This window comes from Carcharhinus amblyrhynchos, chromosome 4 (assembly GCF_965287045.1).
Source record: "Carcharhinus amblyrhynchos chromosome 4, sCarAmb.v2.hapA, whole genome shotgun sequence".
Classification (NCBI taxonomy): domain Eukaryota; kingdom Metazoa; phylum Chordata; class Chondrichthyes; order Carcharhiniformes; family Carcharhinidae; genus Carcharhinus; species Carcharhinus amblyrhynchos.
In genome coordinates, this window is record NC_137327.1 from 31209270 (window position 1) to 31353448 (window position 144179).

Here is a 144179-nt window from a genome sequence, read left to right on the forward strand (position 1 = left end):
AGCACTGCTGATTCACAGCTCTAGGGTCCTGGGTTCGATTCCTGGCTTGGGTCACTGTCTGTGTGGAGTTTGCACATTCTCCTCATGTCGGCGTGGGTTTCCTCCGGGTTCCTCGGGATTCCTCCCACAGTCCAAAGATGTGCAGGTTAGGTTGATTGGCCATGCTAAGAAATTGCCCCTTAGTGTCCAGGGATGTGTAGGTTAGAGGGATTAGTGGGTATAATATGTAGGGATATGGGGGAAGGGCCTGGGTGGGATTATGTTCGGTGCAGACCCGAAGGGCCTCCTTCTGCACTGTAGGATTCTATGATACAGCAGCAGGGCCTCACAGCGCTCTTTATCTGTCAGATAATGCTCATGAGCAACATCAGAGGTCTGCACATGCTCAATACCTCCCTCTACAGGCTGTCGGGTGCATAAGCCTCACCCACAGGCTTCTGCAATGAGCAATCAAGTTAAAGTTTTGCAGCCAGAGTGCTTATAGGGAGACCTGAGAACGCACCCAAACAACGGATCTGGAACTTTCCCAGTTCCACTTCCACCCGACACTTAGACACAAAGTCGTAAAATACCGCCCAGTATATCCAACACTCTCATGTCAGGTGTAGCACAGCCAGCTATAAAATAAAGCTTCCCCTGCCCAATTGTGGGTCTGATTCTCTGAAATCACCCTGGGTTGTGATTATCCAGTCCTGCTGCAGTGAACAGAGATTTGGCTGAGTGCCCAATCTTCCATTCTTGCTGGCAGTGGCAGCTTGGCGCTAAGGGCTGGAGAATTACAGCCAGTATGTTTTGAGGTGTCACAGTGGCACAGTGGTTAGCAGTGCTGCCTCACAGTGCTAGGGACGTGGGTTCAATTGCAGTCTTGGGTGTCTGCCTGTGCGGAGTTTGCACATTTTTCCCCGTGTCTGCGTGGATTTCTTCCCAGTTTCCTTGCACCGTACAAAGATGTGCAGATTAGGTGGATTGGCCATGCTAAATTGTCCCTTTGCGTTCCCTTAATTAGGGCAATTAGCAGGGTGAATATGTGGGGGTACAGGGATAGGGTGGAGGGGAAGGCCTGGGTGAGATGCTCTGTCAGAGAACTGGCGCAGACCTGATGGGCTGAATGGCCTCCTTCAGCACCGAAGGGATTCTATGATTCTTCTATGTTTTAACCCCAGCTCCCTCATGGGAGCTGTCGGGAGAGCTGCAGAATTATGACTTTTCTTCACATTTCTCCCTTTATACTCTCAGTTTTTTAAGTCTGTTTTAATGGCTGGGATTTTCGGAGCCGGCACAAGTGGGACTTGCCATGATGGATGCGATGAGTCAGCCAAACGCTCACTGACTTTTGGCGGGATTGGAAGATATGGTGACAGACGGGGCTGGAAAATCCCAGCCTTTAAACTGGCAGAAAGAAAGGTGTGACATAGGAGGTACATAGCTCAAGTTAGAGGTCAACCTCTCATGTCTGAATTGTGTTAGAAATATATACGATGCCACATTTGTTCAGGATCTGATGTCTGCTTGAAAAGCGTGAAAAAAAAAAGCAGTTGTCAGACTAAGGTGGTTTAAGATCCATTCAGGAAATTGTTCTTTTGTAAAAATACATAATGTATAGTTACCTGGAGATGGAACTCCACAGTACTCCTGCCAGTTTCCTTCCAGCCTCTTTCTGATTGCCCCACCTCTGCCAGGCCTATTTACGAGCTGCTGCTGGCTCTCCAGTTGCCTAATATTCATCTTAGTTCCATGCTAGGCAGCTTGCTTGTCTGATTAAAATGAGGCCCAAGGGCCAATACTGATCCAACCTTGGGCCCACCAACTCCAGAAGAAGGGTGCCATCAGTAGAACCCCAAGTAGCATTTGAGAATTAAGATCTCTGCGACTTTTATCAATAAGGAAGCATCCATTAAACTCCAAAATATCTGGGGTCGGGGTGGTTTTCTCGGAAGTAAAGAGCTGGTGTTTTACCTGCCATCCCTATCAATTTCAACAGGTCAAATTCAAAGAAATAAACCAAATAAGCAAAATTCGACTCCAAAATGTCTTGCAGATGTTCTGGGCTGGGCTTTAGCCCAAGAGCCAGAGATGAACAATTTAACCCAAGACACAGGTTTCCCCTGGCCTTTACATTTTAGCATAATATCCTGAGTGGCACGTGGGCAGCACGGCAGCACAGTGGTGAGTTCTGTTTTCTCACAGTGTTAGGGACCGGGGTAAAATCTGGCCTTGGGTGACTGTCTGTATGGAGTTTGCACATTCCCCCTGTGTCTGCATGGGTTTCCACTGGGTGCTCCAATCTCCTCCTACAGTCCAAAGATGGCTAGGTTGACTGGCCATGCTGAATTGCCCCTTAGTATCAGGGAGATTAGCAGGATAAATACGGGGGGTTACGGGGATAGGGCCTAGGTGGGATTGTCGTTAGTGCAGGTGTGATGGGCCGAATGACCTCTTCCCGTGCTGTCGTGATTCTATGATTCTATGAACTTAAAAATAAAGTCATTCAATTTAATTAAAGATGCGAAGTAAAACTGTCTCTCTTGTGGCTGGTGTCCAATCTGGACACTAATGAGCGCATGTTTCAATTAAAATTAGCATTTTTACCTCTTTTATTTTGTTAGAAAATCAAAGTGTTATTAAAAGTTATTTTTAGCATTATTTACTTCATTTTATATCAGCTCACATTTAACAGACATTGATTGAAGAGTCAGCGCAGATGCCAGTTTGAAGATCATTAGCAGTGAGGCTCCATTTCGAGTTAATTGGATTGACTTGCATTGTGGCAATGACACACTCAATAATGAGGTAAATTTTAATTCATCCCATTGTCAGGATAGCAATCCCTCTCATCCACAATGATCACTGATATCACTATTTAAACACAAAGTGATCATTATTCTAAAAGTTTACCTTTTAAATGTGATGCTAATATTGGGATGTTCACTTCAAATATATTCTGCTGTAGCAGCTGAAGTATGCTTCTTTGCATATTTATGATCAAATTGCAATCACAGTAGTGGAATTAGCCGTCGCAGTTGGCTTATTAGCCAGAGTGTGATGCAGAATTGCGTCAATGGTGGGGTTTAATACCTATGCCAGCCATGGTCGTTCATGGAGATCTGACTCCTCACCTTGTCTCATGCTTGTGGACGGTGTCTCTCAAGCTGTTGTGTGGTCTGTTTAGCTCAATTGGTTGGTTGACTGGTTTGTGATGCAGAGTGATCAACTCTGCAACAGTGTGGATTCAATTCCTGTACTGGTTGATGTTATTCACAAAGTCCTCGAATTTTACTCCTCGTCTGAGGTGTGGTGATCCTCAGGTTAAATCACCACCTATTAGGAAGAGAGAGTCTATGGTCATCTGGGACTATGGTAACTTTACCTAGAGTGCCCTGATGGCATTACTGCCTCACAGCAGGTTCTATTCTGGCTTCAGGAAACTGTCTGTGTAGAATTTTCATGTTCTCCCCACGTCTGCATGGATTTCTTCTGGGTGCTCTGGTTTTCTCTCACAGTCCAAAGGTGTGTAGGTTAAGTTGATAGGCCATGCTAAATTGACCCTAGTTTCAGGGAGATAAGCAGGGTAAATATGTGGGACTAAGTGGGATTGTTGTCTTTGCACAATCAGTGGGTCGAATGACCTCCTTTTGCACTGTCGGGATTCTATGATTCCAAGCCATATATATAAAACCAATGATCTTTCTCCCCAGTGGAGAGAGATGCCTTTGTGGATTATGGCTAATTTCTTTACCTCACTATCAGTTTTTAAAAATATTTTTAGGAGTTTGTTAAAAGTTTTTGTCCTTCATTTTCTTTATTGAAAATAGATGACAGAGGCAGCATGTTGGCACAGCCATTACCACTGCTTCCTCACAGCACCAGGGACTGGGGTTTGATTCCCAGCTTGGGTCACTGTCTGTGCGGAGTTTGCACATTCTCCTTGTGTCTGTGTGGGTTTCTTCCGGGTGCTCCGGTTTCCTCCCCCAGTCCGAAAGACATACTAGTTAGGTGCATTTGCCATGCTAAATTATCCCTCAGTGTACCGAGCAGGCGCCGGAGTGTGGCGACTAGAGGATTTTCACAGTAACTTCAATGCAGCATTATTGTAAGCCTACCTGTAACAGTAATGAATACGCTTTTTAAAAAAAAGATAGCCATAAGACTGAATGGGCCACTCAGTTACAAGACAGTCTTCGAATCACACATGATGAAAACACAATGGCCCATTAGCAAAAACTTATACTTACATTTACTAGATCCAATAAATCATCCATCACAGTGATACTTGTCTTTCTGCATTTCATTGGCTGATTAGAGCACCCTGATGTTGTGAAAGGTGTTATTTGAATTCAAGTACTTCATTGTTGCATCATGATTCCCTCTGCCCTTATCTAAACTAAATATTACTCAATGCCACGTTAAAGGAACATGAAACAGAAAGGACATTGGCAATGATTTATTTAAACTATTATTTAAAACACTTTATTAATTCTTTCCTATGAGCATCCAACTCACCTTTGTTCTGCAGCCTGATCAAAGGACAAATGTTGAGTTTTAGTTAGTTTCGAGTCATGGATATGTTTATTGCCAATTTCTACAGGCACTCATTGGTGTTCATCCTTAAACACTATGCTTTGAAATGTATTTCCCAGAGTGTGAATTGGGTGAACTGATAAATAAGAGTTCTGTTAACACTGAAACCTCGATCTCAGTGAAAGTCTTTTCTTTAATGTTTCTGGCCTATTTCACCAGTGTTGCTGATCAGTTTATCTGGAGTGGTGACTGCTTTGTTTCTTTTATGGGTCAAACACTTCTTACTGTGATAATCTCAGCTCCAATAAAATTCTTAAATAGTGTTTATTAAAGGGCTGCTAAGAGCAAATGAAGATTTCCATGTTTGTATGTTGTTAGTCTTACTTGTACAATTCCTCTGATAAAGGCTTTAATGGTAGACACTTGGTTAAAGAATTAAGTTGGTAATATTGTTATGTTTTGGGAATGTATTTTGAATTTAGCTAAAATGTTTACAATGTACAGCGGTATGGGAAAGGGAGGGGAATGCCACTAATTACTTGGAGAGCCAATGCAGACACTATGGACAAAATGGCCCTGTTCTGTACAGTAACAATCCTGGATTCTGTGTTTCTATAAAATGGAGGAATGAAAGGGGTATTGTGAAACTTGTTCTGAATTTTGCTGGCAACAAACATGGATGGCTTGGTTCTTAATCACTAAAGAGGTACTTAAGTTATCTTATTGTGAAGAAAATGCAAGATCTTCTCATCGGTAAACTATGACCAGGGCAGTTGTGTTGATGGGAGTAGACTATGAGTCTCTAAGTCATAAAGAGGTGTGTTAGCAATATCAGTTTTTGTAAAAACGCATGCTTTAAACTATCTATTTAACTTCAATGTAGAATGGAATTGGGGTTCTAAAAGAAAGCAAATTAATATTTCTGCTTGGATACAAGGCTTTTGTGACTCCAATTGGAATGGAGATAGGCTCTGAGAAGGGAAGAGTCCATTACAGGCAATTATAGTATTGGGTTTCAAGACATTTCTTAAGATATCCCTGGCTACTTACAAGTAGGTTAGTCTACAGGAATCCGGGAGAGAGAAAAAGACAGAGCAGAAACATAGGGGCAGCTATCCTGTATCTTAAGCAGAGAAATGCTGGCTCTGTGGATCAACATGGATGGGATCTGGACTTCAGATTGAAGAGGCTGATTTTGTGAATAACTTTGAAAAATTTGCCTAGCTTGTCTATAGGGAAAAATCTCCAATCCATTCTTCACCAACAGAATCAGTTTGGCAATTAGAACAAGCCATTGGGAGACGAGAATTACTTTATGCTGGTTCCCAGAGAATGAAGTGTCCACTTCCATGACAGAGTGAAGTATAACTGTGGAGGGGGATTTTAAGTCAGAAGGTATCGGACAACGTAGAGAGCTTGGGTAAGATATTCTGTCAGAGAGTTGATGCAGACTCAATGGGCTGAATGGTCTCCTTCTGCACTGTAGGGATTCTATGATTCTATTCTATGAAAAAGAACAAAGAATGAAGAAAGTTACAGCACAGAAACAGGCCCTTCTGCCCTCTAAGACTGCACCAACCATACTGCCTGTGTGAACTAAAAGCCCCTACCGTTCTGGGGACCATATCCCTCTATTCTCATCCTATTTATGTATTTGTCAAGACGCCCCTCAAAACCACTATCATATCTGCTTTCACTACTACCCCGGGCAGCGGGTTCCAGGCACCCACCACTTTCAGTGTAAAAAGCTTGCCTCTCTCCTACAAACCTTGCCCTTCGCACCTTAAACCTGTGCCCCCTAGTAATTGACTCTTGCAGCTTGGGAAAAAGCTTCTGGCCATCCACTTTTTCCACATCCCTCATAATCTTGTGGACTTCTATCAGGTTACCCCTCAACCTCTGTTGTTCTAGTGAGAACAAACCAAGTTTTTTCAATCTTTCCTCATAGCTAATGCCCTCCATGCCAGGCAACATCCTGGTGAATTTTTTCTGTACCCTCTCCAAAGCCTCCACATCCTTCTGGTAGTATGGTGGCCAGAATTGAACACTAGTGCAGCCCAACTAAGGTTCTATAAAGCTGCAGTATGACTTGCCAATTTTTAAACTCAATGCCCTGGCCAATGAAGGCAACCATGCCGTATGCCTTCTTGACTATCTTCTCCACTTGCATTGCCACTTTCAATGACATGTGTACCTGTACACCCAGATCCTTCTGCCTATCAATACTCTTAAGGGTTCTGCCATTTATTATATATTTTCCATCTGTTTTAGATCTTCCAAAATGCATTACCTCACATTTGTCTGGATTCAACTCCATTTGCCATCTCTCTGCCCAAGTCTCTAACCAATCTATACCCTGCTGTATCCTCTGACAGTCCTCATCACTATCTGCAATGCCACCAATTTTTTTGTTCTACGCAAACTTACTAATTAAATCAGTTACATTTTCCTCCAAATAATTTATATGTATTACAAACAGAAAAGATGCCAGCATTGATCCCTGAGGAACGCCATTTGTCACAACCCTCCATTCAGAAACACAACCTTCCATGGCTATCCTCTGTCTTCTATAACCAGGACAGTTCTGTATCCATCTTGCTAGCTCCCATGTGACTTCACCTTCTGTAACAGTCTGCCACGAGGGACCTTGTAAAAGGCCTTACTGAAGTTCACTTAGACAACATCCGCTGCCCTACCGTCATTAATCATCCCCATTTACTTTCATAGACGGCAAATAACGTCCTATACCCCTAATTGACCATCTGACAACACTGGCTCATCCTGCCACCCTTGATCCACCACACGGCCTTGATTTATCCTATCTTCAATCCATCATAACCCCTAGACCCATCTTAACCCTTGACCTATCCTACCCCTCTCAACCTATCCTACTCCCCACTGCAATCCTCTCTGTTTACTTTACACATTTAATTTCTCCCTGGCTTATCAAATTGGCTGAGACCTTTAAACTTACCTGCTTTACGGTAACTAGTGCAGTAAAAAGTGGGTGCACTGTCACACCCCCAGTGCTGCTACAGTGCATTAGATGAGTTCAGGAGCCGATATGCTGCACATTTCTCATTGGATCCAAGTAGGGAGGTTGGGAGAGAAATCTGCAGCTCCAATTCAGCTAAGTAAAATGAACAGAGTGACAATCTGACTGTGATTGTTATTCAGTGGAAGTTCAATCCCTCAATCAACACGGGCAGCACTGTGGCATAGTGGTTAGCGCTGTTGCCTCACTGCACCAGGGAATCAGGTTCAATTTCAGCCTCAAGTAGTTGTCTGTATACAGTTTGCACTCTCTCATGTTTTCCTCTGGGTGCTCTGGTTTCCGCCCACAGTCCAAAGATGTGTGGCCTAGATTGATTGGCCATGCTAAATTGCCCCTTAGTGTCAGGGGGATTAGCAGGGTAAATATGCGGGGCTATGAGGATATATAGTGCTTCAGTGAGATTGTTGTCAGTGTGGGCTTGATGGGCTGAATGGCCTCTTCTGTACTGTATTCGATGATTCTATGAACATTGCCATATTTAGAAGGTGAAGGCCAGTAGTTTGGATTCATGAACAAAAAATAAGAATCTTTCTGTAGAAAACTGTTAAAAAAATCTTGAAATATGATGAGTGTTTTTTAAAAGCCAATCTTATCATATTCTCTCTGCTTACAGCAAAATGTCATTTCCTCTTTCATGTTACACTTCTGGTAAATACTGCTCTTATCGCTGTAATCATTCTTTTACAGCTGTGCGATGCACTCACACTATTCAGACTCATCAACAAGATCACAGGGGTGTGGTAGTGCAATGAAAAGCAGTCACTCCAAATGAATATGGGACGCGATATCATTTAATCTTTTGATTCCGCCCTTTACATCCTTCTGACTGCTGCATGAAATGAACAATTTCTGATCATAATCACTGCTCCCATATTTTTCAAACAAGTGTGGGTTGTCATTTATTTCTCTTGGCCCATCTTTTGCTACTTTTCATATTGCATTACAATGCCTGTCTACAGCCTTGTAACATCTTCTCTTTAGTTACTCAACCTCTCCCATCACCCATTCTTCCACAAATCTTCCTTTTTGTTCATTCCTTCCCTCCTTCCACCTTTCTCTACCTCTCAGCCTGCTCAAAACCTCTTACATCTCTAGCTTTTTCCTGTTCTAATGAAATGTCAGAGACCTGAACTTCTAACTTGGTTTCTTTATCCACAGATGCTGGGGTTTCCTTTTTTTTTAATTTCTGATTTCCAGCAGCTTCAGTATGACACTTTTATATTACTGTTTAACGCACTATGTCCTCACTCCTCCTTCAGATATACTCAACTTCTTCTGCTGGGAAAAAGATACAAAAGTCTAAGGTCAGTATCAACCAACTCAAGAACAGCTTCTTCCCTGCTGCTATCACTTTTGAATGGATCTACCTTACATTAAGTTGATCTTTCTTGGCATCCTAGCCATGACTGTAACACTACACTCTGCACCCTTTCCTGTCCTTTTCTATGTACGGTATGTTTTGTCTGCATAGCATGCAAGAAGCAATTCTTTTCATTGTCTACTAAATACACGTGACAATAATAATAAATCAAATCAAATTAAATCAAAATGTTCTGCTCTTCTCTGTGATGAGATTTCGAATTCCCTTTCTGTGTTTGAACAGTTCTCTACCGGAACTCAATTTCAGTTTTTTCACCAACTGTCTCCAGCTCTGATTTATTCCACATAGATTTTAGCTGGAATTCCACTCTTCTTGTTTCTGGTCCATCCCTGACTACAGATATTACCAATGTTCCACAAACTACTGCTGCTCACCACATCTTGAGATTCACACTCAATGCCGTACACTGCCGTATGTATATGTATGTTCTCTATCTTGCTGAACAGTGTGACTCACCCGATCTCAAAGTTGTCCTGACCTGCAGTTCCATATCATCCTTTGCCTAGCTCAATGAAACTTTTTATAACAAAGTTTTTTCTTCCTTCTGAGTGATAAGCATCACAAGTTTCAACAACTCAGGGATGCCAACACTTCTCTGGATTTTTTCTTCCCCTCACCTTCCTCTGACTGAATTTCTCCTTCTAATCACAAGGCAGACCGTGAATCTTCCTGCCCCAGACTTAATGAAGGCAGAGGCGACTGGGCATCGGCCCTCCACCAGGCACTCTCTCACCTCAGGGATGGACATTTATTCCACCTATGAAATACAAATTGCCTAATTTCCCTCATGGTAACTCAGTCAAATTCTCTGGTTCGTGTGGAATCCAACAATGAAAGAAAACAAAAACGCTGCAGGGTAAAGCACAAGATTAATTTTATTCGGATAAGTAACATAAGTGAAATTATCATTTGAAGTGATACATATTTTTCTGCAAAATTACTTGAAGAGACCTATTTAATTATTGTTGCTCTGTGTTTTTCCTCGATAGTGTTGTGGTTAAGCTAGTTGGCTGAATACATGATTTAGGTGTGGAAAGAAGACCAAGAGAGATCTGTTGAAAAAAACTGATCTGGTTCCGGCCACTGCTCTTGCTTCTCCTCATCACTGGATTGGTCACTATCTTCATCCTCGCAAGAAATCATTGCATTCGGACCAGTGATCTCATCTGCTTTTCCCTCCGATGTTGATCCTTCGTTCTTCTCTTTCACCAGTTTATTGTAACATAATGTGCATACCCTTAACGGCTTCGAGGACAACTTAGGCAAGAGAAATTTGTGTCTTGAACAAGAATGGCATACCACGAAGCCACACTTGCGACAATGATGTCTGCGGATTAACGTATTGAATTTCCTTTGAGTGCATCGCATGCAGATTTCAGTCATCCTGTCTGGTACCCAAGGGGCTGCATGTTCAGTTGACGGTCTCCTTCCGGTCTTTTCCAACAGTTTTTTGACACAGTTGTTAATATGCCTCATCCAGTCTTCTTTTTCAACGCGGGTTGCAGCACACACAACAAATGATTTTCGTGAGGTTTTTATCATCCATTGATTCTTCAGACAGTCATCATCTTCACAGTCCTCAACAGTGACATCTTCCAGCGGGATTATCTGTTGGTTGGTGTATTTCCTCTTGAGGATGACAACAGTTCCATATACCAGGATGTCATTGAACAGGAAAAACATTCGGGGCTTTGTCTTCTTGCGGCAGACTTTTGTCAATAATCCTTCACCCACAAGTACTCGTCCTTGCAGGGTCAAGGGTTGACCGGCTCCTCTGAAGCAATTTTCAACTGCGAGAATTCGTTGCGCATTGATTTCTGTATTTACCAGGCAGTCCACCATCCTATTCACAGGCCTGTTCTGCCAAGCTTGTTCCTGTTGTTCAAGAGAGGGAGAAATAAAAAGCTATTGGTGATTCACTTCTTAATTTGTTTTGCAGATGTTACAGACACAACGCTATGAAGATGAAGACTGAATATTTATCCAGTAAACATCCCTGTTACCAAAAAACTCTGAAGGATTTCATTGAATCGTAGAATCCTACAGTGCAGAAGGAGGTCACTCGGCCCATCGAGCCTGCGCTGACAACAATCCCAGCCAGGACCGATCCCTGTAACACCATGTATTTACTCTGCTAAGCCCCCTGATGCTAAGTGTCAATTTAGCATGGGCAATCAACCTAACACACACACCTCACATTCCTCGTTGGTATAGTGGTTAGTATCCCTGCCTATCATGCAGGAGATGATGTAGAGATGCCGGCGTTGGACTGGGGTAAACACAGTAAGAAGTCTCTGGGTTCATGTTGCACTATCTGTAACCCCCATGACTTGCCTGGGCTTGTAAAATCTCACTTACTGTCCTGTCAGGAGACAATACACATCTCTTTAACCTTTGCTAATGCTATCTCCACTCACATTGCCTGCACCTTTAAGACTTGAATAGCAGGTTAGCTGTAAAGACTTGCATTCTAATTGGTATTCTATAAACTGTGTGTGACTTTATATGTCTTTCTCTGATCAGAACCTTCCACACACCTGACGAAGGAACACCGTTTCTAAAAGCTTGTGGGATTACTGTCAAATAAACTGGTTGGACTTAAACCTGGTGTTGTGAGGCTTCTTATCATGCAGGAGACCAGGGTTCAATTCCCTTTTAATTTTGGGGTGGCATGGTGGCACAGTAGTTAGCACTGCTGCCTCACAGCGCCAGGGACCTGGAGTTGATTCCCAGCTTGGGTCACTGTCTGTGTGGAGTTTGCACATTCTCCCTGCATCTGTGTGGGTTTCATCCAAGTGCTCCGGTTCCCTCCCACAGTCCAAAGATGTGCAGGTTAGGTGCATTGGCAATGCTAAATTTCCCCCTAGTGTCCTGGGATGCATAGGCTAGAGGATTAGTGGGGTAACTATGTGGGTACAGGAATAGGGCCTGGGTGGGACTGTTGTTGATGCAGACTAGATGGGCCGAATGGCCTCCTTCTGCACTAGGATTTCTATGACACTACAACGGGAATCAACTCCAGGTCCCTGGTGCTGTGAGGCAGCAGTGCTAACTACTGTGCCACCATGCCCCCCCAAAATTAAAAGGGAATTGATCTTTGGACTGTGGGAGGAAACTGAAGCACCCGGAGGAAATGCACGCAAACACAGAAGAACATGCAAACTCCACGCAGACAGTGACGTGAGGTTGGAATTGAAGCTGGGTCCCTGGCGTTATGAGGCAGCAATGCTAACCACAGTGCCACCATGTCGCCATCCTTCTTTCATGAATGAAGAAAAAGAAGTCTGAATCTTTATTGTCCCCTATACGGCTCCTGGTCACACACCATTCTTTGGCTGGCTTCGATAAAGACTACCGAGTTTTAATCTACTTTGTCAGACCGTGAAGAACTTTAACTTTCCTTTCCTTCGAGGAAGTATTTATCTTCATTTCATTCCTCTTTGACAAGCCAGCAAAGATTAGCACCTTGTTATGTGAGTTAAATCATTTCCTGACATTAATGTTGTTCCTTTTTTAAATGATTTTGATAAATGCCAAGTGATCATTGCTACAATTTCTTTATGGTTTCAAATTTTATGTTGAATTCCTAATGTGATCATCAAAAGATTAGCAAAATTGATTTAAAAACAAATTATGGTTAAAAACAAAATGGCTAACTTTTAGATTTTTTTTCAATTGTTTTAGTTTAGCTTTGGGAAGTAGTAGTAGAAAAGGTATAGAAATTAGTAATTGCATTAAAACAAAGAATATCAGGTATTCAAATGTAATCATGTAATGCGGTACAATTAATACAGATTATTATTTGCGAAGTACAGTGCGGCCCCCATTATAACACAATGGTCGGGGTCCATAAAATGCTATCGCGAGAAAAGTGGGGCTGTGCTAATTCAGGGTGCTATAGTTACGTTACGGATGATCTCGGTGTCCGTCAGAGCTCTGTTTGTTTATACAATCATTACACGCTTCTTTAACTTTTACAAACCTTTTGATTGGCAGGTCCAGGCTAGTTTAAAACAGACAGTGGGGATGTTTATTTCCACAAACACTTTTATGATCCACTAACTATGAAGTACTTCCTCTTTTGAACACCTGTCTAATGTAGTTTTTTTCTAAGTGAGTACCCCTTTTATCTGAACTGGGCAAGGGGGGAAGCAAGTGTTTTCTGTCGACAATTATTACTAAGGCAGATTATTTTCACTTTAGAAATAGTTTGCAGTAACCAAAAACTTTTCAGTTCCCCGGAAAGAGCAAAACAAAAGGGTCCAATGATTCATTGCGTTATATCCAAATTCGTGCTAAATTGGGGGGCGTTAAATCGGGGTTTCACTGTACAACAAGCGAAAACTTTATTTCATTAATGTGTGAATGATACTTCATTTCAAAAGATATTTCTTTGGACTTTACAAATGCATATAGTTTTATTTTCCATCATTTACACTCCTGCACTCTCTCATTTCTGATGTAAATGCAATATTTACATGAGGTGGCACAGTAGTTAGGGTTCAATTCCTGGCTTGGGTCACTATCTTTGCAGAGTCTGCACATTTTCCCCGTGTCTGCATGGTTTTCCTCTGGGTGCCCTGGTTTCCTCCTACAATCCAAAAGATGTGTGGTTAGGTGCGTTGGCCATGCTAAATTCTCCCTCAGTGTACCTGAACAGGTGCTGGAGTGTGGCAACTATGGGAATTTCCCAGTAACTTCATTGCAGTGTTAATGTAAGCCTACTTGTGCCTAATAAATAAACTTTAAAACTTTACATTACTGATTCTTATCCAATCTTTCTCCTATCAATAAGTTTCTAATTATTCCATCCATCTCAGTGAAACCTTCCACCATTTACACTGTTCCTGACTCTTTCGTATGCCCTCTATTATCTATAATATGCCTCTCTTTCCATTACTTCCATTCTCCCTGAATCTAAGTAAATATCCAAGTATTGGACCACTTCTTTCATGTCTCTCTCAAATATTGTGTGTCTGAAATATTTACATTAATCTCCATGGCAGTTGTTGGTGTTGAATACTAAGACAGTTGCAGCAATGCCATTGTTGTGGGGGTCGTGGAAACCAAGATAGAAGCCATACTCTCAACTTACGCTCAGGATGCAGACCAACTGTGACATCCTGCCAAGCAAAGGAATTACACCATCTACATGCACACCAAGAATAGGAAACACCAGCAGCAGCAACCAAGCCTCCCCTGGTACCACAGTAGAAAACAATAACACTGCAGGGAAATCCATTGTCAAGTTGTCGGACTACACACTTCAACCAGATGAAATCAAAGTTCTCAGGCGAGGGATCAATTTTTGCCCCACTACCAAAATAGACCCCATCAGTCTCGCAGCAGACACAAAGGAATTCATCAGGCGAATGAGGCTGCGGGAGTTCTTCCACAAACCCCAAGAGGCAAACAATTAACTCAATAAGACAGCTAATGAACCGGAACAGCCGACAGAGAGATCCGCAGTGCAGCAACTGAAGAGGAAAGAATCGAACTGGACTCCTCTGGAAGGCCATTGCCCTCGACTTGACATGAATGCCCAAGTCGTCAGGAGGTGCATCAACACCAGATTCATCAACCACACTCACAAGACAGGCCCGAACATCACTCAAGGACAATGCAACGCCATCCATGCTCTCAAGATCAACCGCCACATTGTCATCAAACCAGCAGACAAAGGAGGGGCCATCGTCATACTGAACAGAACAGATTACTGCAAAGATGTGTACCGACAACTGAACAAAGAGGAACACAACAGATAGTTACCCGAGATCCGATCAAAGAACACACCCATCAACTCAACACTCTGATCAATACTTTTTGATCCAGACCTTCAGAGCACCCTCCGTGCTCTCATCTCATGCACTCCCCGTGTTGGAGATCTCTACTGCCTCCTGAAGATAGACAAGGCAAACACGTCCCATCGTATCGGGCAATGGGACCCTGTGCGAGAACCTCTCTGGCTACGTCGAGGGCATCCTGAAATCTATTGTACAGAGAAGCCCCAGCTTTTGTCGCCAAACTACGGACTTCCTACAAAACTCACCACACATGGAGCAGTTGAACCAGGGGCACTCCTTGTCACAATGGATGTCCCAACGCTCTACACCAGCATCCCCCAAGACAGTGGCATTGCTGCAACTGCCTCGGTACGCAATGCTGACAACTGGCAGTTTCCAGATGCAATCTTACAAGTCATCTGCTTCATGCTGGACCATAATAAGAACATAAGAACATAAGAAATAGGAGCAGGAGTAGGCCATCTAGCCCTTCGAGCCTGCCCCGCCATTCAATAAGATCATGGCTGATTTGTCATGGCTCAGTTCCACATTCCCGCCCTCTCCCCATAACCCTTAATCCCCTCTCTTATCAAAAACCCATCAATCCGCGTCTTAAAAATATTTAGCGAGGTAGCCTCCACCACTTCAACAGGCAGAGAATTCCAGAGATTCACCACCCTTTGAGTGAAGAAGTTCCTCCTCAACTCCGTTCTAAACTGCCCCCCCTTTATCTTGAGGCTGTGCCCCCTAGTCCTACTATCCTTTCTGAGTGGGAAGAGTCTCTCCACCTCTATCCTATCTATCCCATTCATCATCTTATACGTCTCAATGAGATCTCCCCTCATTCTTCATAATATCTTCACCTTCAACAACCAGTTCTTCATCCAGACACATGGAGCAGCCACAGGGACCAAATTTGTATCTCAATATGCCAACATCTTCATGCATAGGTTCGAACAAGACTTCTTCACCACACAGGACTTTCAACCGATGCTATACACTAGATACATCAATGGCATTTTCTTCCTTTGGACTCTTGGTGAACAACTATATGAAACAACTATATGATAACATCAACAAGTTCCATCTCACCATCAGACGCACTATGGGCTACTCTTTGGAATCTGTGGCATTCTTGGACACATGCATCTCCATCAAGGATGGTCATCTCAGCACCTCACTGCACTGTAAACCCACAGATAACCTCACAATGCTCCACTTCTCCAACTTTCACGTTAAACACGTTAAAGAAGCCATCCTCTATGGACAAACCCTCTGTATACACAGGATCTGCTCAGATGAGGAGGATCGCAACTGACACCTCCAGACGCTGGAAGATGCCCTCATAAGAACAGGATATGGCACTCAATTCATCGATCAACAGTTCCAACATGCCACAGCAAAAAACCGCACCAACCTCCTCAGAAGACAAACATGGGACACAGTGGACGGAATAACCTTTGTCGTCCAGTACTTCCCTGGAGCGGAGAAGCTATGACATCTCCTCCAGAGCAATCAACAAGTCATTGATGAAGATGACCATCTCACCAAGGACATCCCCATACCGCCACTTCTTGCCTTCAAACAACTGCACAACCTCAAACAGACCATTGTCTGCAGCAAACTACCCAGCCTTCAGGAGAACAGTGACCACAATACCATACAACGCTGCCACAGCAACCTCTGCAAGACGTGCCAGATCATCAACACAGATGCCATCATCTCATGTGAGAACACCATCCACCAGGTACACAGTACATACTCTTGCAACTTGGCCAATGTTGTCTACCTAATATGCGGCAGGAAAGGATATCCTAAGGCATGGTACATTGGGGAGACCATGCAGACGTTGTGACAACGGATGAATGAACACCGCTCGACAATCACCAGGCAAGACTGTTCTCTTCCTGTTGGGGAACACTTCAGCAGTCACGGGCATTCGGCCTCTAATCTTCAGGTAAGCGTTCTCCAAGGTGGCCTTCACAACACATGACAGCACAGAGTCGCTGAGCAGAGACTGATAGCCAAGTTCTGCACACATGAGGACAGCCTCAACCAGGATCTTGGGTTCATGTCATACTATCTGTAACCCCCATGACTTGCCTGGACTTGCAAAATCTCACTAACTGTCCTGTCTGGAGACAATACGCATCTCTTTCACCTGTGCTTAATGCTCTCTCCACTCACATTGACTGTACCTTTAAGGCTTGATTAGCTGTCAAGACTCGCATTCCAATCATTATTCTGTAAATTATATGCCCTGTTTATGAAAAGAACTCCCACTCACCTAACGAAGGAGCAGTGCTCTGAAAGCTAGTGGCGTTTGCTACCAAATAAACCTTGGACTTTAACCTGGTGTTGTAAGACTTCTTACTGTGTTTACCCCAGTCCAATGCCGGCATCTCCACATCATGAAAAATGGTAGCCAGAACACTGGGAGAGCTCCCTTACTCATCTTCAAAAGGTGTCATGGAATCTTTTGTATCCGTCTGAGAGGACAGATGAGACTTTAGTTTAATGTTTCACCTAATAGGTAGCACTTTTTGCAATGCAGCATTCCTTCAGTAAATCTGTGCCAGTCTAGATTATGTGCTTAAATGGGGCTTGAACCCACAACCTCTGACTCAAGCATAAGAGTAAAAAGTCTGACAACACCAGGTTTTAGTCCAACCGATTTATTTGATAATAGACTCACAAGCTTGTGAGTCAATTATCAAATAAATCGGTTGGACTAAAACCTGGTGTTGTCAGACTTTTTACTGTGTTTATGCCAGTCCAACGCTGGCATACCCACATCAAGCATAAGAGTGCATTCTTTCAGAATGCACAGCTGGTGCCTGACTCAAGATGGGAAATTATTACCAAACTTATTGGGCAATGCTATGCAATTTTGCTTAACTGCCAACATTTAATAGTCATCATGTATTTTGTGGCAGAAAAGGCTCATGACACTGCTCATTCCATAGAAAGTATCCTTCCCAGATAAATCGCAGCTTGGTGTGTCTCCTGCTCTGGCCAAAACCTCAAGAAACTACAAAGGGTTGTGAACGCAAACCAACCTCCACCCATTGACTCCATCCATACTTCCTGCCGCCTCAGAAAAGCAGCCAGCATAATCAAGGACCCCACGCACCCCGGACAGACTCCCTTCCATGTTCTTCCACCAGGAAAAAGATACAAAAGTCTGTTAACAATCATCAACTGACTCAAGAACAGTTTCCTCCCTGCTGCCATCAGACTTTTGAATGGGACTGCCATATACCAAGTTGATCTTTCTCTACATCTTATCTATGACTGCAACACTATATTCTGCACCCTCTCCTTTCTTTGTCTCCTATCTACCCTATGAACGGTATGTTTTGTCTGTATTGCACACAAGAAACAATACTTTTCACAGTATGCCAATGCATGTGATAGTAACAAATCAAATCAAATCAAAAGTCCCTTCAAGTTTGTCTGTAGGATAAATAAATATTTTGTTTTTAAAAGGAGAAATTATTTTCTTTTCAACGACAGAGGTAAAATAGTTGCGTTTATATATACTGACTTTTTGTTTGGAAAGATAACTACATAACTGATGTCAAAAGTTAAGGAGATACCAAAGCCAACCTTGATGAATTAGTTTATTCCTGTCAAGGCATCACCAAGTCAAAGCTGTTACCGTCATTGTCACCGCAGGGCCAGGGAAAAGAATACTAGCCAGGGGTTTATTGCTAGCTAGTAATTGCGGTTGCAAGATGCCTTATGTAGATTTTGTGTTCAAAATATTAGGGTTAATATCAGTGCTGACTGTTATTCAAGAATAAATTAGAGAACAACTTCTAGTGACCACGCATACACAGTTAAATGTGTCAATTAGAAAGTTGCTATATTCCCCTGTTCCTTTGAAGCTGTGCTATACTGTAACTCAGAGGGTCGGCATTGAAGCACATAAAATGTATAAAGTTGCAATGCCTACCCAGTAGACAGCCACCAAACACACCAGAAAAAATTCCGGCTCATCCAGTTAACTGTGAGTGAATACTTAACAGCACAGTAAGTCTTAATTAAAGCCAAACAGTCTTTCTGATACTGAAAATATAATTTCACAAACCGACAGCCTGTTTTCCGTCCCCTGGAATCAAATTTTCGTTGACTCCAGATGAACAACAACAGTAACAAATAACTTGAATTTATATAGTACTTTTAACTTCATAAAATGTCTTCAGGAACTTCACAGGAGGTTTAAGAGATAAACAAGTTGTGACCCTTACCTCTGGTGCTGTCTCATTTATTATAATTGGCTGCCTTTATGCTAAGTATCTTATACACTGACCAGTTTTGGAATGCAGAACTAAAGGTGTGTACTGCCCGTAATGTAGTTAAACAGGTCTTTCAGAAAATAATCAACAGATCTGACTTGTGTCAAAGGGTATATTGTTGTTTTATGAAAAATGTTCTTGCCAAGCTGGTTATTCTATTTGTGTTATGCATACTTTCAGCAACAAGTCAGACCAGCTCAACAAACCTGATATACTTTGGTGGAGAATCTGACTTTCCATTTGAACATTGATTTTGATTTCCCAATATTATGTTATATTTGTTTCAGTGTATATCTGTGTAATTATTCACACGTAATGGAATAATTCTAATCAGAATTATTCAACATTGCAATTCTATTTATTTTTAACTTAAAGAACTTCACTGGTTTTAATTGTATCAAGTATTCACTTTCTGCTTTTCGATATGGAGAAGCGACGAAGAAGATTTTTAGGAACAGGATGTGCTCACATCTGGAAGAGAATAGGCTTATTAATGATAGCAGCAAGGCTTTGTGAAGGGGAGGTCGTATCTCACAAACTTGATTGAGTTCTTTGAGGAAGTGACAAGAAAAAATTGACCTGGACAGGACAGTGAATGTTGTACACATGGACTTTAAGGTTCTTCATGGCAGGCTGGTACAGAAGGGGAAGTCATATGGGATCCGAGGTGAACTGGTAAGATAGATACAAAACTGACATGGGTATAGAAAGCAGAGTGTAACAGTGGAAGGGTACTTTTCTAACTGAAGGTCTGTGACAAGCGGTGTTGTACAAGGACCAGTGTTGGGACCTCTGTTGTTTGTAATGTATAAATGATTTGCAGGGAAATGTAGGTGATCTGATTAGTAAATTTGCAGATGATACAAAAACTGGGGGCACTGAGCGGGATTATCAGAGATACAGCATGATATAAATTGGCTGGAGACCTGGGCCGAAAGATGGCAGATGGAATTTAAGCTGGACCAATGTGAGATGATGCGATTAGGAAGGTCTACTATAAAGGAAAATTTACAATAAATGGTAGAGCCCTTAGAAATATTAGCGTACAGAGGGATCTAGACATGCAAATCCACAGTTCCCTGAAGGTGGCAACTCAGTTGGACAAGGTGGTCAAGAAGGTGTATAGCATGCTGGCCTTCATCGGTTGGGGCATTGAGTATAGGAATTGGAAAATTATGTTGCAGCTGTAAAAGACTTTGGTTAGGCCGCATTTGGAGTATTGTGTACAATTCTGGTTGCCACAGTACCAGAAGGATGAAGATCCTTTGGAAAGGGTGCAGAAGAGATTTATCAGGATGTTGCCTGGTTTGGAGGATATGAACTATGAAGAAAGGTTGAACAAACTTGGATTGTTTTCATTGGCACATCGGAAGATGAGGGGAGACCTGATAGAAGTTTACAAGATTATGACAGAGTCGGGTAGAGTGGATAGTCAGACTCTTTTTCCCAGTGTTGAAGAATCAACTGCTTGTGGGCATAGGTTGAAAGTGAGAGGGCGAAGGTTTAAAAGGGATATAAGGGGCTAGGTTTTCACGCAGAAGGTGGTGAATGTGCTGTCAGAGGTGGTGGTGGAAGCAGATTCTATAACAATGTTCAAGAGGCATCTGAATAGATACATGAATAGGCAGGGAATAGAGGGATATGGACCATGTAGAGGCAAGAAAATATTAGATTAGAGAGGCATCTGTGACAGCACAGACTTGGTGGGCCAAAGGACCTGTTCCTGTGCTATACTGTTCTTTGTTCTTCGATATGCCTTGGGAGGATGATTTTCTGTTGTAAATGCGGATAAGATATTTGGATGTCTACTTATTCAACAATAACCTACTTGATAATGAGGTCCCTCCTTATTCTGGGTCAGGGTTAACCCTTGATCTTGTGTGAAAGTGGCTAACTCGGTATGTGTTCTAATTTGGTATGCTCGATGATGAGATTTTGCAGAGTTCTATGTTTAAACATGAACCCTTTATTAGTAGTCTAAAAAATTAATTAATGAAGAAGGCCATCGGAGTATGAGAAGGTCAGAGTGTGTGTGTCAGGTACACTCCCAGTTTAAGGGTGCTCACTCATTCACCCCTATCTAATGGCCTGAATTTTCCACTAGTTCCTGCCAGTGGGATCTTCTGGCGGCAGGGATGCATACAAGGGAAAGCCTATTGATAGCGGCAGGACGAGAAGAGCCCACTGCAGGCCAATAGCAGGCCACCTCCACTGCCACAATGCACACCACAAGTTGTCTGGAAGATCTCACCCACTGCGTGCGTATATGTGAATATCTTGGTGTGTGAAGATAAGGATGAGGGAGAAGTCTGAGACTCTCTGACACACTTTCCCTGACACTCACTCACTGTCCCTTGCACCCACTCACTCTCTCTCACACCCACTCACTCTCACTCACACCCACTCACTCTCATTTTGTCCCCTATATTCTAACCAAATAAAAAGACCATTCTTTCTGAGTGCAAATTAATTCAGCATTAGTCAAGATGGCAGAGAATCTATTCCACAAATTCTCTGCTCTGTTGGAAAGAAAGAAATCATAAGTTTAACTCAAAAGAATCTCCAGTTCTACATAATATTTTTCTCTATCACATAAAAGCACATAGCCAAGGTAATTCTTGGTAGATACTTACAAGACTCAGTCAATCTTCTTTTCTCTTGTGCTTTTTAACGTGCAGCAGACTCCAGACACCAAGGCTAATCTATTGTTCTATGCTGTACAACGTTTGCACAAAGACCTTGTTATTTTTAAGGGTTATTTTCCATTCAGATAATTTTAATGTGTCAAAGCCAAACATTCCTCAGGACTAAAGCTGCCTCGTCCAAGCTTTTAAACTGTGTGAGGCTTATCCAGTGACTGCACTGAAATTTTGAACGAACGTCTGATTTTAGCAGCGGTAGGTTAACACGGCCCAAACCAAAATGTATTTAACAGCACGTACCTCCTTTGTGTTGTAACAGTCCTGACTGTTCTTGATATTGTTCCAGATACCGCAGCAGACGGTAAAGGCTGATTGAGTAATATTTGCCTAACTGGCGCATTTCTATTAAAGTGACCATGCTCAGGAAGGAAATGCAAAACTGGATTTATTTTTACATTAAACGGCCCGATTCTCTCTTCCTCTTACATGTAGTTTGTAACGGTAGAGTTGCAGAGAAAAGTGAAGGTCGATTTAATCTGCTGACTACAGATGTCACCCTGCCAGGATTATGAAAGCACATCTGTAACAAAGTTTAAGATGGATTTAAAGTGGATTGTTTCTTTATAAAATGGACCGGGCTACTTGAAAAGTTACACATTGACAAAACCACCCCAACTGTATCCTCAAATAAGCCATGATTTCCTCCTGTTCCCCAAACTTTCCTTTGCATTGCCAAGGTTTCATAATAGCTGTACATGGATTGGGCCCTGCCCTCCAAACCACTTAAGCTGTTAGCAGGGTTTATTTACATTGAGTGAATTAAGGGACAAAAGTGAAGGATTTTAAAGGTAAATATGATGTGTGAAAATGGAACTTTAATTAGATAACATCTGTTGATGTATCTTTGACATCTTTGCAAAAAAACACTTGAAGTGAGCCTGTCAAAACTGGATAGGGTTAAGATTTTATTTTGTTTGTTGATTTTTAGTGTTTAAAATGCTAAAATTCAGACAGTAAGGCCTCAGACTGTTAACCAGATTGAATGGCAGATCTACTCGATGTTTGTAACTGCATTACAATATTTATGCATTCAAGCTTAGAAAAAACATTTCCTGAGGAAATCTCCACAACAGATGGTTAAAAGCTCCAGTAGACTCATTGGCATCTGAGTGAAGGCTGCAAGATATTTTTAAAAGCTAAAATTACAAGCAAAGTGCATTTTTTTAAATGAACTGGGGGGAAAGCCATATTCACTTTTAATGTTCAGGTCTAAAAATATCGTTCAGTTGTTTTTTTCAGAATAAGAAACAGGAGAGAGACCAAAGAATATTAAAGAAGACAAAACAAAAGCAAAGACAACCAAGAAATGGAAAGACTGAGAAAAGACCCTATAAGGAAAGCAGACTAAAATGTAATTCTGTTGTGACTGTGACCAATTAATTGTAACCGAATGATGATGATTTTGGGAATCCTGTGTACTTGTAGTCATTTGTTAAGAAAATGAAGTAGTGACTGAGCTGCAATTGTACACTTATTTCTCTCAAAAAACAAGTTTTAAATGGTTATGAACAAGTGCCATATTCTACTTCTTTTGCAGAATATTTTAAAGTAAAGTTAAAGTTTACTTATTAATCACAAGTAGGCTTACATTCATACTGCAATTAAGCTAATGTGAAAATCCCGTTGTTCATTAATGTTATTCAAATTGGTCAACTTTAGAAGGACAACTTAAGTACGACAACTTAAACAAACCAAATCTAGCTTAAATCCTGGTTATGCAAAGGTTTAAATTCCAAATATAAAAGATTTGGCCTTGTTTGGATTTTAAATCTCAGGCTAGCCCTGTTTGAGACACCCTTTACTCATTCTAACGTTCATTCTATTCTTTTAAAATAGCACAGCAAACAACAGGATGATGGTGGAGAGTTCCTATGACATTTCTCATGGTTAGTCTGCAGCACAGCTGTGATGGCTAGCTGCAAAGACAAAGCATGCGTACCTCCTGAAGAGGGCTGTTATTCTCGATCAAATAGGGACCAATTTTACTGCTTTTTAATTTCTGATTTCAAATCAGAAAATCACTGTCTATCTTTTATACTTTCAGTTTTTATTTTTCACAGATAATGAATGTTTAACTCTGCAAAATGATTAAGATATAAAATAAACGTTTAACTCAAAGTGAAACATAGGATGATATTTTACATCCCATGGCGGGGGGGGAGTTGGTGGAGAGGGGGAGGGCTGGAAAATGTGGCGAGCCATTCAAAAGTTCATTCACTTCGGCAGGAACAGAAAATCCTGCCAGTGGCAGCGGCTTTAAAATCCTACCCTTTCAGGATTCCTGGTGAAAACCTTGGTCCAGGGAAATGTGCATCACATGTGAATTCAGGTTGCCATGAGGCTGGACCCTGAGCAGACAGAGAAACTCAAATAGAAACCCACCAAAGTGTTTGCATACAAAACCTGCTGCTGTGAGGCAAGGAGAAGAGAATCAGAACACTCCCTGGAACTTCTCTGTGCTGGATGAAAGGATGGGGGGCTCAAGTTAAACTCTCGATGGGGGAATCAATTTTGGCAGAACCAACCAACCTGTTTAAAAGAGTTGGGTACAAGAACTTCTGTAATTCACTTTCATGAAAACTGTCATGGTACCTGAGCGAGAGGGGAATTTGTCGAAGCACGCCTTCCTGCTGATAATTAGATCTGAGAAACTCAGGTGGAGCGGAACTACTGTGAAAGGACACTGGAAGTTTTGACCTGGTGCTGTGAGAGTGCCGCAGAATGATTAGGAATGACTTTAAGACTATCCCTTCAAGACTACATATTTGCTAATAGTGTGATGTAGAATAAAAGAGTTTCATACTGGTTGCTAACAGGAAACAACTTTTTTTTAATTTGATGTATCAGTTGTCTCTTAATTAATATTGATCCCTGTTGATTTTGGTTTGTTTGTTACAGTAAAAATCATTAAGTGTAGGTCCTTCAATTATTTCTGTTGGTGTTGTGGGGATTCTTTTCCTTTGAAGAGTTATTGACTTCCATAGGGATGGTAATTATATATTTATTTGACTGTGGTTCACCTCTATTAGAATGTAATGGAGTTAAATATGAATCACCATTTATGTTTTGCTGAAGATATCTTTAAATCTCATGATACACGGTCATGAACAGATTAAATGCTTGCAATGTGGATATATGGTAGGGCCCATTATGCAAACACATGCTCTGGGGAGGAGCCTCATACATGAGGGCCTCACGTTGGAGAATTATGGTTATAACAGCATGATTTCCTCACATGTGGTTCTGATGAGGGAGGCTTTCCATTGGGAGTACACTTGTGAATTCAGCCTGTTTTCAGTATTGCACACTTTGACCCGCCTGTGACTTCAATGGAAAAGCAGATCAGGCAGAGTCTGTAACAAACTGGGGGTTCACTAACAACTGCTTTTTCTTATAGACCCACCAAAGCCAAATTTTAGCAGGGAGTTCCTGCAATATTTACCTCTAGAGTTTAGTGTTAAAATTGCTGTATTTTCATCATGCAGCACACCATTCATTAACTTCACTGGGGAGTGTTATTGTCACTTCTGCTATGAATTCAAGGAAACATCAGACTTTGGACTCATGGTGCAATCGTACACCTAGTTCTCAACAATAATTAATTTTTAATCAAGAAAAACAGAAAGTAAATGATTTCCAGTCAGATAACAGACATCCATAAATGTCAGTTATATTGTTTCAGTACTGTTTTGTATGTAGCACTTCTGGGTTTGTTGTTCAAATCTGGACTAATTTTCAGACCTTCTCTATTAAAACACCAATTATTGTACCTTGCAATGTCATCTGCCTCTGTTGCCTACTCTCCATTCCTTCTGTATGGAATTCCTTACCCTTGCCATGTTCTGGTCCAGTATTTCAAAGCTTCACTCCGCCCTTCGTAAGTATTAGTTTGCCCAACCTCCACCTGTACCTTGCTCCCTGCTCAACCATCAGTACCGTTCTATATATTCCACTTAAAATCTTCATCCTCTTCTTTCAAAGCCTCCATCCCTCATCTTACCTTTTAAATTTAAGTTGATTTATTAGTGTCACAAATAGGCTTATGTTAACACTGCAGTGAAGTCACTATGAAAATTCCCTAGTCGCCAAGTCGCCACACTTTGGCACCTGTTTGGGTACACTGAGGAAGAATTTAGCGTGGCCAATGCACCTCACCAGCATGTCTTTCAGACTGTGGGAGGAAACCGGAGCACCCAGAGGAAACCCACGCAGACATGAGGAGAATGTGCAGACAGTGATCAAAGTCGGGAATCGAACCCATGTCCCTGGAGCTGTGAGGCCACCCTGTGAAACTCGATTCATCTAACTCTGGTCTTTGATAACATCTGGTGTAGGTAAAATGTTAGAATCCGTCATCAAGGAGGCAATAGCGAGGCATCTTGAGGGGAACTGCTTGATAGAGCAGACGCAGCACGGTTTCGTTAAAGGGAAGTCGTGTCTGACAAATTTACTGGAGTTCTATGAGGATGTGTCTAGGGCGGTGGATAGAGGAGAGCCGATGGATGTGGTCTTTCTTGATTTTCAGAAGGCGTTTGACAAGGTACCTCACAAGAGGTTATTGCAGAAGGTCAGGGGGCATGGAGTTGGGGGTAGGGTGTTAGCGTGGATAGAGGACTGGTTGTCAAATAGGAGGCAGAGAGTGGGGGTCAATGGGTGCTATTCGGATTGGCGGATGGTGACGAGTGGAGTGCCCCAGGGGTCGGTGCTGGGGCCTCAGCTATTTACCATTTATATAGATGATCTGGAGGAGGGAACCGAGTGTAGGGTGTCGAAATTTGCTGCCACCAAAATTGGTGGAAAGGCAAATTGTGCGGAGGGTGGTGAGAGTCTACAGAAGGATCTAGATAGGCTGGGCGAATGGGCCAGGAAATGGCAAATGGAATTTAATGTTGGCAAGTGCGAGGTGGTCCACTTTGGTAGGAATAATGGTAGGAAGGATTATTACTTACGTGGAGAAAAACTGCAGCAGGCGACGGTGCAGAGGGACCTAGGGGTCCTTGTGCATGAGTCGCAGAAACCCAGCTTGCAGGTGCAGCAGGTGGTCAGGAAGGTGAATGGGATGCTGGCCTTCATAGCGAGGGGGATTGAATATAAAAGTAGGGAGGTCTTGCTGCGGCTGTATAGGGCATTGGTGAGGCCGCAGCTGGAGTACTGTGTGCAGTTTTGGGCGCCGTACTTACGCAAGGATGTTTTGGCCTTGGAGGGAGTGCAGAGGAGGTTTACTAGGCTGATGCCGGAGTTGAGGGGGTTGAGCTATGAGGAGAGGCTGAATAAATTAGGCTTGTACTCGTTGGAGTTTAGAAGAATGAGGGGAGATCTCATTGAGACGTATAAGATGATGAATGGGATGGATAGGATAGAGGTGGAGAGACTCTTCCTGCTCAGAAAGGACAGTAGGACTAGGGGGCACAGCCTCAAGATAAAGGGGGGGGCGGTTTAGAACGGAGTTGAGGAGGAACTTCTTCACTCAAAGGGTGGTGAATCTCTGGAATTCTCTGCCCGTTGAAGTGGTGGAGGCTACCTCGCTAAGTATTTTTAAGACGCGGGTTGATGGGTTTTTGATAAGAGGGTATTAAGGGTTATGGGGAGAGGGCGGGAATTTGGAACTGAGCCACGACAGATCAGCCATGATCTTATTGAGTGGCGGGGCAGGCTCGAAGGGCTAGTTGGCCTACTCCTGCTCCTATTTCTTATGTTATGTTCTTATTACCTTTGGATGTGAAGGATCACAAAATTTACTCTTAAATACCAAGTTAGGTTCATTCAATGGTTAATAAAATTTAAAACATAGTACTGAGCTATGTAGACCAGAAAGGTCTCTGAGATTTGAGTCTGTGATGACTTAGCTGATTTTGAAATCAAAAGGTGATGACATGCAGCAATTGATTCTGTTTCCAGGGCTAGGTGCCCTAATGATTGTTAATAAATTGGTGAGAGATTGGTAAGGCATTCCCAGCGTTTAATAAATCTAGCCTCAAGCATTAACTGTGTTCTGGAGCTGAGAAGTTGTTTTGAGAAAGAGATGTATGGGCAGGATTTCACAGGTAGTGGGTTACTGTCCTGTTGCCGAAAAGGTTGCCGTGAAATCCATTCCTGCAGGCTACTCTCCAACTGTTTAGGAGTGCAAAGTGGCTCAGAAAGTCTACCTCATCATCAGGGGAGGACATTCCAATTCCAATCTGGGCAATAAGGTAGCTACAAATCGGTAATTTAAATCGGTTGGACTTAAACCTGGTGTTGTCAGACTTCTTACTGTGTTTACCCAAGTCCAACGCTGGCATCTCCACATCAATAAGGTAGCTGGCAGCTCTCCTATCTCAGCAGTGCCACTGGGGGCAGTGGCCACAGTTGGAACTGCATCAACCAAGGATGGGGATGACAAGACAGAAGGATTGACATAGTGGGAGTCCAGAAATGCAGGTTCTCGAGGAAGGTAAGGCCACAACCTTCCCCACCCAAGGAGGTTTAGCTATCGTGATTTCCAACTGTTGCTGACTGCCCACCAACCAAAGTATTACAGCCAGGCAGGAAGCGGCCCGGTAAGGGTTTTAATTTTGCGATGGCAGGTGACCCAGCTGGGACCTCACCTGCCGTTGTTCAATCACAGTCAGGTAGTGGGCAGGCAGGTAGGTGGTAAGAAAGGCACCCACTGAATGTTACAGGACAAACTCCACCCATGGGTGACTGTAAAATTCTGTCCACTCTTTCACAAAATTGGTCAGTAACTTTGCAAAAAAGCAAGTTACTCTGTGTTAACAGTGATGTTGAGTTTCAAGTACACGGAGGTCCTTAATGTCAAATACTTGGCAGTAAGCATCATCTGGTACTAATGATGTCTCCACAGCAATCAGTGGTTACTGTCAAAAAGTGAAAATAATTACACTGATGATTATCTTTCATGTTTTGCTGAACTGAGTAAAATGAGTTAGTTAGTAACGAGATCTTTGAAGGGTGAAATTATTTTGCATTTGCAGGCAAAGGGTAGGGCTCAACTCTGCCGGAAAATAGCACCACCACAGCTATTTCCTCCCATTAGTTAGAAAACATTGTTTTCAACATGCTGAAATGATGCTGGAGAATGTAAAGTATTGCCTTAAACCAATATTTCTTGGCACAAATTAATAACTTCAGGAACACAATGGACCAAGACACCTATTCTCCAATTTCACTCTCTTAACCTCTATATGAGCTCTTCCAAGGACATGGCAAGAAATGTTCTGTTTTAATAATGTGTGTTGATGAGTGATTTATCTATCTGGGCAGAAAAATGCATTTTACCAATACAGGTTGCCAAAATCCACAGATCACAGGTTTGATAAATAAGAATTCTCTTTGCTACATAATACTTACAGAATTAAAACATCCTTCCAATGTTTATCATGTAACGTCATCAATATAGAATTCCCTTGGCAGAGATTAGCTTCTTATAATACAAAATGGGCAGGATAGAAGGGCAAGGTCCCAGCTAAGTTTCTGATTCGCCCTGAGCCCGTTGATCACAGCTGAGCAATACTGAGCCTCCCAGTACCAAGACAAGGCAGAAGGAAAAGGGCCATGTTTCCTGCTTACCAGATCATTAGTATGGAAATAGATGTGAAGGGACTGGTTGGAAAGCACATGCTCTGGATCTCAGCTTAAACAGCTTCTGTGCATTCCCTCCCTGAAGATGTTATCCATAAAAATGTCCGCAGATATATCACTTGGATTCATGTTAAATATAAATGACAGAAATTATATAATTGCTGTTCTAATAACATTTTAAGTACTACTGTTAAATTATTTCCTGCATTGTTTCAACCAAGTCAGTTTAACAACAACATTATAATGTGCAGAGAGAAATGTGATGTAAATGTAGGTGAACACTAGAGTCGAGGTTTCTAACTCTATTTCAGCAATTCACAAAACACTTAAGTCAAACACTTTAAATCACAATAAAATGACACACAATTAAATACATATTATTATTATTGCTTACTATTTTAATAAAAAAATTTTAATAAAGGAAAATGGAATAAAACACAAGTTCTGTTTTAATATTCACTAATGTCCTTCAGGACAACAGTCCATGAGGCCTTAGTTCTGTAGTGTGTACTTGACTTGAAATGTCCTCCAAAATGGTGCTTAAGGATAGGCTTGACACATGCGATGCATATCAGTAATTAATAAAACATAAACTTTCAGCTCTTGGCAGTTCAGAATACTGCTTACTACAATGAATACAGAATACTACAGTAAAGAATACTGCTTATGTTCAATGAAAAGCACAATTACCTCCACAGTTAAACTTTAATGTGAAAAAAAAACAAGGCAATGCACCACAGCATAAACATGTCACCTTTATATATCCCTGCTTTTGTCTGTCTTTTGCCTAAGGAGGTTGCATTTTCTTCGAGAAGAAACACATCATGGAATTTGTTCTGCGTCGAGCATGTTGGGTGGCAGTGGTTAGCACTGTTACCCCACAGTGCCAGGGACCTGGGTTCGATTCCCAGCTCGGGTCACTGCCAGTGTGAAGTCTGCACATTCTCCCCATGTCTGCATGGGTTTCCCCAGGGTGCTCGGGTTTCCTTCGAAAAGATGTGCTGGTTAGGTGCATTGGCCATGTTAAGTTCTCCCTCAGTTTACCCAAACAGATGCTGGAGTGTGGCGACAAGGGGATTTTCATGGTAATTTCATTGCAGTGTTAATGTAAGCCTACTTGTGACACTAATAGATCAATGCTCTGTTTGTCAATGTTGCCTCATGTATGTGCAGCTGGGTTCTAGCAGAAACAGTCAGACACATTCCCCATGGCAGTGAACTTGCTGGTCTTGGGCCACTCCAATGGTGTTCATGTTTAGCCCTGGTCATTTCGGAAAAACCTGAATGCTGTGACACATTTTAATTGTCTCTTAATGAAATCTTACTCTACAGCTCCTAAACATGAAGCACAGCTACAGCTTAAAAGTTTCAGGAATGGAGGGACCAAATATCACTAAAAAGCAAAATACTGTCGATGTTGGAAATCTGAAAGTAATATTGCGTTGGGAATAGTCAGCAGATCTGGCAGCATCTGTAAAGAGAGAAACAGGTGTTAATGTTTCGTAGAAATATAGAACTTAGGAGCAGGAAGGGGCCACTGGCCCTTCGAATCTGCTCACCATTCATTACGATCATGGCTAATAGCCTAATCCTGCTTTCTCCCCATAACCTTTGATCTCATTTGCCTCAAGTGCTATATCCGGCCGCCTCTTGAATAAATTCAATGTTTTGGCATGAACTACTTCCTGTGGTGATGAATTCCACAGGCTCACCACTCTTTGGGTGAAGAAATGTCTCCTCATCTCCATTCTAAATGGTCTACCCTGAATCCTTAGACTGTGATCCTTGGTTCTGAACTCCCCCACCATCGGGAACATCCTCCCTGCATCTATCCTGTCTAGCCCCATTAGAATTTTATAAGTGTCTATGAGATCCCCCCTTATTCATCTGAACTCCAGTGAAAACAATCCTAAGCTAATCAATCTCTCCTCATACATCAATCCCGCCATCTCCAGAATCAGCCTGGTAAACTTTTGCTGTCGTCCCTCAAGAGCAAGGACATCTTTCCTCAGAAAAGGAGACCAAAACTGCACACAATACTCTAGGTATGGTCTCACCAAGGCACTATGTAGTTACAACAACACATCCCTGCTCCTGTACTTGAAACCTCTTGCAATGAAGGCCAACATGCTATTTATCTTCTTTAGCACCTGCTGCACCTGCATGCTTACCTTCTGAGACTGGTGCACAAGGACATCCAGGTCCTTCTGCACACTCGCCTCACCCAATTTATAGCCATTCAGGTAGTAATCTGCCTTCTTGTTTTTGCTTCCAAAGTGAATAACCTCACACTTATCCAAATTATACTGCATTTGCCATTGATTAGCCCACTCACCCAACCTGTCCAGATCGTTCTGACTGATCTCTGTACCCTTTTCACAGTTCACCCTCCTACCCAACTTGGTATCATCTGCAAACTGTGAGATGTTACATTTTGTTTCCCTTCCAAATCATGAATATATATTATGAATAGCTGGGGCTCCAGTACTGATCCCAGTCGCACCCTACCAGTTACTACCTGCCAATTTGAAAAGCACTCATTAATTCCTTCTCTTTATTTCCTCTCTACCAACCAATTTTCTATCCATCTCAATACACTTACTCCAATCTCACGCGCTTTAATCTTGCATGATAATCTCTTGTGCAGGACTTTGTTAAACGCTTTCTGAAAGTCCAAATATGTCACATCGACTGGTTCCCCCTTGTAACTAGTCAAGTTGACATCTTCAAAGAATTCCAACAGATTTGTCAGGCATGATTTCCCCTTCATAAATCCATGCTGACTCTGTCTGATCCTGCCATTGCTTTCTAAATGCTCTGTTATAAAGTGCTTGATACTGGATTCAAGAATTTTCCCCACTACCGATGTTAAGCTTGCTGGTCTATAATTCCCTGTTTTCTCTCGATCTCCCTTTTTGAATATTGGAGTATATTTGCTACCTTCCAACCTGGAGGGACTGTTCCAAGGTCTATTAAATCCTGGAAGATGACCACCAATGCATCCACTATTTCTAAAGCCACTTCCTTAAGTACTCTGGGATGTAGATTATTAGGCCCTGGGGATTTATCCGCTTTCAATGCCATCAATTTTCCCAGCACCACTTCTCTACTAATATTGATTTCCCTCAGTTCTTCTCACTCACTAAATCTTGCATTCTCCAACATTTCTGGCATCTGATTTGTGTCTTCTTTTATGAACACAGAACCACAGTATGTATTCAGTTGCTCGGCCATTTCTTTGTCTCCTATTATACATTCTCCCGGTTCTGTCTGTAGGGGACCTATATTTGTCTTCAACAACCTCTTTCTCATATGTATCAGTAGAAACTCTTAGTGTCAGTCTTTATATTCCCTGCAAGCTTACTTCTGTACTGTATTTTCCCCCCCTTAATCAATCCCTTAGTCCTTCTTTGCTGAATTCTAAACTGCTCCCAATCTTCAGATCTATTATTTTTCTTATCCAATCTGTATGTTTCTTCCTTAGATCGGATACTCTCTCTAATTTCTTAACTTTCTTTCTAGCTCCTTGTATTCTGCTTTTAGGACCTCACTTTTTTTTTACCTATGTCGTTTGTACCACTGTGTACTGTGACCACTGGCTGTTCACGCTCCCCCTTCAGAAAGTCCTGCAGGCGTTCCAAGACATCCTTGCCCTTAGCACTAGGCACTTGATGTGGAGCAGTGATAATTGTTCTTTGCAAGTTCAATATGACTCTTCTTCAGATGCTGCCAGATCTGTTGAATTTTCCCAGAACTTTCTGTTTCTATTTTAGAACAATTATCACTGCTCCACATCAAAAAACACTACCTGTCACTGCAAGACAGAATGACAAAGTTCTTGTTATTTATCCATCAGCAGTGATCTCAGCAGAGCCAGTACAGAAAACCTCCTGCAGCACAGTCAGAATGATCTTCCTCTTAAGTCACATGTACAAAAATACAGGAATCAGATCCAGTAATTGAATTGCACATTTGACTTTGAAATGTTCTACGTACATTTGACGTGCCATGAAATATCTACGTGCTATGTTGAAATACAGTTATGTTTATCTCAATTCATGCTTTAGTCCTGGGACATGAGGCCAGCACATAGCCATTTCTCTAGCGGAGGTGGCCTCACAACACAAAATGTGGTTGTTTTGGGGTACTTCTATGATTTCTTACCCTGAACAGATAGAAACTGCTGGTTAGTGTGGCTCCTTCTCTGAGCTGCATTCTCTTCAACCTTGGCTTCCCTGCTTGGAACATGTGTTTGATATGGGAACTGGAAAATAATCTTCAAAATTCAGACTGCATTGTTGAAGTAGAGTGAAGGTGAGTTTTACACTAAATTGTACGTAATCTGATCTGATTTGATAGCAGTTGTCGTAAATGGAAGGTGTTCCATTCTTCAGTAGCAACCTTCTTTATGTTAGTAGTATAAAAATTCACCAAACAGGGCGCAGCACATTCCTAACCACATCTAATTTTAAGCCTGGTCTCCAATTGTAGCATAAACAATCTTTGCGTCATGTGACACAGTTTAAACCCAGAATAAGTTCTAAATAAAACTGTACAATAAGGAGTCTTCTGGCTCTGAGGAAAGCGCCCCTGCTCAGAGCCAGAAGCTCTAGATTCATGTCCCACTCGTGGACATGTTAGTCACGGAAGGAGCGTTCACGATGTGGCCAAGTTGGTGGTTAATCAATCTACTAATCCTCCCAATTACCCATGGTGGGCGTTAAGAGGGGGAAGAGATTCCTTGGTCAGCCTGGCTGGCTGGTCAGTATATGGCAGAAATCCCTCATGTAAAAGCATGAGGAGGGCTGCATCCTACACTGACTGAACACAAAGAAGTAGAAAACCACCCATGTCATTTTTAAAAATGGGTAGCTGTAAGGACATTAATGTTCTCAGCCTTAGTTTTATGATGTAATATCCTAATTTCAGATAAGGACTACAATTGGATCAGCTAAGATATATATACACAAATATAAGATGTTCTCAGCATTTTGTTCATGATATTGGCTGATCTCTTAAACATATTACAGTTTCATAATGTACTCATGGTCATTTTTGCTTCTTTTATCTGAACTGAGATTATTGAGCAATTACTTATGTAGATCATGCAAAACCTTTTATCATGTGAGGCAGAGTCTTACATTTTAGTTTTTGGTGGAGTGCTGAGACTATTTTTGCATTGGAATAGCAAGCCTTCTGTTTACACCTTCCAGGAGGGAACCCATTAAGAGCCTCCTTTCTCTGACAAAATGCCGCCTCCAGGCTGCCTGACTCATAAAGGTGGTATTTTGTCAGAGAAGAGATTTCTGCCTGAAGGGACCATTGGACGCTGTAGAGAAACCCACCAGCAGTTGGCATCTACAGGAATAGTGAGGAGGCTAGCCACCAGTTCCCTCAGTTTAAGCCAGTGCTCCAGTTAAGGGAGCAGAGAAGCTACAATGAGATGAGCTCTCGCAAAGGCAGGAGGAGGAGGACAGCCTCTCCAACCAGACAGGCATGATGAAAGTGGCCAAGGGAGTGAGCAACACTGATATGCTCCTTCCAGCTTGGAGAGGGTGCACAGAGGGAATCCAGAACCTCAGCAAGGCATGATAGCTGAGTGAGAAAACACTTCATATCTATCTTCTCCTACAGCACTCCCCAGGGTAACACACCTTATAGCCCCACTCATTCCTCTCCCTGCAGGCACCTCACATCCCCAAACAATCACACTCACCCTTTGTGTAAAATTCCCCTTCATGTCACTCTGGACTGTCCAAAGGACAATTATGTCTGTTGGCTGGGCTTTACTCAGCAACCAGACTGTTTTTCAATTCTCAACACAAATTCACAGCAGAAACTTTTGTCTTCAGCTGTACACTCATTTAAGATACTTACCTTCGCATTTCATGTCTCGCAATTAATTTAGGCGAAGATTTGGGTTTTTGTGCTTGGCATTTTTTAATCTTTCCTTTCCATCATTTGAAATGTTGTTCACCAGAATCCTAAGAGAAAAAGATGTTAAAGAATTCCAAAACACAAAAATTATACTCAAATTCCTTGAGTCAGTAAAAGAGTCAAATGGCAGAAAGAAGGACCACTTTGTCAAGGCTATTTTTTGCCTGCAGTTCTTTCTTCATCCATTAGGATGGGTGATGCAACCTACTTCAAAAAAAAAACAAATTTCCTCTTGTACTAATTGGGTATAAATGATGTTTGGATGCAGGATCAAAAGGAAAAGCAAAGGGGGGAAATCTCACATATATCATAGAACACACTCGATCTTCCCAACTGAAATGGTGTCAGAGAAATCTCCACTCTAATACTTCAGCTGATAACATTTTTTAACTATTTTCTTTCGAAATGGGGATTGTAACCTCTTTCGGACCATTACAACATTCACAGCTATACAATCTCCTCTGACACACAGCAAGCAAAGTCCGAGGAGACTTATAAAATTTCTCAGTTTAATTGCTACGCTGCTTTAACTACTGTGTATCAAAGAATACCTGCATCTTCATGTTTGTCATAGAATCATTGGAGATTTATGGCACAGTAAGAGGCCATTCAGCCCATCGTGTCTATGCCAGCTTAAAAATGAGCCACCCGGCCTAGTCCCACTTTTCAGCATTTCGCCCGTAGCTCTGAAGTTTACGGCACTTCAGGTGCATTCGTAGACACCTCTGTTTCTGTCTCCACTATCCTTTCAGTGAGTTCCAAAATCCTTTGGGTGGAAAAACATTTCCTCATCTCCCCTCCAATATTTCTACTGACCTGGTCCCCTGGTCACTGACTGACCTCTCTGCTAAAATAAATAGACCCTTTCCCCTCCACCCTATCCAGGCTGCTCACAACTATGTAATGGAATGGACAGTAGTTATCAATGAACCGTGTTGCATCCCCAAATTACACTCAATTCTGAGTCTTGAGCTGCTAAAGGAATTGGAAGTTAACCAGGAGGAGGGAACATTTACTAGAGTCCCACTGGCAATGCACAAGTCGAATAAGCTGAGAGCTATCTTTGCTAGTGCTTGAGGGTTTGTGAACACTAGTCATGGCAGCAGCTGCTGTGGAAAGGGATAGTGAAGGTTGGATGGGGTGATTCATCACTCTGACATGCTATAATAGACTGACAAATGGGAAATAGGACTGAAGAAGCAAAGGATGTGCCCAGATCTGCAGGTATAACTTCTCTCCTTTTTAGCCAGTTTTTCCTTCTTTCTATGAATGCTCCTTCAAATTTCAAAATGTATGATTTACTGATCTCCTCTATTTTGTCTTACAGAAATGGGTGGAGTGGGGGGGTGGGGGAGGTGAGGGGAATGCTATTTGTTCAGTGCTTGTCAGATTGTTACAGTCACTGAGCTGGAAACTCCATTTGAACAAAGAACAAAGAACAACCAACAACCCAGCACGGGAAACAGGCCCTTCGGCCCAACGAGCCCACGCCGCCATCTTAACAAAGCATTTTCCTACACCTACCTTGCCCCGTGTGTATGCTAATAGTACCCCTATTGTAACCAGATTCAGGGGAGAATAGTGTCGGGTCAATTTGTTACACCAATCAGCATAAGAGCACGCCTTTGGGGTGTGGGAGGAAACCGGAGCACCCAGAGGAAACCCATGCATCCATGTATCTGCACAGCTAGCAGTGATAGTCACTGAGCTGTTGTGGTGCCCATCTGCTGGTCCAGGTTTAAGCACACACCACGACACGAAGTACTAGGCCACTCTCGAAATATCCAAGAGCAGCCCACGCACGACCCACCGTGTGCATGCCCCTCGTTTAACAACAAGGTGGACCGACACACCTGTGGATTAAAAGAGACAAAACATTAACATGTAGTGTTACATTTCCAGTATCGTTCCAAGGTTCTGACCCTTTTTAAAACCGTCTCCTATAACCCTCCATCCTTGTGTCACTCATGTGCCTATCTAAGTAAACCTTAAACAAGTCCAGCATGCCTGCCTCAACCACCTTACTTGGTAGTGCATTCCATACCCCCACGACCCTCTGTGTGAAAAACCTCCCTCTAGTATCCATATTATACTTCTCCCCCCTCACCCTTAGCTCGTGACCCCTCGTGATATTTGTCTCCAATCTAGGAAAAAGCCTGCCACTGTTGACTCTATCTACACCCTTCATTATTTTATACACCTCTATCAGATCCCCCCTTAATCTCCGTCTTTCTAAGGAGAAAAGCCCCAGTTTACCCAATCTTTCCTCATATCCCAGTCCTTCCATACCAGGCAGCATCCTGGTAAACCTCCTCTGCACTCTCTCCAGAGTCTCCACGTCCTTCCAGTAGTAAGGTGACCAGAACTGGACGCAGTACTCCAAATGTGGCCTAACCAATGTTCTGTACAACTGAAGCATTAGACGCCAGCTCTTATACTCTATACCCCTTCCTATAAAGGATAGCATTCCATAAGCTTTCTTCGCAACCTTCTCCACCTGGGTTGCCACCTTCAGAGACTTGTGCACTTGCACTCCCAAGTCCCTCTGCATTTCTATACTCATAATTGGTGTACCTTTTATCATGTAACTCCTCCAATTTGGGTCCTGGGTGATGAACTTCTGTCTTTCTCTTTGTGCTTACTGTTCAGGGAAGCCACTGAAGGAGACCTGCTCAATGTTTAAGACTTATTTGGGCTCTTCACTGGAGTTGTCAGTGATTGCAAGGTCCTCACTATCATTGCTATTGCCAGTTCCATCCTTTTCATTCTTCATAGAATCCCCACAGTGAAGAAGAGACCATTCGATCCATTGAGTCTGCACCAACTCTCTGACAGAGAATCTTGCCCAAGCCCTCTCTCCCGCCCTACCCCCATAACCCGATGCAATTCCCATAGCTAATCCATCCATCCTACACATTTTTGGGCTCTAAGGGGCCATTTAGCATTGGCAATGAACCTAATTTGCACACCTTTAGACTGTGGGAGGAAACCTCTACCCTGTGGCATTCTACTCCTTGAGATATAAAGACCAGCATTCGATTAGTCTATGAAATTATTTCTGAAACTGTTCATGACATTTTAATATTCTGTCTACCTAGAACTCCGCTTACTAAATCTCTTTGGACAGCTGCTGTTTCTAGCAATTCACTCTTTAGAAAGTACTCAGATCTATCCCTTTTAGGTCCAAAGCAGATTACCTTGCATTTGCCCTGACATTAAAATCCATTTGCCACAGCTTTGCCCATTCACTTCATCAATATTTCTTTATAATTTTATGCTTCCATTTATGCTGCTTATCTTTGTTTTATTGGCAAGTTTGGATATGTGGCTAAAAAGGCAATTTCCCAATAAAAAGTCAGCCTTCTATGTATGTTGGTAATTTGTCAATAAATTCTAAATGGACAACTTTTTAAAGGCATGAAGAAATAAAACAAAATTCTTACCACAACTCTTCCAGTGTGTCATTCACTCCTAAAGCACTTCTAAAGTAATCACTCCCCCTTTCAGTGATATCATTGTCTCCGAGCCTGCAAACAAGTATTATTCATGCTTTCAATCAGCAACCGACATAGTAGAGGCAATATATAACATGAAATCCTTTAAATGGGAAGGTTCTGAGTCACAGAATGATAAACTGAACACAAAACAAAGCAACACCATCGCTTTAATGCAGTTGTTCTCCATGGGGCGGCATGGTGGCACAGTGGTTAGCACTTCTGCCTCACAGTGCCAGGGATCAGGGTTAAATTTCGGCCTTGGGTCACTGTTAGTGTCAAGTTTGGACATTGTCCCCGTGTCTGTGTGGGTTTCCTCTGGGTGTTCTGGTTTCTTCCCACAGTCTAAAGATGTGCAGGTTAGGTTGACTGGCCACACTAAATTGACCCTAGTGTCAGGCGGATTAGCAGGGTAAATATGAAGGCGAGGGGGAACAAGGAAACCAAGTTCAGAGAAACAGTGAACATAATAGTATCGATCAAACATAAAGAAATAAAATGTTACAATGGAAAGAGATAGAATGCAGGTTTGAGATGGTTGGATCACTTAGCAGGTGATAAGAAATGAGAGTAAGGTATCAGAAGAATCTTCTCAGACATGGGAATGGTGTTCCAGTGGTTTAAAAGAGAGTTGGAGGATTTTTGAGAGGAAGACAAGTATTTAGCATGAAAGTGGAACCTAAAACCCATGGAGGCATCTTTAGCAATGGATAAGATGTGTAAGTTCCATTCAAAGTCAGAGGAGATAGTAAGGCTCACCTGAGCAAGGAGCAGCGCTCTGGAAGCTTGTGATTCCAAATAAACCTGTTTTGAGACTTCTTAATATAGTAAGGCTAAGATGGTTGATAAAAAAGGAATATTATTACAGAAGACATGCAATCAGAAGGCAAAGGATGAACAGAAGAGTGGAATCATCAGATGAATGTTGGATATTAACTGTAAAGTTCAATAATATGAAAAAGGAATTGAGTACCAGGGAGAACACGGATCTGGGGAGTCTCTGACTTATTGAAACAAAAAGTTAGACAGTAAGGGGGCGATTCTCCCATCGTGACCCTCAAATTTTCTGGTGGGTCAGGTCGGGAGATGCGTGTGTCGGCCTATTTGGAATGCATAGTCTCCCAAAGCCAGAGAACAGGTGCAGTTGGGACCACGCTGGAAATCGGCGGGAAGAGAGGTAAGTGATTTTAATCTGTTTAAAATGTATTTTTAATCTATTTTAAATGTCATTATCGGGCCAGGCACGGAACACGCCAGGCTCGATAGCATCTCCCACCCCACTCCAGTGGGGTTTAGAGTAGCTCCTCACATTCGGGGAACGAGCAGGAGACCCCACTGGAGTAAAGCGGGGCAATCGGGGCCCCCCAGGGTTCATGCGGTGGGGGTGGTGCGCCTTGGCAGTGTGAGCCTGTGCCCACTAGCACTGCCCAAGGGGCACAGTGACATTGCTTGGGGGGGCATCTTGACACTGCCCAGCGGACAATGGACAGTGCCAAGGGGGCAGGGTCTATTGTGGGCAGGGTTGAGAGGACGATCGGTGGGGGTGGGGGGGCTCCCATTGCCACTCTGCACGGCGATCAGTCTGCTGAGGGGGGGTGGTCTGCTGTGGTGTGGGGGGCCTGAAGATTAAGGCACTCCAGGACAGGGGGGGTTGGGGCTGGCCTGGAAATTGTCATTAGGGGCCACAATTGGACAATTGAGCTGACCAGCAAACGGAGAGACTGACAGAGCAGGGCTACTGTGCATGTGCAGAGTTCCAGAACTGTCGACCTCTGGCATGAATAGGCCCCACCTCCGCCCCGGGTTTATATTGAGATTCACAATTGGGACCTCTGCATTGCACAGCATGAGGAGATTCAGATCTGAAGTTGCACTAAAAAAAAGTCATGATCTAGGCTAGTTTTCTCGCCAATTCAGCACTTTTAGGAGAATCGCCCACTAAGCTACAACTACTGCACCACCGGAATGTTTTGAGAGGAAGTTATCTGGCCAAAAACGTATCACTGGCACAAAGCCATATGATGATAACTTAGAAGTGAACCTCGTCAAAAGTTTTGGAGATGTTCAAGGATGCTGTAAGCCGCATTTTCAAAGATAAATTTGGAACTCTCAGGGTCTTGGCTAAACTGAAATTAAACAACAGCTCACACAACCTTACATCAGTAAGGGAAAGGGAATTGTACTTGGAAAGTAAAATTGGTTGCTACCTGAGGGAGAGGATGAACATGAGGAAATTTCCCAGAATGATGAATGGAGTGAGAGAAATTAGAGTTTATTTATTAATGTTGAAAGTAGGCTTACATTAACACAGCAATGAAGTTACTGTGAAAATCCCCGAGTCACGACACTCCGGCGTCTGTTCAGGTGTACTGAGGGAGAATTCAGCATGGCCAGAGCATTTAACCAGCATGTCTTTCGGACTTGAGGTTGGTGAGATGGTGTAAGAGAACAAAGATGAGTTTGGTGGCACACATTTCGGGGAGACAGAGGAATACCAACTCATTTTGGAATCAAGAGAATGGAAGACCCAACTGATGTAGGAGAGTTGACAGAACAGGTTAATAATAGGGGTTCTTCAGCAGAATCATCAAGACTTAAAGGAAAGTGAATCAAAAACCTGAATGTAATTTTAGAACAGCCAGTAATAAAATCATGAGCGTGGAAGAAAGTACACAAGGGAACCCAGTCACAACTCAGGCACATAATTAAATCCTGCTTGCAATTTATTCCATTCATGTGCAACTACTTAACTTCAATGGTCACCTTGTAAGCCTTACTTTATTATACTGACTCCTTCCTGCAACTTCTTCCTCCTCTTTGGATAATTTCAAGGCCAGCTGCAGTAACTGCTGGGAGCTTGGGTGGAATTTAGTGTCCAACCCTTTGGTGAGTTTGGTTATGGAATAGCAGGGAGAGTGGCAGTTGGAGTTCCTGCCACCTTCCCACCTTTGCCCTGCTTGAGTCCATGGCAAGAAGGCTTTGGGTAGCGTTCCCTGCCCCACTGCCAACTGAGGCCCTTAAGTGGGCAAATAAATGTCCACTTTTAAGGGTCTTATCCCCCTGCCACTGGTATTCACCCACTGGTAGATCGGGACTCGCCATGCGGGAAGTCTGGAAAACAAAGCCTTCGGGATTGTTTGTGGACATCCAGGATGGTCCCTTTTTCAAAAGCAAAGGGATTTGGCTGAGCCAACTCCCTTGTGATCCCCCACCCACCACTTATCTTTGGCTGGAACCTTTGGTTGATCTTAGGTCTTGTTTGGGTTCAGTACCAGTGGCAGCCACCACCTCCCTGGTGGTGCTGTTGAACAATAGGTGTTGCTGGCCTCATATTGGCTGGCAGCTCAATGGGCAGGACATCTGCCCCCTGGCATCCTTGAATGGTCAAGTGCCTGACTGGCTTTCCAAGTGGCGGGTGAGACCTTTGCCACCTCCATTAAATACCAGCTGAAGCTCATTGCAAAAATCAGCCAAGATCTGCTTATGTGCAGCCAGGCAACTGCTAATGCATTAGCCACATAACATTATTTGTGAAATCAAACTTAAAAGTTCCAATATGAATATAATTGTGCATGGGGGGGGAGGTGGAATTGGAGAAAGTATTTTTTCACGTGTTTAGATTTTAGCACTTACCTTAATTCAACCAAGCTGCAATTTGTTTTCATTGCTTGTGCCATGTACTTTGCACCTTCATCCCCAATCTTGTTGAACTGTAAGCTGAAGTAGGACAAAGGCTTATATTTTAATAACTGGATAAAAGCAAGTTACTGCGGAAGCTGGAATCTGAAACCAGAAGAGAAAATGCTGGAAAATCTCAGCAGGTCTGGCAGCATCTGGAAGAAGAGAAAACAGCTGATGTTTTGAGTCCAGGTGACCCTTTGTCAAAGCCCATTTTAATGCTCATCTGTGTTGAAACCTGCACTGTTAGCTCCAAAATAACTTTGTTTATTGGCGTGGTGAGCAGTGTGGAATAAAGCCATACAGGTACATAAGTTCCCAGGCTCAATCTTCAACCTGTACTAGATTAGCTGATGTAGCTTTAGGTAATGATGGAGTGATATAGTGAGGTCAGTGCCCATAGGCAAAACATGGAACAAGAAAATAAGCCAGATTTCTAGATTTTGATTCTCTGACTCCTGTTCTGTGGTCTATCGATGAGTACAGAATCAGGTTCAGGTGCAATTACAATCACTTGTTATTTAAGATGGTGCTAATGCTTACTATCTAGACCTGTGGATGAAGAAGTGCATCCATGGAACCATCCTGCAACAGGAAACTCTACCTTCAAATCAGGAGGGGAGAAAACAGGCAAAAAATACTGGGGTCGTAATCTTAACTGCCATTCACGCCACGCTCCCGCTGCAACGAGGTCGGAGAATTTGGTGGCCAGTCAAATCTTTGGGTGGAATTCTCCGGCCTCGCTGGTCTAAAAGGCAGAAATTCCCACCTGCCAGTGAATGGGGTTTCACACTGTCTACAACACGCCCACTAAAATTCCAGCGGCGGGCAGGATAGGGGATTTCCGGCCTCTGCTTATTGCGGTGGGATGGAAAAATCCCGCGTGAACAGTGGTAAAATTTCAGCCTGGGACCTCTTAGGGACGATAGTGCGTTGCTTTTAAGCACCAATGCACTATGCCATCATTTTGTAGAGTGCAGGCACATACTCAAATCCTCACATGCAGTGAATCATGTCATACCACATTGGCCATGGAAAAGATGGCAAGCACTATCTGTTGTTACAGATTTCCAAAATGGCATTATTTTCTGGAAATCGGGATCAGGTTGTTTGTTCATATCTTCAGCTGGGATGGTGTGTGATAAAGAGAGTGAGGACAAGGAATAATAAATTCCTTACAAGCGCAGCTCCAAAAGACTTAAAACTATCAAAGTGAAACATATGTCATGGAATTCATACCAAATTGTCAATTCGAGCATTTTAGGATTATCATGTGTTTTGACATAAGTTGTTAAAAAAAGCCCTTTGAAAGAAAACAAAATGAGAATATCAACTCTTGAAATATATACCCCACACAGAATCATGAGTCATTGGACCCACAGAACTGTATAATGATGCAGGTTGTAAGATCGGATTTTGCCAGATTGTGGATGGGGGAATTTCTTGACTCCAGAATTCCTTGGGTGGCACTAATCTTACTAGTCTGCAAGGTAAGCCAAAAGGAGTCTTATTTGCATCAGTCAGGTATAAACCACTTTGGCAACAATCTCTCCATGCTTGGCAGGAACTCTGGTGCCTGCTTGCCTTTTGGGGAGCAGATGCCCATTGCCACTCTCCATCACCCCTGGCAATGGTCATGGAGGCCATTGTGGTCCACATTTATTTTCATGGAGGGCAGTAGGCCTCCACTCTACATACCAGGTCACACTGGAGTAGTAGAGTGGGAACTGCGAGCCTATGGAAAGTTTAAGAATGGTTCCAGCAGTGGTTGCCATTTGCTTTGCAGCATGTTATATCCCTTATAAGGTAGTGAGGAAATGGTGGTGACACAGCACGTGTCACAGAGAGTTTCAGACCTTTTGTTTATGAACAAATGTGAGAGACAATTGTGTCTCTAGGGTAATATAAGTGTTTATCTTAAGTTTATTAAAACACAATTAATAAAACGCACAAGTAAAAATGTTAACACTTTAACGAGCATACAGATCCTGCTGATCAAAATGGGGAACCACTATGCAGACTTCAAAGCAAACAATGCGACTCCGAGATTCAGTTATAAAGCAAAGTACTGCTCAGCATTTGTTTTCATCCATTGACAAAAGAACATACCCAAAAACTCGCAATGTTGTGTTGATCTCTAGAGCTTTAGCTATTGAATGGGCACCTTTGGCTCTGACAGTGTTTGCTCTTAATCTGGAGAAAATAAAGAGATTTATTTTAGGGAAGAGAGCTGAGCATTGCAGTCATCACAACAGCAGTGTAGTGAAATCATTTTTTTCCTGCATTCTAATTTGCCAGATTAAGGAGAGGCTGTGGCACAGTGGTACCATCACTGGACTAGTAATCCAGAGACCCAGGGTAATGGTCTGAGGATCGAGGTTCATAATCCCACCACGACAGATAGTGAAATTTGAATTCAATAAAAATTTGGAATTAAAAGTCTATGATGAATCCAAGAAATAAAAGCAGGAGTAGGCCACCAGGCCCTTCAAGCTCTGCCCCGCCATTCAACAGATTATCGCTGATCTATGCCAGCTTCTTCTCCTTTTCAGTGCCATTTCCCCATAGCCCTCTGTTCTTTGATCTATCAAATATTTATTCACCTTCACTTTGAACACTTCTAATGATCCAGCCTCTACCACCCTTTAAGGCAGAGAATTCTTTTATATCCGCGCAAAGAAATTTCTACACACATCAGTTTTAAATGACCAGGCCTTTATCTTGTAGCTGTGTCCCCCTGTTTGAGATTCTCCCACTAGTGAAACCATCTACACCGTCAAGCCCATTCAGGATCTTATATGTTTGAATAAGTTCACTCTTCTAAACTCTAAAGGAATACAGATTATTTAGTCTCTCTTCATAGGACAATCCTATCATCCCAGGAATGAGCTGAAGAATCTCCTTTGGACTGTCTCCAATGTTACTATATCTGTTTTTAGATAAGGGAACCAAAACCGTACACAGTATTCCAGATGAGGCCTCACCAACGTCCTGTCGGGCGGCACGGTAGCACAGCTGCTTCACAGCACCAGGGACCCAGGTTCGATTCCTGGCTTGGGTTGCTGTCTGTGTGGAGTTTGCATGTTCTCCCCGTGTCTACGTGGGTTTGCTCTGGTTTCCTCCCCCATTCTGAAAGATGAGCTGGTTAGGTGCATTGACCCGGACAGGCGCTCGATTGTGGCGACTAGGGGAATTTCACTGTAACTTCATTGCCTTACCTGTGACTACTAAATAAACTTTAATTGCAACAAAGTCTCCCTATTTTTAAACTTCAACCACTTTGCAATAAAGGCCATGAAACCATTGTCATAAAAACACATCTGGTTTGCAAATGGAAGGAAATCAGCCATTCTTACCTGGTCTGGCTCTTAACTGTCCTCTGAAATGGCTTAGTAAGCCACTTAATTCAAAGGCAGGGATGGGCAACAAATAGTGGCCTGGCCAATGTAAAATACATACCCCAGAGTTTTCAGACTGCTGTTTGTTTTCAACGCTTCAGCTATCTGGTCTGCTCCTTTTTCCCCTATGGAGTTGTGCTTCAACCTGTGAAGATTCCAGATATTCAGTCATTGCATCATATGTCTGGCCTTGAAGTTAGTGATAACCCAGGTATTATGTACAAACACTCAATCACCTCAATTGTAGCCTCTAATTTATTGATAATTGGTTTGGAACTATTCCTGTTTAGTTATCATTTTTGCATGGCTTATGGGGCTAATGGGGAGTTATTTACTGCAGTAAATAAAATGCAGGTTCTTACAATAGAGACTGAATAGAAAGTAGCTATTTTCATGTGTTAAGCAGAGTTCATTACATGTCATATATATTACACTGCTTGTCATGAGCACCAGGAATATGATGCTGTTAGAAAACTAGCTTGGAATAGTTAGCACACAAAACACACACACGATCGATATTATAATCATTGAAAATTCTAGAATTTAGTCACTACTTTTCTGCTAATCTACATATTTAGCATCGCTAACTTTTAATGAGCCCCCTTTCCCATCATGGTATTTGCAGTCAGTATATAAACAAAAAAAGCTAAAATAATTAGCAACAGAAAATGATATATCATTTTTTTATCAGGTTGATTTTTCAGACTGTCACAATTTTATAAAGTAGAAATGTTATGAATCTCCAAACATCTTTGTATAACAGTTGGAAGGAAAAACTCATAACAAACTTCATCACTCTTGGGATGAAAATTTTAGCCCTAAAAATATTTTTTCAACCAAGTTTCAATCTTTTCTCTATATTTTTTGTACTTAACCAAAACTTAATAGTTCATCTTTAATTTTATTGCGATGCCCGTTTAATGATGTGGTGTACAAAAATGGAGCAGTTGGAATTTTACCTTAAGATTTCTATTCTACACTTTTCGCTTTTGAGAGCATTTGCAATGATCTCTGCTCCTTCATCCTCCAGCATGTTTCCCTCTAAACTGTAAATTAAAACATCTTTTTGTTAGTTCTGCCTTTGTAAATGTAGAATGTATTTTTGAAGTAATTTGCAGAGCTATAATTATTCAATTTAAGTTGTGCTAGCATATTCTCACATAATTAAAAGGGTGATGTGAGGATGTTGGAATTGGATGGACACAGTAAGAAGTCTCAAAACAGCAGGTTAAAGTCCAAAGTTTATGATTCCAAATAAACCTGTTGGGTTTTTTAGTATAATAAGAAGTCTCACAACTTCTTATTATACTAAACAGAGGTTCGTATTGGAAGGGATGTATGATTTCAAATGGAGTTTCCCACAGAATGTACCCCTCGCCACCATGAAATTCAGGGGTGTGCTATTGGCAGGACTAGAAGATCCCGTCAACCGGAATGGCCAAGAAGGTCTGGCCATTGTCTTTTATTCACGCTTAACAACAACATGTATAGCAGCTTTAACATAGATGAATATTCAAATACACTTAACAAAGACATAAGAGAAAACTTGATGATGAGCAAAAGGAGGCAATATTAGAGGGATGACCAATGACTGGGTCCTAGAGGGAAGATTTTTTTTAATGAGAGGGGCTGGATAGGCAAAGGGGTTTAAGAACATTAATCCAAAGCATGGGAGCTAAATGCACTTTTGTCAATGATGGGATGAGGGGTTGGAAAAATGCTCAAGAGTTTAAAGGTAGAAGGATAGAGTTTGCAGGAGGAGTTGTAGGAAGTTTGAGAGGTTATGCTGAAAAAAGAAAGATGTTGAAGCTTTTTGTCTTGCATTCATTAGAACGTTTCACAAGAAAACCAGTATAAGGATACCAGTGCAGATACATGGATTTGGGCTTGTGTCTGTGGGAATTTGCGCATTCTCCCTGTGGTTGCGTGGGTTTCCTCTGGGCGCTCCGGTTTCCTCCCACACCCCAAAGATGTGCTCTTAGGCTTATTGGTTTTACCAAATTGACACTATTCTCCCCTGAATCTGGCTAAGTTAGGGGTTCCATTCGTAGACACGCAGGGTAGAATAGGTGTAGGGTGATGCGGCGGTGCGGGCTCGTTGGGCCGAAGGGCCTGTTTCCTGTGCTGGGTTGTTCTTTGTTAAGGAGAGAACAACAATTTATACTGTATGAGATGAGAGTGCTAATTGGTTGGCAAGTGGACCCTGGCAAAAGTTGAGTGGTGATCTTAAAATAGTCAGTTGCGCTCACAATGTGGTGCATTTTCATGTACTCGATGCTCCATATATTAATACACAGGACCCTGTTCTTTGCAGACACAAAGAACATATAAACACATTGCGCCTGTTTCAGCTAGACACAATTAATGACAGCCATTAGCTGATTCATTCCCCAGGACAATGCCTTGACCAATCAGTGTCAAGCTGCCTGTTTTAACTCTCAAATAATGCTTGTCAGTTATCTGTCAGTCACGACCAACTGGTACATTCTCCATGACAATGCCTCAAATAGTCAGAGTCTATTCACCAATCAATCAGCACTCTCTTCCCTTATGATATAAATTGTTGTGTTCCCCTCCTCTATTGGTATTCTTGCAAATTGTCCTGATGAGTGCAAGACAAAAAGCTTCAAATGTCTCTCTTTTCAGCAGTTCTCAAGTTCTGGGCTCCCAAATGATTATTAGAGAAGTTTGGAAGGCAAAAATCTATGAGATTTAAACAGCGGATAAAAATTAATTTGGGGCACTGGGGGATTCAGGAGTCAACTCAGGTCAGTGAGGACAGATATAATGGGTGAGTGAGATTAGGATATAAACAGCAGAGTTTTATTGAGCTGAAGTTTAATGAATGATGAAGGATAGAAAGCTTGCTAGGGGAATATTTGAATGGTCAAATTTAGAGGTGAAAAAGGCATGGATGGGCTGAAATTGGGGTGCAAGTAGACAACACATGTCATTTCCCTAGGCAATTCACTGGTCTGCTGGATATAAAGACGGAGACTGGTAAAACTCCATGGTACTTCAGGCTTTGAATATCTTGGCTACGGAGAGAGTTTACTTGGCACTGATACTTAAATTATACTGAAAGATTTGCATTTATAACATGGCTTTCAGGACCTCAGAATGTCTTACATGTTTTCCAGCCAATGAAGTGCTTTTCGAGCGTTGCAATGTAGAAAATGTGACAGCAAATTTGTACGCATCAAGTTCCCACAGACAACAATACTGAGATAATGACCAGATAATTTGTTTTGGTAATGGTAGCTGAGAGATAATAATTGACCACCAGGGAGAACTCCCATACTATCCTCCAAATAGTATGATAGGCCATCAACATCCACTTGAGATGGTCAACAGGCCTTTAGTTTAACATCCGATACAGAAGATGGCATCTCCAACAGTGCCTGATTCTGTTAGTATTGTAACAGAGTGCCAACCTGAACTGCGTCCTCAAATCAAATCTCACTCAGAGATTACAATGCCAACTCCTAGCAACAGCTGACATCATATTGAGTGGCCAACATCACTTTGCTGGAAAAAATATCTTAGGCAAGATCCGACTTTCAATAGCTAGTCATAGCAAGTAACTACAATAACTATCTAAGCATTTTAAACTAAAGGTGTTCATGTGACCTGCTGGTGAGTGACCTGTAGGTCACTGAAGTCATAGTGTCTTCCAACACAGAAAAGGTCCTTTGGCCCATTGAGTCTGCACTGATAATAACTACCACTAATGGCATGCTAATCCCAGGCTTTAAAGCGTTTCTGTTTTGGTCCTGGGAGATGATTGTTCATTATAGAGATGGAGCAGTTACTTCAAGAGTCTGGTGTCAGGCCCTTGACTGACATGCCAGCCACTATCGTCCTGCTCTTTGATCTACATTGGCTCATTTTTCTCTAATGCTGTGATTAATTATAAATCAAACTCGTATAGATGATCAAATATTCATTTTCTCATGTTCAGTGTTTTTGCTGTTTTAGTAAAGTTCAGGATGAAATATATGAATTTTAAGTAAAGATTTGAAATATTCGTCACAGTATAAATGAATCACTTGCTGGATAACTCCACTTGAAAGTCAAAAAGTAACCGTAAGATTTATTATAGCCATGTGTGCAGATAGTATCATAGGCTGGCACGGTGGATCAGTGGTTAGCGCTGTTGCCTCACAGTGCCAAGGATCCGGGTTCAATTCCTGGCTTGAGTCACTGTCTGTGGAGTCTGCACATTCTCCCGATGTCAGCATGTGTTTCCTCCAGATTCCTCCCACAGTCCGAAATATGTGCTGGTTAGGTGCACTGGCCATGCTAGATTCTCCTTCAGTGTACCCAGACAGGCACTGGAGTGTGGCGACTAGGGGATTTGCACAGTAACTTCACTGCAGGGTTAACGTAAGGCTACTTGTGACACTAATAAATAATATTTAAGTGCAAAGCGTGAGACTCATCTGTCTGACAGATAGAGTATAGGGGAATAAATATATTTACATCAGTAGATTTATCTTTAAAAGACATGGTTGCTGATCCACCAAAATTCCAGAGCATTTCTGTAACTTCTAATTCATGTCTAAAAATCGTTTTAATACCTCAATATCTTGACTCTTGAGAAAATACACTCCAGTCTTTGGAAGCCAGCAGCTCCGGCTTTACATCCATCTAATTCCAATGTTTGAATAGTTGGATAGTAAGAAAGAAGATTTGCGATTGCTGTGCAGTCAGTCACGCTCAAAGAAACGTAAGAAAAATTTACTACATCACTGGTTTGGGAGGCAACAAGTTGCGTTAAACTTTCATTTGCTGCTTCATAGAGGCAATGCGAGGCAGTTAACTTTTGTCTTTTGTGAACGGTATATTTTGTAATATTTTCCGGAGTTAACGTGTCTTCTTTTGGAACTTCGACTGCAGCCACATTCTTGATGGCGTCAAGGACTTCCGCTTCTTTCACTTGACGTTGAGGCATCAACTGTTTCACAAGTTTCCTGTTGTTGTGAGAGACCAGGCCAGCAGTGAATCTCAGCACAATCTCAAACACATTGCTCTTTGAACTGAAGGCTTTATGCACATGATCCACACCGGGTTCATTTACAGAAACGCAATAGAGCGCGGCAAAAAACTCCTGATGTGTCAGGTGGAAAAACTGCCAAATGTGGGATTGCATCATCTTCAGACTCTCTTTGGTGAGAATTTTCTTCCAGAAGGATTTTTTATCCTGGGGGTTTTGGCTGAGATTCCTTTCAACGTCTTTTGCTGAGAATACTATTGTTTTATTGATGATTCCGTCCCACGCAATTTGCGCCAATTTTATGATTTCATTCTTGTCTTTGTCGTCTTCAATGCAGAAGGACTCAGGGTCTTCTTCCTCATCACTGCCACAGGCCAGCAAACACTTGGTGAATCTAAGGAACAAGTCCGTGATTGTCCTGGGAAAGGAAGAGATCTGAGACCACTTGCCTTTACGGTGGAAGGATTTGTGGAGGTAGAAACACAGGATGTCACAGAATGCAGGAACATAGCAAAGTCCAAACAAAGAATCGATGCTCTTCACTGTTCGAAAAACATAATCAGCAACTTCTTTATCTTTGAGGCACTTCAAAAAGTACGCATCAATTTCCTTTGTGGAAAATCCTAAAATCTCAGCACATCGATTAAAATACGTTTTGTGATCTAAATCAATAGTGGTTGGGCGAGATGTAATGAGGACAGTTGCCTCAGGAAGTAGGTCTCCCTTTATGATATTTATGATTAAACTGTTAATATGTTGAGCAATGGACGGGTCAACAACTGAGCGACTGTTAAATTCAAGAGGAAATTTGAATTCATCCAATCCGTCAAATAAAAACAGGATCTTGTGAGGAAATTCCAGTATCTTATTGCATGATGCTCTCAGATGAGGGTAGCTCTGTGCTATAAGTTCAATCAGGCTAATTTTTTCCTTGATTGTGTTTAACTCCCGAAAACTGAAATAAAGCAGTATGTAAAATCCAGTATAAATCATTCCACAGGCCCAGCTGTGAGCAAGCTTTTGCATCATAACGCTTTTGCCTATGCCTGCCACTCCTTGCACGAGAGTGACTCGGGGTGGCTTTTCCCCAGGTGCAGATGGCGACAGAAGCTGTTTTATGTCTATCTGATCACATGCTGTATAGTCTCTGTGCTGCAGGAGTTCATGTTCAGTTTTATTCCTTTCTCGCACATTGAGGATGACGAGGCTGGTGAAACGTTCCTGCAGCAATGGTCTGGTGTTATCAAACACAAAATACGGTTTGATTCTCTCCATCTGTGCTTGCAGTGTGCATTTATGTGCGGCCACCGCTTCAGAGATTTCTGTAATTACAAAAGGAAAGTAATGAGCCACAGTGGAGCCCACGTTTTCTACCATCATGAGCAGGGCTCCTCAGTGAATTATGCAGCTTGACACATACCCCTGTGCCACCAGATTTGGGACGTTACACATGTGATAAATTAATACAACTGGCACAAAATGAAAACAAGTACGATCCAAAGCACAGAAAACAAATGTAATGTTTCTTTGGTCTATGAGATTGATTCATGTCAAACCCAGGAGATTGGTGTTTGTCTTCGGTGAAATGGGACATCTGTTATAAGGCTTTGCCCCATAACGATAAAGACTTATCTGGAAGGCAAATACTAAGAACCTGGGCAATGGAGGTTTCACTGTGTATACAAAGGAATATGAGCCATCTGAGAAAGTGCAGTTCATTTTAAGAATTCAAGTGTCTCTTGTAAAAATACATGAAGGTAACAACAGCAGGCAGGTTCAAATTATTATCTATTCCATTCTACTAAGTAATAAATATAGCATATTATTAAAATCAGCTGGCAGGAGTATTTGACAGCTTGATTGTCCCATAATATTCCCAAGGCACAAGATGCAGTTGCGTGATCAACTGTAAAGTAGCACAAACTCTGGATGCTTCCTGACTGTAGCAAACATGAATTGTTTTGCATGACTTAAAAATTATTATACTTAGAATAGTCTGATTAATTTCACTTTGCACCACAGTTCACACATCATTCATGTTAAATCTGCTTTGCCTTCAAGAAAAATAAAAATTTCTCTTCGTTTAAATTCCTTGCAAGATTCTGAGAGAGTCAAGGCTCCAAATTAAAATGAAATCTTTACCTAATATCTTGGCTATAATTATGGGTTCATTTTTAATGCACATTCTGCAAATCTGGTGTAAAACCTAAGGTATATTTTTATTTTTAAAAATGAGTTAACAGTGTTACGTGAACCATTATGGAAAGGACATGATTGCACTGGAGGGGGTGCACAGGAGATTCACCAGGATGCTGCCTGGGATGGAACTTTATGTTATGAAGAGACGTTGGATAGGCTTGGGCTGTTTTCATTGGAGCAGAGAAGACTGAGGGGCGACCTGATCGAGATGTGCAAGACAACGAGGGGCATGGACAGAGTGAACAAGGAGTGGCAGTTCCCCTTGTTTGAAGGGTCAGTCATGAGGGGACATAGGTTCACGATGAGGAAGGGAGGTTTAGGGGGGATGTGAGGATAAACATCTTTTTTTACCCACAGGGTGGTGATGGTCTGGAATACACTGCCTGGGAGGATGCTAGAGGTGGGTTGCCTCACATCCTTTAGAAAGTATCAGGATGGTACCAAGAGTGGCATGGTGGCACAGTGGTTAGCCCTGCTGTCTCACAGCACCAGGGATCCAGGTTTGATTTCCGGTTTTGGTCACGGTCTGTGTGGACATGATGTGGTGTTGCCGACGTTGGACTGGGATAGGCACAGTAAGTAGTCCCACAACACCAGGTTAAAGTTCAACAGGTGTATTTGGTAGCTACCAAATAAAGCTGTTGGACTTTAACCTGTTGCTGTGAGACAACATACTGGGCTCTATTTTACCATTGCATCATGTCCATTTTTGGGCGAGAAAAACATGGTAAAGTTGGGTGTGAGACCATTAATGCAATCCAAATCTGCATCTTTGCAGATGGTAACTTTACCGAAACCCAGGAACAGCCACAATCCTGGGTGCAACGGCAATTCAAATGTATTTGCATATATTTCAATTGAATTAACGAACTGCCCCTTTACCATCGCGTTTGCCGATCCGGAATCGAGCCGAAATGAACCTGTTGAATAAAAATCTGTTTCGGGTGCTCCAGCTGCTGAAGAGTGAGTTAAGAGCTTCCAACAGCTCCCTGACTCAGATCGGCGGTGGGGGAGGGGGGGGGGAGGTGGGTCAGATCGTTCTCAGGTTGGTTGGGGCGGTGGGTGGTGAGGCCAGGTCATTGCCTGTTTGGTGGGGGAGGAGGAGGGGGCAGGTTAGATGTATCTCTGGGGGGAGGGAGGCCCGATCATTGTCTGGTGGGGAGCTGATTGTTGTCTGATGGTGGCGGTGGGGGGAGAGGGCTGATAGTTGTCTGGTAGTTTGCGGGGGGGGGGGGGGGGGGGGGAGGGGGTGCGTTGGTGGGGTGGCAAAGCCTGATCGTTGTCTGGTGGGGTGTGAGGAGGAGGAGGGGGGAGGAGGTGGGTCAGATGTTCCTCGGTGGGGGGGAGGTTTGGGGGGCAGTGAGTGAGGCCAGACTGTTCTCTTCAGGGGAGGGGTGAGTGAGCCAGACCATTCTCCGGAGCAGGGGGAAGGAGGAAGGTGGGGCAGAGGGAGGGGCAGGGAAGTCCGCTGCCACTCTGTGGGCAATTGGTGGAGGGGGGCGGGGGGAGAGGTGGTGGTCACGATCAGTCTGGGTAGCGGAGAGGGAGTATGGACGCATAAGGGGGACAGTGATGTGTGTAGGGGCCATCACTCCCGCTTTTCCCTCCCGGGCTGCTTTCTCCGCTTTCTGCGGCCCAGGAGCGATCTGACACAGAAGCGGTTTTTCAAATTTTTGTCTAACTGTGCATGCGCAGTTCAGAGCTCTGATCATTCTGGGCGCAAAAAGCCTCGCCCACAATGCAAATGGGATCCGCAATTTTTTTTTCCAGGCTGAGCGCTAATGGGGACGCTTGAAAGCACATTTCCAAGTCGAATCTGAGTTACTTAGAAATGAAAATGGTAAAATCAGGCCCATTGTGTTTCTGTGCAGTTTGCACATTCTCCCATGTCCATGTGGGTTTCCTCCGGGTACTTGGTTTCCTCCCACAGCCCAAAGATGTGAGGGTTAGGTGGATCGGCCACGCTAAATTGCCCCTTAGTGTTAGGGGGACTAGCTAGAGTAACTACATGGTGTTATAGGGATAGGGCCTGGGTGGGATTGTGGTTGGAGCAGACTCACCCAGCCGAATGGCCTCCTTCTGCGCCACAGAGTCTATGATTCTAGGATTCTATGAGTACTTGGCATGACATAAGATTCAAGGCTATGGGTCAAGTGCTAGTAAATGGGATTAGGTGGGATGTCAGGTGTTTCCTATGTATCAGTGCAGACTCAATGTGCTGAAGAACCTCTTATGGTCCTATGATTCAAATACTACGGCTGGACTATTCCAACCCCTCCAGCCAGTTGTGCCGAAGACAATGGGTGTGATTGTGGAGTCAGACACTTTCGGAACTTTCAAGCAGTTACTGGATAGGCATATGGGGCACACCAGAGTGATAGGGAGTGGGATAGTTTGATCTTGGTTTCGGACAAAGCTCGGCACAACATCGGGGGCTGAAGGGCCTGTACTGTGCTGTACTGTTCTATATTCTAAATGGTTGACCGTATCCTCCCCAGGGGAACCCGCCACAGGGATGGGGGGGGAGGGTGGATGGAGAGGGTTGCAGGGGGCGGGGGGGGGGGATGGAGGGGGTTGCAAGGTGCTGAAAAATTCTGGCTTCTGGGTGGGAATTTTTGGTCCTGACGCCACGAGAATCACCGCGTGCAGGATGGGAAATTTAACAGGCCAGCAAAAGGTGCATCAACTTTGGGCAGGAATTTCTGGTCCCAAGGTGGACAGCACTGGAAAATGGCATCCACTGTGACGTATATATGAGTGTAAGTTCTCCACAGCATCCTGAGTACAGCAACATAATAAATCATGGAAGCAAAAAGGAGTCCGCTCTCTAAGAGATTCACTGACTCCAATGTATCACGTACTGTCACGGATTCTATGTCAGCCCGAAATACCTCAGGAAGGCAAACTAATTCAGTCAAGATTGAAAACCAAAGACAGAAACATCTACAGACGCAACTGTGGCTTCGCTAAAACAAGATGACACGTGTGCCAATAAAGATGACGGGGTGGGAAATTTGTTACTGGTGAGTGGATGATCCAGATCAGATGGTGAACTGGATGTGGAATCGAAAGGCTGCTGGGGAGTATGAAGAAAGATGACATTTGATGTTCATTGAATTGTTTTCAAGCAACTCTGGTGGAGGCTGATGTTGGAGTCCTCCTGAAATGGCTGCTCCTTCCAAAATGGGGATGAAAATCACCCCCCCTTTATTTGTGAAGATGTTAAACCAGGCATGGTCACTGCAGACCCAACGACAGATACTCACCTCGGTCAGATAGGAAAACTGAAACATGAAGAATCTGCTCCAAAATCAATACAGAGAGGGTTGATCGCTGGGAATGCTGGTGGGGCCTCAAGATCTGCAAGTCACAGTTCTCTCCAGTGAGATCCTGATCTTGCATCTTCCCTGATTCTCATTGGCCGATGTCATCAGATTCTCGTCCATTAGGGGCGTGAACCTGCTTTATGTGATTTAAATAAATTTCATTATGATTAACCCACTTCCTCACTAGATACTGACACTGTGTTGACATTTACAATAGGTTCACCTGGACATGAATCTGTCCTGGGGGGTCTCCCTGGAGGTTGCAAAGTATATAAAGAGGGACAGTGCTCTGGCAATACCCTTTGGCACTGCCTTTTGACACTGGCTGGCACTGCCAGGTTTGCAAGATGCCACCTTGGCAGTGCTAGCTTGGTGGGTACTGGCTCTGACTTGGGGGAGGCGGTGGGGAAGGTGATTTGAAAGAGGCCAATGATCGGGGGTTGGAGGCAGTGGTCTGGGAGGGGGGAGATGTGTCAACTTTGATCAGCGCTGGGGAGTGGAGCCCCTGAAGCCTCTCTGGTAGGCTGGGGGTGGGGGGAGATTTATTCAAGTTATGATCAGGGCACCCTTTAAAGATGGTACTCCAATCTCTGTGCAACCAGGCTTTGCCAGTGTGTTGAGGCCCCGTCCTCCTTATGGTGGTGTGATTTTTTTTTGGCAGAGTGTCGTAAGATCTGGAGAGAAAACCAACCAGTTTCTCTGGAGATAAACATGCCGGTTTTCTCAGCGGAAACATTCTACCATTGTTTGGTAAAATTTCACCCAGAGTTTATTTTGTCTGTACCAGGGTTTAAATTGTCTTTCCATCCATCAGTATTAAAAAAGTTCCAAAGCTATAGATCCAAACTATTAATGATACCAAAATCTTAAACATAGAGGTGCCGATTCATTACATGGGGGAGATTTTCTTTGACAAATCACATTTACCTTCAGGGAAGTTGGTTATTTGGAGTTTTTCACTGATGCTCTCAAATGAAGCAATTGGTAGGTTTTCATGGAGAAGATTAGTAAGTGGTCTGTCATCTTTGTCAATGTAGGATTCCAGCAGTGTTGTTATAAACTTCCTTAACCCAGGGTAAAGATCTTCGGTGTCCTGCAACACCTTGAGAAACTCCGCACATGACTGCTGACCTCTGTGGCTCATCATGTCAAGAAGAGTTCGCCCTTTATCGACGTCTGGTTTCTCTTTTATTATGTCACGGTCATCTTCAGAGATTATTCTCTTATGCATTAAAAGATTTAGGAGTGGAAGTATGTTGGGACTGATGTAATTCACCACAGTTCGACGGCCTTCTTCGATTGCATGGATTGCCCAGTCTGTGCGCTTCATTTGTGGTGGAAAATATTTAGTACTGTCACAAGCTCCTGCTAACAATGATAAGAAATCACTTAAAATCAAAAGTGACTATCAATCAAAACTGTCTAAAAGATTTGAAATTTTGTAGCTAATAAGCAAAAAAACAAATGGCTTAATTCAACTGCTGTAGAGTTTAGCAATAATTGTGTCTGGCAAGTTTATATCATGGTTTGAAATACAAATTATTTTCTTTTTTTTTTTACAGGCTAAATATTGCACATTCCAAAACAACTTTTTCCCAGCAATCTTAAAAACATAGCATTATTGTTGATTTTACCAACTCCTACTTGTCTTTGTTCTAATGAACATTTCTGGCACTGAATGAAGTGACTGCTAAGAGCTAAAATGCTAAATATTAGTGCAGGTCAAAGTAGGAGTGTCTGTTCTTTTTGAGTGATATCTCCAATTTTGAGTAGTGTAATGAGTGTGGTAACGCCAAAAGTTGGTCATACCCACACCTGTTAATTTAGTACTTTATACACATGGGTCTGGAATTTTTACTGGGTTCTCCAGGAGTAGGTGAAACCCAAGGAAATATTGTGCTAATCATTAATAAATAGCCACTTCTGCCATATCGCCAAGGATCCCACAGCAGGAAAATTGGAGGAACCCGGCGGAATATTTGTGCCATAACTGGTAGTGGGAGAAAAAATAATATTTTACCCTTTTCTTCTACCATGTTTCTTTCCTCTTCCTTTTTAAAAGGTAGTATTGACAAATTTTTTTTATTCATTTGTACATGGTGGACAGGGTTTGGGGAGTTAGGAGATGAGTTACTCGCCACAGTATTTCTCGCCTCTGACCTACTCTTGTAGCCACTGCGCTAGTGTGGTGAGTCCAGTTGAATTTTTGGTCAAAGGTAACCCTAAGGAGATTGACAGTGGGGGATTCAGTGATGGTAACACTATTGAATGTCATGGGTCAGTGGTTAGAGCATCTCTTCCTGGTGATTATCGTTGGCTGGCATTTGTGTGGCACCAATGTTATCTCTTGCTCTATTTCTTATGTATGAGCAGACAGTGTGGTAGCTGAGTCTGATCCTGTCCTATCTGACATTCACACATGCTGACTTTCAGCAAGGGTTTTAAGACAACTCAGATGCTGGGGTTGAATTTGGTACCCCGCCTTATCATAGATAAATTAATTCTGAAGACAACAGGAATTGAACCTGCAATCCACTTAGTCAAGAAGTAAACATTTACAGGGTATATTTTGTTGTTTGGAAAGTTAAAGAGAAAGCTTCCAGAATACCTAGATTATTTGGGTAATATGGTCCCATTGCGCAGTAAACATCTAGAATTTCAGGTGTACAATGCATAATTCCAGCAGAATTGGCTGCAGACAGAAGACCCTGCCTTTCACAGAGTGCTATATGTTTACTAGTAAAAGGATAGTAAGAGCAAAAGCCACTGTCTCAAAAATTCCATCATTTATATCAGAATTACACTTCACTTGCCTCAAAGTGGTAGAAACATGAATTTAATTGCCTGATTAACAACTTCTGTTTGAAACATCGATGTTAAATAAGGTAGTCAGAAGAATCTATTCCCAGTTGATAATGTAAAAATGATTGTACAAACTTCTGATCAACACTTTAGGCAGAAAATGTTTCTTTCCCACCTTCCTGTTATGGAGTCTTTATTATGGGGTTTGCTATGGCGCGGTCCTACATAATGGTCTTATTAAGGGGCAGAAGGGAGCTGGAAGAAGAAGAAATAATAGAGGCTTACAGAATGGCTGCACCATTTGGAGAAGATGACTAACTAGGAGGGATACTTCCAACAGTATTAACAACCCACTTCACTCTAGGTAGTGCTACATTCTTGTCAAATCCTGTGAAATGCTTTGGAAAATGTTACTAGACTAAATATGTAGTTGTTCCTGTAGTTATTAAAATAATAAGCAGAAGAATTCAACTCAATTTGTTTAATCTGATATACTATTATTGCATACAGTAAAGCACAGTTTATGATATACACAACTGTGTACTATCAAATGATTTCTCTTTTATTATTTAATCATGCCCCATCGTTTTGGCACAGATTAAAACAATTCTAATTTTCTTTAATTTTTTTTCTGATCTTATTGTGCAGTAGAATAACAGCAACTCACCTTTGTTTTCTAAAACAACTACTTTTGAAACTCTTCGTTTTACAGCATTATGCTCAACTTCAAAAGAATATACCAACTTCTTGTTTCTGGCTTCTGTAGTTCTGATGGTAAGCAGGGATATTAAGCTGTATGCTCCACTCCTTTGGTGTTCTTTCAAAGTCATGGCAATGTCATGTTCTGCTTCCAGTGTCTGGTCTGGTTCCTGCTCATTCTGACAATCTTCTACTCTACTGTACTCACGTTGCTTTGTAGATGATAAGGGGCTGTTCCATTTACTTATGAGAACACGCTGGGATTTCCCTTCTTCTCTGTACCAAGAGGCACTGATAGCTTTTGGTTTGAACCAGAAAGCTGCACAAACCAGAGAGAGGGGATCATCCATATGGAGGTGGTTTGATTTAACGATGTCTGTCACTGTGGGAGCGACTGAAAAACAAAAAGAAACAGAATCACCCAGTTACGCATCTTTCAGGACTCAATATTGAGTTCAACAACTTTAGACTGTGGCCTTTCTCCTCCTTCTTAATTTCCATTTATATTTCAAACATTTTTTGTTCCTTTGTAAAAACTCTCTCTTCTCTGGGCCAATGGTCACTTTTTCTTAAGTTTTGCTGCATTGTTTTTGCAATCTCTCCCAGCTCCTAATAGTTAATAGTAAAGAAATGGTGTTGGAGAAATTGATGGATTTGAAGACTGCTAAATCCCCAGGGGCTGATAACCTACATCCCACATACATAAAGAAGTGGTCCGAGAAATAGTGGATGCATTGGTGGTCATCTTTCAAGATTTTATAGACTCTGCACCAGTTCCTATGGAAGGTAGCTAATGGAACACCTTTACTTATAATAAGAGGTAGAGAGAAAACAAGGAATAACAGGGCCAATCAACAGTGAGTAAACGCTAGCATCCATTATAAAAGATTTACTAACAGAGTACTTGGAAAACAGTGGAGGACAGAGGCAGCACGGATTGACAAAAGGGAAATCATGCTTGAAAAATCCACTGGAATTATTTGAGGATGTAACTAGTTGAGTTGATGAAGAAAAGACAGTGAAGGTGGTTAATTTGGACTTTCGGAAGGCTTTCAACGAAGTTCCACATAAGGGATTAGCATGTAAAATTAAATGTCCCCACCATTTTAAATTTATTTACATGTTCCACAATCTTTGAATAGAAGCCAGGTGATGTCCTGTGACTGATCCGATTGGGTGAGTCAATCCCCATGGACAGCAGCTAATTTCTCTCCCAAAATACTGACACATGGGTTGAGAAAACTGATGGGTTCAGGAACCTGATGCTTGGATAATTTCTGGGTTCAACCTGACATCTCAGCTATCTCACTGCCAGGCGCCACTTCTAAATGTACTTGGACAGGAGGCCGAGCATCTCCTGGAAGTGGGAGCTGCCTGCTTGGCACCTGCAGAAAAGGCAAGCAGCAGCCATGCTAAGGCCTGCCACTGTCATGATGCTAAAGTGCAGGTAGCTCCTCAGAGGACGAGCAAAGTAATTAATTCAAAGTAAGTGGGTCCTGTAGCCAAAATGAAGGTAACAAGCACGATCCTGTGCAAGATCCCTGCACAAATATTTTTCACTCAATGTAAACAGATTTTCAGGTCTCCCCAGTTTGAACTCGACAGTTGTGTGCTTACATGCAGTAGATCCTTCAGGATTGTGAAATTCCCTTCTGAAAAGTTTCTTCCAACACTCTTTGGAATTTAGAAGAATGAGGGGAGATCAAATTGAGGTAAGATGTTAAAAGGTATGGATAATGTAGACGTGGAGCGGATGCTTCCTCTTGTGGGGCATTCTAGGATGAGTGGTCATAGTTTCTGGATAAGGAGTAGAAAATTTAAAGGAGAGTTGAGGAGAAACTACTTCTCCCAAAGGGTTGTGAATCCGTGGAATTCACTACCCCAAAGTGCAGTGGATGCTGGAACAGTGAGTAAATTTATGGGGGAGTTAGACAGATTTTTAATTGGTAATGGGTTGAAGGGTTATAGGGAGAAGGCAGGAAAATGGGGACGAGGAGCATATCAGCCATGATCAAATGGCAGAGCGAACACAATGGGCCAAATGGCCTAAATTCTGCTCCTATATCTTATGAACTTATGAAAAAGTGCAGCTTGTACAGCACAAGGTCAATAGCCTGAAATACTCTACGACAATCTCACAACCACATAAAATACTGTGCTTCAAGGACAAGACCACTGCTGTCTTTTCAGGGCCATAAATGAAGCCTTGCCAAAGTTACCAGCATTTCAAAAACAAGTGACAAAAGAGTGATTATTCACCTTTTCTTTTACTGCTGTACAAAATAATTGTTCCAAAGCAAACAGCTGCAGTGATCATAGCAGTTAGGAGAGAAGTCATTAATGTTCTTGATCTTGTCCTGGATGCTATACAAATGCAAAACCAGAGAGGCGTTATTGATTATTCACTGCTCTTTCTCTGTGCTTGTTCCAGAAAACAAAAGTTTTAAATCTACTTGCAGGGCAGCGTCGCACCCAAATAACTGAAAGAACCTTTCAATGACAAATGACGCAGTAACTCCTACTTCATTCACAATGAAGTGAAACAGCCACCACATTAGCTGGAAAATCAAGTGGTCTCCATCTTAAAGAATAATCTTTGACATTTTAAAACAAACCTGTCTTTCGCTACTTCATAAATGGAATTCTTTCAACTAGAATGGAAATGTGAAACTTGTGACAGTTCAATGTGTGCATGACAATTCAGATTGTGAGGTCAAGATGAAAATAATTATTTATTGATCCAGCATTCTACCAAGTCCCATTCTGCACCCGGGATATGCTACATCTGACACTCCAGGCCCTCATTTAGATCACAGTACTTTTTCCCTTTTCTACCTTAAGAATCTTGCATCCAGGCAAGATATTAAAAGTGGGATATGGTGATAAAAATAAAAGTCAGATGTTGACAAGTAGCTCTCCAATATATTATAAAAGAACAGCTTTGGGAACATTTTTAAAGCCTTACATTTATACGCTTACACCTAGGCATACAACAGATTGGCTTCCTATGGTTTGTGTGTAAGGTCCAAGGTCAAACCCTGTGACGGTCAAAGAGGCACCAAAGAGAAATGCACCCATTAATCACTGAAAACCATGGAAGAAAAGTCACTATAATGCTGACATTCTTTGATAAAGTCACTCAAATACACACAAAGCAATGGGGACCTGGAACAATTAGAAGACCAAGATGTGTGGCAATGGCACAAGCCACTCTAAGTAGGTTCTTCCACTAAGCTGGAGACTGAAGTCTGTCTAATAGCTTCTGAGAAAACTGAGAATTACGATGGCTGATGCTGGAAGACTTGAAATGAAGACAATGCTCTATATTTCCGGGGCCCAGTACCCAAGATGACACATGATAATCATGTATAGTGTGACATATGATGCGTGCCAATGTTGTGGACAGGAATATAATGGCAATGTACTTGCATGTTTTAATGTCCATTCCTCACTTCACCATTTTGAGCAACACTTGCTCTTGCTAAGCACTGGGCATAATCTGTATTTGTTAATTGTTTATTGGCAAAATAACAACACTCTCCTTGAGACAGAGGAAGTAATCAGATCACTTTGGGGTCAAGCTGGTTCCACGATGATACAAGTGATTGTAGAAATTCAGAACTAATGAGTGAAATGGATTCCAAGCACTGAGAGAAATGACTCCTCATCTAGCCTGGCTCACTAATTGATCCTAGTTGGGGTAGACTTGTCACTGAAAGCTGGAAACGTTCCCACTGGTTTGTAGAATTATCTGGAGTCAATGGCTGGAATTTTGCCACCTTGCCTGCTATGGAAATTGGAGCAGGCGAGAGGCAGATAATAGGAAAGTCTGTTGACCTTGGGCTGGATTTTACAGTTTCAGGACGAACAAGGTTGTAAAATTCTGCCCATTGAGTGTGCTTTAACTGCAAGGCACTTGGGGGGAGTAACAAAACCCTGGCTCTGTTGACCTAAGCTTTCTGGACTTAGGGGGTGAGTTGCGCTCCAAAAGGGAGTGTGTGTGTGAATTCTGTATTGAAATTCTATGCGCCATTTCACTCAGATATTCTCAGACATATTCACAAATTTTTGAGTCTGCTGATAGCTGATCAATCAAAAAATAGATTATTTGATTGAGTACTCATTCAGGCTAATTGAAAAAGAACTTTTGTTCCTAATGGTAAAATAATTGTTCTCTTGCAAATTTTGACATGGGGTACAACAGAATCCATTTAGAAATTCCACATCATTCAGATATAATATTGAAATTGCTTTGTTGTCTTTTCATTTCTAATAAATTCATATGAAAGTTTATCAGTATTTCTATTCCTGTGAACTGTGAAAAACATTCACAAATACATTTCAAAGAACAGGTGAGCAAAGAACAATTTGAACAATGAAGAAAAACCAGGCCTAAAATTTAAATATGGCAAGGCTCATTGTAAAGAATAGGGGTGGGATTTTAAGGCCTTGCTTGTCCCAAAACCGTAAAATCCTGCTCGAGGTCAATGGACCTTTCCATTGTCTGCCCCCTCGCTCCAATTCCCATGGTGGGCGGGATGGTAAAATTCCGGCCTAATGTCTACATGTGTAGGAACTAAATAATGTCCTTAATCTGTAATGATCCATTTGTGTGGCTCAGTTACATAAATTCAAGCCAAGGTTTCCTAAATGAAAGTAAAATGTAATTCATACAACATTAGAATTGAAAAATGAAATACTTCTCACCATTTTCTAGATACCATTCTCCTTTATTATTACTCACCCTTAATGGTCAAACTAACAACTTTTTGTAAAGGTGTCTTTAAAGCTTCATGACTAATTTTGCAGACATAAGAAGCTCCATCATCTGCCTGGGTGCCTTTGACGATCAGGAATGAAAGCAGATCAAACGTTCCATCTTGATTTTCCTGAAGTTTTCCCGTAATCGCTCTTGATGTGAGGTCAACTTGGTTTTCGCTGTCCTTTGAGCCACGTTTAAACCAAGAGATAGAGTGATCTTCTGGATAAAAATGTTTCATCTCACAAATGATTGCTTTATCTTCCCCAAGTTCAATGTCAATGTTTACGGTGTTCACTGAAACTGTAGGAGGTACTACCAAGAGAAAAGGAATAAAAATAAATTTTATGTTCCTTTCATTAGATGTCTCCTTAAAAATGCAACATAGTCATGTTAGCCATGCATTGAAATGGGTGCAGGCAATTTAACCCCCAAGCTTGTTTTGCCATTGAATGAGCTTATGGTTGATCTAAGACCCACCTGAGCCCCACATGCATTAATACTTCTGCTCAACAAAAATTAGGTTATAATAAAAAAAATGCTGGATAAATGAAGTAGGTTGGCAAAGTCACATGGACTCGAAATGTTAACTCTGTTTCTCTCCCCACATCCAGCATTTTCATTATGTATTTCAGAATTCCAACATCCAAGGTATTTTTCTTTTAATATAAAAATTAGGCTATCTCAGGTTTAAATTTACAATTAATCTTGCATTAATTACTTTCTTCAACAAACCTATTTTGTTTATTTATTAGTGTCACAAGCAGGCTTACATTAACACTACGATGGAGTTTCTGCAAAAATTCCCTAGTTGCCACACTCCAGCACCTGCTCGGGTACACTGAGGGAGAATTTAGCAAGGCCAATGCACCTAATCAGCACGTGTTTTGGATTGTGGGAGGAAACCAGAGCACCTGGAGGAAACCCATGCAGACACGGGGAGGAAGCGCAGACTACACGCAGACGGGAATGAAAGCAGATCAAACATTCCACCTTGATTTTGCTGAAGTTTTCCCGTAATTGCTCTTGATGTGAGGTCAACTTGGTTTTCGCTGTCCTTTGAGCCACGTTTAAACCAAGAGATAGAGAAATGAACCAGCGTCCCTGGTGCTGTGAGGCAGCAGTGCTAACCACTGTACCACTGTGCCACCCATGCTAAATTCTCCCTCAGTACAGTGGTTAGCACTGCTGCCTCACAGTAAAAAGTCTGACAACACCAGGTTCTAGTCCAACCGATTTATTTGATAGTAAACTCACTAGCTTTCGGGTTAGCCCCTTCGTCAGGTGAATGGAGAGTTCTGGCCTCTGACAAAGCATATAAAGCACAGACAGTTTACAGATTACTGATTAGAATGCGAATCTTTACACCTAACCTGCTGTTCAAGTCCTAAAGTGGCTGACAATGTGTGTGGAAGGAGCACTGATCACAGGTTAAAGAGATGTGTATTGTCTCCAGACAGTACAGTAAGTGAGGTTTTGCAAACCCAGGCAAGTCACAGGGGTTACAGATAGTGCAACATGAACCCAAGATCCCTGTTGAGACCGTCCTCACGTGTGCGGAACTTGGCTATCAGTCTCTGCTCAGCAACTCTGCGCTGTCATGTGTCGTGAAGGCCGCCTTGGAGAATGCTTGCCCGAAGGTCAGAGGCTGAATGCCCGTGACCACTGAAGTGCTCGCCAACAGGAAGGGAACAGTCTTGCCTGGTGATTGTCGAGCGATGTTCATTCATCCGTTGTCGTAGCGTCTGCACGCTCTCCCCAACGTACCATGCTTCGGGACATCCTTTCTTGCAATGTATCAGGTAGACAATGTTGGCCGAGTTGCAAGAGTACTTACCGTGTACCTGGTGGATGGTATTCTCACGTGTGATGATGGTATCCATGTCGATGATCCGGCATGTCTTGCAGAGGTTGCTGTGGCAAGGTTGTGTGGTATTGAGGTCACTGTTCTCCTGAAGGCTGGGTAGTTTGCTGCGAACAATGGTCTGTTTAAGGTTGTGTGGTTGTCTGAAGGCAAGAAGTGGGGGTGTGGGGATGGCCCTGGCGAGATGTTCGTCTTCATCAATGATATGTTGAAGACTCCGGAGAAGATGTCGTAGCTTCTCCGCTCCGGGCAAGTACTGGACGACGAAGGGTACTCTGTCCACTGTGTCCCATGTTTGTCTTCTGAGGAGATCGGTGCGGTTTTTCGCTGTGGCGCATCGGAACTGTCGATCTATGAGTCGAGCGCCATATCCTGTTCTTATGAGGGCATCTTTCAGCGTCTGGAGGTGTCTGTCACGATCCTCCTCATCTGAGCAAATCCTGCATATACGGAGGGCTTGTCCATAGGGAATGGCTTCTTTAACATGTTTAGGGTGGAAGCTGGAGAAGAGTAGCGTTGTGAGATTGTCTGTGGGCTTGCGGTACAGTGAGGTGCTGAGGTGACCGTCCTTGATGGAGATGCATGTGTCCAAGAATGCAACTGATTCTGGGGAAGAGTCCATGGTGAGTCTGATGGTGGGGTGGAATTTGTTGATGATATCATATAGTTGTTTCAGTGATTGTTCACCATGAGGCCAAAGGAAGAAAATGTCATTGATGTATCTAGTGTATAGCATCGGTTGAAGATTCTGTGCAGTGAAAAAGTCTTGTTCGAACCTGTGCATGAAGATGTTGGCATATTGAGGTGCAAATTTGGTCCCCATGGCTGTTCCGTGTGTCTGGATGAAAAACTGGTTGTTGAAGGTGAAGACATTGTGGTCCAGGATAAAGCGGATGAGTTGTAAAATTGCATCTGGAAACTGGCAGTTGTCAGCATTGTGTACTGAGGCAGTCGCAGCAATGCCATCATTGTGGGGGATGTTGGTGTAGAGCATCGAGACATCCATTGTGACGAGGAGTGTCCCTGGTTCAACTGCTCCGTGTGTGCTGAGTTTCTGTAGGAAGTCCATAGTGTCGCGACAAAAGCTGGGGGTTCCTTGTACAATGGGTTTCAGGATGCCCTTGACGTAGCCGGAGAGGTTCTCACACAGAGTCCCATTGCCCGATACGATGGGACGGCCAGGTGTGTTTGCCTTGTGTATGTTTGGGAGGCATTAGAGATCTCCAATGCGGGGAGTACGTGGAATGAGAGCACGGAGGGTGCTCTGAAGGTCCGGATCAAAGGTCTTGATCAGATTGTTGAGTTGACGAGTGTGTTCTTTGGTCGGAACTGTGGGTAACTGTCTGTAGTGTTCCTCATTGTTTAGTTGTCGGTACACTTCTTTACAGTAATCCGTTCTGTTCAGTATGATGATGGCCCCTCCTTTGCTGGTTTGATAACAATGTTGCAGTTTGTCTTGAGAGCGTGAATGGCATTGCGTTGTGCTTGGGTGATGTTCGGGGCTGCCTTGTGAGTGCGGCTGATGAATCTGGTGTTAACGCACCTACTGATGGTTTGGGCATACAAGTCCAGTCGAGGGCAGCGGCCTTCCGGAGGAGTCCAATTGGATTCCTTCCTCTTAGGTTGTTGCACTGCGGATCTCTCTGTCGGCTGTCTCACTGTGTTCGCTGTAGGCCTCTTGGGGTTTGTGGAAAAACTCCCGCAGCCAGTTTTTCCACAACCCCAAGAGGCCTACAGCGAACACAATGAGACAGCCGATGAACCAGAACAGCCGACAGAGAGATCCGCAGTGCAACAACCTAAGAGGAAGGAATCCAATTGGACTCCTCCGGAAGGCCGCTGCCCTCGACTGGATTTGTATGCCCAAACCATCAGGAGGTGCTTTAACACCAGATTCATCAGCCGCACTCACAAGGCAGCCCCGAACATCACCCAAGCACAACGCAGCGCCATTCACGCTCTCAAGACAAACCGCAACATTGTCATCAAACCAGCAGACAAAGGAGGGGCCATCATCATACTGAACAGAACGGATTACTGTAAAGAAGTGTACCGACAACTAAACAATGAGGAACACTACAGACAGTTACCCTCAGATCCGACCAAAGAACACACTCGTCAACTCAACAATCTGATCAAGACCTTTGATCCGGACCTTCAGAGCACCCTCCCTGCTCTCATTCCACGTACTCCCCGCATTGGAGATCTCTACTGCCTCCCAAAGATACACAAGGCAAACACACCTGGCCATCCCATCGTATCGGGCAATGGGACTCTGTGTGAGAACCTCTCCGGCTACGTCGAGGGCATTCTGAAACCCATTGTACAAAGAACCCCCAGCTTTTGTTGCGACACTACGGACTTCCTACAGAAACTCAGCACACATGGAGCAGTTGAACCAGGGACACTCCTCGTCACAATGGATGTCTCGACGCTGTACACCAACATCCCCCACAATGATGGCATTGCTGCGACTGCCTCAGTACTCAATGCTGACAACTGCCAGTTTCCAGATGCAATTTTACAACTCATCCGCTTTATCCTGGACCACAATGTCTTCACCTTCAACAACCAGTTTTTCATCCAGACACACGGAACAGCCATGGGGACCAAATTTGCACCTCAATATGCCAACATCTTCATGCACAGGTTCGAACAAGACTTCTTCACTGCACAGAATCTTCAACCGATGCTATACACTAGATACATCAATGACATTTTCTTCCTTTGGCCTCATGGTGAACAATCACTGAAACAACTATATGATGATATCAACAAATTCCACCCCACCATCAGACTCACCATGGACTATTCCCCAGAATCAGTTGCATTCTTGGACACCCGCATCTCCATTAAGGACGGTCACCTCAGCACCTCACTGTACCGCAAGCCCACAGACAATCTCACAATGCTCCACTTCTCCAGCTTCCACCCTAAACATGTTAAAGAAGCCATTCCCTATGGACAAGCCCTCCGTATACACAGGATTTGCTCAGATGAGGAGGATCGTGACAGACACCTCCAGACGCTGAAAGATGCCCTCATAAGAACAGGATATGGTGCTCGACTCATAGATCGACAGTTCCGATGCGCCACACGAAAAACCGCACCGAACTCCTCTGAAGACAAACATGGGACACAGTGGACAGAGTACCCTTCGTCGTCCAGTACTTCCCCGGAGCGGAGAAGCTACGACATCTTCTCCGGAGTCTTCAACATATCATTGATGAAGACGAACATCTCGCCAGGGCCATCCCCACACCCCCACTTCTTGCCTTCAGACAACCACGCAACCTCAAACAGACCATTGTTCGCAGCAAACTACCCAGTCTTCAGGAGAACAGTGACCACAATACCACACAACCTTGCCACAGCAACCTCTGCAAGACATGCTGGATCATCGACATGGATACCATCATCACACGTGAGAATACCATCCACCATGTACATGGTAAGTACTCTTGCAACTCGGCCAACATTGTCTACCTGATACGTTGCAAGAAAGGATGTCCCGAAGCATGGTACATTGGGGAGAGCGTGCAGACGCTACGACAACGGATGAATGAACATCACTCGACAATCACCAGGCAAGACTCTTCCCTTCCTGTTGGCGAACACTTCAGTGGTCATGGGCATTCAGCCTCTGACCTTCTGGTAAGCATTTTCCAAGGCGGCCTTCACGACACACGACAGCGCAGAGCCGCTGAGCAGAGACTGATAGCCAAGTTCCGCACACATGAGGACGGTCTCAACAGGGATCTTGGGTTCATGTCGCACTATCTGTAACCCCCGTGACTTGCCTGGGTTTGCAAAACCTCATTTACTGTACTGTCTGGAGATAATACACATCTCTTTAACCTGTGATCAGTGCTCCTTCCACACACATTGTCAGCCACTTTAGGACTTGAACAGCAGGTTAGGTGTAAAGATTCGCATTCTAATCAGTAATCTATAAACTGTCTGTGCTTTATATGCTCTGTCTGAGGCCAGAACTCTCCATTCACCTGACGAAGGGGCTAATCCGAAAGCTAGTGAGTTTACTATCAAATAAGTCGGTTGGACTAAAACCTGGTGTTGTCAGACTTTTTACTGTGTTTACCCCAGTCCAACGCCGGCATATCCACATCATGACTACTATCGACGCCTCACAGTGCCAGGGACCCAGATTCAATTCCCGGCTTCGGTCACTGTCTGTGCGGAGTCTGCGCATAAAGAATGCTTCCCTATTTCACTTCTGTAAGGTCTGGCTCTAATTTTAGACTATGCCCCTCCACCCGCCCTCTTTTCCCACGTTGTATAATCCTCAACCATTGAATTTAATTCCCCTCTAACTAAATCCCTTTAGTACAGTGTCTTGGAATTCATAAATTATTAAATTTCTGTTGGAAGAGGATATTTTGACCTGTTGACGTGTCCACTCAGAATGAAACTGCAACTGCTCAGTTAAATGAAAGTGTCTATAATTTACTATCAGATGGAGTAGATGTTTTGCTGAGGATAAACAACATTACCCCAGCTCACGTTGCTGTTTGTTTTGTTTTCACTTCCAAAAAGATGCAAGTAATTTTCCACGGATACTGCACCACTGTAACAGTGTCACATAGCCAATTAAAATACCTACTCTGTGAGTCTGAAATATACAACTCTTGCAGTTCTATCTACATCCATAACTATTCCTAGTATTCCAGCAATTCTATCTGTATCCATAACTATTCCTAGTATTCCTACTATACTATCTATAACCATAACTATTCCTAGTATTTCTACAATTCTATCTATATCCATAACTATTCCTAGTATTCCTATAATTCTATCTATATCCATAACTATTCCTAGTATTCCCATAATTCTATCTATATCCATAACTATTCCTAGTATTCCCATAATTCTATCTATATCCATAACTATTCCTAGTATTCCAGCAATTCTATCTGTATCCATAACTATTCCTAGTATTCCTACTATTCTATCTGTAACCATAACTATTCCTAGTATTTCTACAATTCTATCTATATCCATAACTATTCCTAGTATTCCTCCAGTTCTATCTATATCTGTAACTATCCCTAGTACAGATTAATTCACAGACAGAAATTAAATTGGCTCAAAGAACAAACAAAGCTGGCTGCATTTTGTGGTCATGATGTGGGTATGCTTTTGTGGTAGCAGCTAAGGAGGTGTTCGCCTCAGATCTCAAAGAAAGCTGCCTACAAAGGCTAAACAATATCTGTGGCATCCATTTCCCCTTTCTCAAAGTCAGGCTGATGCTGTCGCTAAGTCAAGGGGTCTCAAAATGTCCAGCAGCAACGATACCATGAACCAGGGTTTGCAGCTATTCACACTGAAGTACTCTCATAGACAGCAAATCAGAAAGCAAAAACCGTTGAATCCCTTCAACTTCTAATTTTAACTTCCTTTTACAGGTAGAGAGATAAATAAATGGGATATTCATTTAACACAGAAGCTGAAATATCATAAACAAATCTTAATTTTGAAAGCAAATATGTGGAATTTTATTTCATATTAGAGAAATCTGACTTTGACCAAATATAAAATTACTGGTTAAGGGCCAGCGAAGGAGTTTAACAGCAATGATGGACCCCCTGAACCCCTGTAACCACCCTTGTATCTTGAAAAATCCAAGTACACCGCATTCAAAAAGGGTTTTACGGTGAAACCAATAGTGGCATGGTGGCACAGTGATTCGCACAGTTGCCTCACACCACCGGTGACAGAGTTTGATTTCCAATCACTGCTTGTGTGGAGTTTGCACGTTCTCTGTGTCTGTGTGGGTTTCCTCCAGATGTTCTGGTGTCCTCCCACAGTCCGAAAGACGTGCTAGTTAGGTGCACTAGCCATGCTAAATTCTCCCTCAGTGTACCCAAACAGGCACTGGAGTGTGGCCACTAGGGGATTTTCACAGTAACTTCATTGCAGTGTTAATGTAAGCATACTTGGAACACTAATAAAAAACTTAATTTAAGAGTGGAAGCTTTCATTAATTCCATTTTACTGCATTCTGGGGGTACTGCATATCCTGTGGGAAAGCATTGAATTGCTTACAGCAACTTCTGGATATCTGCATTTAATTGCGCATGTATGGACTTCAGATGAATAATTATGGTGAATACTAACATGGTTCATTGTCATAAGGACCAACAATTTAGTGCCTTTAACGTCCCAAAGTACTTCACAGGAGCATTATAACACAAAATATTAAAACTGACCCAGACCAATGTAAGTTCATATCTGGTCAGATAACAACTATTTGATCAAAGAGTTAGGTTTTAAGAAGTATAGATGTTTTAAAGATGGAAATTGAGGTGGTGAAGTGAGAGATGTAGGGAGGGAATTCTGGAGCTTAAACATGAGACAACTCAAGGCATGGCCATCAATGACGGAGCATTTAAAATCAGGGTTGCTTAAGAGACAGAATTACATGAGTCCAGATATCTGAAAGGGCTGTGGGGCAGGAGAAGGTTACAAAGATAGGAGGGGTTGAGGCCATGGAGAGATTTGAAAACAAGGACAAAAATTTTAAAATCAAGATGTTGTTTTAACTGGAACCAACACAAGTCAGTAAGCACAGGGGTGATAGGTTAACTGGATTTGCTGAGTTTATATATAGACAGCAGATAGGTTTATGTAAGGTATAATATGGAAGGCCAACCAGTAAAGCATTGGAATAGTTAGGTTCAGCAGTAACAAAGGCATGAATGAGCTTTTTTTTAAAGCAGAAATTGAGCTGTGATGGGGCAAAATCGGGAAATACGGTGGAGGTAGCAATAGGCAGTCTTTGTGACTGTGCAAATCTCAGGGCCAAATTCCAGGAAGGTGAATGGGACACCAATTGCAGGTCAGGTAGAACACTGTGTAGAGCGTCCTCCAAATGGCACAACAACATGGTTACGCCCAATGTTCTGACGTCACTCCCATATAAACTAACAAACCTCATGGGAAATGCAGATACAGTTCACTTTAAAAGATTGAATGATTTAAAAAGAAATGGAAATTACATTTATCTAGCGTTTTTAAAGACGACTGGACATCTCAAAGCATTTTACAGCCAATTAATTTCTTTTAAAACTGTAGCTCCTGCTGCAATGTAGGAAGCAACTTTCACACAGCAAACTCCCACAAAGAACAATGCTTCACCTATTTTTCATGACATAAAGCTGCAACTGAAGTTTTCCAATCAAAAATTGTAATTAGATCTATTAAATTTTAGTCTATTTTGGATTACACATATGAACGTAAGAATTAGAAGCTGGAGTAGGCCATTCCACCCCTCGGGCCTTCTCCGTCATTCAATAAGATCATGGCTGATCTGATTGTGACCTGAACTTCACATTCCCACTTACCCCTTATATCCTTTGACTCCCTCTGCCTTAAAAAAAAACATTCAATGACCCTGCTCGCCCTGTGGCCAAACGGGCCATCTAAAATGGCAATTTGTAAAGCGCTCTGGGACAATTGGGCAAGAACTAAAATGACAGGTTGTAGCCTAAAAGACAGAGATAAACAAACTGTAACCCGGACAAATGAATACACAGGATATGGGTCATCTCCAGGATAAAAAAGACTTTCTGTTCAAACTGAGTTGCTTACCAGACATAAGGGCACTGTAACCCCTTATTTGGGAGGGAGGTGTGAACTCTATGTGCCCCCAGCACCTGCAGACATGGCCACTGGGGACACACCCAGAAATTGGTGTGGCAGCAGCCGATTGGACTTTATCGATCAGGGTGATCAAGACGACCAGCACGAGGAGAGCCACCACACCCGAAAAAGGAAGACCGGAGCCAGAGTGCCAAACCAGACCCAATGATCAGATTACGCAGAGGAGACCAAGACCAATGCACAGATAAAGGCCAGTACTGTAAGGAAATTTGTACTCAATATGTAAGCATGTTAGTACTTAGAGAATTTGTACTGAACAATTGTACCTAAACTGGGTATGAAATATGGAATCACGGATAGTATTAGAGTGTCTTCCTTGAAGTAGAATTGGGATGGGTAATCAAGTATAGTTGATAAGTAAGTAACCTAATATAATCAAGTGTAGCAAATGTGATCAAAGCAGGAGACCCCGAGAAGCAGTATAGCAGTTACTTATTAGCAAATGCAAACAGCAGTCACTTGGGGAGACAATGGGTACTATACAGCTGTCCAGCTTAATATATGATCGTAACAAGCAAGAAAGAATAAAGTGAGCATGTTTTTCTTCACATTCGGCCTAAGTCAGCTAAACCACTATTGTTGTACAAGCAGAGTCGTAAAGATAAGGGCAAAGGATGTAACTACCATGGTTTCGAGAGGAAAAGAGACGTAACAATGGGTGACCAATCTCAAGCAAGGTAAATAAGGGGTCAGTACAGAAACAATGGTGGCTAAACGAGGTCGCATTGTAAAAGCGAGATAAGAATCTTGAGATATGGAGCTGAAATGTGCATAAAAAGACTGTAAGCCGAGGGCTCTGTGGAGTGTTCCGGACCTCCCGGCTTTATTTCTCTTGTACTGGAAATAAAGTCTATTGCTTGGAAGATTACAACTCAGACTCTCTGTTTCAATCGGGTTAAATAAGTTGTCGTCTTGGGGAACCACGACAGTACCTGTTTGGTATTTGCCAGTCATGCAAAGTTAAATCAAGGTCTTGTATTGGACTTGAAGTCTAGTATTTTTTTGTAAAGATAACCCATTGTTGGTTGGGTGGGTGAGTATTGATTCTGTGTCTTAAATAAATATTGGTGGTGCTAACAAGACGTCTACTCACAGTTATTTGTCCACCGTATAAGGATTAAAACAGACTGTGCGGCAGGCGCAACAATCCTGACACCATGTATTCCGTGTAGCAACCTTTGATGTGGCACCTTGTCACATGCCTCTCATATCACACAGTGATGTTTCAATGTGCAAAAATGTATCTTCACGACTAAGATAAAAGTTTAACTTAACCAGATTGTGGAAGTGCTTTTTTCTCAGAAATTTCTAGACACTTTCATTTTAGTTCATTTAGGTGAAGGCAAATGATTTGCCATTTCACAGTAAACTCTGAGTTCAATTGAGAGTATTTGCATCTCTGCACTTTTCTCATCAGTACTTTTTTACACTTCCGGAAGTCAGCTGGAATTCTTAATTTACATTAACATCTCCTGTGAATACAGTGAACAAAAACTCCAAGCACAGTTCCTAAAGGATCACACTTCAGGCATTATTCCTCACGCACCTGTTACTACCAGAGTAACTGTCCCTGTTGCTTTATCAGAAAATACTGAAACTGTGCAGGAGTATGATCCAACATCTTGAATTGTAACATTTTTTAGAAGTAAAGAAGCATTTGCTTTGCTTATTTCATTTATGGAGAGACTCGACCCTGGTCTATAGCTTTCATATTCTCCAAACTCGAACAAATAAACTGCTTTGTTATCAGTGCCCACTCTGTGGTTCCATTCAATCACAATGTAGCTCAAATTCAATTGAACTGTGCGTGTAAATAGGCAGCTCAACAGGATATCTTCACCGATTGTGGCACTGATAACTGGGATGACCATCACCTCAAGGGAAGCTGCAGTAAAAAACACACAGCAAAAGTTCAAAACATGGTTCATCAATAATTCATTACAATCATTCTTCTCAAAAATTCTGTGGAAAGAAAAATGGCAAACAGAGGCATAATATAACAGGGGCATGCGGGACACAACTCAGCCACTTTTAAATATCTATTTCCTTCATTACAACAGTAGAGGCTTTTCTTTAAAAAAGTACTTCATTGGCTGGAAAGCATCTTAATATATCCATTGGTCATGTAAATGCAATTTAAGCACAAGTCTATCTTTTCGTTTCCCAGCCTGCAGCCAGCAACCAGAGATGTGTGTGTGTGATGGGAAGGGAAAGACATGGGGGAGCAGGAGGAATAACCATGATTGGAATGGGGGAGGTTGGTGACTGTGGGGTGAGGGGGAATAGGTCTGTGATTGGGTGGGGAGGGGGAAAAAACTTTGTTTATGAAAGGTAAAGGAGGTTTCTGATCAGGTTGCGGGGATAAAAAGCCATTGACTAGGATGGCTGGGATCAGAATATCAGGACCTAAAGGCCAGTGTTCTTGCAAACTGCATAACTAGAGAAGTAGAGAGCGCTTTAAACAAAATAAGGGGAGGGTGCTATTTCGGCATATAAAGGAAAAGGATGTGGCAACTTTACAAGGAAGCTGTTCAGATAATGATACCGAGAGTATGACAGGAAAGAACAGAGTGTACAAACATAAAAATATAGCAGCAAATAGGATAAAAAAGGGAAAAAATGTTAACAAAGCAAAGTGAATGGCTTTAAACTTAAATACACAAAGTATTCAGCACAAAATAAATGAATTGATGGCAAACACAGTCCAAAGATGTGTGGGTTAGATTGATTGGCCATGCTAAAAAATTGCCCTTAGTGTCTTGAAATGCGTAGGTCAGTAGGTAAGTATGTAGGGATATGGGGGTAGGGCCTGGGTGGGATTGTGGTTGGTGCAGACTCAATGGGCCAAATGGCCTATTTCTGTACTGTAGGGTTTCAATGATTCTATGATGAATGTCTATGATCTTATAGCCACTATAGAGATGGGGTTACAAGGAGATGAAAACTGGGAACTAAACAATTAGGTGTATGTGACTATTTGTAAGGATAGGCAGGACGGAAAGGGTAGTAGGGTAGCTTTGTCAGTATGAGATGGAATAAGTATGATAGGAAGACATGCTCTTCAATCAGAAGATGTAGAATCCATGTGGGTAGAGGTAATAAAAAGCAAATGGGAAGAAGATATCAGTGGGAGTAGTCTGTAGGCCCCCTAACAGTGGCTAAACTGTAGGACAGAGAATAAATCAGCAGATAATGAGGGTATGGAGCACTTTAATCATGAGTGACTTTAATCCTCATATAGATTGGGAAAATCAAATTGGTAGAGGCAGCCATAAAGAAGAATTTATAGAATGTTTTTGAGATAGTTTCCTAGAATAATATATTGTGGATCCAATCAGAGATCAGGCTATTTTAGACCTGGCAATGTGTAATGAGCAGGTAAAATAAACAATTCCAGGGTAAAAGATTCCTGAGGAAACAGTGACCATCACATAGTAGAATGTAGCATTCAGTTTGAGAGTGAGAAACTTGCTAAACTTAAATAAGAGTAATTATACAGCAACAAGGGCAGAGATGGCTGGGATAGGGAAAGGAATTCAGCAGGAAGGATGGTTAATCAGCAATGACAGATGTTTATGAAAATAGTTCATGACTCAACAAAAATATATCTCAATCAACTTCTAGGAAGGGGATAAGTCAACCGTGGTTAACCCATAAAGTTAAGGGTAGTATTAAACTGAAATAGAAAAGCATATAATGTGGCAAAGATTAGTGGTAAGGCAGAGGATTAGGAATGTTTCAAAAACCAACAAAAGGTGACTGAAAAAATAATAATAAGGGGTAAGGTGAACTATGAGAGTGAACTAGCAAGTAATATAAAAATGGACAGCAAGAGCTTCTTTCACTATATAAAAAGAGAAGCCAAAGTAAACATAGGCTCCTTACAAAATGAGACTGGGGAAATAATAATGGGAGCCAGGAAATGGCAGTGGAGTAAAAAAAAACTTTGCTTCAGTGTTCATGGTCGAAGATTCTAATCGCATTCCAAAAATTTTAAATAACCAAGGGGTAAAAGGGTAGGAGAGGAAATAAGTGCAATTACTGTCACCAGAGAAAAAATACTTGGAAAAGAGGCAAAAGGCCGATGAGACCTCTGGCCCTGATGGTTGCATCCAAGAATTTTGAAGGAAGTAGCTACAGAGAAAGTGGAAAGTGACCTTCCAACAATTCTTAAATTCTGGAAAAATCCTAGAGGATTGAAAAACTATCAATGTGACAGCCTTATTCAAAATGGGAATGAGCAGGTGGTCAGGAAGGCGAATGGGATGCTGGCCTTCATCGCGAGGGGGATTGAATATAAAAGTAGGGAGGTCTTGCTGCGGCTGTATAGGGCATTGGTGAGGCCGCAGCTGGAGTACTTTGTGCAGTTTTGGGCGCCGTACTTACGCAAGGATATTTTGGCCTTGGAGGGAGTGCAGAGGAGGTTTACTAGGCTGATGCCGGAGTTGAGGGGGTTGAGCTATGAGGAGAGGCTGAATAAATTAGGCTTGTACTCGTTAGAGTTTAGAAGAATGAGGGGAGATCTCATTGAGACGTATAAGATGATGAATGGGATGGATAGGATAGAGGTGGAGAGACTCTTCCCGCTCAGAAAGGATAGTAGGACTAGGGGGCACAGCCTCAAGATAAAGGGGGGACGGTTTGGAACGGAGTTGAGGAGGGACTTCTTCACTCAGAGGGTGGTGAATCTCTGGAATTCTCTGCCCGTTGAAGTGGTGGAGGCTACCTCGCTAAATATTTTTAAGACGCGGGTTGATGGGTTTTTGATAAGAGAGGGGATTAAGGGTTATGGGGAGAGGGTGGGAATGTGGAACTGAGCCAAGACAGATCAGCCATGATCTTATTGAATGGCAGGGCAGGCTCGAGGGGCTAGTTGGCCTACTCCTGCTCCTATTTCTTATGTTCTTGTGTTCTTATAGGCTAATTAGCTTGACATCTGTCTTTGAGAAAATATTAGAATTCATTAGAAAGGATACAATAGCAGAGCATATAGAAATGTATAATGTAATCAAGCAGAATCAACATGGCTTCATGTAGAGGAAACCATGCCTGACAAATTTATTAGAATTCTTTGAGGTGATAATTTGCAAATAAGATGGAGTACATGTAACCAATAGATGTAATGATATATAATTGGATTTCCAAAAAGCGCTTGAAAACGTCTTGCACAAAAGGCTATTTAATAAGATGAGAGCCCCTGGTTTTGGGGTAGAATATTAGCATGGATAGAGGATTGGCTAACTGATAGAAGAGAGCAAGTTTGGGGATAAGATGGGTATTTTCAGTTACAGAGGACAATCTGTAACGAGTGGATTTCTTCAAGGTTAGTGCTGGGGCATTATAATGAATATACTGTTGCCAAGTTTGCAAATGGCATAAAAATAGATGAGAAGGTGTTAAGAATGTAGGAAGTTAATGAGGTTAACAGTTGAACTTGACAATGAAAACAAAGTATCAAACAAGAAACAAGATTAGCATGTGTCCAGAGGAATAATGAGATGTGATCTACCCAACAAGATTAACATAAGAACTATGAGTAGGAGTAAGCCATCAATGCCCTCCCCCATCCAATAAGATCATGGCTGATCTTTCGTTGGACTCAGCTCCGCTTACCCGCCCACGCACCATAACCTTTAATTCCACTACTGTTCAAAAATTTATCTACCGCAGCCTTAAAAACATTCAATGAGGTAGCCTCAACTGCTTCACTGGGCAGTGAACCGGAATTCAGAAGAATAGATAAGGTAGAAGAAGGGAAGTTGTTTCCACTGGTGGGTGAAACTGGAACTAGGGGGCATGGCCTCAAAATAAGGGGGACCAGATTTTAGGACTGAGTTGAAGAGGAGCTTCTTAACACAAAGTGTTGTGAATGTGTGGAATTCCCTGCCCGTTCATAATCTTATATGTTTCTATAAAATCTCCCCTCATTCTTCTGAACTCCAATGAATATAGCCCCAGTCTACTCAGTCACTCCTCATAGGCCAACACTATCAACTACAGAGTCAACCTAGTGAATCTCCTCTGTACCCCCTCCAGTGCCAGTATATCCTTTCCCAAGTAAGGAGATTAAACTGTACACAATACTCCAGGTATGGCCTCACCAGCACCTTATATAGCTGCAATATAACCTTGCTGTTTTTAACCTCCATCCCTCTAGCAATGAAGGACAAAATTCTATTTGCCTTCCTAATTATCTGCTGCACCGACAAACCAACTCCTTGTGATTCTTGCACAAGGACACCGAGGTCCCTTTGCACAGCTGAGACCTGCATGTTGCAGTTTTTTACTATTTAAGAGTCCACTTTATTGTTATTCTGACCACAATGGTTGACCTCACATTTACCAACATTGTACTCCATCTGCTAGATCCCCGCCTGCTCACTTAGACTATTTATATTCCTTTGCAAACTGTCAGCATCCTCTGCACACTTTGCTCTGCCACTCATCTTAGTGTCATCTGCAATTTTGACTATATCTGGTCTCCAACGCCAAATCATCTATGTAAATTGTAAATTGTGGTCCCAACACTGATCCCTGAAGCACACCACTAGTCACTGATCGCCAATCAGAAAAACATCCATTTACCCCCACTCTTTGCTTTCTGTTAGTTAACCAATCCTCTATCCGTGCTAATACATTACCCATAACACCATGCACCTTTATCTTATGCAGCAGTCTTTGGTGCAGCAACTTGTCAAATGTCTTCTGAAAATCCAGTTACATCACATCCACAGGTTCCGCATTGTCCACTGCACATGTAATGTTCTCAAAGAATTCCACCAAATTAGTCAAACATGACCTGCCCTTCATGAGCTCATTCTGCGTCTTACTAATAGAATAATTTATATCCAAATGTCTCACTATTTCTTCCTTGATGACAGATTCAAGCATTTTCCTTACTACATAAGTTAAGCTAACCAACCTATAGTTACCCATCTTTTGTCTACCTCCTTTTTTAAACAATGGCATCGCATTTGCTGTTTTTCAATTTGCAGGAACCATCCCAGAGTCCAGTGAATTTTTGTAAATTACCACTAGTGCATTTGCTATTTCCTCCGCCATCTCCTTTAATCCCCTGGAATGCATTCCATCAGGGCCAGGAGACTTGTCCACCTTTAGCCTCATTAGCTTGCCCAACACTACCTCTTTCATGATAATGATAGTTCCTAGGTCCTCACCTACCATAACCTTCCTGTCATCAATGTTTGGCATGTTATTTGTTCTTCCACTGTGAAGACCAACACAAAAGGCCTGTAGAATGCCTCAGCCATTTTCTCATTTCCCGTTATTACATTCCCCTAAGGACCAGTAATTACTTTAGCCACTCTTTTCTGTTTTATATATTTGTAGAAACTTTTGCTGTTTTTGTATTCTGAGCTTGTTTACTCTCATAACCCATCTTACTTTTCTTAATTGAGGTCCAAATTGGCATTTCAGAAAAACTGTTTACCAGCAATCAGTGGGCTATACAAATGATAAATTCTAAAAGCAAGGAACTGGAGAGAAGTTCATAGGGTGGAATATAAAACCAGCTGAACAATATGAAGGGATTCTCTCAAAACAAGTCTAAGTGCTGAATTTGCGGGAAAAATCATGATTGTTTTTTCAGTAGGAGTTTAGACTCAAATCTCCCATGCGCTTGTGCAATCCAAAGGTCACAATCATGAATATCATTAAAAGCTGGGGGGGGGGCAGGCCCTATTTATGCCAGAGTCTGACAGTTCTGGAACTCTGCGCATGCGCAGTGGCCCCAACCTGTCAGCCTTCAGTTTACTGGCCTGCCTGGGATCCTCGCACTGCTCCCTCACAGTTCCCACCATAGCCTGATTATGCCCCTACAAGCATTCCCGGGCTAACACCCAAACCTCCCCTCCCCCACTGGCCAGAATGCCCCAATCTCCAGCACCCCCCCTCTATCCCACCCCAATCACTGCCCCCCTTCCAGCCTTGACTAAATCCCAACGTAAAATGGCAGAGAGACCTCCCCATTCCCACCGATGGACAGTTCCACGGTACCCCCAGGACATGAGGACTTTGCCCCTTGAACAAATGGTATGATGACCTTCATTGAGAGGGGATTTGAGTATAGGGATAGGGATGTTTTACTGCTATTGTACAAGGCCTTGGTGAGGCCACATCTGGAGTATTGCGTGCAGTTTTATGTCCTTATCTGAGGAAGGATGTCTTTGCTCTAGAGGGAGTTCAGTGAAGGTTTACCAGACTAATTCCTGGGATGGCAGTCTGTCAACTATGAGGAAAGACTAAGTCAGAGTCATAGAAGTTTACAGCATGCATTTAGGATTATATTCAAAGAACAAGGAAAATTGCAGCACAGGAAACAGGCCCTTTGGCCCTCCAAGCCGAATTCATTGGACTTTACAAGAGTGAAGGGAAAATCTCACAGAAAGTTATAAAATTCTAACAGGGTTAGACAGTAGATTCAGAAAGAATATTCTTGATGGTGGGGAAGTCCAGAACTTTTTTGAGACTAAGGGGTAAACCTTTTAGAACTGAGATGAGGAGAAATTTCTTCATCCAGAGAGTGTTGGATGTGTCGAATTCACTACCATAGAAAGTAGTTGAGGTCAAAATGTGTGATTTCAAGAACAAATTAGATATAGCTCTTGGGTCTAAAGGGAACAAGTGCGGTGGGGCGGGGGGATGGGCGGAGAGAATATAATGATCAGCCAGGTTCGTAATGAATGATGGTGTAGGCTTGAAGGGCTGAACAGACTACTCCTGCTTCTAGTTTTCAACACAGATTGTACAAAGCAGTCACAATCATTTGTTTTCCATCTTCTGAAGATAGCTGTTGAAAAAACTGTTAAATCTTCAGGAAAGCAATTGTTTTGGCAATACTGTAATATACTGATTATTAGGTTTACTGTATTATTAATAACTTTAACCAGAATAATTATCTATCATTCCGCCTTCTGTAGATTGAATCCCTAACACGAACGCTGAATTTAACTCGGCCAGACGCAACTGACTTCTTTGTTCATCGCGACAAGGGCGGAGGGCGTTTTCACTCACCTGCTACGGAAACAATGCAAAACGTCGTGAATTCTGTTAGAAAGTGTCTCATTGTTCCGCCTGTCTTCCTTCAAAATGTATTGCAAAAGAAATGCATAATTTCTAGGCGCTGTGGGGGGAGTCCTTCGGATATGATTTCTAGGCGAACAAACCAAACTCCACAGCAACTTGCACAAAAACGGAAGTAAGAAGCAGAAGTAAACATTGACGACGTATTTATCGCTAGAATCCGGAAGAGCACGGGTGCAGGTGAAGGATTACGTTTCATTTCATTGCGCCTTCGACAATAAGTGCAAACGTAAATAAAACGAGCAGATGCTGAGAAGAAACCTGCCGCGGTTTCAGTTTTCATTTTAGATTGGCAGCAGTTTGCTTTAGAAAATGAAAGAGCTTTGTCAAACTTCCTATGAAGACTCCACTAGTTTAAAGGGGAACATGACAATGTAGAGAGATGGAGGAGGGAGAGAATTTTAATTTTGATTAATTTCTTAAAGTTACAGAACCAATGGGCTGAGTGGACAGAATCATAGAATCCACACAATGCAGAAAGCCAATCAAGCCTGCACTGACAACAATCACACCCAAGCCTTATTCCCATGGATTTACTGTGCCACCCCCCCCCCACCGACATTAAAGGGCAATTTAGCACAGCTGATCAACCCAACCCGCACGTCTTTGGACTGTGGGACGAAACCAGAGCACCTTGGGGAAACCCATGCAGAAGCGGGGAAAATGTGCAATCTCCACACAGACCGTGAACCGAGGCTGGAATTGAACTCAGGTCCCTGGCACTGTGAGGCAGCAGTAACGCCCTTTTACCTTGGTCTTACCCAACCAGTATATATTATGCAGCCATTGCTCTTACCCAGTGCCTTTATTTCTTCAGAATCAGGAATGACAAACCATATTACAGTGCAAATATTGATTGTTTCTGAAGCAGAATCTAACACCATCTCCCCCCTCTGGTCACAGTCTCAGGCTGAAACAGACAGTTCTACTTACACCTTGACATCCTGTTCAAACCTGATTCTGTGAATCCAATTTCAATTCTATACAAGTGGGTGGGTTTTTGAGTTAAAATCTCATCCTATTTCCTCTCCATCGCAAAGACTACCTACTTCCATATCTGTCACATTGCCTCCATCCCTGTCATTGCAAGACAAATGTGCTCTAATGTTCGTTCTAGCTAGCCTCCTATACTGCAGCCTCTGTATGCAGAACAGTTAATGGACTCTGCTGCCCATAAACTGACACCAAAGATCACTCACCCGACGTTCCTGTCTTTACAGCACTGGTTCCCACTCCGACTAAGTCTCAATCTTTATGCTCCCAAATTTAAATTCTTCTTAGCCCTTGTCCCTCAACTCTATTTTCTCCTCCAGCTTTACAATCTGACTTGAACTGTTCCTTGGGTTCTAGCCTCTTTTCACTGCACAATCAGCGATTTATGCTTCAAGCAGATGGGCCTTGCGCTATGGAAGTCTCTCGGCTTCCCAATCCTTTTTACCAGCCTCCTTAAAATTCACCTATTTGACCAAATGTTTGATTAGCCACCACCCTGAATGTCTTCTTTATTGCTTCATTTCTTTTTATATCTCTGTGGAAGGCACTGGGCCATATTTCTATGTTAAAAGTATGCAGATGCAAGTTGTTGGTGCTTTCAACATAAACAATTTATTTTTGGCTTTTATATTTTAATAAACTTTAACAAAAGCAGATAGTAAACAAAAATTATTTTCAGTATGTGGTAATTCACAGTGAAAAGATAATGTAAATGAGGGCACATTTACTAAATGCTGTGTGAATCCTTTCATTGCTCAGCAATGAGTGTAAGAAATCTGATAGAATTTTTATTAAACTTCCTGCACAATTCCCTAACAGACAAGATGATCAATACGTGTTTCCACTGATCAAACTGAACACGCAGGGCTACATTTCTTCCAGTAAAGCTGTGTTGAGAAATCAATGACTTCAGTAGTTATTGGACATCAGCTGCACTGCCCTGGATTTAAAGGTCTATGCTTCCTTTCCCTTTAAACTTCTTCGCAGAACGTTCACTCGATCTCAGCTGAAACTTGCTGCCATAAATGTAGGAAACAAAACCATCAATTTCCACGCTGAAGACGCTGTTTTGCTTGGGAATGACTGAGTTGGAGAAGGAAAATAAAATGAAACACGTACAGAACAATAATTTCAAATCTGCTTCAGTTCTTTTGTACTTGAATACTTTACAACGCAAGTTATACTTTAATAAAAATATGCTGGAGACAGTGATGCCATGACCTCCACAGCATCAATGTTTTAAGGAATAACAACACAATTTACATCTTAGATGTACAAGAAAAAAAAATCTGGGAATGATTTATAAGCACTAATTTGAAGAATCTATACAAGCCCAGGACCATTAAATTGATGGTTTTGCAATCCACCAATTATCCACATATGGCTTCCAGTTAACTGCCTTTGCATGAAATTTTGGGCCACCAAACTTGGAAGTTCAAAGGGGGTTTAGTTCCTTTGTGAAGCTAATACTGCATTAAATGCAAATTAATGTATATAACAGGTTAAGCAGAATTTTATTTTAGCTGAGCTATTCTTCAGTTACCTCGACCAGAATTAAATTGGCCACAGGGGATCCTGTTTTGAGCTCTATTTTGTCACAGAAGGACTGTGGTTTGATTTTCAATAATATGCTACATTAAATTTTTACTCAGTTGGATCTAAATTTGCTTGCAGCTGAGGAAAGTATGGAAAGGGTGTGATATGAAAATGAAACAAACCAGCTTGTGGACTGTTTCTACTTACATTCCACTTCAACTGCAATATTCGATGTAAATTCATCCCCTCAGCTAGGCTAAGGTAAAAACAAAGTACTGTGGATGCTGGAAATCTGAACCGAAACAGAAACTGCTGGAAAAACTCAGTAGATCTGGCAGAGAGCCAAACCGCTAGTTTTTCAAGTATAACATGACTCTCCTTTGGAACTAAAGGGAGGTAGAAATCAGTGTGGAAGAAGAGTTAGATTGGAGCAGAAATGTTACGCAACTCCACAAACGCTGTCAGACCTGCTAAGTCTTCAGGAACTTTTTGGTTTTACCTCAGATAGACTTATTTATTTGGTAAACATCAGGAGATAGTTGTTAGGGTCCTTCACTGTTGTTTGGTTTAGTTGTCCAACACAGTAAGAAGTCTGACAACACCAGGTTTAAGTCCAACCGATTTATTTGATAGCAAACTCACAAGCTTTCGAGGTTAAACTCTTTGTCAGGTGAATGGAGAGTTCTGGCCTCAGACAGAGCATATAAAGCACAGACAGTTTACAGATTACTGATTAGAAACTGATTAGTTGTCCAATCCCAAGACATTAAATGAGTCAGCAATCAAACTACTGTTTATTAGTTCAGTGAGGAAATATGAACAAAGAAACACAAGGCCAGTCGATTTTGTAAAAGAGCCAGACATAGCAAGAATAAATACTCTAATTGTTAAGCTCATAACTGTTAAGAAACTGTATCGGCCACAGGTGACTCAGTTGGCTGCACTCTTACCACTGAGTAACAAGTTTCTGGGTTCAAGTCCTGACCCAGGACTTGAGCATAACAATCAAGGTTGACACTTCAGTGCACTGCTGAGGGAGTGCTGTGCTGTTGAGGGTGTGGTCTTTCAGATGAGATTTTAATCAGAGGCCCTATCTGCCGCAAAAGATTTCATGGCACTATTTTGAAACGGGGCAGAGGAATTATCCCCTTAGTTCTGGCTAATACTTATTCCTCAATAAACCAAGTCAAAATGTCAATGAGGTAATATACTAGAAAGTCTTTAAAAAATTGAAAAAATAAATATGGAAACATGCAAGTTTATGCTGTTCATTTATTCCAGTATTTAATTGTTATGATTCAATGTCATATTATGATGTGACTTGGGCAGCACGATGGCACAGTGGTTAGCACTGCTGCCTCACAGTGCCAGAGTCCCAGGGTTCAATTCCAGCTTCGGGTCACTGTCTGTGTGAAGTTTACACATTTTTCCCATGACTGCGTGGGTTTCCTCTGGGTGCTCCGGTTTTCTCCCACACTCCAAAGATGTGCAGGTTGGGTTGATTGGCCATACTAAATTGACCCTGGTGTCAGGGGACTAGCTAGGATAAAAGCATGGAGTTATGGGAATAGGGCCTGGGTGGGATTGTGGTTGATGCAGATTCAATGGGCTGAATGGCCTCCTTCTGCACTGTAAGGATTCTATGATATAGGACAGTAAAAATAACATTTTCACTATAAAGGTTGTGGAATAAAATTATGGGACAGATTCGAAATTTACATACCTTTGAGTTTATTTTCTTTTGTGATAATCTTGAATATGTGTTTCATTTCCTGAAGAATAATTCCTGTGGCCCCTACATAGGAAGGGCATTTGGATTTCACCACTGTAATGTAAACACATATTTTTAATACAAATCTGATCTCACTGAAATGTTTTAGTTGAAGTTTTCTTTATGCTTATAGAATGATAAGTTAGAATTGGTGTTAGCACATGTGCACTTGGCAAAACAAAAGCTCATTTTACATTTCAGAAAACTGTTAGATCTAATGATTTATCTAGGTAAAATGAAATGGATCTTGGGGCAGACTTGTGTTTGCTGGTAACACATATCAAACTCACCATCTCATAAATCAATAGACAAAGTTTAAAAAAAAATCAATAAGTTTAGTATGAGAATCATGAGTTGCTATTTCTTTGCGAACATTAACCAATTGGTTGACAGCTGGTTTATAAATCTCATTACTAGTTTATTTAATCTCTATAGGCCAGACATCTTCCCAGAAAATATAACACTGCATCTAAAATTGGTTTACAAAAGCTTTTTCAAAAATTCTACCTGTTAGAAAGGATCCATCCTCCCACTAGTGTGTTCGACAGGACACAGAAGAAGGCCATGTGGCCTTCTGTCCCTAATGATAACATCCCTAAGGCAGTCCTGCATTCACATCTTAAACACCGTCTGTCACGTAGGTCAAAATTACGCTTCAAGGACTCCTTGAAAGCGAAGCTCAATAAATGGGTGGCAAGGTGGCGCAGTGGTTAGCATGGCTGCCTCACAGTGCCAGGGACCCGGGTTCAGTTCTTGGGTCATTGTCTGCACATTCTCCATGTGTCTGCGTGGGTTTCCTCCCACAGTCTGAAAGACGTGCTGGTTAGATGCATTGGCCTGAACAGGGTGTGTGGTAACTAGGGGAATTTCACAGTAACTTCAGTGAGCCTTACTTGTGACAAGTAAATAAGCTTTAACTTTTATGCTGTACGCCTACCAGACGAGGAGAACATTCAAAGAGACAACTACCTGGGGATCAATCTCCAATAGTGATATTGTTTCCTTTGACCAGCAAAGAATACAGGCAGCAAAGGGCAGAAGGCAAACTAGAGAGACTGGGCGTACAGTCTTAACAAAATTAGACAATTCATCCTTTCACTGGGAAAAGTCATGATGGTTTGCAATTGGGCTCCACAACCACAATGCACAAAGGGCTTATCGATACGCAAGAGAAATGGTCATCTTTGATAATGATGCCTGTGCTTGCTTGTTGTAAGAGGTATACAATCAAGCCTATTCCTGGGCTTTTTTCCTTAGACTTCGATTATTTTTTCCTTTCATGTATTTATCCAATTCCTTTTGAAGATTACTACTGAATCTGCTTCCATCGTCACTTCAGGCAAAATATTCTAGATCGTAATTGTAATTCATGATGGAGAAATGAATAGAAGGGATGCTGATAGGGTTGGATGAAATAAAGTGAAAGAAAGTACAAGTAGAATTACAATTCAGAGCTGTGCAACTCAAATTATGTCTCCCAATATTAGCTTCCTAGGATCACTGTAGGGATTATTTTCCATAATATTTAATATTTTGAATAGTACATTAAAAGGGCAAGATTTAAAAACAAACTGTCAAGAGGGTAGACTGGAATGTCCTTTGTACTTTTGCTCTAAAAAAAATCAAAGGGAACATTTTTTGATCTTTTATAACTTATTCTGTTTTCTTCTCAGCAGCCTCTGAAACTTACTAAGGTACTATTGTTCAACAGTAGCAAGAATCAACACACAGGGCAGAGAAAGAAACTAATGTTTCTTCGAGAAAGTCAGAAATATTGTTGAAATCCGAAACATGAAATAGTAGAACACAGAAACAGGCTATACAACCTACTGAGTCTGTGTCCGATCTTTCAAATAGCATTCCAGTAGTCCCACTCCCCTGTTTTTCTCCACATTGCTGTACGTTTTTCTCGTTCAATTATTTATCCAATTCCCTTTAGAAGGTTATTATTACATCTGTATTTATCAGTTTGGCAATGCATTCTAAACCTGAACCACTCATGTATAAGTTTTTCCTCAAGTCACCTCTGGTAATTACTTCAAATCTGCACCTTCTGACTATTGACCAACAACTGGAAGCAGTTTCACTTTATTTACTCAATTTAAACCTTTTATGATTTTAAACATTTGTGTCAAATCTCCTCTCAGACTTTTCTGCTTTAGGGAGAAGAACCTGAGTCTAATTCCTGGAAGCTAGATGTATTGAACATTATCGCTGTGATGTTACCTATGTCAAAAATTGGTCTATGTTCTGCATATTTGGGTTTATTTTCCTTGCTACTGATTTGACATAATTTACTCATGTACCTGTCACAATGGCTCCATGGAAATCTGCCTTTAGCAGTTTGGTCTGGATTATTTGCGTCTGTCTGCAAGCATGAGAAGAAAGCACAGAAATCAAGGGGGCATCTTGCCAGTGGATTGCACAATAAATCAATTGTTATTCTGTGGGATTTACTAGGATCATGAAATGCAATTAGTAACATTTCTTTGAATTCTACATTTACCTCAGTCAAAATAAACCTTTGAAAATAAAAAATATTTTTTTGAAGGATTTCAGTATTTAAGAAATGCAAGATGTGATTATCAAATTCTATCCAATCTCCTTCACACAGCTGTCAGTGCTTTCTGATGACTTACATATTTGTTACAATCACTTTTAGAAAGATACTGAAATTTCAAGTTATTGATTTGAAGGATTACACAAGTATTCAAGTTCTAAGGATTTTACTGTAATAAATAAACTAAAAGGAACATTGCCTAGACACTATGCAATCGTCAACTTCTAAGTACAGAAATGATTCCTCATTTAACTTTTAAAAAGATAGAAAATCCCCTTCCATGATTATATTTTATTCTGTTCCTCAGAGTATACTCCTCGAGAGCCAGTCCAAAGGCATTCATATCTTTAATAATTTTTTGCAAACTGGAGGTGGGAATAGCACCAGTAGCAGCAAAATATAAATTGCCATCTCATTAAAAGGGCATCATGTAGAACATATGTAAAAGCTTAAGTCTGCAAACATCATGCTAATTTTTTTCCATTACAAATTCTACTCTCCACATCTCTAAGGGAAATTTTAATGTAATTTCTCTCACTACTGATTTTCTAGCACATCTTAATTTTGCATCCCACCTTTTAAAGTGGTGAAACTGGGCTGCAACCAATGCTACTTCTCTGCTTCCCGAAGTGCAGTATATTCTGCCATCCTATTATAATAAATATTAAATGAATGCAGAAAGAAAGTAAAGTAAGAATAGATCAGCTTTTAAAATTGAGGCTGGATCACTTCATATTCCCGTCCTCTAACTCAGTTCACCTCAAGATCACACTTGATTTTAATATACCCTGTGCTTTAACAGATTAATTAGTAAATTATTAAAAATCTTATATGCAATTCCTTCCAATGTTTTCCATTCTAAACTTCTGTGTCTTCAACTATAAGAAAATTGTCCATGTAAATCTGACGTTCTGTTATTATATCTTCCACCCAGTGGATGCTGCAATGCATCAGTGGCATGATGGCACAATAATAATGTGTCAAGCTTACAATGATAATTTCCATTATAAATGTGGATATGAAATGCAAATATAGATAAATCCTCAGGACCTGACAAAGTGTATCCCAGGGCATTATGGGAGGCTAGAGAGGAAATTGCGGGTCCCCTAGCCAAGATATTTGAATCATTGATAGTCACAGGTGAGGTGCCTGAAGTTTGGAGTGTGGCAAATGTTGTGCCTTTGTTTAAAAGGGAATGCAGGGAAAAGCTTGGGAACTGCAGGCCAGTGAGCCTCACATCTGTGGTGGGTAAGTTGTTGGAAGGTATTTTGAGACACAGGATCTACAGGCATTTAGAAACGCAAGGACTGATTAGGGATAGTCAGCATGGCTTTGAAGTGGAAAATCATGTCTCACAAATTTGATTGAGTTTTCTGAAGGGGTAACCAAGAAGGCAGATGAGGGCAATGCAGTTGATGTTGCCTACATGGACTTTAGCAAGGCCTTTGACAATGTACCGCATGGTAGGTTGTTGCATAAGGTTAAATCTCACCAAAGTGAGGTACCTAAATGGATACAAAATTGGCTTCTTGACAGAAGTCAGAGGGTGGTAATAGAGGGTTGTTTTTTTAAAACGGAGGCCTGTGACCAGTGGTGTGCCTCAGGGATCAGAGCTAGGTCCACTTTTATTTGTCATTTATATTAATGATTTGGATCAGAATATAGGAGACATCGTTAGTAAGTTTGCAGATGACACCAAGATTGGTGGCATAGTGGACAGTGAAGAAAGTTATCTCCAATTGCAACGGGATCTTGATCAATTGGGCTAGTGGGCTGATGAATGGCAGATGAAGTTTAATTTACTCAAATGCGAGGTGATGCATTTTGGTAGATTGAACTAGGGCAGGACTTACTCCATTAATGGTAGAGCATTGAGGAGAGTTACAGAACAAAGAGATCTAGAGGTACATGTTCATAGCTCTTGAAAGTGGAGTCACAAATGGACAGCGTGGTGAAGAAGGCATTCGGCATGCTTAGTTTCATTGGTCAGAACATTGAATACAGGAGTTGGGACATCTTCTTGAAGTGGTACAAGACATTGATAAAGTTACATTTGGAATACTGTGTGCAGTTCTGGTCACCCTATTATAGAAAGCATATTATTAAACTAGAAAAAGTGCAGAAAAGATTTACTAGGACACTACTGGGACTTGATGGTTTGAGTTATAAGCAGAGGCTAGATAGATTGGGACTTTTTCCTCTGGAATGTAGGAGGCCGAGGGATAATCTTTTTGAGGTCTATAAAATAATGAGGGGCACAGATCAGCTAGATAGTCAATATCTTTTCCCAAAGGTAGGGGTGTCTAAAACTAGAGGGCATAGGTTTAAGGTGAGAGGGGAGAGAAACAAAAATGTCCAGAAGGGCAAATTTTTCACACAGAGGGTGGTGATGTCTGGAACAAACTGCCAGATGGTAGAGGCGGGTACAATTTTGTCTTTTAAAAAGCATTTAGATATTACTTGGGTAAGATGGTTATAGAGGGATATGGGCCAAATGCAGGCAATTGGGATTAGCTTAGGGGTTTAAAGAAAAAGGTGGCTTAGACAAGTTGGGCCAAAGGGCCTGCTTCCATGCTATAAATCGCTATGACTCTAATAAGGACAGAAAGTGGGGACTGAATGAAGTTAGTGCATCCTGATCCAACTATCCTTTCAATACCTGAATGCCACACATACCAAGTATTAATTTTTTAAAAGTTTGACAAAAAAATTGTTGATACATGTGATGCAATTATAAACCACTGAGACAGTATCTTAAATGTAGATAATATCTCATAAAGCTTCATGAGGGAAAGTAGATTGAGCAGAATGAGTTAAATGAATTACTGCATTATTAATGTATGATTTTGCTGTAACAATTAATAGTTTTGTGTGAATCAACTGCCTAGCAAATACTAACTTTGGTAAACACATCTGCAATAAAGACAAGGCCACATAGAACATAACAGCGCAGAACAGGCCCTTCGGCCCACGACGTTGCGCCGACCAGTTTTAAAAAAAAAACACTGACCCACTAATCTAAACCAATCCCTTTTCGTCCATAAACCTATCCACAGATCTCTTAAACGCCCCCAAACTAGGTGCATTTACAACCGCAGCAGGCAGGGCATTCCAATCCCTCACCACCCTCTGGGTAAAGAACCTACTCCTGACATCCGTCCTATAACTACCCCCCCTTAATTTAAAGCCATGCCCCCTCGTGCTAGCTTTCTCCATCCGAGGAAAAAGGCTATCACTATCCACCCTATCTAAACCTCTAATCATCTTATATGTTTCAATAAGATCCCCTCTTAGCCTCCTTCTTTCCAGCGAAAACAACCCCAAATCCCTCAGTCTCTCCTCATAGGACCTCCCCTCCATACCAGGCAACAACCTGGTAAACCTCCTCTGCACCCTCTCCAAAGCCTCCACGTCCTTCCTGTAATGTGGGGACCAGAACTGCACACAGTACTCCAAGTGCGGCTGCACCAGAGTTGTGTACAGTTGCAACATGACGCTGCGACTCCTAAATTCAATCCCCCTACCAATAAATGCCAAGACACCGTATGCCTTCTTAACAACCTTTCCAACTTTCAGGCATCTATGTACACATACACCTAGATCCCTCTGCTCCTCCACACTATTCAAAGTCCTCCCGTTAGCCCTATACTCAACACATCTGTTACTCCTGCCGAAATGAATTACCTCACACTTCTCTGCATTAAACTCCATCCGCCACCTCGCGGCCCAGCTCTGCAACCTGTCTAAGTCACCCTGCAAACTATGACACCCTTCCTCACAATCTACCACACCTCCGACTTTGGTGTCATCAGCAAACTTACTAATCCACCCAACTATACCCTCATCCAGATCATTAATAAAAATTACAAACAGCAGTGGCCCCAAAACAGATCCCTGAGGCACACCACTCGTAACGGAACTCCATGACGAATATTCACCATCAACCACCACCCTCTGTCTCCTATCTGCTAGCCAATTCCTGATCCAAGTACCTAGATTACCCCCAATCCCATACATCTGCATTTTCTGCAGAAGCCTACCATGGTGAACCTTATCAAACGCCTTACTAAAATTATATCATTTCATTTTATCTGCAATATGATGAGAAATGCCTTCCCTGATCTAGAAACCATCTAAATTAACATGGAAAACTTGCCCCCAAACACTGCTAGCGACAATGAGCAAAACAAAAACAACATTTTCCCACCTTCCCATCAGTAAGGTGAGCAATTACATGGGTTCACTGCCACATTGCTGCTTAATATTTTTGTAAGACTTCCACAACTCAATGAGAAGCAACACTTAAGGGTTGGAGCAAAATTAATTCGCTGTGTTCTGTGAAACAACAATATTTGTATTTTGATCACAATCAATTTAAGAATCAATGCTGCAAAACACTAATTGAACTTTGTGTGATCACTGGGATTTCCCAAACAGTCCCACTATCTCCTGTATTGTATGTAATAAAGGGGTTTTTTGCATGTACAGTATAATCTTTTAGCAGCAAGTTAACAGTGAATCTGTCCATTCTATGCACGTACTATACTTACATGTCAGGTTTTAAACCATTACACAAGTCTCGAATGTATTCCTTCCACAACTCATGCAAAGGGAGAAACAATTCATATCTGGAAACAATGAAATGATTCCGATTAGCATTTTAACATCTATGGATTGGAAATGACTGCATGATGCCAATCTAATAGGCAAGAATGAGCATTTCATTGAAGCCCCCTAGGTACAGAGGAGAAAATGTACCTAACGCAGAAAGTTTGATCAGTTCACAATGTAGAACAAACTTCGCAACCACATTTCAAAGATTAAATTAAATTGTAATGCTTCAAAATTGAGAATTTTCACTCAAAATAGATGTACAAATGTATGTCCTATCTAGACAAAGACAGAATTACTGCAGAGATTGAGCTATATCTGCCGAGCACATGCTTAAGATAACCTTTTAACAAATCCTGATGAAATGATATAAAAATGCTGTTTGTTCAATTACACACTACAGTAAGTGATCAATGAGAATTTTCAAAGCCCCAAGTTACAAATAAATGTCATTATCATAAGTTTGATTACAATGTGTGTATAATTACCACCAACCTCCAATTCAGCAGTTTATGTTTTAACTTGTAATTCTTCCATGTGTTTCTAAAAAAAAATCAATTTTCTGGTTTCTCAGCTTTATGTGATCTTCAGGTTGGAAAGCAGATCTGACTAACGATTCTATCACATGCATCAATTCAGATCATTATCAAAGGATGGAAGGACATGTTCAGAATGAAATGTGCACTCCAAGAATCTCTAAGGTGGTGCTCACCACTAACCAGAGGCATTGTACATAAGAACATAAGAAATAGGAGCAGGAGTAGGCCATCCAACCCTTCGAGCCTGCCCCGCCATTCAATAAGATCATGGCTGATCTGTCGCTGCTCAGTTCCACTTTCCCGCCCTCTCCCCATAACCCTTAATCCCCTCTCCTATCAAAAACCCATCAACCCGCGTCTTAAAAATATTTAGCGAGGCAGCCTCCACCACTTCAATGGGCAGAGAATTCCAGAGATTCACCACCCTTTGAGTGAAGAAGTTCCTCCTCAACTCCGTTCTAAACCGCCCCCCTTTTATCTTGAGGCTGTGCCCCCTAGTCCTACTGTCTTTTTTGAGCAGGAAGACTCTCTCCACCTCTATCCTATCCATCCCATTCATCATCTTATACGTCTCAATGAGATCTCCCCTCATTCTTCTAAACTCTAATGACTACAAGCCCAGTTTATTCAGCCTCTCCTCATAGCTCAACCCCCTCAACTCCGGTATCAGCCTAGTAAACCTCCTCTGCACTCCCTCCAAGGCCAAAATATCTTTGCGCAGGTGCGGCGCCCAAAACTGCACACAGTACTCCAGCTGCGGCCTCACCAATGCCCTATATAGCCGCAGCAAGACCTCCCTACTTTTATATTCAATCCCCTTCGCTATGAAGGCCAGCATCCCATTCGCCTTCCTGACCACCTGCTGCACCTGCAAGCTGGGTTTTTGCGACTCATGCACAAGGACCCCGAGGTCCCTCTGCACCGTCGCCTGCTGCAGTTTTTCGCCCCGTAAGTAATAGTCCTTCCTACCATTCTTCCTACCAAAGTGGACCACCTCACACTTGCCAACATTAAATTCCATTTGCCATTTCCTGGCCCATTTGCCCAGCCTATCTAGATCCTTCTGCAGACTCTCCACACCCTCCGCACAATTTGCCGTTCCCCCAATCTTGGTGTCATCAGCAAATTTCGACACTCTACACTCGGTTCCCTCCTCCAGATCATCTATATAAATGGTAAAAAGCTGAGGCCCCAGCACCGACCCCTGGGGCACTCCACTAGTCACCATCCGCCAATCCGAATAGCACCCGTTGACCCCCACTCTCTGCCTCCTATTTGACAACCAATCCTCTATCCACGCTAACACCCTACCCCCAACTCCATGTCCCTCGACCTTCTGCAATAACCTCTTGTGAGGTACTTTGTCAAACGCTTTCTGAAAATCTAGAAAGACCACATCCACCGGCTCTCCTCTATCCGCCGCCCTAGACACATCCTCATAGAACTCCAGTAAATTTGTCAGACACGACTTCCCTTTAATGAAACCGTGCTGCGTCTGCTCTATCAAGCAATTCCCTTCAAGATGCCTCGCAATTTCCTCCTTAATGACAGATTCTAACATTTTACCTACCACAGACGTTAAACTAACCGGCCTGTAATTCCCTGCCTTTTGCCTGGCACCCTTCTTAAACAACGGTGTAACATTAGCCATTTTCCAATCATCCGGCACTTCCCCGGAATCCAGCGATGTCTGGAAAATAACCACCAAGGCATCCACTATCACCTCTGCCATTTCTTTCAGAACCCTCGGATGCATTCCATCCGGTCCTGGGGACTTGTCCACAATCAGCCCCTCCAGCCTGTCGAGCACCGCCTCTCTAGTAACAGTAATGTCATTAAGACCCTCCAGTCCTACCACCTTTCCATCGCTAACACCCGGCAAATTATTCACGTCCTCCTCCGTGAAGACAGAAACAAAAAAGTTATTCAATACCTTGTAACTGAGATAAAGTTCATTGAAAGGCAAAATCTGAATGAGTGCAGAAACTGGGACTCAGTGCACGTCTTGTGCACTTATTTTGTTTTTCCTTCGTAATTGTACCAGCACAGAAAACCACCATCAGAGGGTTAAAAAAAGGCCTCAACATAAATATCTGATTCTGAGCTACAGGGAATCACTTTTCTTCACATGATTTGCCTACCTTTGTTGTTCTGGTTTGAGCTCAAATATTCTCAATTCTCGCCTTTCTTTGGCAGACAGGCACTTTGCTTTTCTCTTTGCTTTCTTGTGCTTCTTTAAGAAATGCTCGAGAATCACAGCTTTTTTGTTCAAACGTGAGTGAATCCGCTCAGCGCGCAACCGAGGAAAACTGTGCTTGAGAAAGGCATTGACAAATGCTTCAGCCTGTTTGGATCCCTGAGGCTGTCAGAAGGAATTTACAAATTTCTTAGACATTGCAGACAACTTTGTATATGGTGGATAACTGCAATGCACAAAACAAACGCCGTTCAACTTCAATGATTATTATTTTGCTCTAAACGCAAAATCATTCTTGTCTTAAATCCATGATGGTACATAGGTTGGCATAAATTTACACATTTCTCATGTAGTGTATACATTTATAGCAAATCACAAGATAAAAGGCATAAGCAACAAAAGAAAGGTAAGCTTTACACCTAGGCAATCAATATACCATGGAAATAAGAGGAACATGGTTTCCAAAAATAGTAATATTTAAGGTCTGTTGTATGTTATGTTCATTATGAATGTGTTTTCATCAAAATATTGCTCAATTCACATTGTGTTCATACTGTTTTCAGGACTACCAACAAAGAAACACCAGAGGGCAGCAGCAACCAGAAAGTAGCATACCCGAATGTCCAAGTGATCTGTCTCTTTCGCAGAAATCGTACGGTAAACAATATCTTTAACAGAGAAACAAAGAACCTCAATTAAACTGGGCGAAAAGATGGCGACAAAAATAAGACAAGATAAACGGGTCTGTTATTTAATCATGTTAAAGCCTGGTTATTTCAAACAGAAGGACAAATTATACAAAGGCCAGCCACACATTTATTCCACCAATCAAAGATATCCAGCTGGGATATATGGCAAATGTGGCAAGCAGCATAGAAACCTATAAATAAAACATTACCAAAGCTACAAAACAAAACCTTTCTTTCTATAAAGATCAGAGGTAGAGTGACTTACTGAAATTCATGGACAAGTCAGCAAATCTGCTGGGTTGGCAATAAATATTTTCCATTACTTCCACCCCTGAAGTCCTGTCAAACCCAAGCTAAGTTGCTTAACTCAGCACCAATCAGAGGCTGAACCTGGCCCTGCTTTGTCTGTTTGACTTAGTACCACAGTGGGCAGTAAACACACCAGCTGAGTCATCAGGAAGATGTTATTGCATTTCTAAGGATTCATCACATTTTCAGGGGCTTGGCACCGGATAAAAATAAATTATGTATTTGTCTACTTCAGACCAGACAGAAACTGTCTTTTTTCTAAATGCTGATGGGGAAAGAAGGAGGAGGAAAATAACCACAGGCTCAGATTTATACCAACGGCACCATTTTGGCAAGCTGCATGCCGCAACATTTTTATATTCCTTTTTCCAAAATGGATTTAAAACATTCCACAACATTTAGGTAATATTTGCTTTACTTGGTGGACCCCGCATTTGACTCTTCTCTGCACAAGTCTCTTTGAAGCTTTCGCTTCAGTCATCGGCTAGCAGGATCTGCACTGGTTTAGATTAAATTGTCCGATTTGCAAAACACATCAAGTTCGGCAATTCACAAAGCAAGGCAAACAATCCTTTAATGCTCTGCTGGACTCTGAGCAAATCAAAAATCAATTCAAAGCTAAGGAGAGTAATTTAAAGCCTAATTTTATTGCCTAATTACTTTGTCATCAAATAAAAAGTGTAAAGCACTAATTACAGAAAATAATTCCAGAATTAATGGTGTTTTTCCCAGATTTCAATCTATGACCATATTGATTACTGACTGGACAGAGCCAATCAGCACATTTTCCAGCCTTAATCTCCAAAAGTAAATGTAAGCATTTGAAGAACTTATTTTTAAAAACTTTATTAGACCAGTCAGGCTTCAGCACTTCAATTAAAAGAGCATGAAATAATAAGTGGTACACTTATAATCAATAGTTAACGTCGTAGTAATCAGCCACACTAAAAAATCAAAATATAAAAAAGTGCATTTAGTGCACTCATGGGTGTAAGTATTGATATTCACAAATCCCAAACAAAATCAGACAAAATCTGTTTGAGAAGAGGGATAAGGAGAATGCAAAAAAAATTAAATGAGTGGTTTACCCAATATTAAATATAGCCCATGTAGACAAGTGATTTGTTCACATTACATCATACGAATATGCTTCAAGCCTAACCTTCCTTCACAAATGAGCTCCTAGGCAAAAAACCTTTACAATGTTTTGGAAGACAAATGCAGCCAAATGAACCACACTGTTGTTCTTGCATTCAATACTGACATTTCTGACAGAATGAACACGGTGAGGGAAGATCACCGAACTGTTTGTTTGATATCTTCAGCATTGGAAAGGGAGAAGCATGTCTACTTGATTAATTTGCCAAACATCTTCCTTGCATTTTAATTAGAGAGAATCACGTTTTGGTTGATCACTCAATTTAATTTTATTCCAAGATTAAAATTCTAACTAAACTCCAAACCATGACGTTAGGGATATTCAGTACTAAATGTATGTTTCATTAATGAACCATGGGCCTAGCAGCAAAGGCTCCAAAAGCACTGCAAGTGCTAAAATATCATTAACATTTCAACTTAATTGTAACGCAAAAACAAATGTGTTGGTTTGCCCCAAGTGCACAATACAGTGGTGTACTATAAATTGCTACTGAGCTTCTGTTCACCCACACATTTCAAGGGAAATAAGGTAAATCCCTCCCCACTTTGTCTTGCTGTGTCCTTTTAGTCAGTCATTGGTTACTGGATTATTCAATCCTTAGCTTTTCACTTGCTGAGAAAGCACACATTGCTTTGACAGGAGAACCTTCATTTTAAAAACAAACCTAATTGCCATAGCTTAGTCAACACCTGCCTACCACAAATAAAACAAATATTACAGCAAAAATAACGTTTTGCTTTAATGGAGAATTAAGAGATCAGTGATACCTTTCTAATAACAGTATAGAAAACTGGCATATTTCTTATAAGAATCAGGCACAAAATCACAACTCCAAAATCATAAAGGCTTATTTACAGAACGAGAATAGTTCAAAGAGATGTACATAAATGCATGAGAAAAAATACATGGAATGAATTATGACTAAGCAGTTACATGAAATTAATTGTAATTCATATAATCTTCCTTGGTTTACTTGTCTTACACTGTTGCATTTTAAAGATTATTCTACTTATAGGCATGTGATTATTGACTTGTAAATGGCCATCTCAAAGTATGAGAGAGGTGAGGATGTTTAAGGAAGAACTTTCAGAGCTAGGATCTGGGCAATAGGATGCTATCAAGGATGGAGTGCAGTAAATTTGGGAGGTGTAATGGAAGTATGAATAAATGGCTCAAGTTTTAAAAAAATCATGGCATTGCTGGATCAGGAAACAATATTTGATTCTGTCCTTTGGTCACCAATCTTTCTGCCAGTGGAAAGTTTCTCCCTATCCACACTTGTGTACATTTGATTTTAACCTTGCTCTACAGAGAGCTAGTTTATCCATATAATAGAAATATCTCTGGAAAGTATGCTCTGTATGTTCTCCAAGGCCTGACACCCTTCCTAAAGTGTGCTGCATCCAGTATTTTTACTTTATTCAACCAGCAATTTTACAACTCAGGAAAAACGTGGGCCTCAAAGAAATCAAGAGATCTGGTTATGATCAAATTAATTTATTTTGGGTTGAAACCTGCACATTTACTGAAACACTATGGAAAGGGGCCAATAGCAGCTGGAACACAGAGGCTGATGGAAGGACAGATTATAACTTACATTTCTTCTGTGCTTTTGCAAAGAAAAATGCACGTGCTTTATCGTTGGAAAAGGTGAGCCAAGAAGATCAAAAGAAATTGGGATGGTGCAAGATCAGTAAAAAATGTTTTAAGGAGGCATTGTGAAACGAGGGGAGATTAAGGGGGTTACTGAAGGGAAATAAATAGTACCTACAGGAACAGTGGAACAGGAAGTGAAGAGTACTATTGAACACGACACAAAGTAAAGACATGCAATTGACAGATCACTGAGCTAGTGGAGTCAAACCACAAGTTTTAAGGACAGGGTATTTAAGTTGAATGGGGAGATAGGAATGCAGAAGAGTGAATGGATCAGAATACTTTGGCTACAGTTGTGGACAGTGGAAGCTTCAACATTGGGCCTCAAAATAACAGGAATTTCAGGGTTTCAGCGAGAACGCGGTATGAAGGTTGAGGCAAGCAAACGTTTGGGAGGTGATAGAAAAAAAAGACCAGAGAGAAGACTAAAAACGTTGGGAAGTTCCACGTTTTGGGTTTGGGGGCTCAGATTGTACCTAGGAAAGTTACAATTAAGGCCAGGAGGGCAGAGTGGGGATGAAGAGTGAAGCTGTGGCCCGTCAGAGAGGCTGAGATTAGGTTTCTATCCATGCGGGAGCTACGTCATTGGGCCTGTTCACCGCTTCGGTATAACAATAAGCTGTGTGCTGAAAGTGAGGGGAGGGGGTTCATTAACTCCCCACCCTCTCTGTAACGCACCCAGGGAGTCGATGCCGTTCCCGGGTGTGAAAGGAATACAAGGCTCACTCCGCGCGGTGGCACTAAGGTTACCTACTGTCCATGGCGCCGAGCGATGACCACACCCACGCGGCGCATTGAAATGACGTCAGGGAGCCGAGCGACCAATCGCGTTCTCGGCGCGCGGCAGCCGGGACGCGATGACGTAGAGCATGCTGTTGTTGGGGGTAGCGGGACGAAGGAAAGCGTGGTTACCGGTGCTTCGGACGTCACCATGGAGACCTCTGTCCCTGGGTGACAGGCAGAGTGCATTGCAACCATCCTAGCACACAACCTGACCCACTGGGGAAAAAAAACTCTCCTTGCACAGACGCAGTGTATTCATTATTGTCACATTAACACTGTAATGAATTTACTGTGAAAATATCCTAGTTGTCACTCTCCGCCGCCTGTTCGGGTACACAAAGGGAGTATTCAGCATGGCCGATGCACCTAATAAGCACATCCTTGGGAGAAAACCGGAGCACCAGGAGGAAACCCACACAAACGTATGCAGAATATGCATACCCCTCACAGCTACCCAAGGCTGGAATCAAAACCGGATCCGTGGTGCCATGAGGCAGTAGGGCTAACAACTGTACCCCAAAAGAAGTTCTTGTAAAAATGTGATAGCCAGTATACATATAACAAACTCTCACAGAACAGCAATGTGAACATGATCAGCGTTAGGACCTGGGACCCAAATCCCAAAGTATATTAGGAAGCCAGACTACACCCCAATAATTTTTCTATTTTGGTGCAAATGTAAGGATTGGATGCTTCACATCAGGTGTAATTCTATTGACAAGTTAGAGACCTTTTTTCAAAACAAGCTTTATTTATAACACATTTTAAGTATGACTAACTAAATGAAGCAACATTTTACAATTTAACAATTGTTAAAAGAATAAAAGGAAACAACTTTAATTTCTAACCTGCCACCATTTCAGTTCCAAATAAACAACATTCCTCTTAGCACAAATGCCACTTTAAATACAGTTAGTAAACCCAAACATACTTATCATAAATTGTGTTAACAGCCTTGAAGTTTTCAGAGCTGCTTGCAGATGTCTATCTTTACACACCCCAGCCAGAAACTGAGCAGAAAGTTGTTTTTCTCCCTGCTACGTACTTAGCTCCTCCCATTTAACCATATTTTTACATGAATCTGTTTATCTAAATCCACATTCCATTTCTTTAATCAAAACTCCAGGGGAAATCTCCATTAATGAACAAAAATCCATTAGCTCGGACCTAATTAAACACTACATTGGTTAAAATGAATAATTATCCTACTCCCAGCATCCTAACTGCATTCCCTCCAGACATACCAACTATTTGCAGAAAAAACTGAACTTTAAATTTTGAAGGCCCCTTTAATATAAAATATATCAATTGTACAATATCATCACCCCAGTTCATTTGTTTTTGTGCTGTTAGTTGAGGAGTAACTATTGTCCTGGTCATCATAGGCAAGATTCTCTGGCCTCCCCATTAGCATGTTTCATGGTGGCGGGAAGTGGTGCACCAACTGCTGATGGCGGGATCATCTAGCCCCACTGCTTTTAGTAGGAATTCTTACTGAAGCCACTCAACACCAGCGGGAATCCCATGACAGAGAGTGCAACGCTGGCAGGACCAGAGAATCTCACCAGTGTGAATGGCCCGAGAATTCCAGCCCACATATCATTGTATTTATCCTTCCAGAAATAAAACAGGCAGGCCATCCCCACCCTTCTCTGTTGCCTTCCTCCAGCATCTTGTTTACCTCCTCTACCCCAGAAATCCATTCCATATATTGATCACTTTTTGAAGGGCGATCTTCCCAACATCAGTTTTAAATATGCAAAAAGCAAAATACAGCAGGTGCTAAAAACCTGAAATAAAAGCAGAAAACTCTGTAAACCTCAGCAGGTCAGCAAGAGAAATTTAGTCATTCAGGTCAAGAATTTTTGTTGAAACTGGACTTTAGAGATGGGAACTACTTTCAGCTTAGTCACCAACTGATTTTTATTGGCTGTGTCTGATTTTGTAGAGGTGGAGCTTTCTATTGTTTGGTGATGGTGAAAGATTTGGGTTTTGAAGATGCATTCACTGATCTTGACCACTCATGTGCGCGAGCTCATTGAGTTTCTTGAGGCACTACACCATGTGCATAGGGTTATACACTGCTTGCATTGAGTATGATGGCTACATGCTCCCCCCACTACCTGTTTTCTTCACAGATTGTCTGTGGCATCTCCCCTCCTTTCTATCTCTTGCTTTGTGGTCTCCAATGCTGAATCAGGTGGAGCATGTTCTCTGCCCTATTCACTCTTCTTGCAGGTCAGACTCTTCTTTACATCTGCTGCCGTCAATATGCACTTCTCTGTGCAGGCTGCATCTTTAAATACAAGCCAGTTGAGATGTGCAGCATGTTTGGTACTGGACTGTTATGATTTAAATCACAGGCAGGATAAAATTTGCATTGGAACAAATTGATGTAGGGTTGTCCTGAAGTGTGTGTCCATCTGTGAGCCTCATGCAATTTTTCCCCCAACTTGTCTGCAGCTGATTTTCCAGCTTTGTGTTTCCAGAACACAGAACAGCAGAAATTGGTCTTTAGTTCTTTGAGCTTCTTAATGATACTTGCTTCATCGGTGTAACCTGTGTCAGTGCAAACTGCTGTGTCCTACATGTGTGAAGAGTAGTAAATGTATCAGCGTAGTAAAGTTTAAAATATAAATATTAGTTCACAAGTAGGCTTCCATTAACACTGCAATGAAGTTACTGTGAAAATCCCCTAGTCACCACACTCTGGTGCCTATTTGGGTACACTGAAGGAGAATCTAGCGTGGCCAATGCACCTAACCAGCACATCTTCTGGACTGTGGGAGGAAACTGGAGCACCTAGAGCAAACTCATGCAGGCATGGGGAGAACATGCAGACTCCACACAGACAGTGACCCAAGCTGGGAATCAAACCCAGGTCCCTGGTACTGTGAGGCAGCAGTGCTAACCATTATGCTAAGAATAATGATTACTGTTACAGAGCTTACTGTTGACAATCATTCAAATAGACAAATGTAGTCACCAGATATTTGCTAATCATATGTTAGTATTCTAATTGCAGATGTGGTTGCTCAAACAAATATTAAATGTATACTCTTTCAAAATCACATTTAGAGTCTATACAAGTCAGTAGCGGTGCTGTCTTACAGGTCACTCAGAGAGTCCAAGTTAATATGGTAACATGCATGTTGTGGCCTGGAGCTATGAATGATGATGGTAGAAGTTCCAAAATTTGCACCGCATAGCTGAACGGAAATCTTTCCCGTTCTTACCATGTGCGATTGGAATTTGTCAGATATCACCACTGCTCTAAATAGCAAATCACGATTAAACGTTTGCTCAGACAAAATAGAAAATCTAGACAGACTTGTGATGTTCACTGCAAACAGGTTTGACACACTTAGATATCTTTAAATTAATGTGAATCCCATTGCATTGTTCATTTTGCTGCCAATAGATTTGAATGCCAGTGTGCTGTGAGAAACTCAAATAAGTTACCCTTTTGAAGCAATAAATTAATCAATTCAACAAATGTAAAATTAAAAAAAAGTTACCTTTACCCCCCCCCCCCCCGGTATGGTCCAACCAGATTCTGGTACCTTAAGTTGGTTAGCTACCAGGAAGCACAGAATTGGAATAAATGGGTCTTTATCAGATTGGGAAGCTGTAACCAGCAGAGGATTGATCAGTGCTGGGTCCTCAATTATTTACAATCCATTTTCATGATTTGGGTGAAGGGACCACATGCATGGAAGTGAAATTTGTTCATGACAAGTAAGAAAGGTAAATTGTCAAGAGGAGGCAGAGAGTCTGCAAAGGACTATTGACAGGTCAAGTGAATGGGCAAAAGATAGGCAGACGGTGTTTAATTTAGGTGAATGTGAACTTCTCCATTTTGGCAGAAAGAATAGAAAAAAGAGTCTTCTATTTAAATGGAGTGAGACTGCAAAACTCAGTGGTACAAAGGGATCAGAGGGTCTAGGTACATGAATCACAAAAAGTAGTATGCAGGTACAACAAGTGATTAGGAGGACAAATGGAATGTTCGTATTTATTGCAAGAGGAATGGAATATAAAAGGGGGATAGTTTTACTATAATCGGACAGGACTTTGGTGAGACCACATTTAGAGTACCATGTATAATTTTGGGCTTGTTATTTGAAGAAAAGATATGGGGTAATTCTCCCAAAAAAATTCTAAGTGTTGAATTCGCGTATAAACTGGAATAAATCACGCTTTTTTTTCAACAGGAGTTTCAAAATGAATCTCCCACACTCTGTGCACTGCAGAGAGCACTAATGTGAATCCTGTTGAAAATCAATGGACGCTGAAGAAGCTGGCAGCACCATACTGAACAGGCCACTGCACATGTGCCGATCTGTCAATGCTGAGATTGGCGCATGTGCAGTAACACCGCACTACTGGCCTCCTGACCAACCTTGTTACCCTCAGCATCATCAGCTGGGTGACCCACCCATGCCCCGATCGCTGACACCCCCCACGAGATGTATCCAGTTTAGCCTCCACCCACCCTCACCCCAGCCCATCCACTCCCCTGCAACTTTAATCTCCAGATCCCCCCCCAACATCGACAGCCCCAACTTCCCCCCCGATAGGCTGACCATCCCCCCCCGACCCCTCCCCACCCCCCCACTTCCCCGATGTCCAGCCCCAATCACTAGCTTCCCTCCCTCTGTCACTCACCCTGAGTGCAGGTTGGCAGTGGGAGCCTGCATCCCCACCAATTGCCTCCAGAGGCTTTGCCCTATTAGGCCCCACCCCCTTGGGCACTACCCACCAGGTATCGGGAGTCCAGGGGGCATCCCCCCTGGACTCTCTGGGGGATCTCGCTTGCCCCCTCCAGTCCAGCAGGGTTGGGCTGCCAGCTTCCCACAAATGAGAGCAATACTAAGTCCCCCCTAGAGTACAACATTCCTGGTTGGCGGGGGGAGGGAGGGAGACACTATATCAGCATTTTATCAGCAAGTGATATCTAAAATATATGGTAATGAAGGTTACCATAATTTAGGCAGCTCCGCATTGATTTCTGGCATGGAGCTGATGACACCGGAAGTCCGACTGCCGGAGACTCACTGAAGCCATGGCGCCCAGCGGGGACCCCACAAAACGTCCTCTGCTTGAGTATTCTGGCCCACTGCACTACAAGAGCAGTGCAGCTGGATGGGAGAATCACCCTCATAATTGCTTCAGAAGCAGTTCAGAGGAGGTTCACGCAACTCATTTCTGGACGAAGGGCTGATCTTACGAAGAAAGGTTGAACATGTTAGGCCTATAGCCATTGGTGTTTCGAAGAATGAGAAATGACCTTATTGAAACATTTAAGATTTTGAGGAACCTGGATAGGACGAGTATCGGGAGAATATTTCCTTTTGTGAGGAAATTAGAATGCAGGGATGTAGATTAGGAATTAGAAGTCTTCCTTTGAACACAGAAATTTGTTTTCTCTGAGTGGGTCATTAGTTTGTGAAATACTCTTCCCCAGAAACTAATGGAGGCTGGGTCTTTAAATTTACCCAAGGCTGAGCTAGATAGGTTTTGGATAGGAGATAAGGGAGTCAAGAGTTATGGGGGCCAGACAGGAAAAAGGAATTGAAACCACAACCAGATTGACCATGATCTGACTGAAAGGTGGAGCAGGCTCGTAGGGCCGAATGGCCTACTCCTAAATCCATCCTCCCAGAATTATTTTATTTCAAAGAGTCTATAATACTGACAACCTTCAATCCTGATCTTAAGTAAATATTTATCTAGCTTTTAAAAAAAAGAGGGAATGGAGGCAATGTAAGCTAGAGTTGCTGGAAACCCATATCTGGTAGTTACTGATCTGTCACATCATTTTCAGGAAACTGGCAAACCCTTAATGCATCCACAAAAGAAAATAGCGTCACTGTGAGGGACCAGGACAATCAACGAATTGAAGATGGATTTTAATTTGGACGTGTAAAAAGCACTAAACAATGATTTACAAATAAAATAGAAAAATCATTCAATTTTATGCAATTAACCACCTTTTCGCAGATAGAATATAAAATTGTTAATAACAGTGACAATCAGGTGCTAGAATGTTTCTGAGAAAAAACATATTTCAAAACAAGCTATTTTAATCTGTACACAATCATCCAAATATGATTCTATCTTCAAAAGGACATTGGGGACTGTTTACAGAAGAATAATTAAAATGATTCCAAAACTTAGGGAGCAAAGCTTGTCTACACTAACAGTGGGAAGCAAGCTCAGAGTGAATATAACCAACCAGCAGCTGAGTTTTCACTGTGGTCAATCTCCTTTCCATTGAATTTCACAGCCCAATAGTTTTAATTCTTTTTTGAAGACTCATTTCCTAGACTCACTGTGGCTTTCCCTTAGCTTGAGACCGGAAGTCTTAATGATATTTTCTAGGTCGCTGGAAAATATAAACTGGCAGAGTGAAAAATTGGCTGAAGATTCACACACACCGTTGGTGTGAGCAAAGAACAAAGAAAAGAACAGTACAGGAATAGATCCTCGGCCATCCAAGCCTGTGTTGATCATGATGCCATAACTAAGCTAATGAAAAAACCTTCTGCCCTAACTTGGGACTATATCCCTCTATTCCCTCCCTATTCATGTACCCATCCAGATGCCTCTTAAATGTTGCTAATGTGCCTGCTTCCACCACTTCCTCCGGCAGCGCGTTTCAGGCACCCACCACTCTCTGTGCGGAAAACTCCCCCCGCACATCCCATAGAAACATTGAAAATAGGTGCAGGAGTGAGCCATTCTGCCCTTTGAGCCTGCACCAACGTTCAGTAAGATCATGACTGATCATGCACTTTCAGTATCCCACTCCCACTTTCTCTCCATATGTAGACCAGATTCACCATCTTAAGTATTTTCTGAAGACAGCTTACAAATGAAGGTCTATATTGAAGGGTAACTCATCTCCATAGGAAGCAAAATAATATGGGGCAGAATTTTACATTCCCCTGCCGGCGGGTTTATAGGCTGGGTGTGGCCATAAAACTATTCAGATTGCCTTCCCACTGGGCTCTCACTTGCCCTGACCTGTCTGCAATTTTATGGAGGGACGGATGAGGCCTGGATTGCTCTCCCCACCCTGGCCTTTTCCCCAGTTGTGGAGAAGACATGTCTTCTATGTGATGGAGGCACAGAGCTGAAGGGTGAAGAAGCAGGTCGACCACTTGTGTTAGAGAGTAGAGGCAGCTATGGGAAACATGTCAGTGAGTCCTCTATTGGTTTCATCTGTACCAGCTTCTGAACTCGAGGTTTCAATGTTTTCTTTAATTTCTTTTTGTATGCAATAAGTTTAATGATTTTATTTGACAATGTGAAATCTAGTGGCGTGGTTCTGTCAGTTATTTACTGGGTGGTTGGATTTCTCTTTAACCATTAATAGTCCCCAACAAGATTGTAACAGTAGTCACTGTCGCTAAGTATCCACCCTCTGGTTTGATGCAATAGTTACAGCATTTTGTAGCAGGTTATCAGCATGTGACCTGCCTGATGCACCGAGTGTGGGTGAGCAGTAACTGAAAGATAAGCACCTGGAAGCTCTTCCAGTTATGATGCATTTCAATAGTTGACTTGTGGTATCCACAGAGAGCATAATGGTGAAACCCAAAATCCTCCTGAGGCTATAGTGCGCAGTCTGCTTGCTTCTCTCTGGCAAAAGAGAATGAAATATATTCATAGTCCTTGAAATACAATGCCTCAGTGATTTCTTTGAAGCAAAGGTGGATGGTAAACTGGGAGATATTGCAAATGTCACCAACTCCAACTTGGAAGAGGTCAGAGGAATAACAGTGTGCCATGTAATTTTCACAGCACCAATAGCGTGAAACCTATACAACACATTGGCTGGCATCACAATCTGCCTATCTGTATTGTCAAATGTATGTATATGTTTGTATTTATATTGTTGAATGTTAGACATATGGGATTAGATTTAAATGAGTTTAGTTTGGTGTTTCTGTGCAAGAAAGGTTAAAATTCAAGTTAAATTCATGTTGAACAAAGGTGTTTCCATCTTTGGGTTTTTTTGATTTCAGTTCAATCTGTGGCTGTATTGTGCTAAGTATATGATGGGAAAATAACCACAAGCTTGTGGAAGGAATGTGAAATTGCTTAGCAACCAGTGGCCACTTTAAACTAAAGTTTATTTATTAGTCACAAGTTGGCTTACATTAACACTGCAATGAGGTTACTGTAAAAAGCCCCTAGGCGCCACACTCCAGTGCCTGTTTGGGTACACTGACGAAGAACTTAGCATGGCCAATGCACCTAACCAGCATGTCCTTTGGACTGTAGGAGGAAACTGGAACATCTGGAGGAAACTCACACAGATACGAAGAGACTGTGCAGACTCCGGACAGGCAGTGAGGCAGCAATACTAACCACTGTGCCACAATGCTACCCAGGAAAGACAAACTTAGGAAGATAGAGAGAGAACAGCTCTCAGCTCTGCCAGCAGAAGGGCAAAGCACACTATGAAAAGGAAGGCTTCCCAAAAAGCACACTAGAAATTAAAGAACAGCTCGTTATGGAAATTAGAGAATGAAAAAGTGTTTCAGGAAAATTGAAGTCAAAGGAACCAATAGAAACTGGAATTGGAACACGGTACTGTTCATTGAAGTCACAGACAGAGCTGAGGGGAAATTGACCACTAAGAGGCCAAAGATATCTAAAAAGGTTCTAAGGCTTGTGATATCGTACTGCAGACTGATAACTGAAGTAATTGTGGAGCAATTGATGGCTTAATCTCAGAGTATGTGTAAAAGCTTAAAAGCATTTATGACAAAGGAATACGGAAAGGAGAGTTGGAAAACCTGGAAGTGGATCCCAGTTAGGAATATTGGAAAGAAAGCATTACTTGAAAGAAGATTCTAACGTGTATCTTTTTATGAGTGGAGTTTGGAATCACTTGTGTGAAAACCAGAATCTAGTGAGATAAGTTGGCTCAAGGTGTAAGAATTGTCCAGGGAATTTGAAAATAAATCCACTGAAGTTCAACTGGGTGTATCTGACCATAATCAACTTGAGGGTTTAAAGGTACTGTGTGTTTAAAGAGAACAATATAACATAAGCCAAATTTTGAAACTGTATTAGCCTTAAAATTTGTGAACATTTATGAAGGTAAATGCGAGTGAAAAAAAGTATTATAGTCAAACACTTCATGTTTAATTTTTTTTGCTGTTATTAGAAAGCTATTTTCCTGTACCTCTTTTCATCCATGTTATCTATAAATGTGAAGTCCTGTGTGCCAGAATTCCATTCGGGGATCTTTCTGTCCAGTAGTAACATCAATTCTGATTCTGACAGTATATTTGACATATACACTCTGTGCCCACACTAATGTTTTGGCTCCATCTGCACCAGAAGTGTACGTGCCCCAGGTGACTATCAATTTGGACCTAAAATGGCATCCATATTTCTGAAAACGCAGGGGTCTGCACCCCATCCTGAAGTGATTCATCAGTTCTGAGTGTGAAAGGAATTTGCTCAGTCATTCCACTTGCTAAGACACAAGCGGGTTCTTAAGTGAGGGGTTGGATTCTGCTGGAATTGCTGGTGGTAATCACATCCAGGACTGAACCATGCAGTTTGGGCTGACAGATTGCAATAAGCTCCTCTTTGGTGAAGTGGAGACAGCAAACACATTGGCCGGAATTTTACTGTCTGACCCGCCAAGGGAATCAGAGCAGGCAATGGGTGGACCATGGAAGGATCTGTTGAACTTGGGTGGGATTTTACCATTTTGGGGATGTGCGAGACCATAAAATCCCACCCACTGTTCCTTGTTGAGGTTGTGATAGGAAAATCGGTCCCTGGCCCCAACTGAGAGCTGTTTTCCTCCTCCTTTTATGAAGAGTTTGTTCTCTTCCGTGCCATTTCTGCTCATGCTGCAGGACAAGTATGAGAAAAACTACTGCAACAATGACTGAGAGAAGTAGTGAACAAATCCCTTGAAATCAGAAGACCAAGGCTTTCGCAACATGCTCTGTGATGGTGGCACGGTGGTTATCACTGCTGCCTCACAGCATTCGGGACTTGGGTTCGATTCCTGGCTTGAGTCATTTCTGTGTGGAGTTTGCACATTCTCATTGTGTCTGCATGGGTTTCCTTCAGATGCTCCGGTTTCCTCCTACAGTCTGAAAAAAATGCTGGTTCAGTGCATTGACCTGAACAGGCACCGTAGTGTGGTGACTAGGGGAATTTCACAGTAACTTCATTGCAGTGTTAACGTAAGCCTTACTTGTGACTAATAAATAAACTTCACTGTAGACACCAGCATCTTTAAAAAGCAACAGAAAGAAGCAGGCACCCCTCTTAACTTGCAACAGCCAGAAGAAATTAATCAACAACTAATTTGAAAGTGGTTGATGATCCCTTTAATCAGTATGGAACGTGGGGTCAGGAGAAGAGTTTCCTTCTTGCTGCTGACTGCGTGTTTAGCTGTGTGAGGTTATGTGTGGAAGCCAGTTGGGACATTCAGTTTGAATCAATATTATACGCTAATTGGCATCAAGGTCTTCCTACACTTTGTACCTCTGACCATGCTCATGCACCCACACTGATGCCCTTACCAAGATGGCATCTGGCATGGCCTGTAGTTGAGAACACTTGGTGCAAGTGCCACTTTGCACCTGAAACAGCACCCCCTAATGCCAGTAATGCTAGCACAATGCAACTGAATTTTGCAAGCAATGTGTTGCTCAATAGTTACCTACCCGCATTAAGTCAGTCTGATGTTTGAATATCCAGGGCTTTGAGGAAGATCTGCCTTTGCTTTAACATGGCACGGGGGATGATCCGCTTTTTCACAGCTCCAGTGTCACTCGAGGCTGCTGCACATTGAACTGAAAGTACGTTTGAAAACAAAAGCAGCTTAAGGGATTTTAAAGTCATTCATTACAAACACCATCTGGCATCACAGGAACAAAATGACGTTCAATGCTGCAGACAGCTATTTTATCAAATATTGTCTTCTGCCAAGAAATGATAGAAAAGGTCATGGTCAGTTCACTGAATTTCTCCAATGAAATGGAATACTGTCACTAACACAACTTGAAAAATACACTGATTGATAGTAACAGCAACTTGAGTGCTATTAATTTTCAACTTATCTAAACAAGTCAAATAATTTTGGACTGGGCTGGTCTGTCAGACAGCCCCATTCACACTTTTATTAATAGCTGGATGCAGATTGGCAACCTGTACAACTGCTGCAGCATTGGTTAGAAGAGCTTGAAAATTACATTTGTACTTCAGATAGGCAAGTCTGCATTTTACAAAAAAATGTTCACTTTAATATCACAGTCGATAGGGTCTGTATTTTTCATGTTAGTGCTTATGTAATCATCTATTCTTTATACTGACTGACATTTCTAATTTTATTAATTATATTATTCCACCAATTAACTTATCTCGTCTCCAAGAGGACTGCGTCTAACATTCTTACTGTCTAAGCACATCAATTGTGATTCCCTATGGGGATGTACTAGGGCCATTCGAGTTCACATTCTGTACTATTGTCATTTAATTATGATAAGACTAAATGTTTTTCTTTTGGTATTATTCCTTCATTCACTTCTAAAGTGTGCCATTTATTTTGACAGGACATAATGAATCCCAGCACAGCCTGCACCCTATTACAACAGTGCATGATGTGAAATGAAATTCTGTATATTGGTACTGAGTGTGAAGTCTACACAGGAAAACAGAGAGACATCTGCATTCAGTTGGGATCATCTATCCTCAGGCAGATTGTCTCATCTGATTAATAGGATAATGTGAGACATCCACAGAGATCTCTAGAAATCACTGACTAATCACACAGCAGAGGTCTTAGCAGCATATTGCCAAGAAAAACAGCAGATCTGAAGGCAAAATGATTATAATCAACTGCAACACAAGTGCAACATGTTGTGGAGAATGCTGGCTATAGGGAGAATTACATTCATATTTCGGAAAGATAACATAAAACTTATGCAAAGTCGAGTAGTTTACAGAAAGGATTCCACACCATGGCTAACAGAGCTAAAGAATGATGTTGAAAGAATGAAACATTAACATTGTTTCATACCAGAGGAAATTAAGACATGTACAAAAGAAAAATCAGTCGCAGAATGTAGCCTTTGCACTTCAGTGATGTTACCAGATTAATTATCAACAGAGCTGCAGTAGGGATGTCAAGACTCGTTCGTCCAGGCAGTTACAGGCCAGGTCAATTCATGGATGGAAATATCACCACTGTTTCCATTTAGGTTAGATTTGATATGATGTCACAGACAATGCAGGAACTATGCTCTGCAAGCTCTGCATACAGCCAGGAATGATGTGGGTATGCCGGCATTGGACTGGCATAAACACAGTAAAAAGTCTGACAACACCAGGTTTTAGTCCAACCGATTTATTTGATAATAGACTCACAAGCTTTCGGGTTAGTCCCTTCGTCAGGTGAATGGAGAGTTCTGGCCTCAGACAGAGCATATAAAGCACAGACAGTTTAGAGATTACTGATTAGAATGCGAATCCTTACACCTAACCTGCTGTTCAAGACCTGAAGTGGCTGATAATGTGAGTGGAAGGAGCACTGATCACAGGTTACAGAGATGTGTATTGTCTCCAGACAGTACAGTAAGTGAGGATTTGCAAACCCAGGCAAGTCACGGGGGTTACAGATAGTGCAACATGAACCCAAGATCCCTGTTGAGACCGTCCTCATGTGTGCGGAACTTGGCTATCAGTCTCTGTTCAGCGACTCTGCGCTGTCGTGTGTCGTGAAGGCCGCCTTGGAGAATGCTTACCTGAAGGTCAGAGGCTGAATGCCTGTGACCACTGAAGAGTTCGCCAACAGGAAGGGAACAGTCTTGCCTGGTGATTGTCGAGCGATGTTCATTCATCCGTTGTCGTAGCGTCTGCATGGTCTCCCCAATGTACCATGCTTCGGGACATCCTTTCACAATACCACACAACCTTGCCACAGCAACCTCTGTAAGACATGCTGGATCATCGACATGGATACCATCATCACACGTGAGAATACCATCCACCAGGTACATGGTAAATACTCTTGCAACTCGGCCAACATTGCCTACCTGATACGTTGCAAGAAAGGATGTCCCGAAGCATGGTACATTGGGGAGACCATGCAGACGTTATGACAACGGATGAATGAACATCGCTCGACAAGCACCAGGCAAGACTGTTCCCTTCCTGTTGGTGAACACTTCAGTGGTCATGGGCATTCAGCCTCTGACCTTCGGGTAAGCATTCTCCAAGGCGGCCTTCACGACACACGACAGTACAGAGTCGCTGAACAGAGACTGATAGCCAGGTTCCGCACACATGGGGACGGTCTCAACAGGGATCTTGGGTTCATGTCGCACTATCTGTAACCCCCGTGACTTGCCTGGGTTTGCAAAACCTCACTTACTGTACTGTCTGGAGACAATACACATCTCTGTAACCTGTGATCAGTGCTCCTTCCACTCACATTGTCAGCCACTTCAGGTCTTGAACAGCAGGTTAGGTGTAAGGATTCGCATTCTAATCAGTAATCTCTAAACTGTCTGTGCTTTATATGCTTTGTCTGAGGCCAGAACTCTCCATTCACCTGACGAAGGGACTAACCCGAAAGCTTGTGAGTCTATTATCAAATAAACCGGTTGGACTAAAACCTGGTGTTGTCAGACTTTTTACTGTGTTTACAGCCAGGAACACAGATCTCATCCCAATGCATGTCCTGGGGGCAGACCCAATTACATATTCAGTTCCCAGCTAAAGGGCAACTCATTTGGAGACAGCAGCCGCAATTCTCCCAAAAAAGTTCTAAGTGTCAAATTTGCAGCAAAACTGTGCAAATCATGGCTGCTTATTCAGTGCAACTTCACACTTGAATCTCCCACATTCTGCGCAAGGCAGAGGTCACAATCATGAATATAATTAAAAGTTCAGGGGCGGGGCCTATTCACACCAAAGGCTGACAAGTCCGGGCCTCAGCGCTGTGACCCCTATCTGTCAGCCTGCAATTTGCTGGCCAGCTTGAATGATACCCCTGAGATACCCCTGACGAGGTGGGGGATGCTAGCAGGCCCAGAGAATTGAGTCCCGGGCCTAATAATCACATTAAAATAAGATTAAAAATAGATGCAAAATACTTACCTTGTGTCCTCGTCAGTTTCCAATGCCACTCAGATGGTGCCAGATATCTGGCATTGGGAGATGCGGGTGCAGCGGGACCACATTAGTGAATCCCGTAAATCAGCTGACACGCCCCCAGAATATCTAATGCAGTTGTGGCCATTTAAAGGGGTGAGTTTTATTTTCCCAGTCATTTACAGCTCAATTTAATGATGAAGCTTCAATTCAACCTGAACAGTAGAGGTGCAAACAGGATCAACCTGGAGTCAAACAACTCTATTGAGGCCACGTCCCTTCATCAAATATAGATTTGTTTATAAGTGTTAGTAATGCTCAGACAGGTACTTCACAGTACAGAGTATACACCCAAAATACCAGTAACACCCACACTCCACATTATGTACCTCAGCAGGGCTCCTGACAGCCAAAACTGCCTCAATCAGGAGCTCACATCCTAAAAAGTCCACCTCATGGACCTTGTTAAAGTCATTACATGGACCATGCTAGGAGCTGACTTCTGTTATGACAATAGAGTGACTGTGATAATGGACTCCAATATAAGATAGAGTGCAGTACACTCTGTACTTTGCCTGGGGTTGAAGGTCAGATAGCTCGTCTGGGAGAAGATTGTAATAAGGCTGCAGATGGTGTGTAGTTGTGTGTTCATGTTCTGAAAATGTGTTAGTCATAAAGTTAGTTGGCAGCAATGGCGTTGGTCATCCTGCAACATAAAAACAAGACATGCTGTCAGAACTAAGTGCAATAGTGGAGGTTCTGAAACCACCGACAGAGCTTGGTTTGGAGGACAATCTCACCACAAATTGGAGGCGATTCCAGCAGCAATTCAGCGACAGGCAGCAATAAGAAGGACCCGCAGATAGTCTTCCATTGTTCTTCGTGTAGCAGGGAAAGAAGGCTGAGAGGTTTATAACACATTCACATTTAAAAGTGATCAGGAACAAAATGATTTGAAAGAAATAAGAGCAAAAATTTGAAGCTTACTGAGGCCCTAAGAAAAACATCATGCATGAAGGATACAAATGTTTTATGTGCGTGCAAGGCAGCAACCACATTAGTCAGTATGTAACTGAACTGAGAAAACAAGCTAAATCATGTGAATTTGGAGAACCACACATCACAGGTAGAATAATTTGCAGGATTGCAAATGATTCTCTGAGAGAATGGCTTTTGAGAGAAGTAGATCTCAGATTGGAGGAAGCAGTAAATATCTGCAGAGCAGCAGGGACAACAAAATGTCAGAATAAACAGTTGATGGAGGAAGTTGCACATGATTGAGCAGTTAAAATGAAACAGCTCCGGGGAGAAACATCAGCAGCTTGAATGTAAAAAGATAAAAACTGCTATTAAAACATTTAAATACACTCAATGCAGAATAGAGCACTTACCACACAGTTGGCCAAATTATGGAATACAGCAAGAAGTCTCATAACCCCAGGTTAAAGTCCAACAGGTTTATTTGGTAGCAAAATCTACTAGCTTTCAGAGCGCTGCCCCTTCATCAGTTAAGTGGGAGATCTGTTTACAAACAGGGTATGTAAAGACACAAACTCTATTTACAAAATAATGATTGGAATGCGACTCTTTACAGGTAATCAAGTCTTAGAGTTACAGGCAATGTGAGTGGAGAAAGCATTAAGCACAGGTTGAAGAGATGTGTATTGTCTCCAGGCAGGACAGTTAGTGAGATTTTGCAAGCCCAGGCAAGTTGTGAGCATTACAGACTGTGTGACATGAACCCAAGATCCCGGTTCAGGTACAAAACAGGGCATATAAAGACACAAACTTAATTTACAAAATAATGTTTGTAATGCGAGTCTTTACAGGTAATCAAGTCTTAAAGGTACAGACAATGTGAGTGGAGACAGCGTTAAGCACATTGCATTATTTTGTAAGTTAAGTTTGTGTCTTTACATGTCCTGTTTGTGAACAGAACTCCCACTTACCTGATGAAGGGGCAGTGCTCCGAAAGATAGTAGATTTTGCTAACAAATAAACCTGTTGGACTTTAACCTGGTGTTGTGAGAATTCTTACTGTGTTTACCCCAGTCCAACGCCAGCATCTCCACATCACAACTTATGGAAAACAGTGTAAGAATTGCAATGTACTAAATCACTCTACTGGGACGTGTAAATTAAAGAAAGGGAACACAAGTGCTGATGATGAATCTATCATTGGATCTGAAGTTTTCATTGGTGCAGTAATAGCAAATTCAAAACAAGATAAATAGAAAGTTGGTTTAAAAATTGCCAACGTGATGGTGAATTTCAGCTTGACACAATGCGCAAGCAAATATCATTCCCATAAGCCTGTATCGTAAGATAACTAAACAGCTAACTAAAACCAAAGTGTAACTGTCTCCTTCCACAGGCTTGCTGCAGAAAGCCAATGCACATTTATAAAGAACAGTTTCTAGCACTTCCATTTGTAGTGGTGAGAAATGATGTGACACTCATTCTTGCACTCAAAGCTTGTGAAAATCTGAAGCTAATCAAGAGAATAATGAATGTCGTCTCTGATGACATCCTGAATGAGTACAAAGATGCGTTCAAGGGGTTTGGTTGCCTAAAGGGAGAAAACACCATCAAGACTGATAGAATTGTGACACCCAAAGTACACCCACCCAGGATGGTACCGGTAATGCTGAGAGACCGACTGAAAGCAGAATTGGATGGAATGGAGAAAATTCAAATCACCAAGAAAACTGAAGAACCGACAAAATGGGTTAACCAGTTGTAATTGTAGAAAAATTGGATGGGAATCTGTGAGTTTGCCTGGATCTCGAGATCTAAACCAGGCAGTACAGAGAGTTCAGCTGCCCACTGTGGAATAGATCATGCGTAAGCTAGTTGGTGCTAAATACTATTCAGTCTTCAGGCGTCTGGCAGGTCGAGCTGGATGAATGTACCTCCTATCTCTGTGCCAGCAACACACCATTTAAGCTCAACAGGTTTTTACGTTAACCTTTCAGTATTCAGTCAGCAGCTGTTCGAAAGGTTAGAAGGTGTGGAAACCTATATCGATAACGTGCTGATCTGGGGAATCACATGAGAAGGTGATCACAGGCTAAGGCAGGTGCTGGCAAGAGCTAGGGAAAGGAACTTCAAGTTGCAGAGGGAAAGTGCAACATAGGTCTTAATGAAATCATGTACTCGGGACATAGGAACATAGGAACAGGGGTAGGCCATTCAGCCCATCAAGCCCTCTCTGTTATTTAATACAATCATGGCTGATCAAACACTTCAATGCCTTTTATACCCACTATTCCCATACCCCTTTACGTTATTGTTAATCAGAAATCTATCAATCTCTGCTTTAAACATACTCAATGACTGAGCTGCCACAGCTGTCTGGGAAAGTGAATCCCAAAGATTCACAACCCTCTGTGTAAAAAAAAATTCCCCTTATTTTGATATTTCATGGCATCCCCCTCATTTTGAAATTGTGCCCCCTGCTTCTAGACCCCCAGTCATGGGAAACATTTTACCCTGCTTACTCCTTTAAGTATTTTGTAAGTTTCAATCAGATCACCTCACACTCTTTGAAACTCTGGAGAATACAAGCCCTGTTGATCAATCTCTCTACACATGACAGTCCCCTCATCCCCGGAACAAGTCTGGCACTCCTGCTATGATAATAATATCCTTTCTGAGGTATGATTAGCAAAAAGATGCACAATATTCCAGGTGCAGTCTAACCAAGCTCCAATACAACTGAAGCAAACCTCACTACTCCTGTACTCAAATCCTCTTTGTGATAAAAGCTAATATCCCATTAGCCTTTCTAATAGATTGCTGCTCCTGCATGTTAGCCTTCAATGACTTATTGCTGAGGATGCTCACATCCTTTAGTATATCTACGCTTTCTGATTTCTCACCGTTTAGGAAATAATCTCCGTATCTGCTCCTTCTACCAACATAGATGACCTACATTTTCCACATTACGTTCTATCTGCCATGTCCTTGCCCACTCATTAAATCTGTCCAAATCCTCCTGTAGCTGCGTTACATCTTCCTCATGATACATATTTCTGCCAGCTTTGCAACATCTGTGAACTTAAATATTACATTTGGTCCTCACATCCAAGTCATTGATAAATATTATAAACAGCTGGGGTAACATGGTGAGCATGCACTAACAAGTGAGGGACTGAGGCCAGGCCATAGTAAAACTGAAGCAGTCATGAACATGCCAACTCCTGGAACGTAACAAAGACATTTTTGGAGAGATTTTTGGACATGGTGACCTATCTTGATAAATTAATTACACGCATGTCAAATCTGTCATGTCAGAGAGATGATGACATCTCTCTGTCAGAGAGCTTCTACAAAATGATGTGGAATGGCACTGCAAATAAAGTCACCAAGAAGCTTTGAGAAACCTAAAGAGACCACTGACCAAACCCCTGTGTTAAATTATTACAATGTCAGTCAGCTGGTTAAGATATCAATGGCACGTCATCTGGCAAAATCAGCTTTAGCAGGGCAGTAGTAGCCTCAAAGTGAGCCCACTAACATTATTCCTCTCTTATTCTGGACTCTAGGTGGTCTTGCGGCGCAGTGGGTACTGTCCCTCCCTCTGAGCCTGAAGTTCCGTTTTCAAGTCCCACCTCAGGACTTAATGGTGAAGGAGGGTGCATTCATAACACAGTCAACAGTTTGAGTATCAACCTGCAAAATCATTTGAGCATGCCAATGGCAGATAGTAAGAGTGGGTGAGACTTCTTGTCAGCCAATCTTGGTGTGGAATGGTGCCCTTCAAGCAGGCCATTCAGCCCATTGAGTCTGTACTGGTACAATCCCATCCCAGGTGACTAGTGGCCTGTTCCAGGTTAAACCCTCAATGAAATCATATGAAAGTCTATCCTGTTCACCACTTGGTGTGGGAAGAGAAAAAACAAACAATAATGCTGGATTCCGGCTAGCATTTTATTCAAGGAGCCTTCTCTTGGGGGAGCAGTGAGCATATATTCAGATTATAGGCCCTTGGCAGTGTAAATCAGAGTCCTGTCATGTTATTGGGATTACAGTTTAAATGAACGTGTGAAGCAGATCCCCTGCTTACTTTACCCATGCATCCTGATATTGAGTGGCCTAACCAAGAGGCCTTAAAAAGGACAGCTGTTGGTTTCTCTAAAAACATTTTATTTTATATTTTTTGCAGAACCAGGAAGACCAGAAATGTTCCTCTTGTTTGCAGAATAGTACTTGCTTTACCTCGGGTCCAGACTTGCCCCAGCCTACTGGTTATATGAGTTTCCCATATTGTGTCAATCAGTGGAGATGCAAATTGATGCCCATTTAGGGTGCGTAGCTCACCAGTGAGATCATAGAAACCGTACAGTGCAGAAGGAGGCCATTCAGCCCACCGAATCTACACTGACAACAATCCCACCCCAGGCCCTATCCTCACAACACCACACATTTACCTCGCTAATCCCTCTAACCTACACATCCCAGGACACAAAGGGGCAATTTGGCATGTTCAATCAAAATAACCCACACCACTTTGCATCTAAATGAAAGCTGAGTTCAAATAGCTGTGGTCTCAGTGGACTTCTGATGGGTGGTTGACTGCTCTAGAGCCAGAGGTGAAAATCAGCACCATTTCACAATGCTCCCATTGCATTTGAGGTGTTTTGTACCTGTTTGGAGCGTGAATATAGATGATGCTATTTGGAACCTGGCTAATGGGAATTACATGTTTAATGGAGCAAGGGCTGTATTAACATGCACAGTTGACTTGTTAAGCTCATTGAGGCACACTGTGATAATGACTGTCTTCACTGTTGTTAGTTCAACTCCATCACACAATTAAGCGCAGTAATTCTTCCAGTCATTTCACTTGATGGCATTTATCACCTATTGTTTAAACATAAATATCCCAAAATATCAACAGAAATGAGCAGAAAGGAAACTAAAATAAATCACACAAAAATAAAAGCAAAATACCGTGGATGCTGGAATCTGAAACAAAAAACAGAGAATACTGGAAAAACTCAGCAGGTCTGGCAGCAACTGTGGAGAGAGAAAATCGAGTTAATATTTCAAGTCTGCATGACCCTACTCTAGAGTTAAAGAGAGGGAGAAATGTGATGGATTACATACTGTAAAAAAATGGGTGGAGAAGTGTCTGAGGGTTTTCTCCGGGTGCTCTGGTTTCCTCCCACAGTCCAAGGATGTGTGGGTTAGGTGGATTGTCCATGCTAAATTGCCCCTTAGTGTCGGGAGGACAGCAGGGTAAACACTTGAGCTTACAGTGATAGAGCCTGGGTGGAATTGTTGTTGGTGCAGGCTCGATGAGCTGAATGGTCTCCTTCTGCACTGCAGAGATTCTGTGATTCTAAGAGAAGCCAGTACAGTTTTTGTAAATATCATTATCTTTGCTTTCCAGTTGGCTGACTACATAGCTATAGAAAAGAGTCACAAACTGGAATGTGATGCCTGCTGAAGTTAAGTGTCTGAATTTGAAAGGGCACGCGTGAAGTCTAATTCACATGTCTACTAGCTACATTCTCTGCCATATTAACCTACAGGTTAACTTGACCTTTCTCCTCCTGTTCCCAAGGGCCATGAATTGACTGATATGCAGCAAAAATATGGATGTCTGACAAAACATTGATCTTTATTAGCGTCTTTCAAAATCCAGTAACCTTAAAGGATATTTTGAAGCATGACACGTGTATAAATTGATGAAACTCTGACATTACATCCTGACAGAAGACATCATTGTAAAAGAACATTTTTGTAATTCTTGGCCAAGTGGTGCAATTTAAGTTCAGTGCAACTTATAGCTCAGAATTTCCTCAACGATACACTGTTACTCCTCTGAAAATGTAACCTGACCGTCCTGGAGAATTTCCTAGGGCAATTCATTTAAATATTTTGTTGCAATTCTGAGGTAATTTGGGTACAGAAATTGTGTAATAATGGCAAAACGTTTTTTCATTCAGCATTTATTGCCTGTCCCTAATTGCCTTTAACCTGAGTGGCAATTAAGAATCGATCTGGATTTACACTTAGGCAAGTTTCCTTCCCCAAAGAACATTTGTGAGCCAAATAGATTTTTACAACAATGGTTTCATGGTCATCATTAGATTTTTAATTCCAAATCTTTATTGAATTCAAATTTGACCAACTGTCATGGTGAAATTCAATTCCATGTCCCCAGATCATAACCAGGGTTGTCTTGATTACTAGTCCAGTTACAATGCCACAACAACACCGCCATCTTGTTGAGTGCTGAGAAGAAGGTGAGGCTGTGGTGATGTCACTGCAGTTGATTAGCTAATGAAGTCACCTTGCAGAATTTATCCTCTGGCACCCCTTGCAATGGTGAGACAGATGATGTGGCCTGTTTTGTGTTACAGAGAAGCTGGATCTTCTAGAAATGAAATGGTTTCCCTCTCATGTACATTGCTTGCTAGGTTGGTGCTTGGGATGCCATATGTGTACCATTGCTGCATCATGGGAATTCCAGCCATCTTATTGTGGTCTCTGGCTCTTGTGTCTGCTGTTTGAGAGTGATGCCCACAGAGGTAAATTGGGCTGTTCTGTGAAAGATGATTGTCTCTGACCCAATATAAACCCTGACAACTGCTTGGTTAATTTTGCACAAATCCTCTGGGGCAATCTGAAAGGATTCAAAGTTGTAAAGGTTAAAAGCAGTTGACAGTTCAATTGTCATGGATGGAGCTGTTGGTCCGTAACTTCCGACCCGAATGCCGGCTTAAGCGAATTGTGGCCTGCATGCATGGCGATAACGCAAAAGTGTTGTATGTTGTTCAGCATTGGAGATGAGGTTCTGAAAGCTGCTGGTATTGAAGCTTTGAGCTGCAATCTCGCCCTAACTTCTGTCACTCGCGCAGATGATAGGTGAGTTTTTGCCCTTATTTATTTGCACACTTATTTTTTGGCCCAGCAGCAAGTAGAGGCAGCAGAAATTCTTTTGGTGAGTTTTTTTTTGTAAATGTTTGAAAAAGATGCTTAATGTGTATGTAATATGCAGGAAGTGAAAGAAAGATTTTGATTTTTAATTTACAACTTTGTCAGGACAATTCAGTCCAGTAAAAAAAACGTTCATATATAACAAGGTGGATATTAGTGTCTGGAATGGATTTCAGCTAAAGTGCATTTGGATTTTTCTATGGTGTTTTACCCCATTTTAAGAGTCTTCCTCATGCAAAGTTGACCCTTGTGTAACTTGGCTAGTTCAAATGCTTTGGGAAAGTGTATTCCTTAAGATGACTTATGTAAGTCTCCGGTAATATTTATCACAATTTTATGAGTTTCCCGAATGCAACATTGGTCCTTATGCAACTTGGCCAGTTCAAAAGTTTTAGGAGAGTGTATTCCTTAAGATGACGTACGCAAATCTCCTGTAAGCTGATGTGAACTATCTCTCTGATAGGATTTACAGAATCCAGTGCAGATTAGAAAGCTTCTGCAAATCTTTGTGATTATGTTGTCAGAGATGCTCAGTGCTATCCATTGAGAAACACAACCATCCGATGCACAACTCCAGGGAGAGGCACAACCAATAGATGCATAGCTTTTTGGAAAGGTCCTTGTAGGATTGATGCAGCCTGTAAATCAGTTGCGGAGGGGTTGTACCTGAACAGTGTAGCTGGTCAAATGAGAAGCAAGGGCTTTATGTGAGCATATGATCTACACCGTTAAAAAGTTTGAAGGCATTGTAGAATAATGGCAAAGAATGGTGGTGCTGTGCATTACACAAATGATTGTGATCTTTGTCACAATAATAAAGTAAAAGCAAAGTTTATTTATTAGTCACAAGTAAGGCTTACATTAAAACTGAATGAAGTTACTGTGAAATTCACTTAGTTCCCCTAGTCACCATGATCTGGCACCTATTCGCGTCAATGCACCTAACCAGTATGACATTCAGAACGTGGGAGGAAAACGGAGCACCCAGAGGAAACCCATGTAGACATAGGGAGAACGTGTAAACTCCACACAGCCAGTGACCCAAGCCTGGAATCAAACCCGGGTCCATGGCATTGTGAGGCAGCCATGCTAACCACTGTGCATACTGTGCTGCCCATAATGTATCAACAGCACAAATACTGAAAATTACAGGGAAATTCAATATCTACTCCTTTCACTGGGAAACATTTCTATCCATTAGGATAGTTGAGATTTCTTTAATCTGCAGCTCTTTGTCCACTCTGAACGTGTGAGAGTAAAAACCACATTAATTAGTGTCACAAATGCATGTTATTTGTGTTTACCACCTATCATTAGGCCACAAAATCAAATTCCAACTTCAAATCATTGTTCACCTATGCCTGTTTGTATGTTAAAGTGCACTTTTGCTCTATCTTGTCACTATTTCATTTGATCCCATTTTGACATTGTTGTTAACTTCAGTAATTTGTTGTTAACTTGTGCTGATGGCTTAAGAATGGTCTGTGGCATATGACCTCTCATAAGTTTGGCCGGTGTCTTTATGGACAGGGAGTGTTGGATGGATCAATATGTACGCAGTAGGATGTGAGTGGATTGTTCAAATATTTTCCCCTCCAGTACACTAGTGGTAAAGCTCTCCTTCATCATCACTATAACAAACCATCCTGGATATTCTCAGACTGTCTAACAACTTTGCCTCTTGTCCTGGGTCCTGGCTCAGACTTCTTTGCAACTTATTTTGTCTTGGATTTCTTGTGTCTCAGATTTCTACTGCAGGCAATGTTTCTGTGCAAGGTCAGGTACATGCATATAAGCTTGATGGTATTTGTTTAGGGCTGTTCAGCAGTTGTTGAGTTGTGGGGATCTAGGCTGGCAGGACGAGGTGGGGCATTCGCCCCATGACAAGGTGTTCTGCAAGACGTTTTACACAGGGTTGTTCACCCTGTTTATCACCCTGTTGAATTGTTCAATGTCATCCTTTCATTACAGTTTGTAGCACAATGTCAGATGGTGACCAATTTCATAGCTTGTTGGGAACTCCGTGAACTGACTGGAAGCAAACTGTGGTCCATTGTCTGCATGATACACTCTAGTAAACACCATTTTGTAAACAGCCTGGATGGGATTTTACAGCCTCACTCGAGTGAAACCGAAAATTCCTGCCCGAGGTCAATGGGCATTTCCGTTGTCCACCCCTCTCCCACTCCGATTCCATGGTGGATGGGGCAATAGAATTCAGGTGCTTGCCTCGAATATCAGTGACTGAAGTTGTGGTTATGGAATTATTTTGTAGTGATTTCTGGCCATTTTCTATGTAGATCATGAACAACAAGCAAACAACACTGATCTTGGGGCTGCTTGCATGTCTCCAAAGATATCAATCTGGAGAAAATATTTGCATGAATTTGTTTCCCTCTATGAGACAAGCTCCAGTTACACTATAATGCCTGGGTATTAATGTAAATACTTGAAGAGCTGAACCAGAGGCTGAAACCATCAAAGATTTCCACTAGAGTGTGCACTAACACAAGATATTAATGTATAGCGAGGAAAGAAATGGCCAAATACTCAATATAAGCTTTTGTTTTGAGATTGTTACACACTCTGCTCATGATTAGAAAGCAAAATAAATATTCCAAACATCAAAAGCTTTGAGGAAATCAGCTCTGATGAATCATTTTTACATATATAGCATGTGCTATGTTGCAAGCATTTGCACGAGATGCAAACTGCATTATATTTCAGGGTTATCATTCTGCATCATAATCCTGTTTAATGTGCGTACTGAGTGGTTCAGTTGAGAAATGTACTGGCTGGTGTGAAACTCGGGCATAGAGAGTTGGAAGGCTACCAGCTTCCATTACAATATGCTGAACAGTCCCATAGTATTAAATGGCTGTGGGTTTACTGTGATCACTGATGCTTTAGGTGGCAGAGTGGGCAACCCTGCAATCTAATTTCAGCCAGTGTTTTAGAGGGGATTTGAAAATGATGCAATGTTTTGGTTAGAACTCTGGTGCTGACATAGGAAACATTGAAAATAAGTGCAGGAGTAGGCCATTCATCCCTTCAAGCCTGCCCTGTCATTCGTACTGATGTCGGACAGTTTACCACATGTGCATCATCATGCCATGACATGAATAAAAGACAACCAAGCACGGAGTTGGATACAGAAATTAGTTTACAAAGGCCCACATACGAGGTTAATTCAAGGAATTATACAACAGCTTAGAGGCCATTTCTACACTAATTTTCCTTTGAACTTTCTCTGTCCTCTGTTAACTGCTGAGGTTCTCATTAGCCTGTGCGGTCATTGTTCTGGGGATTTTTTTTGTTCACCTCATTAGTTTCACCGATGCGTGGGAATTCACCTACTGGAGAAAGAAAGCAGCAGCCGATAGAGGTCCATGATACAGGTTCAGGCTACCCTAAAGGTGAACTCTTCCCACACACCAATACCTTCACACTGTACCTAAAGGCAGGGAGTGCAAAGAAGCTGCTTCCAACGAGAATTGGGGCGTGCTGACTGTGCTATTTGGATGGTAGTTAATGAAAACATTCATGTTGTCACAAATAAGTGAAGGCTTGGTTAATAATACTGCTAGGTGTTGTTTTGAAAAGCAAAACATGCCAATCACAGTATATTGTGCCTTCAGTAGAGTTGTGTGCACAAAGGTAAACGGGAACAAATGTTATGCTAACATATGAAGCTGTAGTGAAAACTCATTTGTTATATATGTCAATTATTTAAAACTGAAATCAAATAGGTTGAAGGAATTTTCCAGCAACGTGCATATTTTCCTCTGACTTCCTAAATGAAATTTTAAAAAATTGAATTCTCACTTTTTTTATTGTACTGAATGAAATATGTAATAGTTAACAACCAGCAACTCCCACGGGAGTTGGAAGTTCTAGTGCTATGGCACTTCCTTCTACTTCACAGTCTCACTGACACAGAATTATAACAACAACACCTACTTGTGTTTAATTAGTGCATTTAATGGAATAAAGCTGCCTTGAGTCAGTTAATGAGTAACTTTGTTCTGTTGTAACATAATATCAAATCAAAATAATGTCATAGATGTAAGGAAGTATACAGATTTGACAGAAACTAATGAACTAAAGAACACAAATTAAGCTAAAACCTCAATTCGAACAAACATTTTTCCAAACACAGTCTTTTAACTTCAATATTTTGCTTTATAGCTCCTTTTACATTTGTTTTTTTGGTTAGAGGCAGAAAATACAAATGGCGATTTTCCAAATGAAGATGACCAGCATGAAGCCTTACCCACCAGCTGTGTATATCTGAAGATTGCCAGTCTGTTGCCCATGAATTTACATTTATTAATCTTAATATGTTTAGCCAGTGGGAAAAGCTCCCTGCTGGTGGTACAAATTCATAAAAAGAACTCCATAGTTATTTGAACAAAATAATACAAATAGTGTAAGTTATAGCTCCTTTCAAATTCAATTCTCACCTACAACAGGCAGGATCTCCCAACCATTTGGAATGTGAGCTTTATGGAGTAGGCTAGAATGAGACCAAGAAATATATAATTTTTCATTTACTTTTTAGTGTTACAAAAACATTGCTACATAAAATTAGATAGATAGATAGATATGTTTGTGCCGTTGAGTCTCTTTTAGGACTTCTTGTAATGATAGATAGTGTTATGGTTCAGGTTAAAACTCTAAAATATTTTATAAAACCCACCTCAATCACAAGTTTTGCATCTTGAATTTGGCTAGGATAAGCATAAGATGCTTCACTTCAGGTGTGATTCAAATTACCCAATATAGAACTTCTAACAAAGTTTATTTAAGAATATAGTTAACACATATGGTAAGAAAATTAGCAAGTTTTTTTTATCAATTACAAACAAGAAACAAAACAACCACTATAATGTGTAACTCTTAATGAATATACATATGTATTAGATGTTCCAATCAAAGCCAACATCAATAAACAAAACCCTTTAAGCAGATTTATCACTGCACAGGCTAAAAATCACATAATACTGCAATCTAGCTCGCTGGGTTGAATGCTGATTTCAAATGATCTTGAAAACTCAGAGCAGCTTGTAGTCATCAGCTCCTCAAAACACAGATTCTTTACTGCAAGATGATAATCAAGATGTGCTTTCAGCTAATAGGTAAAACTTTTGAAATAAAAACAGAGAGACTTCTTTTAGCCATGCTTCTAACACTGCAACCAAAATGGAACTAAAAACAACTCTTGTCATGTGAGCGCTACATAGTTTTTTTTCTATTGCTCCTCTCACCAATGACATCACCTAAGGCTGTGAGCTACAGAGATCATGATTTAAAAGAAAACATCTCTTAAAGGGACACTAACGCCACAATAGGCTATTTTGAAGGGTTGATGATCTAAATTAGGCTGTTTTGAAAGGTTGAAAATTTAGATTATGTGTCAAATCTATTATAGGTTTTGTGCAACTTTAGTATAAGCAAACATTACTGAAAATCTCTACTAACTTTGTCTCACAACTCTCTCCCAGTAACGTTATGCGATTCAGCTTTGTCCAAGTCCCTTTGTCTTGGAGAATCAGCTTCTGACTCAGTTCTTGTATGAGGAATTGTAACAATTAGGCTTTTAAGAAGACTGAAATTACAGAGGGTGCAGCAGGCTCTTGCAATTTGCCTTATGTTAGAATTGTATTAGAGAGAATACTCAGTCCTATTTAGCATCTGAATCTATGATCTGTTCAATTTTTTATCAAAGTGCTGAAGCTTGATTTATAGTAACATCCCTTCTTTTCATGGACAGTCCTTTTCAAGTCTGCCAATATAATTGGCAGTATCTAATACCTCTTTGCTCGAAGAAGGCAGTGAACAGCTTTGCCCTTGCTTCTGAAGGTAGGCAGAAGGATGAATGAATCACGTGCATTCTGACTTTGATATCAGATATCTATACATGTAATTATGTCCCAATTGGACATTAAGGGAACAGAGTTACTTTTAACCAAGTAATAGTGTAGATTTAGAGTATGCTCTTAAATTTATAGTTCCAACCATTCATGGAAGCTTTGTGATCTGATAGTAATTAATAGTCCCAGCAAGCATTTGTCTTGACTCTGCATCCAATGTGTGCAACCCTGACAAACAAGGCATTTACTATTTGCGTTAGACAAGAATATGCAGCAAATTAATTTACTTAGGTGAAGTTATTTGTTACCTCCTGGAATGATCCAATAGGCATGAAATTAAGCAACATAATGCCTTACTGAGCCACAATAAGTGGTGTATTGGTTCTTTCTCAGCTATTCACATCTCTCTGTATGTTGGGGCTACACTCTTCCAAGGTTCAGTGGCACCAACCATAGTAGTGCAGGCATACCATATACTTCTCTTTGATGGAATTCACTTTCAGTGGAATTTACATCGGATTAACTGAATATAGAGCACAGAAACAGAACACTTTATCATAACCAGTCCTTGCGGTTGTTTATGTTCCACTCAAGCTTCCTTCTGTCTTTCCTCATGTCTACCAACCTTCTATTCTCATTTCCCTCATATGTTTATCTAGCCTCCCTTTCAATGTGTTCATACGATTCAATTCAACTTCTCCTAGCAGTCGTGAGTTTCATATTCTCATCACTCTCTGGGTAAAAACCTTTTTTTGAAGTTCTCTATTTAATTTTTTAATGGTAACTTATGTTGACGGTCTGTAGTTTTGCTTCTCCCCAGAAGTGAAAACTTTCCATCAGTGAAGATAAGTTTTAAAGACCATTATGCGGCCATGTCTCAACATTCTCCCAGCCTTTCCAATTCATTCTCTTCTGATAGGTCCAACTCCACAGTTCTGGTATCATCTTTGTAATTCTATTTTGCATCCTCTCCAGTGCCTCTATATCGTTATTTTCAATAATATGGTGACCAGAGTTGTACACAGTACCCTCATTTTTATCTACCAAGTTAGGCATGACATTTTTACTTTTCAGTGCTATCCCCTCAAGATAAATCCTAGTGCTTAATTCACTTTTTATGGCCTTAACTATGTCACTAATTTTAATAATTTGTGTGTATGTATTCCCAGATATCTTTGTTTTTTACCCCTAATTATTTCTTAATTCCTTAGTAGTATGTAATTCTTTATTTTTCTTGCCAAAATGTAATGACTCACAACTATCTACATTAAAAATTCATTTGTCAATGACACACCCACTCTGCAATTCTGTTACTATTTTCTGGAAATTTTGTTGTGGCCCTCCTTGTATTGATTATTGCCCCATTACCTTTTTTCGCACACACTACCCCCACCACCCCATTCCCTACAATTGCCTCCAATTTGGTGTCAACTGCAAATTTACAATTTGTGTTTTTGATTCCAAAGCATTAATCAGCAATATTGCAAACAACAGTGGTCCAGGCACTAACCTTTGTGGAACAGGACTTTCCAACTTTTGGCCTTCTGGGCAACTACACTTTATTCTTACTCTCTGCTTTCTGTGAAACCAGCAAGCAATCTGTTCTGTCACTTGTCCCCTGACCATGCATTCTCTGACCTTTTTTATTAGTCTACGATGTAGTAGTTTATCAAAGGCTTTCTGAAAATCTAGGCAAATGACATCTACTACATTACCCTTATCTGCTCACTTTATTACCTTTTCAAAAAATTCAATGAGGTTGGTCAATGACTTTCCTCTTTGAACTCCATGCAAACTATTCATTGTAACATAAATCCAACAGCTTAAACACAGTATGATTTAGAAGTACCCAAGAATGATGAGCGCAAACTGTGCAAATAAACCCTGAATCAACCATTGTCAAGAAATCCAAACTATCTGTGACAAATGTAAATCTACATGTTGCCTATGATAAGACCAAGAGGGTGCTAGTCCAACCATCACCAAAATTGCCCTCCTGAAATCGGTGAATGGTGAAGTATTTGTTGGGTTGAACACTACTGTGAGCTGTACTCCCATGAAAGAAACATCTCACAGTCCATGTTTGATGCTCACCTGCAGCTTTCTGTCATGGTTGAGTTTGACAAAAAACCCCAGAAAGGACTTTGCTAGGCTCATGCTGAGAAGATTCCATCTACTTGCGGAATTATTGTGTCCAGTTTTTGCACTGGCAGATCTACAATGGACATAACTGACTCCATAAACCAGCTACAAAAGAAGTGTAGGAACAGGGTATACATCTTAACCTTACTTTTATAGATCTTACTACAATATTAATTACTGTCAGCAGAATAGGACACTACAAGACTTTGGGGAAATTGGCTATCTAACAAAGTTACTCAGCTCCATCTACCCCTTCCATGACAACATGTACTGTACTGTACAGTTTGATGACTCCACTTCCAACAGCTTCATGATCAAGAATGGAATGAAACAGGAGTGTGACCTGACCCGCACTTTCTTTGATATCTTCTCCAAATTCCTGACCTTTGCCTTCCCTGCAGATCTGGAAGGAGCTTACTAGGTCAAATAGCAAGCTCTACAATCTGTTCAGACTGAAAACGAAAACAAAAATATAATCCGTTTTCATCAGAGAACTTCTCTATGCTATGATGCTGTGCTTGTCGTTCAAACAGAAACTCAGCTACAAATACTCTTAAATGCCAGAAACTTGGTGTCCCTGACTCTAAGCATGAAGAAAGTCCATATTATCATGGGATAAGATGATACATCTCCACTCTCAATCACACTGAAGAACACCCCACTGGAAGTGGTTAACAGATTCTGCTTCATTGGATCTATGGTGACAATATGACTTTGGATGCAGAATTCAATACGTGCATTGGCAAGCCTTTGGCCAACTCATGAAAGATGCATGGAATAACATCAAGCTGACTGTTAAAGATGCAGGTTTATGGGGCTTGAGTTCTCAACATCTTGTCTGAGTGTGAAACGTGGACAACTCACAGCTATAGAGATAGGAATCTCAACTTTCATCTTTGCTGTTTGTGGCTTACTTTGGGCATCTCATGAAAGAAAAAATTATGAGTGCTGCAATCCACTCAAAGGTACCAAGTATGGTGTACTCATCAAGCAAAAGTGACTGCTGTCTAGGGCATACTTGCAGATGGATTTTCACTATAATGAGGTGCCCAGAGCTGTAGAACTAATATGACACCCAAACTTCTGTTTCAAGATTGCCTGAAGGCCATAAACATCAATTCCCATAGCTGGGAGACACTAGCTGATGACTCTAAGCCAATGTGAACCATTGTGACATTTAGTGGCTACTGTGGCTTGACAACACTGAAAACAACAACTCACAAGGACACCCAATAAGCACTTCAATGTGGCATCAGCTGCGGCAGAATCTGTCTTTTAGAAATTGGTCTCTTCAGCTACCAACAAAAATGCATTATATGAAGCTACCCCATCCCCAATGGATTTGAGTTTTGCTTGCCCATCATCCTACGAAAATGGAAGGATTCTTCTGGGATTTGTTTTGGATATTTTTGGTTCTAGATTCGGGCAGAAATTAAATAGGATGTAAAGTTGGAGGATCCTGTTTCCTCTCCAAAATCCAAGTCCACCTAAATGATCCACTGGATTTAAACACCTACCAATCAAACAGGTTTTCAGGCCTTCCTTTGCATTTTAAGTTCATACTTTCTCCCTCAGAGCAGAATGTTTTTCATTGTTTAATTTCTAGCACTGAGGGAGCATAGTAATGTCAGAAGCGCCATTTTTCAGATGAGACATTAAAGCAAGGCCCACATATTTGGGGTGGATGTAAAAGACCCCATGGCTCTGTTTCAGAGAAGAGCAGGGGAGCTACCCCTGGTGTCCTGGCCAATATTTATCTCCCAATCAACATTACAGAAACAGATTATCTGGTCATTATTACCATGCTGTTTATGGAACTTTGTTGAGTACATATTGACTGCTACTATTCATACATTAGATTGCGGATACACTTCAAAAATTGACTGTAAATCTTTTTGAAATGTTTGGTGGCCATGAAAAAATCTATTATTTTTTTTAAATTACGTATTGTTAATGATAAATACATTCACAATCATTATCCCTTTTTTAGACAAGAGCTTTAATTCATCAGATGTTGGACTTTGGGGGGATGTTAGGCATGAAGACCAATAGGCTAAGATTCTGTGCTCCTGCCACCCTCACAGGCAGGTTGGGAGAACTGAGAAGGCGAGTGACTTTAGAAAACTCTCCAAATTTTCTGTCCCCCTGTGATAATACCCATCATTGGCAGGACTGGAAAATCCTGGCCCGCAATTCAAAATCTGTCCCTCCAGCTGTAAGTTATCATCCATTAAATGGTACTGACATCTTCTATGGTGAGACAGAACCAACACCAACAAACGGAGCCAGACAAAAATCATAGAATCCCTATAGAGCAGAAGGAGGCCATTCAGCCCATCGAGTTTGCACCTACTCTCCGACAGCACATCTTACCCAGGCCCACCCCCTGCTCAATCCCTGTAACCTCACACATTTACCCCACTAATTCCCCTAACCTACACATCTTTGGACACAAAGGGGCAGTTTAGCATGGCCAATCCACTTAATGTGCACACCTTTGGACTTTTGGAAGGAAACCAGAGCACCTGGAGGGAACGCATGCAGACATGGGGAGAATGTGTCACCCAAGGTCAGAATTGAACCCGGGTCCCTGGCTCTGTAAGGCAGCAATGATAACCACTGTGCCACCCAACTGCTAACTTCTTTTCCAAAGCAATGGATGGCTGATGTCAGATGCATGATAAAGACGTCCACTTTGAAACCTGTTTACTGGGCAAAGAACAGAAGCAAAATATTTGAATATTATCTGTTAACTGTAGTTTTACCTTTAACTATTGGTATCGTAATTTACCAGTCTTTGTATCCTTTGATGATAATACCTCAATCTGTCATTTGACATTTAACAATGAATAGATTGAAATTCAAGGACAGGTAAGGTGAACAATTCTTAATATTTCATCTGATCGTTGGCATGGAGCTTTTGAAATCTCCCTTTCAAAAAAATGCACTATTACTTAACATGAATGGGTGACCTACATTTATCATACTCAAAGCTGAAAGGTGTTTACTATAAGCTTAATGCAACTTTGTAACACAGTACTGTTTATTTAATGGAATGATTAGTTACAGTTGACTTACTTGTCTGCAATTATAAATCCATTTAAAAACAAAACAGATCTAATGGCAGTGTAGGTTCAAAGAATAGATGAGGTACAAAATTAGATTGAATGCAAAGTAATATCATTTAACAATTCATCAGATCAGTGAATAATTCTTCGTAATACCCTTCCATGTGATTTATTTAAAGTGGCAAATCTAAGGGTTGAGGTAGAGAGTTTACTTTGTCTGAAATTTGATTTTGGTCTATCAAAATTAGTTAACAAATGGTGCAAGTAAATGAAAATGAATCTGCAAAATTCAGTCATTACAATTTTACTCCTCTGGGATATTGATCACTGCAACCCGCAAGAAATATGACTATGACAAAAAGAAGTGTTTGCATTTAAATAGCATTTTTCTCAATTCAGGACATCTCAAAGCACTTTACAGTCAAGAGGGTATTTTGGAATGGATTGCATTCACATTTTTTAAAAGAATATAGAGAAAAGATTGCTAAGCATCGCTACATTTATTGAATAATTTGTTAGAAAAATATGTAATGCCAGAGGATTGGTAGTTGGTTAATGTTGCTTCCATATTTTTTTGATTTATTATTGTTGTACAGTGTTTCTTGCATGCTATGCAGATAAAGCATACCATTTATGGAGTACACGGGGAAGAAGGAAAGGAGAGGGTGCTGAATGTAATGGACGGCAGGGTGGCACTGTGGTTAGCACTGCTGCTTCACAGTGCCAAGGACCAGTTTCAATTCCTGACTTGGATCACTGTCTGTGTGCAGTTTACACGTTCTCCCCATATCTGTGTGGATTTCCTCCGGGTGCTCCGGTTTCCTCCCACAGTGCAAAGATGTGCAGGTTAGGTTGATTGGCCATGCTAAGCTGACACTAGTGTCACAGAGGTTAGCAGGGTAAATATGAGGGTTTACGGGAATAGGGTGGAATTGTTGTCAGTGCGGACTTGATGGGCCAAATGGTCTCCTTCTATACTGTAGGGATTCTATGATTCTGTTCTATGTAATGTTCCAGTCATAGCTAGGGTATAGAGAAAGATCAGTTTAATATAAGGCAGGTCCATTCAACAGTATGACGAGAGAAAGGAAGAAGCAGTTCTGGGAGTCGGTTGGTAAGTGATCTCAGACTTTTGTCATCACCAGCCGCTGGTCCCACGTGGTCAGCTGTAAGGGGAGAAATTATAAGAAGGGAATTATTGACAAATCAGCCAAAGATCAGAGGAAGGAAAAATAATGGAATCCCTGCCAAAAGAGAGAATAGAAGAACAGTTGGAAACAAAAATTATAATACTGAATAGGGAGCTTGAGTTTCAGAAGGGGAAATCTTTCTTGACCAACCTGTTTGAACTTTCGGGGAGGTAACAGTGAGAATAGATAGGAGTTACGCACTAGATCTAATATTTCTGGCCTTTGATAAGGCATTCCATAATAGGCTAATGAATAATCAGAGAACATGGAATTGGGGATAAGCTGCAGAATGGATTGCTGGCCGGCTTCCAGACAGAAACGGAGAGTGGGAGTAAAGGGTAATTACTCAGAGTGACAGAAGGTGGGAAGCGGTGTTCCACAAGGATTGTAGGATCACTGCTGTTTACAATTCATATTGATGATTTGGACTTTGGAATCAAAAACACTCTTTTGAAACTTGCAGATAAGACCAAATTTGGGCAGTGGTGGTGGGGGCGGGGGAGGAAGGGGCTGAAGGTGTTAGGGTAGGGGGGTGATATAGTCAATATTGAGGAGGACTCCAACAAATTACAGAAAGACAGAATGGGAAAATAATTGGCAAATGAAGTTCAGCATAGGTAAATGTGAGGTTGTACATATTGGAAGGAAGAATAGGGAGGTTAGTTATTACTTGGAAGGTACAAGTCCAGATCAGGGAGAGGAACAAAGGTATCTCAGAGAACAAATACAACAAATCACTAAACATTGTGCCACAGGTTAACGAGGCCATAAAGTGCAAAATACCCACTATGCAATGGGATAATTGAAATCATTTGATATTTAAACTCATATTAACATTTACAGCTTTAAAAATAGGTGAATGTCATTTGAATATTAATAGTTTTAAGGTCAGCTACAGGAAGCCTTTCTATCAAGCAGAAAGGGAGTTATCCCTGCTGTGAGTCAGGAAGTCACGAGGTGGAGATGCCAGCGTTGGACTGGAGTAAACACAGTGAGAAGTCGCACAACACCAGGTTAAAGTCCAACTAATTTATTTGATAGTAAACTCACAAGCTTTCGGGGTTTTCCCCTTCGTCAGGTGAATGTAAACTGTCTGTGCTATTATATGCTCTGTCTGAGGCCAGAACTCTCCATTCACCTGACCAAGGGGCAAACCCCGAAAGCTTGTGAGTTTACTATCAAATAAATTGGTTGGACTTTAATCTGGTGTTGTGAGACTTCTTAATGAGTCAGGAAGGCCACACTATGGAGAGAAGAGGCTCTGTAAACTCCATTACTGATTTATTGATGAATGTGTGGGATCTCCTGTTTTCTATAGCCAAAAGATATAAATATGTTACACAGCCTTGGATATTAGGCAGACATTCTGTAGGAGCAGCTCTATGTCTCTCAAGTAAATGTATATGTATATCTTACAAATGTAGTCACTGTTATAATGTAGGAAACTCAGCAGCCTATTGCATACACATAAACAACAATCTGATAATGACTAATGATCTGTTTCTGTGATATTGATTGGGGGATAAATATTGACCAGGAAACCGGGGTAACTCCCCTGCCTTTCTTTGAAAGAGTGCCATGGGGTTTTTTACATCCATCTCAAACACATGGGGCCTTGCTTTAATGTCTCATCTGAAAGATGGCACCTCTGACAGTACTGTGCTCCCTCAGTACTAGTAATTAAACAACAAAAAGCACTTTTTTCTGGAGAAAGAAAGTATGAATTTTTACATCCTCCAAGGAAGGCAGACAATACATCATTTTCAACATTTTGTTCAAATGTGCAAAGCATCTTCTGTACTGCACTGGAGTATTAGCTCTGACTGTAATGTTCAAGTAAGATTTGAACCCACAATTTTCTAACTCAGAGGAAAGAGTGCTACCTGCTGAGACATAGCCACACTGGAGGTGTATCATTTGTGATATCTGGATAGGAACACTGTTAGGGATATCTTTATTTATTTCCTAATTATGTACTTGTTTCTACTAAGTTTCATTTTAACTTACTGTATGCTTGAAGATAGATATAAAATGGAAAGCACTGCTAGAAATCACTGATTGTGCTGGGTTCTCCAGTGTGTTTCAGGACCCTGACTTTGGAACCAAATGAGAATCTGCTTGCCGTCAGGGAGATCAGCTCAGCAATCTTCCATGGCGTGGCTCTGAATTGGCCATCTCAATATTTGTCCTCTTGTCAAGAATAGTGAAGATATTCTCAATGCTCCAGTCCAATCAAAGACAGAGCAGCCCCACTGAGAGATGTGGGAGCTGCTAAGGCACATCAGGGACTGTGAGGGTAGATCAAAATGGAGATCGTCTTGCTGGCTTGCACAGCGGTGAGGAAATAAACAAATTCTTAGGCTAGATTTTCCATCCCCACTCACCACTGGATCACCCAGTCCTGCCAAAAATCAGTGGACTTTTGGTTAACCCACCAGATCTCTTGCAGCCGGGATGCGGGGGGAGGGGGGTTGTGGGTGGTGGTACAGTGGGGGGGGGGGGGGGGGGGGCTGTCTTCCAAAGTGGGGCTGGGAGTAGATTAATCTTGATGGAGGGGTTTCAGTGCTTCAATACACCGTAAAGTGAATAAGCAGCAGTAATGATTTTGCTTTCCTAGGAAAAGCTCATGAAGAGCCAATTCTTCTAGGGTCAACTAACAGTTGGACAACATTTAAAAAGTTTGATCACTTGATAAGTCAATTGTTCATGGTGTAGGAATTCAGTGAGAGTTTACACTCAGATTCAAGATATCAAGTTCAAGCAGATTTGAAATGAGGCTGGAAGATTCACCTAGCTTGTTCAAGACAGGACACTACCAGGAAGGATGCTCATTGTGAAAGAGGGTCTGAGATTAAATGTTACCAGACTGGGAAAGTATATTTGTGAAGTGGATTTTGGTAGCTTTAAGAGTTAAATAGGAATGTTCTGCTCTGTAATTTAAAGTATAAAAGTTGCCTACAAGAATAGTGTTTAATCATTAATGCTGTCTGTTTGGTGCATTAAAAGTCCTAAAGTTGAAACCTTCTTGTATCATCCTTTCAGCTATTAACTGGAAGCTCAATCATTTTTCCTTGCTGTAAAACTCTATGACTCAAATTTCTTTTTTAAAAATAATCTTTCTCTATGGAAATCACATCAACAGGAAGAGTAATATTCAGCTGCAGTGCTCATGGGTAGATTGCATGCAAAGCATGACAAGAAGCCTTTGGTTCTCTTTCATCCACATATTTTCAATGTATAAAATTATAGGGTACAATTCTGGTGGGGCACACAAATACTATGCACATGTCAGATCTGGGCGGGTACTGCCATCAGAACTGCATGCTACTTTTCAATATTCTTACATAAAGACAGTGAAGGATTGGGTACAATTCTATGTGCTAAGAGATTAATATTTCCCATGTCACAGAGGGGAACAGGATAGACAATGAACTTGCTACATTAAAATACTAGCAGGGACTAAGAGGCAGATCCTTTTCTCTTTCATAGAAAGACCCTTTCTCTCTTCCATAAATCTATAGATTCCCTACAGTGCAGAAGAAGGCCATTCGGCCCATTGAGTCTGCACTGATCACAATCCCACCCAGACTCCATTCCTGTAACCCCACATATTTACCCTACTAATTTCCCTGACTCTAGGGTCAATTTAGCATGGCCAATCAACCTAATCTGCACCTCTTTGGAACATGGGAAGATACCAGAGCGCCTGGAGGAAATCGACACAGACACAGGGAGAATGTGCAAACTCACACAGACAGTGACCAGAGGCTGGATTTGAACCCAGGTCCCTGGCACTGTGAGGCAGCAGTGCTAACCACTGTGTCACTGTGACACCCACATTCCCGTCAATTTGTTTGAATATGACAATGGAGAATTGAAGTGAAAGCACAGACTCAGGCATATCCCAATAGTTTATGTCAAACCTGCAAACTGTTCCAAGCACTGGTACATTTCCTCACGAGTGATAGAAATTGGATGATGAGAAATCTGACATCCGTTAGCCCCAAATGGCTATGGATATTGAATCAATCAACAGTTTCAAGAATGAAATCAATTGCCTTTTTTACAGGATTAAAGCAGGGTTAAGGAGAAAATGTGGCAAATTAAATTAAGATGCAGATCAGTTATGATCTTGTTGAATGGCAGAGCATTGAGGGATTGTACGGCCTATTCTTGCAATCCTATGTCTCTTTGCTTCTACAATCTTTGTAGTAATTTGCTGTAATTCTGTCATCTTTTGGAATGCTTTTGCTTGCAGAACAGATTTGGAAATAAGTGATATTTGAGTGCTGCATTTAAAATCAAAGTGGTCATGCAAATCTTAAATTCCCTTCACAACCATCTGTCCTGCAATTTCTGAGGCAAAAGGTTTAATGGTTAATCAGCCAGATGGTCAAGATGTGCAGTGCAGCTGGATAGACCCACTGGGGAATGTTGTGCTCCCAAATGATTTGGAGCTGAAACAACTAGAACGAATTAACTCACCAAGTCATGTAGGTTCCCCATCAGTTTGAGATAGCAGTATTTCTGAAGGCCTCTCCTCAAGGGAGAGAGGACGATGGCAGCGAATTTTATTAATGGCCCAAATGGGAAATACTTGAACAGGAAAGAAGTTAATGAAACAGACTTGCATGGTCATGCCCTAAATCAGGCTGGATAACTGCAGAAAGTAGGGGGACATCAGATGGCCCAAGTTCAGACTTTTTCCCCAAGTTCCAACTGGGAAGGCTGCTAGGAAAGTCAATTTCAGATTAATCATTTTGAAAGGAACAGTTCAACCTGCTTCCAGAAAATAATATTTGATTGATTAATTCTGACAAGACCTGCCCTCAATTAATTTAAAATCTGAAATCGATAGATTTTTGTTAACCAGAGTATTAAGGAATATTTGGCAAAAGCCATGGAGTTGGATCACAGATCAGCCGTGATCTCACTGAATGGCAGAACACACTCAAGGGGATAATTGGCATACTCCTGTTTCTATGTTCCTATTAATACTCATGTTCTTTCAGTCACAATGGTACCATTTAAAGCAGCTTTGCTCCTAATGCATCTTTGCCAAATATTCCTACTATTGAAAAATGGCCATGAATAAAAGTTGCTTGCAGTATAATTAATTTGCAAATTAAATTATTTTCTGCAATGCTATTTACTCTTTCCCAAATATTCACATTGCGAGTATTTAATCCAGTTAGATTTCTTATTCTCTACAGCCTTGAGGGCAAGCCTTTGTGAAATATTGAACATAAAAAATTGAAATATTGTGAAAGGTAATTATGAGGCAATTATAAAACTCAATGAAAATATTTTCTTTTCATAGTCTGTGACACCTCAAAAGTTGCAGAGTAGTTTCCACTTAATAATTTCAGTACATTTGGTTACAAATATTTGAACAAAATATTTTATTAAGCATGCACACTACATAGGTTCTCCATATTGCCTGTCCAATGTTGATGCATTTAAATCAAATGCTACCATGGGATTTCATTTTAAGTTATTCTAGGGTCCAGCTGCATTCATCGACAAATGGTTCCAGGATAGAATGCAAAATAGTAGCCTTTGATTCTCCAAGTTGAACTTCACACAAATGCAATTCCTTGCTGGGAACACAGAGCAAGGAATGTGAATGTAAAAACATGCCACTTATCAATGTCTGCTGCTACCTTCCCCTTGCCAGAATCCATCAAGATTAATGAGGGATAATATTTCTGGGAACTTGTATGCAGCAGACCCCTTATTAGGAAAGCTGGTTTCTGAAGGTGTCACCCTACATTAGTTGGAAACACCAAGCTGACTCTATCTTCCATTAACTCAGAATAACTGAGTTTGTGGCAACTCTTTGACTGATTGCCACAAACTTGTTGAAGTTGAAATGTAGGGTTTGAAAACTCCCTCAAGCCTGTAACCTTAGGAACAAGCGGACAAACCTTACAACATGTATATTGATTTAGGCTGGAACAAAATGATTGGTTTTTATAGGCTTTTGGGCAAATTCTTCATTGAATATTGCACCACTTCTCAGCATAACTTCAGCAAGAGTGAAATATCAGGCAGTTGCATAGAAGGCTGCCACAAACTCAATTATTGATTGGTTACATTCCCTCAGCTCAGCAAATTTTGAGAGGTGATGTCTATATTGGAAGGAGATCATTGTTCACTGAGAAAGACACAGGTTAACTAAGAACAGATAACATAACTTAATACAAAACATGCCAAATTTCCCAAAAACTGATAGAGTCCTTTGAGAAAATAATGGAATTTATGCATGGCAGGTGGGCATTGCTGACAAGGCCAGCATTTACTGCCCATTCCTAATTGCCCTTGAACTGAATAGCTTGTTTGGCCAATTCAGAGGGCAGTTAAGAATCAACCACGTAGTTGTTGATTTGGAGTTACAGATCAGCTGGGCCAGCTAAGGGTGGCAGATTTCTCTCCCTAAAGGGATCAGATGGATTTTTACAGCAATCAGTGGTCACCATGGCAGGCTAACTTTCAATTCTGGATTTTTATTCATTGAATTTATATCCTATCTGTTTCCCTGGTAGGATTTGAACCCTTGAACCCAATGCATTATCCTGCGCCTCTGGATTACTAGCCCAGTGGCATAACCACTTCATCACCATCTCCCCTTACATTTGAAGTGGATACATTTCCAACTTGTTACCTTGGCATTAATTACAACTGAATTGAGAATCTGGAAGTTTCTATAGGTCAATCTCTAACACCTGTTTACTCTAGGACGTCAGCTAAAAACCTAACTCATGGTGTAAATGGATTTACTAAGTTGTTTCATGATATGCTATATAGGAGACCATTTGATAAAATGAAGGCACACAATATTAAATGGGGCATGCAGCATAGGTTAGAAATTAGATAAATGACAGAAAACAAATTAGTGGTCTGTAGTGACTTTAACAAGAAACAGAAGATGAGCTCCCAGATTAAAGCAGTAATGGTTTGTCCAATCAGGGAACCCTGCATGCGTACAGAATATAGAGTGTTGGGGTTATTGGCACTCCGAGTTAATACTCTGTACGAGGAAGTACCTCTCTGAGGTTGCTTACTGTATAAATAAATCTCAGGGACGCAGGCCTCAAAGGAGTTATTTCAGTGGTTTATTTTTCTTTGGATTCAATCCCTATGGATTAAATTTGAAGGTATTGCTCTTAAATTGCAAAAGCAATTTTATTTTATTTAGACATGGGCAGAGGGTTTGCAGAAGATACAAAAACAGAAAATGGTTAACCATGAAGATGATTAATCAATCTCAGAAGAAAATAAACAATTTGTTAGATCAGGCAGATGTCAGGAGAAAATTAATCCAAAACAATACGTGATGATACACTTTGGGAGGATAGTTAAGGAGAGGTTATGTAATGTAAAACATTAAAAGGAGTACACAAACAGAAACACTTAATGGTGGTGGTCCATTACTCTTTAAAAATGGGAGGACGTTACAAAACAAGAAAAAAAGTGCACATGATTTTTATAAATAAGAGCCAAGAGATCAAAAGACAAGATGGCTTATCTATCTTGTCTGATGAGCCTCAAGTGTCATATTTTTCATTTACCATCAACAATGTATTTTTAATATTGTGGGGATCTGTCCCAGGACAGATCCTCTGCTCATTTTTACACACTTTGCAATCCTACATTTTCCTCTTCAGTTGTTCATAAGAGCTTCTGCTTTTCAACTTCAATAGCAGAATGATTAGGGAAAATACGCATGAAGTGGTTTCTTGTTGCGTTCCTCATG

General features: G+C 41.6%; 3 protein-coding genes across 6 annotated transcripts; all 3 read right to left on the reverse strand.

Moving 5' to 3' along the window:
• Positions 1–9811: 9811 nt before the first annotated feature.
• Positions 9812–18280, reverse strand: plekhf1 (pleckstrin homology domain containing, family F (with FYVE domain) member 1). The gene is made up of 2 exons (XM_080186938.1): positions 17797–18280; positions 9812–10829 (listed from the first exon to the last, which is right to left on the reverse strand). The coding sequence occupies exon 2, from the start codon at positions 10794–10796 to the stop codon at positions 9978–9980; it is 819 nt and encodes a 272-aa protein (XP_080043064.1). The 5' UTR covers positions 10797–10829; positions 17797–18280; the 3' UTR covers positions 9812–9977.
• An 11466-nt stretch (positions 18281–29746) lies between these two features.
• Positions 29747–83361, reverse strand: LOC145341902 (nucleotide-binding oligomerization domain-containing protein 1-like). 4 transcript variants are annotated; one of them, XR_013886463.1, is made up of 15 exons: positions 83187–83361; positions 75700–76038; positions 64595–64924; positions 62110–62214; positions 59819–60244; positions 57277–57717; positions 50409–52146; positions 46788–46874; positions 45890–45973; positions 44540–44623; positions 42386–42469; positions 38702–38785; positions 35199–35305; positions 33486–33585; positions 29747–30792 (listed from the first exon to the last, which is right to left on the reverse strand). XR_013886463.1 is itself a non-coding variant. In XM_080186940.1 (14 exons), the coding sequence occupies exons 1-13, from the start codon at positions 83236–83238 to the stop codon at positions 35221–35223; spliced, it is 3936 nt and encodes a 1311-aa protein (XP_080043066.1). In that variant the 5' UTR covers positions 83239–83361; the 3' UTR covers positions 29747–30792; positions 35199–35220. The 4 variants fall into 4 exon arrangements, 3 of the variants coding, with proteins under 3 accessions (XP_080043066.1, XP_080043065.1, XP_080043068.1); XM_080186940.1 differs by lacking the exon at positions 33486–33585 and having other exon boundaries at positions 57277–57714; XM_080186939.1 differs by lacking the exon at positions 33486–33585.
• A 1498-nt stretch (positions 83362–84859) lies between these two features.
• On the reverse strand, positions 84860–102091 carry pop4 (POP4 homolog, ribonuclease P/MRP subunit). Its single transcript, XM_080186943.1, has 7 exons — positions 102030–102091; positions 98078–98130; positions 97407–97627; positions 94666–94743; positions 89862–89923; positions 87508–87609; positions 84860–85331 (listed from the first exon to the last, which is right to left on the reverse strand). The coding sequence occupies exons 1-7, from the start codon at positions 102034–102036 to the stop codon at positions 85195–85197; spliced, it is 660 nt and encodes a 219-aa protein (XP_080043069.1). The 5' UTR covers positions 102037–102091; the 3' UTR covers positions 84860–85194.
• Positions 102092–144179: the final 42088 nt, after the last annotated feature.

Excerpts from the sequence above, each read along its gene's own strand:
- plekhf1 (XM_080186938.1), bottom strand. The coding sequence starts at position 10,796 with ATGGTGGACTGCCTGGTAAATACAGAAATCAATGCGCAACGAATTCTC.
- LOC145341902 (XM_080186939.1), bottom strand. The coding sequence starts at position 83,238 with ATGAGACACTTTCTAACAGAATTCACGACGTTTTGCATTGTTTCCGTA. Across the intron at positions 62,215-64,594 it reads TGTTAGTTTGACCATTAAGG|CATCCAGGACAAGATCAAGA; the intron begins GTGAGTAATAAT and ends GCATTTGTATAG. Across the intron at positions 44,624-45,889 it reads AGCAGTCTGAAAACTCTGGG|ATTAAGAGCAAACACTGTCA; the intron begins GTATGTATTTTA and ends TATTTTCTCCAG.
- pop4 (XM_080186943.1), bottom strand. Across the intron at positions 89,924-94,665 it reads AATGGTTTAAAACCTGACAT|ACAGACGCAAATAATCCAGA; the intron begins GTAAGTATAGTA and ends TCATGCTTGCAG. Across the intron at positions 87,610-89,861 it reads CCATGGAGCCATTGTGACAG|TGGTGAAATCCAAATGCCCT; the intron begins GTACATGAGTAA and ends TTTACATTACAG.